Source organism: Vipera ursinii (assembly GCF_947247035.1).
Source record: "Vipera ursinii genome assembly, chromosome: 2".
Classification (NCBI taxonomy): domain Eukaryota; kingdom Metazoa; phylum Chordata; class Lepidosauria; order Squamata; family Viperidae; genus Vipera; species Vipera ursinii.
This window is the reverse complement of record NC_139513.1, coordinates 38639124-38783302: the sequence shown is the minus strand read 5'-3', so window position 1 is coordinate 38783302 and position 144179 is coordinate 38639124.

Below are 144179 nucleotides of genomic sequence, written 5' to 3'. Positions count from 1 at the left end.
ATGCTGTCCTTCCTTCCTTCCTTCCTTCCTTCCTTCCTTCCTTCCTTCCTTCCTTCCTTCCTTCCTTCCTTCCTTCCTTCTTTCTTTCCTTCCTTCCTTCCTTCCTTCCTTCCTTCCTTCCTTCCTTCCTTCCTTCCTTCCTTCCTTCCTTCCTTCCTCTATTAGAAACAGTTGGAATTTATCCTCCTCTTCTGTCACATATTAATTAACCATCCAAACAATGGTTTCATTTGTAAATTGAGTCACTGATCAATTCAGTGAGTCAGTGTTAGGGTAGCAAACATGGTTTAATGTATGGAATTATATGTAAAGTCTCTTAAGCATCCAAGAATACAATTTGAAAAAAGTCTACTAGATATTTCTGAAGACAAATGCTTATAATTAAGCTGATTACCATAGAAGTAACTAAATTAGAAAATCTAGACTTGCCTCTATTTATCATAGATCTGGCTGCCTACTTGACAATGGTAAACTCACAATAGTTTAAAAGATTTCTACTATATTTTGTATAAGCAGAGCTGCAGTACCCATGATGGATAAAGCTAGATAGAAACTTTTCTAAAACAATGTGGAATCTCCTTGGAGTTTTGCAGATTCCAAATTTCTTCTGTGTATCTAGACTGGATTAACAGTATATGGGTTGTGCAAAGCATTTTGTAATTTTGGGGCTGGAATCCAAGGATAGCCTTTTTTGACCATAGGGTTAGTCAATTTTCCTCTTCATCTTGTATGCTAGACTCAAAGCTGGCTCTTCCTGAAGTTGAGACATTCTAGGGCTGTGTGAAAACCTGAAGGGATGTTTTCTTTTGATAAAATTTGAGTGAAGCACTTTGCTTTTACATCTAAAAAGTGTAACCAGGCATTTCTTTTCTTTCTTTGGAGCCACTTCTAAAGTCTCAGAACAGGTAGACCCAAAAGCTGAGAGAGACTGTTGGTCAACTACCAGAAGTACTGGACGTGGATTTGAAGCAATGTGAAGCATCTCAATGAGAATAACAAAGATCTCTCTTGACTGAATGAAAATTGAGATCAAGTCCCTTGTCAAATTGTGGTGGCTCAGTGGCTTAGGACGCTGAGCTTCTCGATCAGAAGGTTGGCAATTTGGCGGGTCGAATCCCGAGTGCCACGTAACAGAGTGAGCGCCTGTTACTCGTCCCAGCTTCTGCCAACCTAGCAGTTCGAAAGCACGTAAAAATGCAAGTAGAAAAGTAGACCCCTGACATAGATTAAGAACTGGAGCTGGAAAGACCTAAGTTTGCCTAAGAACTAAAGCCAGGTGGAAAAACTGCCAAAGTTGTCACATTCTGTCTCTTGGATCATGAGAAATGTGTAGGGTTAGAGTAGCATTGGGTAGTTTTGATTGTCCACAAACATTTTTTTGCAGTATTTTTTTTCTTTTTTTGTTTGCACACATCATTTTTTTCCTTTTTGATGTTTGTCTGTCTCCCCCCCTTTTCTTTGTTTTGTATTGTATCTTTGGTGATAAAAGAATAAATAAACATTTTTTTTAAAAAAGCTACTATTTAGCAATGCAAGATTTAACTTCCTTCTTTGTGCTTCATGCTTAGCTGCTAGGCTATATAAATTTGATTAATATAAATATAAAAAAATAACAAAGACAGATGGATGTAACAGGTACCTTCCACAATGGGAGCTATTCTGGATGAAAAAAGAGAGTGGAAGATCATTTTGGTGTCTACCATATTTTTTGATTGCAAATTTGGTTAGAAGTAGCATTTTTAAGCTTATTAATTCAATTTTAGATCTCACTTTTACATGGTTAATGTTTTGAATTTAAATCTACCCTTTCAGATCACTCAGGTCATAGAGCCTATTTTTTCAAAGATGTTTAAAATGTTAAGTCTTGTCAAAAAGCTAGATATTAGTCCTCCTAGAGAAATACAGATAAACAGCAAGTTGTCCTCTGTGCTGTGTAACACCTAAATCTATTCACTCAGATTACATTTGGTAGATTGTGAAAATGCAGGCTAATACCCACTTAATCAGGCTAACTTTATGAATTTCTTGTCTTGTTTTGCGTGGTTAGCTTTCTTATAGTAGATATTTAAATAGATCCAAACTTTTAACTTTCAAAGCCAAAACCATTGAAGAGTCTTTTCCCCCCATCGATTTAGAATTGTCTTAGTTAAAAAACAATGACTCAGCTTAACAGATATTCATAACTCGTGAGCGAAGAGATGCAACCAACTGTTAGTATGATTACTTTGATATCCAACAAGTTTGTTAAGAAGAAATATGGATTCCATTCACCATTAAGCATTACTCAGAGTGCCATTTGGCTTGCTGTTTTAAAAGAGTTTTAACATATTCTACATTTAGGAAGTTAGGGTTTCAAGGCCTCAATGTAATGCCATTAAATGTTGAATGATCACTTGAAAATAAGTAGCTTTGGGAAGTTATATGTCTTTGAAATCTCATTAATTAGTCATATCATTGGGAATGTATGGCTAAAGTAAATTGCTGTGTTTAAAATATCTACTCTTTCAGCGTGAAAAATGAAAGAATCCAGCTACCTTGTCTTTATACTAATGAAGATATTATTAATTGGTTTAGCAAAAACATAGATCTAACCATAATGTGCAACAGTTATTAAAGATAATTAACTACAGATCATTGGTTTGAAACATCTAGTCCAAAATGATTTCTGAAGGGCACATTATTCTATGAGATAAAATAATTAAATTTCTAACTGCTGCATAAGACAACTGTGGCATAGCTAGTGTTTTAATTTCTTTTGTTCTGTCTTTATGACACTGTTCTGTTTTAGATTTTGAAAATGCTATTAGTATTTCACTGTGCGCAGCCTCTACAAGTGTTTTAGACTGAGACGTTTCATATTGAAGGAGAAATGATGGAAAGAAAAGGATTAAAAATGACAGCTTTGCTGATCAACCACACATGCCCACACTGTCGCAGGCATGTGCAGACATACCCACACAGACACAAAGACATTTCTTGTGAGAAATGAAAATAAGTGCAGTGTGTTGGAATGGAGATTACATTTTAGCAAGCATATTCTAAATAGAAAGAAACATGAAATAACCATCTGTCTATGGAGCTTCTCAGTCACCCAGGTCATGGTTGTCCCAAAGGCGCTTTTTCAGAAGGCAACTGGACTTTGTTTTTTCTTGAAGATGTTTCACTTCTCATCTAAGAAGCTTCTTCAGTTCAATTTAGTCCAAAACTGAAGAAGTTTCTTGGACGAGAAGCAAAACATCTTCAAACAAAAATAAAGTACTGAGTTTTGAAAAAGCACCTTTGGGAATATAACAATCCCAGGTTTATAAACCTTTTGTGAATGGAATGATAACATAATCTCATACTGGCATAAAGTGCAGGATGAAATTTATTAAAGAACTGAAGGAAGCATATAGACATGATTTGTTGTTGTTGTTGTTAGCTGCGAAGTCGTGTCCGACCCATCGCGACCCTATGGACAACATTCCTCCAGGCCTTCCTGTCTTCTACCATCTTCTGGAGTCCATTTAAGCTCACGCCTACTGCTTCAGTGACTCCATCCAGCCACCTCATTCTCTGTCGTCCCCTTCTTCTCTTGCCCTCGATCTTTCCCAGCATTAGGCTCTTCTCCAGTGAGTCCTTCCTTCTCATTAGGTGGCCAAAGTATTTGAGTTTTAGCTTCAGGATCTGGCCTTCTAAAGAGCAGTCAGGATTGATCTCCTCTAGGACTGACCGGTTTGATCGCCTTGCAGTCCAAGGGACTCGCAGGAGTCTTCTCCAGCACCATAGTTCAAAGGCCATGATACATTTTACTATTCAACATTCTAGGTGTGTGATTGCTCATTGTAATCATTGTCCTAAATAGTTTTAGTCTGTATTATATATTTATAAATTACCTGAAATAATCCCATTCATAGAAATTATAGTTTATGAATACTTACTATAAGTCTCTTTTTAAATAGGACATCTACAGAGATCATTAACTGTTTCAAGATGATATTTCCACGCAGAAGTCAGAACATTTTCACATGCATCCACGAAAAGCCTTGGAGAAAAATGTTGGAAATGTTTTAGGTAATGCATTCTTACATCTAGCAGCATCCTTAGGCAGAGGCCAAAGTAAACATTCTACATTTATTTGTGGCACGCTATTTGGTAGCCTCTTCAAAAGTCCAGAACTCTTGCTGATGAGTCAAGATTTTATATATGAGCTTGTAAGTATGATAACAGATGAAGAGTTTTCCTTGTTTGTCATAAGATAGTTGGCTTGGCTTATTTTCCTCTAAAATCTCAACACAGTGCACAAAGGGGGTCTTTTTTCATTTTAGCACCATAACAATTGCTTGGAGGGATAGATTTGGCTGAAGGAGAAAGTGTCTGATTCCCCAATGCATAGGATGGACAGCTGGGTACTAATTCGAAATGCCCATTGTTCCATTCTCAGTCCCTTCCAGCCTTTCTACTGATAATGTGACCCAGAGTGAAGGATGGGCAGTCCTTCTTCAATCAATCACAATAGAGCTGGAAAGAACCTTGGAGGTCTTCTAGTCCATTCCTCTGTTAAAGCAGGAGACCCTATACCAGGGGTATCAAACTGCTGACCGGATGCATCATGTCGAAACTGCACCCACCCCATTGCCGGTAATGGGAAAAAAGTCACAATACTTCGCGACATGTCACGTGACATGGCGAGTTTGATACCCCTGCCCTATACCATTTCAGATAGGTGGCTGTCCAGTGTTTTTTAAAAAAAACCTCCAGTGATGAAGCCCCTACAACTTCTGAAGGCAAGATGTTCCATGGGTTAATTGTCCTCACTGTTAGGAATTTTCTCTTTAATTCCAGGTTGCTTGTCTCCTTGATTAGTTTCCATCCATTGTTTCTTATCTTGCCTTCTATTGCTTTGGAAAATAAGATGACTCCCTCTTCTTTGTGGCAGCCTCTCAAATAAGGGAATATTTCTACCATGTCCTCAGTAGTCACTAGTAATAATAAAGAAAATCCAGAATGGTATAGGGTCTCCTTCCATGGGCAGGAGGTTGGTCTAGAGGACCTCAAAGCTCCCTTCCAACCCTATTATTGTATTCTATGTTCTATTTTGAATTGTACCCAAGTTATGCCATGTTTGTACTGATGAAATATGAATTAGAGGTTTAGCAGCACATTCACTTTGAGGGGTCCTTGGTGCTGTCTGAGCTTGGCTGTTTTTTTTTTTTGCAGATGTTTTATTACACAAACTAAGTAACCTGATCAATGCTGGTAAGGAGTGGGGCTTGCTCTGACTTTATATTCCAGTGCCTTGCCCTGTCAGAGTTGGTGGAAGTGGCCTTAAAGGTTCTTTGGTTGGGCTGCTTACTGTTAGCTTGCTTGATGGTTCCTGGATTGGGGTATTGTTTACTTCTTGATTGTTGGGGTGATGTTAATCTATCCTTATCTGGGTACTGATTGGTGGTGGGAAGGTGTTTTGGTCTTTTTGTTCCCTTTTTTAGCTTCTTGACTGTCTCTTTGCACAGTAGGTAGGTATTGTTTATGCTGACGTAATTATTGATTTCAACCTGAGCTAGAAGTATTCTCCTTTACTGGTAGCATATTCAGTTTGCTGAATCTTCTAGAGCATCTACAAAGACAGTTCCATATATATGCAGTATTTCCTTATAGCAATTTAACCTCATAAGAAGGGACTGATCACACGGGTGAACATTAAGGAAGAGCATTGAGGTTAGTATGAGCTCTCACATCCTTTATTATAGATAAGTATTTACATTTTTTTTCTATCCATGAACTGTGCTTTTCAGAAATCTGCCTAGTTTGCAGCATTCTGGAATAAATGAATTATCTTTTGATATTGGTATAGATGGGTTGATCTATACTTATCTCCCCTGCGAACAATTCCTATTTTTTTAATGATTTAGAAGAAAAATAGAAAAGTCCGCTTTCATTCATGGGGGGGGGATTTATTTAAAATGACTATGCTCTAATCAACCTGAGTAAGAATTGAGGACTTGATAGTTCAAATTCAGTAGATAATTTTATTTATCTTTTCCAGAAGAGAGGGAAAAACTACATTTTAGTGGAATTTCACTAGGGTGGGGGGTAGAATGTGAGAGGCTCATGAAGCAATCCTAAATGTTAACAACTAACATTTTATCATTATCATTTCTAAATAGCAAGTTAAAATTAACTGCTTCATCTTCATACTGCTCACTCCTTAAGTAGTTTAAACTTACTTTTAACTGTTACATGCCAACAAAACAGGTTGCTTAATTGATTTGACCTTTCACAGTATTTTTTAATTTTCAATCTTCGTTTCATTGTTCCATCTGGCACTTTAAAACGACATCTGGTTAACTGTACTTAAGCAGCTGATCACTGTACAGTTATTTTTAAATGTAATGTATGCTTAAACAGATGTTATTTTTATAGATGCAGATCTAAACTGCACTTTTATACGTGCAATGTCTGCATAAGCTCTTTCTGCAATTCCAATGTTGACATCAAAAATTATAAGTCAGGATACTTATGAACTCTATTGCTACGTTACTGTGCTTTTTTTTTAAAAAAAACAACCTTGCAGCTTGTTAGGTAAACATCAATTCAGTTATTTCCTCTCTTTTCAGTGCACATAAATAAAACATTAGCATTTAGCTGATGAAGAGAACAGTTATACATACAACTGCTCTTGGAATTTTTTTAATTGAATAAATAAGATATATGGAGTTTTTGCTGCTCTGTGAGGTTGTTTGTTTGCTTGAAGACATTTCATTACCTGACTAGGTAATATCACATGCCTGAACAACAGTGGCAGGGCAAGCTACTATACATAAACAAAGAGCAAACTCCATACTCACTAGCAATGATAGTATTGCCTTGTTGGTTAATGAAATATCTGCAAGCAAAGAACCAAGCTCAGAGAACACAAAGGACTCCACAGTTCAACCCTGAGCTGCAGATATTCTCTTCCATTAAGATGGATGGATGGATGGGTGGGTGGGTGGATGGATGGGTGGGTGGGGTGGATGGATAAATGGACTTCCTTCCTTCCAACCAACCAACCAACCAACCAACCAAACAAACAAACAAACAAACAAACAAACAAACAACCAGGAATTAGGCATAGAGTTTCCTCTAAAAGTTAAATATGCCTATTGCCCCAGTGGTCACTTGAAGGATCACTTAATTTATCTCTGCAAAATCAGATATCTGAATATACTTTAAAAGGTCACAACTGTTGTTTAGATGGAATATTCAAATGCAACCATTTTCATTAATACATGATTGTATTTACTAAATTAAATATTAAGGACAAATCAATCTACCTGACTATCATTTTTATATTTGTTGCTCTGGAGTGCCCCACCAGTTTCTCAGTGGTAATGCAGGATAGACAGGCATTTTTTAAAAACATTTTTACCGCAATGCTTCCTATAGAAATAAAACTATTTCAGTTTTAGTTTTGTGTTACAATACAAGTAGAATTATACACCTGTGTCTGCATCTTGAATTCATATTCTTTTTGCCTTAACCTAGACATCCCCAGATTATATGTATGCTCTCTGATTTTCCTTTCTGTATTCATTTTTATATATTTTATATCATTTAATAAATTCTTTGGTTACTTCTGTCTGAGCAAAATGTGTTCCATACAACAATCCTTGACCGCATCATTTTTGTCTTTGAGCCTCTGGGAAAAAAATCATGTTGCATTTGAAAAATGATCTTGCTGAAAAATCCTAGCCTTTTGAAGTATTTGTTTCTTCCTCTCTGAACTTGTTTGATTGAGATAAGAGAAAGATGATTTGCTATGCATATCCTTCTGCTTTTAGAAAGTGTAGTTTTATGCAGAAATAGAAACAATATAAAAATTTGCACTGAGAGTCAAATTCTATTACTGCATTCAGAAAACTGCAGTAGCCAGTGGATGAGAAAATAGTTCTGAGAAAGATTTTGAAGCCAAATTCAATAATTTCTATACTGAATTCATAAAAAGCAAATTCTAAACATTCTCTACAGACACAGTACACCCATAACTGAACAATTAGTCAAGTATCTCTCAGCTGGTATTTGGCTGCTTTGCTACTGCATTTCTTGTACTATAAATTGTATTCATCACAAGCAACAGGAAAACCAAATCTGGTTTAAACTATACTTAGTTAGTTTATAAAGCTAATAACATGATGGAATGTATATCAAATCACATGATCTTTCTTTTTATGCTATCTTAATTCCCTTCTTTTTTCCCTTATATTTTCTTTTCTTCAAAATAGTTATTAGAAAGGAAAAACCAAGAAAAAGTAGAACAGGAAATAAATATGTAAAAGGAAAAAGATCTAAAGCTGTGTAAAACTGGATAATTTTAAGTAACCTTATATAAATACTGAATATAAAGCTAAACCTATCTCAATTAGCTTATTATTAAAATCAAATAAATATTAATTGATTTAATTTTTCATTATATAAGTCAAAGTGAATTGGGACAAGTTTGTCTAACATACCATTGTCTCTGGATGTCATTCCTAATTTAACAATTGCTTGTCCTCTACTTACAACAATGGGACTTTATCTGGCAACCCAATGAGCCTCCAAGCTTTCTTCAAGGAAATGAACCAAGATATTCATTTCAGGATAAATAAAACATACATTGTAGTATGGTGGAAAATAGTCAGGAATTGCAAGGGGAAAGAGGCTCTTTCTTACAGTAGTTTCCAAAGAGACAGCAGAGTTTGGAACGTCTGTAGGACATAAGAGAGAAAGCTCGGACTCTCCTTAGCAATTTATGGAGTATATGTGTAGCTGTCACATAGCATAACAGCAAAAAAAAAAGATCATATCACCCATAAAAGGAGCATTGCACTTATTTTTATTTATTCAGTTTCTTTAGCTACCAAACTCAAGCAAGTGACGCTTGCAATTCTAAAATTATAAACAATTAAAACCATGTTAATAACATTAAAACAATAAAACAGCCACAAAATAAAATAATATCCACATCAATTCTAAATACACACAGGTCCATCCTTGTCAGATGCCTAGGGAAAAATAGTAATAGAAAGAGCACTTATACGGCTTCACAGTGTTTTACAGCCTTCTCTAAGTGGTTTACAGAGTCAGCCTATTGCCCCTAACAATCTGGATCCTCATTTTACTGACCTCAGAAGGATGGAAGGCTGACCAGCCTTGAGATGGTCAGGACTGAACTGCTGGCAGACAGCAGAATTAGCCTGCAATACTACATTCTAACCACTGCACTGTCAAAAGCCAGGTCTTTGTGGCCGTACAGAAGATTAACAGTGTAGGGCCTGTCTTCTTGAAGGCTGTTCCAAACTACAGAGGAGGCATGCCTCCAAAGTAGCAACTGATCACAGGAATTAAGTGAAAGGACCTGAAGCATGCATACCCCACCTGACCTAGTGTGATAGCCAGATATCTTCAGGGAAAAGCAGTTCTATAAAAAAAATCTGGTTTGGGGTCATACAGAGCTTCGGGTGATAACAACCTTTAATTATATTTGGAAAGAAACTGGAAGCCAGCTCAATTTGTTCAATGGTTGTGCATGATGGGCAAATCACATGGCAACCTGAACTGTGTGTCTGGACCAGCCGCAGCTTCCAAATGGTCTTCACGGAAAGCCCCATGTAAAGTGTTTTCCAGTAATCCATTCAGAATGAGACTAAGGCATGGCTGTCTGCTATCATATTTGCAAATCCAGAGTGAAAGGGAACATGGTTGGAAACAATGGCAATTTAACAGAGCTAGTAGCTGCATACTTTTTGCCAAATTAAGGGTGCAAATGTGAGCCTCTTGTACTGAAAATGATCTTAAAAGGGCCTCCCGAGTCTGTCTAAAATTGCCTCCAGATTGTCATTTCTGATGTGCTGAGAAGAGAATGTTATTAAATACACAGAAGCAATCATATGAAGTGCGTTTGATTCATTGAATATCCTTGTTACTACACTGTTAATTTCATGCAAATGACAGTTAGTCTAGTTTAGGTGTGGTCCCCTTATTTTCTTGATCTTGACTGGTTTTGACAAGGGAACCATTCAAAGGTCTAAAATGACCATTGGCCTGAATAATCTAAGTAGCCTGATGGCAGAAATTTAAAGAATGGCCAAGGAAAAGAGAACAAAAATAATAAAAAATAGAATGTAAGTCGATTGATAGCTTATTTCAGAAATGGCAATTTAGCCAGATACAGAAATTGGGGAAGATGTGTATTCTATTCTATTCTATTCTATTCTATTCTATTCTATTCTATTCTATTCTATTCTATTCTATTCTATTCTATTCTATTCTGTTCTGTTCTGTTCTGTTCTGTTCTGTTCTGTTCTGTTCTGTTCTGTTCTGTTCTGTTCTGTTCTGTTTTATTCAAATTTAAATACCACCCATCTTGCTTTCAGAGTTTTAAATGAAAGAGATTCTGTCCTAATTAACTCACAATAGCTGAGATTGGGAAATTCCTTTTGCATTTGTAAGATTATGTATTTACTCACAACTAGCATTAAAGAGAACTTCCTGGAGTAGATCTTGCCCAGTGTGATATCTAAATGCTTTACTTTAGCTTGTGATTGATAACTGCACTTAATTAATTTATTCTTTAAAAATTTGAATTGTCATGAAGTTCCACTGTTGTCCCAAAGGTGCTTTTTCAAGAGGCAACTGGGCTTTTTTTTTGCTTTTCTTTGAAGATGTTTCACTTCTTATCCAAGAAGCTCCTTCAGCTCGGCCTGGATGGTGGAGAATGGAAGGATTCATATTCCGGGCAAATGACCACTTGTCTGCAAGGAATATAAATCCTTCCATTCCCCACCATTCAGTCAGAGCTGAAGAAGCTTCTTGGATGAGAAGCGAAAAGTGAGAAGCATCTTCAAAGAAAAACAAGAAAGTCCAGTTGCCTCTTGAAAAAGCACTTTCGGGACAACCATGACCTGGATGACTGAGGATCTCCATAGACATGAAGTTCCATCATTTTGGCCTCCAAGAGCAAGCCTGTTCTTTGTAATATTCACCTGAGTAAAAAGTAGGAATTAGTAACTTGGGTTCCTTCTCTTCCTTGAATATTTAGCTAAATGCTGCATTTAGATATTGCTTTCCTATACTGCTGTCTTTTCTGTGGATAATGTCAGGGGAAAGAAAGCCTCTATCTTTTCATTTTTATCCTATGTGAGCTGATAATAATATTAGCTGATCTACAGGGATGTTGTAAGAATTGTTGGGGTGACGGATGGGGAAGGCTTTGAACAGTCGTACACCACTATATAAATGCTATGTATTGCTACACTATTCATGCAATTTCTCCTGTCCTGGGCGCTTGCCTCTTAATTTATTCAGCTATCCTACCTTAAAGTAAAAGTCATTTTTACATCTCATGTTGGGAAAATCTATACATATTAAACTTCTTTCAGGTTTTGAAAGGTTAATGGTCTGGGTGGCATACTGTTCTTTCAAACAGAATACTCTTTATATTACAAGGAAAAAAAATCAAAGTTCAGCATAATATATAAAGCCATATCCTACTTTACACAAAGGAAGTGGCCACAGACTTTGAGGCTTTTTTTTCCTAGAGAAGTATCATTCTCAAGGTTAAAAATTGCTGCTCTACATAATACCTCAGTAATTGATAGACATTTTCTCTCTCCAGAGTCCATTTTCTGTGAAAAACACCACATAACATCTGTTCATAAACAGTCCTTCTGTGAGAACATTGACATAGGTCTTGGGCTTCTACCGGCTCAATTCCCCTGCCATATACAGATGGCATGGTGTATTTATACAGCTGAATTCCTTGTAATATGAGCCCAGTTATATCTTCAGGTAGGATTGTAGGCAAATGTGTTTAAGCTATGTCTACTCTTTTATATCAAGATTGACATAAAGACAAATTGTGGTATCATTCTGTTATGTAAGTTTGGTTTCAAAATCACCTTCAGAAATCAGTAGTTAAACTCTACTGAGACAACAACGTTGACTGAGGTAGCAAAACCTCCAAGTCTCACTTTAATATATAAGATTAAACTCACAGGGCTATTTAGAATGACTGCTCTGTGTACCCGTGTCCTTGCAAGGAATTCCATTTTAATAGTCTAAATTAGTATTCAAGTTAAACAAAAACCAGAAGCAACTAATTCCAAATTCATGTAAAGTCAAATCCTTTATTAGGGCAATGCAAGGTCACAGAAGAGAAAGCAGGCTTTCAAGTTCTTAAGAACTTTTCATCAGGCAAACAAAGGATGGATAAGTAATGAGGTCTGAACATTGTTATATTGTTAAGCGAGCTGTAAATCTGAAAGTGAAGTCTCATCTAAAACAGGTATGGTGTCATATTGCAGGTATGACTCTCCCAAGAGTAGATAGGATGCTAAAGCTATGGCTGAGTCCTCTCTTAGAAAGGAAGCAATGTAGTGGTTAAGTGGTTGATTTAGCACAGGGGTGTCAAACTCAATTTCATTGAGGGCCGTATCAGCATTGCGGTTGCCCTCAGGGGGCCGGGTGGGTATGGCCAGGGTGGGCGTGGCTAGAGTGCGTATGGCCTACTGGGTGGGCGTGGCCAGCTCTACATCGTTCGCATCAAGGGTGCCTATGGGGGCCTGGGCAGGAGTGGGACAGATCTGAGGGTCTCTGGCAGAAGGAGGGTCTCTGGGCCAGGGCCAAGGCAGTGGGGGCCGTTCCCTCACTGTTTCCAGGATGGCTTTGCGGGCCGCATGAAACCACTTCGCGGGCCGCATCCGGCCCCCGGGCCTTGGGTTTGACATGTCTGATTTAGCACCTGAGACACTCATGTTGACAAACAGAAACTCACTAGCTGACAGTAGAGGAAATATTAGAAGGCTACTATTTTGGGCCAGATAGTAATCTTCTAATACTTGAAAGGCTGTAACAGAGAAGAGTGGGTCAACCCATTATCCAAAGCACCTGAGGGCAAGACAATAAACAATGGGTGGAAACTTGTCAGAGGGAGATCCAATTTGGAAATAAGGAGGAATTTCCTGACAGTGAGAATGATTAACCAGTGGAATAGCTTGTCTCCTTCTTCATTGCTGGAGGTTTTCAATAAAAGTTTGGACAACCATTTGTCTGGGATGGTATAAGGACTCCTGTCTTGGGTAGGGGGGGTGGACTAAAACACCACCAAAGTAACTTCCATCCTTATGATTCTATGATCTCAATCCCTTCTATATCACATTTTTTAGGAGGGAAAATGGGAGAAGGGTAAAAACCAGAAAGAAAAATAACCTGGAAAAAGTGTATTAACAATGATGAAGATAATTTTAGAAATTATAGACATGAAGACACAAAACATGAAAGACAACACATTAACTCTTCTTTTCAATAATTGATGGGAATGTGGGACTCTTTTGCCTTGTCCCATGAATGAAATCATGCAATCACTTTATTCAACTTGCCAGTTAAATATCTGAATTTAGTTAAATCAGAGTTCCAATGAAATCTGTTTATCCAATAGGCAGCAAATTAATCCAACCATCTACTACTGTAGGCAAAATGGTCCTAGTAGAGCAATGTAGAAATTTCCATTTCATCCTGTACTCTGTCCAAAGGATCTCAATCAGCAGTTCTTTCAGAGATCCCATCAGTGAGCTCCAGAGACATCTCTTCCTGATGTGAAGATGCTAGTTGGACCAAAAATGTAATTCAATATATGGGAATTAGTAGTAATAATGCTCTTTCTAGGGGAAAAAGCTCTATATATTATTTTCAGTTTATTTTATTAATGTTAAGTGTCCTGCAGTTTTATTCTGTTTTCCTTATCCTAATGAAGTATTTTATTCAAAGATTATTTCAAATGCTTAATACAATTTGTATTTCTTCTGGTTCTTTTAAAATTCTTTTTAATTAGCAGCATTTTATTGGAAGAATGCCTCTTTGATTTCTGTCTTTGAATTCAGTGACTACTCTAATTGTCCTCCTTGTTACTACTATTTGTTTTTTTAAATAATCATATTGTACTTTTGTGTATGTGCATTTTTAAATATACTTAAAAAAATCTTATGAACTAGGTAATTAAATGATTACTCTATATATAGAATAAAAAACTAAATTCTCTTTCAATTTGCCTCTTAAAAATTAGTTCTTTAAATATAGTTCACTACAAAATTTAAGGAAGGACTTGTTGGAAAGCTAAACTATTCCAACCTCTATCTTTCAACTGTATGTATGCTAATCTGTATGCTAATCCAATCAGATTATCCTGGATCAGGACTGCATCCAATGTATGACAATGCATCCAGGTTGTTGCTAGACTCAATGCTATTTCAATTCCACTGGGAATGTTGAACTTGTGCTTTATTTCATTGGTGATAATATATCTTTTAAAGGGTATTGTGGGAATTATATGAACTGAAAAATAGAAATAAAAAATAACCTCTCCAGTTGCTGGCATCCATAACTCTTTCATCCTACGGAAATGCCTGGATTCTTCTTCTTTTGATTTTGTGCAGACTCCCAGTTGAACCTGCAGAAGGTAGGTAGGCACAAAGGTGATCATATAAAAGTCTATCAATGTTAGACATAAGGAACCACAATATCACTGCATGCTGTTCAGACTTGCTTCTTTATTGCTGCTCGCCTATTTACAAGAATCTTGCCAGATTAACTGCATTTTCTTGGGAAAAGGCAGATGAAGGCTTTTGGGGAGGGGGGCAGGTCTCCATTATTTCATCTCCTGCAGGGATTCCAAGCTTGCCAGTCTCTCCACTATGCACACACGCGCGCACACACACACACACACACACACACACACACACACCTATTCTAGCTGGATATTCCACCACAGTCAATGGAAACCACATATCTCCAAAGAGCCACCCAGAATAGTTTTCTTCTCTGGGATGGGTAAGTGATCTAAAGAATCAGGGGACTCACATTTGAGTGCTGGCATAACAACACCTGGCCAGCATCATTTTCAAAGCTGAAGAATGGATTGAAAGCAAGACAATATGGGAAACAAGCATCTGAAGGCTGTCTGACAGAAAAACCCATAGACAGACATTTTCTTTCTGTGTCCATTTGCTCTCCTGGATTAATACATTTTATTAGACCAAGTTTTTGTACTCAACTGTTTTATCCATTGTCACCTAGTTTTGGTATAATTTACTATTTAATCTTTTGGGAGGCATGGAGATTTTGTGGTTGATGTTAATGTTGTTGTTAGCTCAAAAATCTCATCATAAGAAAAAAAAGATATTTTCTTACAAAAGAAAAAAGACAATATGCAGTATGCATCACCATGTATTTGCTGTTCATCTGCCTTGGTAAGATTTGCTATTATTCAGCTGAATAGCATTAGTATTATCCTTCCTAATTCTCAGACATTTTGCTTGGCTAATAGATTTTTTCATCTGGGGGCTTTCTTGTGCCACATATGGTATAGATATTTTTTTAAAGCACTTATGTCTTTTTTTAAAAAAAATAAGAAAAACCAGTGGCTCATTATGCAAAAATCCCCATTCTGTATTTTAAGGGTCTGTGATGGATTTTGTTAATTAATTCACAAATCATCTATCAAAAGAGTTACCAACTAATAAAAATACCATCTTTAGAAAATTAACATTGAAAATAAACTGCAAATATTTCCAGAAAAATCTCTGGATGAGTGGATAAGATAAGAGCAAGATGCCAGGCTTTGGGACAAGCTATCCAAATGTTACAATTCATGAATTGTCTTGTAAGCACACTTTGTGGTTACAAAGTGGATAGGGCCCCGTGGATAGGGCTCGCAACTTGGGAGTCCTCCTAGATTCACGGCTTACTCTGGAAGATCATATAGTGGCCGTGACTAGGGGGGCTTTCGCCCAGGTTCGCCTGGTGCGCCAGTTGCGGCCCTATCTGGACTGGGATGCTCTGTGTACGGTCACTCATGCGCTCGTGACCTCTCGCCTTGACTACTGTAATGCTCTCTACATGGGGCTTCCCTTGAAGACCACTCGGAGGCTCCAACTGGTACAGAATGCGGCCGCGAGAGTTGTCCTGGGAGTTTCCCGGTACTCCCATGTTACACCTTTGCTCCGCGAGCTGCATTGGCTACCAGTTGTCTTCCGGGTGAGGTTCAAGGTCCTAGTTATGATCTTTAAGTCCTTACATGGCATGGGTCCGGGTTACCTCGGGGACCACCTGCTGCCGGCGTCAACTTCCCTCCGCCCAGTACGTGCCCACAGAGAGGGCCTCCTCAGGGTGCCTCCGGTCAGGGAATGTCGACTGGTGGCCCCCAGGGGGAGGGCCTTCTCTGTGGGTGCTCCGGCATTATGGAACCAACTGCCGGTTGAGCTCCGGATGGCATCTGACCTCCGATCCTTCCGTCGCGGGTTGAAGACCCACTTATTTGAATTAGCTGGTCTGGCCTGATGGGGGAATATGGGTTTTTAAATTGATTTTTAGTATTTATTATTGTTGTTTTAACTGGGCACTGGTTTAATTTCCTTTTAACTTTTGTATTGTTATTTATATATGCCCTGTGAACCACCCTGAGTCCCTAGGGAGAAGGGCGGTATAGAAATCAAATAAAACTTGAAACTTGAAACTTTGTTCACAATAGGAAGCTAAGTGAAATTGACAATTAAGCCAATGTTTTTTCACAGAGAAAAGGGTAAAGAAAACATTAGGAATTAGTTAGAAATGGAGCAAAAATAGAAGTGAAACTGTTATCCTTACATAAATGCCTGATGCACTGAAATATAAAACTAATCTAACTCATACCAATTCATTTACTTAGATTAGTTACAGAAGGCACAAAAAGATGGGTAAATTGGTACAACCTTTTTTTAATAAAGAGAGGCCTAAACCATGAAGTCTTTTTACCATAGAAAAAACATACCTGAGAAATGCCACCAGAGCTTCTTTTGTGAAATGAAGTGTGCCTAGAAATTACTTGCTAGATTTGGAATCTGAAATGGGGAAGAACCTGAGTGTTACTAATGAAAGAAAGCTTTTTGTATATGCAACCTGTTTGTTATTACTCACAGAGTAGGTTGCATAACTGAATCCTGCAGTTGAAAAGATATCCTGAGCTAGATACACAAAATCTTGGCTGGAAAAAAAAGGATCTAAAATATCACAAGATGTCAGCAAAGACATCTGTTTGCTGCCATTTAATCAGCATTGGTTTTTAGCAGCTCCAGGTGTATTTTGCCTGGACTCTTGTAAAATGTAATTAATTGCTGGCTCTAATTAGAACTTAATACAATCTTTTTAAAAGCATGCATGGAGGTGAACAGAGTGGGGAGATGGATTATCATTCAAAATCCCTGCTCCATCCATGGATTTCATGGCTCAAGCATTTACTCCATGTGATGTGCTGTGATGTATTGTGACTTTTTTTGCCATTGCTGGCAATGGGATGGGTGCGGTTTTGTTATGATGCATCTGGCTCGCAGGCTGGCAGTTTGTCACCCCCAATTTACTCAAAAGATATGAATGAAAAAAAAAGTTGCTTATTGGGCCAATCACCTACTAATTCAGCATGCTGAGTCATATAGTGATCAGCCAGACCCAGACATATTAAGGTTGTTTTCAAACTTAGTTATAGTTACTCGGTATGGCTGATATTTACAGGTTTACTGCCTGTGGCTTTGATAATAACAACTATCATGACCAGTAAACAATACAAACCTTCATGAACATTATGCAGATGTTAGGGATCATACCAACACTGCTGTAGTTTAAAAGCTGGTTTTCAGATTGAGGTAACTCTAAATCAGCATCTCTTCTTCCATCTCCAATTTCCAATGATAGATATGAATACTCACCAATGTAACTGATTTCAGACTCCACCACTTTGTACACATTTTAGGACAAATTACTTGCCTTGTCTAATGCAAGTAGTAGAATATTACTCCTCTAATAAATAATAAGTCCCTTAGCATGAGTGGACATTTCCCAATCAATTTCCAGATGTTGCAGAATGGTTATCCTCCTGAGATTCTATGCTTTGCTTGATTCATAAGAGAATTATAATGCATAAGCATATCTTTATTTATGCAGTAAAAAAGCTGCCCATCTATATTGCCATGACATAAAATGAATATTAGAAAGAACAGTTCAGAATTCAGGATACAGAATGTAACCCAATTGTATAACCAAGGGCTTATAAAGCTATATTAAAATTTGGTGGGGGAAGAGAAAGGGGAAGCAATTGAAATAATTCTGAGGTCTGTCCTCAATCTCAAAGCATATGTGTGTGTGTGTGTGTGTGTACACACATATACGAGCATATCTTATATTGTGTAGTGGGTCCAACACAAGGAAGAGACGACAGCCGGTGTGTGAGTTCAGCTCTTTATTGGAGGGAGTAGCAAACTGGGGAATGAGGGTTACCTGGCCTCCTTAAATACCTAGCCAGGTAAATGGACAGCCAATGGGTTTGGCCCTAGGTTTCCCGCCGAAACTGGGTTTCCCGCCAAAACCGTTCAGGCCAACGCCCCCTGGTGGCTGTTGCTATGCAGGTGCCTGCATACATAACATCTTAATCAAGTAATTTGTTCTGAATTAAGCAGCTGAAGTATATCTATGGAACCTACCTTTGTCACATGAATTCAAAGGAATGAATAGTGATGCGGTTGTACTGTAAGAATCAGAGTTGTAAGTTGTGAATCAAGTCCTTTGTTTTACTTAATGCAGAAGTCCAGAAGTCATATTTGTACCATATAACATACAGGCTTTCTCTGGAAGCTTGTAGTGAGGAAAAACCTGCAAATCCCTGTAGGTATTCCACTGTCAAAGTTTTTCTCTTGAAAGTCAATCAATATCTACTGTATTGCAATTTAAGCCCATTCATTCAAGACTTAGTATAATTCTATAATTATAACCCACTTAAGAGTAAATTAGTCATTATTACTTTTGTTGACTTCAGTGGACCTACCCTAAACATGACCAAATCTATATCTAAGCTATTAGACAGGTTTTTAAAAAACCTTATAACACTGATGGGTTCTGATACATAATCTTCCTGTTTTGTATGTTATGTGTTACCAATGAAGGAGAATATTTGTAGCTCAGGGTTGAAATGAGGGATCCTTGGTTCTCTCTGAGTTTGCTTGTTTTCTTGCAAACTCAAGGACGCCCGACGCAGGAGGCAGTCAATCAGGAGTAAACAGAGGAAGGCAATGGGGCACCTCGGAAGGAGGCAGAGAGAAGCCACGCCCTGAACTGTTTAAAAGGGGAATGTGTGGGAGGGCTGGTTTGCTGAAGGCAACCGTTTGAATAGCTGCTGTTTCATGGTGGACCCAAACAAATCAGAACTCCAAGGCTTGACATTTCCTCAGAGAACATGTTTATTGGATACATAATATCGGCACAGTTAAAAGTGAAACCAACTCTAACTTTCCCCCCAGTAATTCAATGTAATTAAATTAACAGTTTCCTCCCCCCACTATGTTATTGATCATGCTACCCAATTAGGGCAATTGGCGGGCTCTGTGACACTTCTCTCCACCTTCCAGCATCTGTGGGAATGAACTTGGTTCCCACAGGATCACTCTGTGTTTAGTCTAGCAATCCTTTTGGTTTCTCCCCACCTTCCTCCCAACCTGTGCGGCAACTGCGCATGACAAAGATGGCTTCAGCCAGGTATTTACACTTCATTTCAAAATGAAGAAATGACAATCAGTATTAAAATGCATTGAGAAGCATGCCTGTAATGGGTACATAACATGCTAAATGATGAGATACAAAAGTATCCAAAAACTTGATTAGCCATTCCTGTAGTATTGACGAACTATCAGCCTTTTAATTAAAGCAGTGTCAGATTTCATAAGAGTTGATCTTATAAGATGTGCCAATGAGAATTTTTTAATTTTGAATGAATTAACTAGTCTTACCAGTTTTGAGCCCCACAAAATTGTTATGTCAGGAAATTTCTCCCTAGTTCTGGGTTGCTTCTCTCCTTGATTAATTTCCATCCATTGCTTCTTGTCCTTCCTTCAGGTGCTTTGGAGAATAGGCTGACCCCCTCTTTTTTGTGGCATTTGTGTTTCAGAAATAATGTTATTCTTGGTTTCACTATTATTTCAAGGTAACTTAAAGGCCAACAAAAACTTTCCAGAAGTTTGGCACTAGAAGGAGACATGGAATGCCTATAGTTTTATAAACAAATAATGCCCTCCATCACCTTGTTCCATTAACTTATGACGTGCATGTATGTCAAAACAATCTGCACTTCTCTGACTCCATCCTAAGGCAGGTCTGGATATTTTGGTTGTTAATTTATTCTCTAGAATGTATTCACTCAAGATCTAATCAGTATATTCTGCTTCACTTTCATAAATGCAGGCTGGGAAGTTAACAAAACTTGAGTCAACTACCTAAATCCTAAAGTATAACAAAGATGTATGTTTATTTTTAAACAATGGAAAAAATTCTCCCTTGCTGACTTGTAGAGGAAGCTGTACTCAACATTTCACCATTGTTTATTCTTAAATAACTAATCATCCCCCTTGATCTTTCAAAAAGTTCTTGGCATTTCACTGGTTTACACGTTGATTGAATACAGTTCCCAGAACTACAGGTGGCACCATGCCAAATGCTGTGATAATCAGTTGTAAGATTTATTCCAGTTGAGAAATATTATAAACATAAGGATTCATAAGGTTCAGTGTTGAAGATGAATACTAATGCTTTTCTTTAGATGGGTGAGCTCTACCTTTGTGAGCTATCAATATGTTCACTGTTACAACCTCTCCTGAGATAGAATTCATTTTGAAAGACAACCTCATTAAGTTGAGTTTGATATATACATTAATAATTAACAGAATTCCCACAAATTAAATATAGTTTTTCAGAGACATAATTGTGCATCTGCATTTTTAAAAAGAGCTTCAAATACCCATACATCAATAACCAGGTATGGAATCACTTGATATATTTTCTGCAATAAATATATATCTTGTAGTAACAGGTAATAATAGGAATAACCGAGGTGGAAAAAATAAGGAGGAGGAGAAGGTGGTGGTGGTGGTGGTGGTGTTGGAGGAGGAGGAGGAGGAGGAGGAGGAGGGGGGGTACTTATAAAGAAACAAATTCTTTCTTCAAAGTCAGTGGAGTTTGGTTGAAAATAGGTCATGCCAGACTAATCTCTTTTTTTGACGACTCTCTCTTTCCCAAGTGATTAGATTAGTAGACTAAAGGAATGCTGTGGATGTAGTGCACTTAGACTTTAGTAAGGCATTTGATAAAGTTAACCATCTTCTTCTTGATAAACAGAACAATGTGGGATGGATGGTCCCACTACAAGAAGAATTTGCAGTTGGTTGAGCAACGGTACCAACACATAGTCCTTAATGGATCCATGTTGACATGGATACGGGTATTCTAGCAATCTTCAATAGCCTCTTGAGGGTAGAAGTTTTTAAGAAAAAGATTCAAATTTAAATGAAGAGTAATTTCCTGACTGTAAGGAAATTCACAGTGAAAGATGCTGTCTTTCCTTAGCTGAATATCCAGATTCCATCACAGTTTTGTTCCATACAGTATCAACCTTGTGAACTCTCAAGCTCATCTTTTTGCTATGTATTCAAGATGGACAGTGAGTAATATTTATATGTTATTTATATGTAAGGGTGTAGGTGTACACATATGTATGTATATAGCATATTTATATGTGCGTTATGTATGTATACACTTTTGAGAGCAGACAACAGAATTTCATTTTTAATGTGTGCCAGTGTGCCCACAGTAAAAAAAATGTCCATAAAGGTTATCTATCTATCTATCTATCTATCTATCTATCTATCTATCTATCTATCTATCTATCTATCTATCTATCATCTCTAAGATATATGTATATGTGCTGCATATGTATACATACAAACACAAATGCATGCATATATGTGTGTGTGTGTGTGTGTGTGTGTAGACCCCCATACCCTCAAATGCAACCATACACACAAACACACACACACATACATATATATATAGTATGTGTGTTTTTGTGTATGTGTCTGTCTGTCTGTCTGTCTGTCTGTCTGTCTGTCTATCTATCTATCTATCTATCTATCTATCTATCTATCTATCTATCTATCTATCTATCTATCTATCTATCTAATCAATCTACCTAGTTGGACTAGAACATTTCCAAGATCCTTTCTTGCCCTGAAACCTATGACTAGTTGACATACAAGAAATCTCTCTGGAATGTTGATCATATTTATTTAATCCACATATAACCATGAATAGAATAGAATAGAATAGAATAGAATAGAATAGAATAGAATAGAATAGAATAGAATAGAATAGAATAGAATAGAATAGAATAGAATAGAATAGAATAGAATAGAATTGGAAGGGATACATAATGCATGACTTCATCCATGATTGTATCAGCAATTTCTAGTATCTGGGGAGTATCTATTTCTATCCTGGTTTGGGCCAAAATTAGAAAGAAAGCCATACAATCTTGTTGTCAAATGGAACCAATGCCCAAGATTTCCTTTTGAAAAAAGCCTGATATTTAATGTGCTTTATTTAGGGCTGCTTTTGAAGAACATTTGAGAAATTACACAGTTTTAAAAAGGAGGCAAAAGATGCCAAACTGGATTTGTATGTCCTCCAGTATGCATGTCCTGTTCCTTACAATTTGAAGTGCAGGTCATAGTATGTGAAAGCCTAAGAAGTTTCTGATCACAATATTTAAATAATTACTTCTCCCTTGAATAATTCTGTCCACTTTTGAATTAAAGATTTTTCTGCATCTTCAAATGACTTGAATCAAATTTTTCAGTTGAAGTGTCCTAGATAAAGAACTCTTCTATTATGTCTATGGAGAGAGTCACCCAGCACAGCATGACCAGTCACCTGTCAGCACTGGAAAACTAATAGATTTCAACAGTGCTTCATTGTTCATCCTGCAAATGTATTTTTTCCTTTTTGATTTCTTAATTATGGTTTCATTGATTGTAAATTATAAACATAAATTAATTGGGACAAAGCACAGCATTCTTTATCATATTATTTCTCTCTTTCTCTGAACACAGATGCACAGAAAGAGAAGTTAGCCACCTTAAAGGAACTGAGGTGGAAAGGCAATGGACAGCAGAGACACAAATAGAAGAATTGGGAGGTGAATGTCTGCAGAGAATCCAACAGAGAACAAATAACAGAATAACAGCCTAAAAGAGTTGGAAGGGACTTTGGAAGTTGTCTAGTCCATGGCTTTTCAACCTTTTCATCGATTGTACCACTTCTAGGATATGGCAATATTTGAGTACCACCTAGTAAGGTATCAAAAACTTGATGACCAAAAAAAACCCACCCCAGTTCAAAGTTGCAATTGTACTGAAATGACATGACCATTTTTTACACTTATGACCATTGCAGCATGCCCAGGGTTATGTGATTTATATTTGAATGCTTGGCAACTGATTCATATTTATGATGGTCACAGTGTCCCAGGGTCATGTGATCCCCTTTTGCAACCTTTTGACAAGCAAAGTCAATGGGAGGGCTGCTGGTAGCCAAGTGCTAAGGTGGGACTTCCTTCCCTCCCTCCCTCCCTCCCTCCTTCCCTCCCTCCCTCTTTCTCATTCCCATCTTCTCCTGAAGGAAGAATTTGAACCCTCCCCCATATCTTCCCTCTTCCATATATTCATCAAACAAGGAAAAGCCTCCAGAGACAGAAAAGACAAGACTTTGAGGGAACTAGCTTAAAAAGGTGCATTCCCCTTTAAGAATTAGCTACTGGCTAGAAAGGAAAGTTAAGAACGCAGCCAGCACTTAAGGAAGAAAAAAAATGTAGTAAGTACTGGCTACTGGCTAAGGCAGCCTCCCCAAATGGCTCCATTCATAAGTTTAGTTTAGTTTAGTTTAGTTTAGTTTTATTTGATTTCTATACTGCCCTTCTCCCTAGGGACTCAGGGCGGTTCACAGGGCATATACTGTATAAATAACAATACAAAAGTTAAAAGGAAATTAAACCAGTGCCCAGTTAAAACAACAATAATAAATACTAAAAATCAATTTAAAAACCCATATTCCCCCATCAGGCCAGACCAGCTAATTCAAATAAGTGGGTCTTCAACCCGCGACGGAAGGATCGGAGGTCAGATGCCATCCGGAGCTCAACCGGCAGTTGGTTCCATAATGCCGGAGCGCCCACAGAGAAGGCCCTCCCCCTGGGGGCCACCAGTCGACATTCCTTGACCGGAGGCACCCTGAGGAGGCCCTCTCTGTGGGCACGTACTGGGCGGAGGGAAGTTGACGCCGGCAGCAGGTGGTCCCCGAGGTAACCCGGACCCATGCCATGTAAGGACTTAAAGATCATAACTAGGACCTTGAACCTCACCCGGAAGACAACTGGTAGCCAATGCAGCTCGCGGAGCAAAGGTGTAACATGGGAGTATCAGGAAACTCCCAGGACAACTCTCGCGGCCGCATTCTGTACCAGTTGGAGCCTCCGAGTGGTCTTCAAGGGAAGCCCCATGTAGAGAGCATTACAGTAGTCAAGGCGAGAGGTCACGAGCGCATGAGTGACCGTACACAGAGCATCCCGGTCCAGATAGGGCCGCAACTGGCGCACCAGACGAACCTGGGCGAAAGCCCCCCTAGTCACGGCCACTATATGATCTTCCAGAGTAAGCCGTGAATCTAGGAGGACTCCCAAGTTGCAAGCCCTATCCACGGGGGGTAAAAGCTCACACCCCATAGAAAGAGATGGAACAATTTGAATGTCCCGGGATGCCGGAATGTACAGCCACTCAGTCTTGTCAGGGTTGAGTTGAAGTCTGTTCCTCCCCATCCAGACCCGAACCGCCTCCAGGCAACAGGACATCACAGCGAGGGCATCACTGGGGTGGTTTGGGGTTGAAAAGAAAAGTTGGGTATCATTGGCGTATTGATGATATCCAACTCCAAAACCACGAATGATCTCACCCAGCGGTTTCATGTAGATGTTGAACAGGAGAGGCGAGAGAACCGACCCCTGAGGAACTCCACAAACGAGAGACCTAGGGGCCGATCTCTGCCCCCCTGCCAACACCGACTGCGAGCATCCCAGGAGATAGGAGGAGAACCACTGAAGGACTGTGCCTCCCACTCCCAATCCCCTGAGACGCCGCAGCAAGATACCATGGTCGATGGTATCGAAAGCCACCGAGAGGTCTAATAGGACTAGGACAGAGGAATATCCCCTATCCCGAGCCCTCCAGAGATCATTCACCAGAGCGACCAATGCCGTCTCCATGCTGTACCCGGGCCTGAAACCCGATTGGTAGGGGTCCAAATAATCCGCTTCATCCAGGACCAGAGGGAGCTGATGCGCCACCACACTCTCAACAACCTTCGCAAGAAAGCGAAGGTTGGAGACTGGACGAAAGTTGTTCAATACAGCTGGGTCTAAGGCAGGCTTCTTGAGGAGAGGTCTCACCACCGCCTCCTTCAAGACGGTGGGGAAATAACCCTCACTCAGAGAAGCAGATATAACCGCCTGGAGCCAGCCTCGTGTCCTCTCCCTAGCTGCATAAACCAGCCAGGAAGGGCACGGGTCCAATAAACATGTGGTGGAGCTCAGCCTCCCCATAATCCTGTCCACTTCATCAGGGGTCACAGCATCAAACTCTTCCCAGATAACATTGACAAGACCGTCCGTGTCCTGATCGCCAGACTCTGCCCAGCTGGAGTCCAAACCGGTCTGAATCCGAGCGATTTTATCAGACAGATGTTGACTAAATTCCTCGGCACAACCCTGCAAGGGATCCTCCCTCACCTCCTGATTAAGAAATGAGCGAGTCACCCTAAACAGGGCGGCCGGGCGATTATCTGCGGACGCGATGAGGGTGGAGAAGTAATTACACCTCGCCACCCTCATCGCTGCGAGATAAGACCTAATATAGGTTCTTAACCGCAACCGGTCGGATTCGGATCGGCTAGACCTCCAACAGCTCTCTAGGCCCCGTTTCCGACGCTTCATCTCCCGGAGCTCCGCAGAAAACCATGGAGCTCGCTGGGATCTGCACCGGGTCAGGGGCCGCAAGGGTACAACCCGGTCAAGTGCCTCAGTGGCTGCCCTTTCCCAGGCTTCCACTAAGGCATCCGCCGAGTTGTGAGCAGTGGAGGCAGGTGGGGACCCCAGCGCCGCTTGGAATCTATCAGGATCCATTAAGCGTCTGGGGCGGTACCATCTAATTGGCTCCGTATCCCCACGGTGGGGGGTGGCAAAACGGAAGACCAGCCGCAGGAGGTGATGATCGGTCCATGACAGGGGCATAATAAATGGAGAGCCCCCACCAAGATCATCCAACCACCGTCCAGATAAAAAAATCAGATCAAGGGTGTGGCCTCCCTCATGAGTAGGTTCAGAAGTTACTTGCGTCAGGTCCATGGCCGTCATGGAAGGCATGAACTCCCGAGCTAGCTCAGATAAACCTCCCAGGGATGGTAGATTGAAGTCTCCCAAAACAATAAGTTTGGGAAACTCAACCACCAACCCCGAGAGGATATCGAGCAGCTCAGGCAGGGCTGCCGCTGTGCGACTAGGAGAAATGTACACCAGCAGCAAGCCCAACTGCGCCTCAGAACCAAATCTCACAAAGAGAGACTCACACCCGACTATCTGAGGAACGGTGGTCTCCCGCGGACATAAGGAAAGGAATCCTAGAGGCAAAATCCATTCAGGAGAAAAATACTTCAAAATCCCTTGCAACAAAACTTACAGCTAACAATAGCAGACCAATTGAAGCTAACGTGTGACATCAGCCACCAGCCAAATAGAAATTAACCAAAACTCCTTAAGAATACAAAGCCCACATTGCACAAATCCCAGAACTTCAAAGTCAAAAAGCACATAAGATCCTTCCACTCTCCATCTCCCTCCCTCCGTGCCTCATCTCCACCTGATGCTGCCTTTCTTCATTGCTGCCTTTCTTCATTTCTTGTGGAGGGCAACCCTTCACCCAGTGCATTTCTTGCCTGTTTGTTGCTGCCAGCACAGGGGGCTGCCACAGAAGTTGTAGATCGGCTCATGGCTGGCCTGCTTGATCTCCTCTCCTCTTCCCCCACCTCATCCTTCTTCTTTCCCTTCAGTGCAGCTAGAGCTGACTCCACCTCCTCCCAAGGCTCCTTCTTTCTCTCTCTCTCCCTCTCCTGCCCAAACTGCCTCCTTTTATAGCTTCTCCTGTTTCTGCCCCTTCCTCCTCCTTTCTCATCCGGGATGAGCCGGAAGTGAGCCTGAGGCCTTTGCCTCGCCCCAGCCACTCTGCAGCTCCAGAGGACTCTCTCACAGTAAGATACACATGACTTCATTTAGACAAATTCTTGCTTTGCTGTAGACTCCCTGGATTGGACATTTTGTAAGATTCTCCACTTATTCATCACCATGCATTATTGGTGCTGTCTCTCTGCCTGCCCAGACAAAACAAATAAATAAATAGTTTTAGTCTGGCCTATCTCTGTGATTTTACATTTTATTTGCTTTTATGGATTTTTTTTTGGGTTTTGTATGCCACACAGAATCCACTGAAGTTGGGCAGCTATAACATTTTTAAATAAATAAACAAAACAAGTGTATAAAAGGTGGAACTTGCATTGTCATCATGACAGACATTTATTCATTCAAGCTTGCTATGGACTTGCTATGGTTCAGCAGGATGTTCCTCCAGATAACTTCACCATTGCTTCCGTTTTCATTCCCCAAACCATCAGAAATATTCTGAGGACGGTCTGTGACTGTTTCACTTTTGCCAAATACTGAGACAAGACATGAAAACCACTTCTCTGCCCTGAATTGCCACAACTCTTGTGGCAACAACAAAAAATAATCACTCTGAGAGTACAACTATTAATTCTGAACGCCATATAAAAGCACTTTAAGAATATGTGCTTGTTTGTTTCAAACCCACCCCAGTTTTTGACATGTGGCAGAACAAACTTTGTTTTTATATGGTATTTTTATATAGTATTGTTTAATTGGCCTGCACTGCTGGCAAGCTAGGGCCAGATGGGGGAAAACAAATTGTCATGAAGTTGCCAGTCCTGGAAACTTTTCACAAGCCATTTTCTCTTCTGTCTTTAATCTAGGCAAGAGTATATGTTTATTAAAAGCATAAAGTTTGGGTTTTTTGTTTTTAAATCACTATATGTTTCATTGAACAGATTCAAAAGATTCCATACAGTTCAGTTCTAAATACCTCAGGGAACCCATTAATTATATTATCAGGTCAGAAATGAAATAGCTAAGGTATCCTTTAGTGTGAAGTCACACACATTATAATTGCCGGATTCTGAGAAATTGTCTCTTTATTTAGAGACCAAGTTTGTGGAAGTTCACCCTTATCTTAGACCAGTCTTTCTCTACCTAGTATTCTATAGCTGGCTAAGATTTGAAGAGGGTTGTTGTAAAACAATGAAATGTTTTTTTTGTTTGTATGTGTGTTCTTACAGTATTCCCTGAGTTAAGCATATAGCTAGGCAGATTAGTATAAAATTTCTGATTAGATACATTATTTATTACTTAAAAGCATTTTCCCCAATATTCCCTGAATCTCGATATCCTTTTCAAAGAAGCTGCTTTTCCCCCTGATCTAAATCAATATAACAGTCTTCTTATGACACATAACAAACAGACTAATCATTAAACCTCAAACAAACATGAAATCCTGGGCAGCAAGACCAGAAATGAGCAATTATTTTGTAGGCATGCATTTTTCTTCTATTTTTCTGGGACCTCAAAGGCCTGAGGTTGATGTGTTTATTCTGAAACATTTTCTGAACTGTTCTTAATTAGGTTTTCTCAAGGTATGCACAACCTGAGGAGAGAAAAAAGTGCCAACCAAAATGAAGCACTGACATCTGGAAATACAATCACTACAATATAATATACTGTACAGTCATCACATCCTTGACAATTGCCTTAACCTTAGGGTTGAAAGATGATGTTCCTACTATGCTCACTTTAAGGTGCGAATGTGCCGATCTGAGACTTAAGACAATGATAAAACATATGTACATACTGCTTATATTCAACTGCCTCCCTTTGCTAAAACACATATACCAGTAGACTTTGACTTACAACCATTCATTTAAAAACCATTCAATGTTACAACACCACTGAAAAAAAATGACTTACAACTCAAGAAAGACACACGGTGATTCTTCCAAACTGAGTTCTTTCTTGTTCCACACCTATGAACATTATCTTCCTAAACTAAAGCACTCTGCTATCTGTATCTACAATATACTCTGGGAACTGTTAAGGAGGGCTCTTTCTCTCACATTGAATATCTGGACTGAACTGTCTCTTATTCCTCTGGAATGCACCCCTACCTCCTGGGAATTCAACCTATTACATTCCGTCATGAGGGAAGTGTAGTTTTTCTGGATATTGTGGAGTGCCATATTTTCTGGTTGGCAAGAGTGGTTGTCCAGTATTATCCCAATTCAGTGGCTGGGGTGGGAGGAAGAATTGTAGATTTTGGATAACAAGCTGCATCAAAGTGATAAAAAAATGAATCACCCTAAAAGAACAGCGTCAGCAAGATAATTTAATATAGCGATAAAGTTTATTAGCTCGTGTCAAGTTCAGAGAGCCCATTGTACTACCTAGCCCCTACCACCCACAACTTTCCATATTTGGATGTCAAGCCATGCCAGATATTGTCTACAACAATTCCAGAAACATCAGAAGAGCCACTGAATCTGTAAAGTTCTTCAAAAGGAATTAAGTGGTTCTAAACCTTCTGATTTGATTTGTTGTTTTGAAGTAGATTCCATCTTCTCTTCATGAATCTTATTTGTTAGAATAACTAGATCTAAGTTTTGTTAAATCAAAGCAGTCCTTTGAAGTTCTGCAGATCCCTAGGATTTACTACAGACAATCAGCTGGCACTATTTGCTAGTAAACAAACATGGTATGCTTTCTCCTCTTTGCATAGAGGGCTTGCCCTTTTGAACCATCTCAAGTGAGATTATGTTAAAGCGTGAAGAGCATCAGCCAACAGTAACAATTTGAATGTATGAATTAATAAGTTAGGTCAAATTTCTTGGGGGGGAAAAACACCAGTAGAGGAAAACATTAAACAAGTCTTCCAAATGTTCCAAATTTGGAATAGCCACTTCAAAAATAATATATCTGTGTTTTCAAATGATATAAATTAAATCTGTTCTGAATTACTTGAAGAAGAGAAACACACACCCTTGCAAAATGGTTTTTTGTGACATAGAAAGAGAAAGCATAAATCATTTGTGTGCATCTGCTAGATCTGCTGGCATGAAGTAATATGCAAAAACCAGTGATAGCATTAGAAATTGTCTAGAAATGTTCTTTGTTTTGCAATCCACTGATGTCATCTGATTTCACAAAAGCATAGAGGAAGTAGAGATTGTAGATGAGAACCTAATTCTCCTGTTCAAAATGTTGCAGTTATTAAATATATTGTTCTTTTGAACAAACAAAAATTTCAGGTATGTTCATAAGCTGGTATATATTTTCTATTGGCTCCCTTTAAAAGAATTCTAGAAATAATATGTCCTTTAAAAATGTAAAACTAGATGCAGCTCACAATTATTTCCCTAGCATAGAGTCCCTTTAAATGTCCCTTTAAATGTTCATATAGAAAGGGTTAACTGAATGATGATTTCATACTTTTTTTATTTTAAACAAAGAAGAAAACCAAAGAGGTCATTCTGGCAGTGGGGAAAACCCACCTAAAGTGTTTACTCTGAAGTTTGTCAGACAAATTTTATAAACTTTACCCATGAACTCTGAATTACCCTATTTCACATTTTCCAGTTAACAGGCATCTATCTGCTCCTGCCATATAATCAACTGATTGTTACACAAGCATTTTCTAAAGCTGTGACAAACTCAGATTTATGAGGTCAACAAGTTCAGACTTAATCCATTCAATAGCTGCAATTTATTGCCTGATGATAATTGTATACACAAACATTGTAATGATTTAGGTGACAAAGTATAAAGATGAAACCCGTTTATTTTAAAAGGGTTTCTAACCTCTAAAATATGTTGCTCTGAATACCTTTTGGGGGGGCCATTTTTAACAACACAATTATTATTGTTTTATTGATCAGGTTTTTATTACCGATTTGACACTTATATTTCACGTTAATCGAAATTGGTGTAATTTTTCCACAGGAAATTTAACAAGATGATGACTGTAATTAATTATATCATTACTATGTTTTCAGTGCATTGCACTTAGAGGAGTCTGGAAAGAAGGGCCTAATTTATCATAGATTTATTATAAGGAATATGTAAACCTTCTTTAAGCAGGGAGAGAGCATGATCCTGTGGGAGAAGATGGAATATGACAAAGGCTCGATATTTATATATCCCTGCCTTTATCATGACCTGGTGTCCTAATGACAGCTATTTTCGAATGGATTGTAAATTAGTAACCTAGAAGCCGAGGAAGCTTACAATATTGCCATTGGCTACTCTTAAAACACCTATCAGTGGTCATTCTCTAGTGCCTTCAATAGATTAAAAAAACAGTCTGTAGACAAGGAAACAACTACTGGACAAATATGTATGTATGGATTTATTTGTTTGTTTATTTCATTTCTATTGCTGCCCATGTCAGAAAAAAACTCTGGGTGACTCACAGTTCAGAAACATATATTACAATTAAAAATCCTCAAAACCATTTTAAAATAATAAAAACCATTAAAACATTAAATAGCATTAAATAATATGGGAATATGGGAAAGAGACTGTTAAGGCTTCTCAATATGTGTGTTCTACCAATCATTAACTAATCTGGCAACCACATTTTCTATGAGACTTTGTGGTAGACTTCTAAATATAATGCAGAACTCGTAATGATAAGCTAGGCGGATTCTACAGCATTTAGTTAAATGGCAAGAATTCAACTAATCTCTAGTTTATTGCCATTGATCTCTACCAAATGTAACTATATTTAGTCCTAGGATATATAAATCTGTATATACACAGGAACATAATTTATGTTCTCAGCCAACATAAATGCCATAGTGGGAAACAGAAACCTCCTTAATTAATTAATGAATTAATAATCCAGCAAAGAAAGGGTAGCTGTTCTGCTGTAACATCATTCTATCTCCAGCTTTGTGTAATATTTATAATTTGCAACTTATCACATACATTCAGATTCCATTCTTGACATATTGCCACATATGTCTAATTCATGTGTGTAATAAAATATTATAAGTGCATATAAAAACACATCTCTCAACTTACATCTGTGTCTTCTAAACACTTCAGCATAAATAATAATCATGTTAGAGATGCATAGTTGCATGCATAATTATAGATTTCTACATTATTTTAAACAAAGTGACAAGTACTGAAAACTAAAATTTCTAAAATTTAAAAATTGCATATTTTGAAAAGCTTCGATTGTAGTCAATCTTTGCCTCTTCAGAACTAAGTGTAGGAGGCAAACCCAGACGAAGCTGGAGAAAAAAAGAATGACTTTGTCACGCAAGTCACCTATTTCTTCACTGATATTGAGGGAGATAATCTGTCTCTCACACAAGCCTGCTCCTTTAGAGAAAGTGAATCTCTATCTAGAATATGCAACCTCTCTAATCAACAGCAAACACCTATATATGGTGCTACTCTAAATTTCACCTTCAGTTCTTTTGTCATCAGGTAGCATACCAATACATTTAGACACAAGTCAAAGAGGCTTTACAATTTCTCCTAATTTATGTATGGTGACCCAATATTATGGTTACCGAATGAAGGCAAATATACATGCTCCAGGATAATGTTGCAGGATCCAATCTGGGTTGGTCACCAGGACCAGAGGTTTAGTTTTCTAAGCTTTCAGACTTGTGCTGGAGCCCATCTTTGAAGAACTTCTCTCTTACCACATTCTGGTGTGAGAAGTTCCCTGAGGATGGACGCCATTGCGAGTCTGAAAGCTTGGAAGACTCAAACTCCAGTCCTGATAACTGACACAGATTGTATCCTGCAATATGGTTACCCACCCAGTTTCTAAATATAGAGTTGCATGTAGGAACAGAATGTCTGTGAACTGAACCCTTAATTCCCAGTTCACAGAATGGTTCAAGAATCCCATAGTTAATGGTATAAAAAAATACTGAAGATTTTCTGTCTCTCTTCACAAAAAGTTTGCAGAAAAAACAGGTAAACAGTCTAATTAGATCCGAAGGAGTAATTTCATATAACTATAGCATCATACAGATGATGCCGTGATGTTATCCATTCATTCCAATGTATTAGCTGTTGCATTTATTCATTCCATTGAAATAAATAGTATAGTCATTGAAAGATGACCTAGGAATAGTTGAATACATAAAACATTTTCCAGTCTTTTCAGTCAACAGTGTTAGACTCTAAATATGCAGTGTTTCAGCATAAAATACCTAATAAGTGCTTCAGCATAAAATACCAACCCATTTTACTCTAACTGGTGTGTGAGCCCTGTGCTGTACTGAAGTTAATAGCATTTGCACAGCAGCATAACTTAGCAGACAGATCAAACTGCAATCACTCTTTCCACTATAAATATACTGCAAGAGTAAGGGTTCTGAGGGGCCCTAATGAAATTCTTTGAAAAATGAAATTTGAGGATGACCAAAATAAATAAATCTTAGATTCACAACTTCTTTCTCCATCCGTTCCTTCTATTTCTTGCACTTTTTTTGTTGAAGATCCCTAACCGAACCCCTATAATGTAGCAGGCAAGGAAGGTGACCTTCCTTTCTGTCTCCTCTGTTGCCCACATATATCAGTTGGTTGGAACAGAAGGAGAAGAAAGCTTTGGGATTGGCAGAGGAGATTCATTTCTTCTCTCTTGAGACTGACTACAGTTTTACATGATTCCCTGGCCTTCGGCACACAAGATTGCATTAATCTAGCCTTCTCAGTACAATGGAGCGCCTTCCAGTTCTCTCCCGTTGCACCATTCCAACACCCACTGCCACATAGGTTACCTGTAACCTCTGCCAAAAAAAGAGAGAGCTCCTTTTGGGCGGGGGCATATTATACAGTTCTATGCCCCACGTAAGCATCACCAAGCCTTATCTCAACTTCTCACCCTAGCAATGCACTTGGTATTCTGCAGATGGCACCGTTCTCCTCACTGTAGTTGAGCAAGTGTTCCTAAGTTCCCTTTGGACCTTCTTTTGAGAGAACAAGAAGCCAAGCCAGGCTGAAAACAATCCCTGCCAACTTTTACTGTTCCCACATTCTTTAGAATTCTGTCTCATCCTTTGGTACTGCTCTTCAGGTCAAATGAAAGCGCTGCCTCCTCTTATTTTTGCAATAAAGGAGCTCAGGGTTGAAATGAGGGGTCCTTGGTGCTCTCTGCACTTTTCTTGCAGATGTTTCATTACCCAAACTAAGTACACTGATAATGTTACCTACTTTGGGTAATGAAATGCTTGAAAGAAAACAGCCATGTGCAGAGAGAACCAATTTTTCCACTCAACGGTAATTCTCTGAAATAGATTGTGACCAGCCCAAAGTCATTCAGTGAGCTTCCACGCTCAAAGATAGAGAAATATATGAGTCTTTCTGCTCATTTTAATCACTGTACCGTGTTGGCTTCTCATACTGGAAGCTCTGGGAGTTGTAGTTTAGAATGCATCTTTTAAGTAGCGGGCTATGAACAAAGTTTTTCATATACTTTGGGAGATATTTTTTCTAAAACGTGTGGCAAAGGCCGATAGTGTTGAACTCTGCAGGCTGAATCCCTTAAAGAAAAGGACAATTATGAATATGAAAGGTTTAGAAACATCTCTTAATTAATCCCAAACTTTTGTTTTCGTGAGCAAAGCATACTGAACTTTCCCCTTATCGTTTTTTTTATCCCACATTGCCCAGAAGATGTGAAGGCTTTGAATTGAGCAATTGTTAACAAGTAAGGAGTCTTGGGTTTTGGTATGTATATGTAGATTCCTTGTTCCTTTTAAGTACATTTAATAGTTCGGTTGTACGGTATGAATTCAAAGAATGGAAAATGACCAAGTCTTGCAAAAGTCATCCCCAAGTCTTTTTATTTGGCATAATATCATTTTAAAATTTGTGAGAAAGGAAGGATTTTAAGCAAGAAAAAGTCATACACAGACATTAGGGAGCTGGAATCTCTTTACAGACAGTATGTTATGCTTATTAAAGTATTCTTTGTTGTCTTCACTTGTGGTAGAAGCTTCCTTGAATAGGTTTCTTTTTCCTCTGGAAATGATTTCCATTTTATGGCCTGAGAGGTTTAAACTTTAAATGAAACTTTGATCAGCTGTATGTAACTCAAGTAAATGCATATTCATGGCTAGCCTACTGACTTTGGAAGAGAATTATTTGGTGTTGAAAAAATAACAGCGAGGAGATTCCATATGGGAAATTATCTGGCATTTCTTAATAGAAATATCAGCTTTCCTTTCTATAGAAACTTCTACTATATTCTAATATTTAGATGAGAGATCACTTATCCCGAAAAGAAAGGTGAATTAGTAACCCTCCCCCCCACACAATTTCCTTTGCTAAAGAATTCTAAGGCACTCAGGGAAATATTAAATCACTATTTAAATGAAATTATTATTAAAAATGAATTTACTGCTGACCAGACTGTTTTGCAGATTTAACATTTGGATTAGAAGACCTAGTTGTTATAAAGTTTTTATCCTGCATTTCTCTCTCCTCCCTCCCTCCCTCCCTCTGTCTTTCTCCCTCCCTCCCTCCCTCCCTCCCTCCCTCCCTCCCTCTCTCTCTCTCTCTCTTTCTCTCTCTCTCCAGCAAACTTACCCAATACTCCTTCCCCCTCCTCTTTTCCCACCACAATAACCCTGAGTGGTGAATTGGGCTAGCAAACAGAGTCATTTAGTGCTAGTATACAAGTGTAATATGATATAATATAGATTAGTAGATGTACGTATCAGCCATGTTCATTAAAATCATAATCATAGCACAGCATCAGAAAGCTTTATCACAATCTGAGATCTTTTTCAGAGTAAAATAATGAAAAGCATTCCCCAAATGCCCATAATTATGTAATTATTTTGGTCTAAGTAATATTCTAAACAGTAATCTTATTTCTTTTCTTTTTTAAAAAAAATCTGTTTTGGAGCTTGCTTTAGTTTAGGCTGAACATGAATTAAAATGCAGTAACTTTATCTGCTTTATATTAGTTAATGTAAATTAAAGATTAATTGCTGGTTGACATGAGATGCAAATATTACCTGATGCCCAAAGAGACAAACATTGAGGATAGCACGAATCTAATAACAACAAACAAGGAGCTAAAAAAATACTGAACTGCATAGCTATTTCATGATGCTTTATGAGATTTATGCTCCAGGGAATTATTTTACTAATTAGATGGAATGTTTTTTCCTAAATAATATAAATGTTAGATAGTATACTGCTATATAATTACAAAATCAAATATCTGTGATCATTGTTTGCTATTATTATGTCTGAGAATCAGATGTTGTCCCTAGAATTTGTCTGGGAATTCTGTAAAATTTCTTACAATTCTTTCATTACTTTTTTGGACTTCATTTATCACTCACCTTCCCATTCATAAAATATTCTTCCCAAGTATACCATTCAAATAAAACATTGGGGGAATTACAGTGGATTATATGATCCTAAATATTAAAAATTCTAATGCATCAAGAGTCTCTTAAAATATATGTTTGACATTTGCCTTTCCCACAACACACAGAATACTAAATGATATTTAGTCACCTCAACAAAAGCAACAAAAATATTGTGCAAATGTAAACATCAAAATATAATTAATCCTAGCATCCTAATGTCAATACCAACTTCTTGGGAATTTAATAGGCTTTAGCAGCTCAGAAAAGTATAGCCTTTTCTAAAATTTATCCAGTTATATTCAAAATTTTAAAAAGCTAAGTTTAAAATACAAATAGTCACTTGACAATGTCCCATAATATCAGTAGAAATAAATCTTCCTTTTTTCTGATTCTTGCTTTGGAATTGGGTAATCTGAATTGAGCTAAGTAGAATCAATTTGCTTTTAAAATTATATCAGTAGCATATCACACCTCAGTGGTATATACTTTAAATGATACAGCATTGATGGAATAAAGAAAAAAATCCACTTCAGATTGGAAGATATCCTGAAATCCCTCTTTTTGTCTTCTTGATATATTTGAGGGGATGACCAGAAATCAGGTAAACAGGTGAAAGATCCAACTAAAGAGAAATTTCCTGACAGTGAGGATAATTAATCAGTGGAAAAGCTTGCCTCCAGATGTTGTGGATGCTCCAGCACTGGAGGTTTTCAAAAGACATTGGACAACCATTTATCCAGAAAGGTATAGGGGTTGAACTGGAAAACTTCCAAGTCCCTTCCCCAACTCTATTATTCTATGTTCTTTGTTCTATGAATTGGTCTGTTCCACCTCTATCAACCCCAATCCTGGACCATGTGCCTCTGCCATGCTTGAACTTTCCATTCCCAGTTTACCAATCAAAGACCAGCATAAGAAAGATGAGGTAAAAAAATAAAAAAAAAACATAGAACATACAAAAATAAAAAATTACATAAAAGCTAAAAAATATATTTGACAAAAACCATGTCTCTCTGGAATGTATTTTATAGCGAGACCTTGGGAATGATTCAGCTGTGGAAATGAAAAAGTTAGATATTTAGGGAAAGTGCTTTCAAATACTACACTGATTTTTTTATCCCTTTGCTGACCAGGAACTTAATTGCAAAGGTTGATTGGCCTGGAAAATATTCTAGGATAGGGAGGTCACCAAGTCTATGGCACTGAAATTAGATAAGTGGGTCAATTCCTTATTTTTGCACTATCACAGAGTGTAGCTTTTTAAAGTGATCACATTTTCTATTTCTTTATCCTGAATCCTCCAAATGATAGGAATTGGGTGAATGCAGGAGAGTGGCATTGACCATCACCTTTCTCAGTCCATCCCTGAGAAGTTTGGTTCATTATTTGACTGTAAGGGCTAGCATGATCTAAATAAAGTTGATTCTCTTAGAGATCCACCTTTTCAACAAGTTTTCATTAGTGCCTTCTCCCCTTTGGATGCTAAAGATATCATAGAATATAGAATAATGGAGTTGGAATGACCTTGAAAGTTATCTAGTCCAACTGTATGCACAAGCAGGAGACTATATACCATTTCAGACAACCTACAGTGATTGGGCACCCACAACATCCGAAAGCAAGGTATTCCACTGGTTGGTTGTTCTCACCATTAAAAAAATTCTTCTTACTTCTAGGTTGCTTGTCTCTTTGATTAGTTTCCATTCATTGGTTCTTATCTTGCCTTCTGATGCTTTGGTACATTTTATGACCCCTTCATCTTTGTGACAGCTTCTCAAATATCAGAACCCTGCTATCATATCACCCCTAATCCTTCTTTTCACTAGACTAAACAGACCCAATTCCATACCCATTCATCTCTGTTGCTCTTTTCTGCACTTTCCATAGTCTCAGCATCTTTTTTATATTGTGGTAACCAAAACCGGATGCAATATTCCAAGTGTGTCTGTACTAAGAGTTTGTAAAGCAGTACTTTATATTCAAATCATATATTTATGTTCAAATCATATATTTATATTCAAATAATATAAAGCAGTACTTTATATTTATGTTCAAAATCATATGATTTGAATACATAATTTGGTTCTGAAGAGAAGTTAAAAAAACACAAGACATCACCAGCATAACCTTTATAGACAAAAACATCCAACATCCATGGCAGATTACAGTGTCAGCTATGATGTTGTTATTATGCTAGTAGAAGTTTAACTAGATATTTTTAACATTTTGTCTGAAAGTGAGTATTACACCATAAGGAAAGTTTTTTCTAAATAACTTATGTTTGGAATTCATTCAGGTGAGTTCTGTAGCAGGTGATATCATATTTACTGTGGAAAGGGAAAGAATGACTTTTTTTGGGAATTGTCCCAATTAACCTTGTAACACAATGTAGTGGAGTGCCTATTAATGCTACTAATGAGATGCAGAGAGGACAATGCATAAAACATCGTTGGCATATAAATTAAATTCCTATACACAGATGCCTTTATGAACAAGACATGAAGGAAAATTATTACGAGGCTATTTCATTTATTATTATTATTTTTTTATAAAAAGCTAATTAGAAATAAAATTCAATACTTTCTACACCTCATATCCATCAATGTTAGAAACCAATCTGGGCACTTACAGATGAAATGTTCTATTGATATTGCTGTGCAAGTCAGGAAATTAATTTTATGATTGTTCTCCTGGAAGCTACAGTTGCTGCAAATACTTTTATGTCTTACCTTTGACTGTGTACTAGTTTACATTTTAATTTGACTAAGTTTATATGCATAAATTCATTTCATTTTTTTTCAAAAAACCCTTCAAGGCAGGGTTCATTAAGTATGGTATATTCAAAATAAATAATAACTGCTTCTCATATTTCTATTTCCAACCATCCTTATCAGTAAGTCCACTAGACAAGGTGTGTAGTTAAATTGAAAGATAAGAAATCTGCCAGCATTTCAGATGTGATGCAAAATGATATTTGTGTTTGTGTATTCCAGTATTTGAAGGGCCACCACAAAGAAGAGGGGGTCACATTATTCTCCAAAGCACCAGAGGGTGGGGCAAGAAACAAGACTGAACAAAGAGAGAAGCAATCTGGAATTAAGGAGAAACTTTCTGACAGTGAGGGCAATTAACTAGTGGAACAGCTTGCCTTTAGAAATCATGGGTACTCCATCACTGGAGGTTTTTAAAAAGATACTGGACAGTTGCTTGTCTGAGATGGTATAGGTTCTCCTGCTTGAGCAGGGGGCTGGACTGAAAGATCTCCAAGGTCCCTTCCAGTTCTATTCTATTCTATTCTGTTCTGTTCTGTTCTGTTCTGTTCTATTCTGTTCTGTTCTGTTCTGTTCCAGTCTAGTCTAGTCTAGTCTAGTCTAGTCTATTATCTTTGTGCATATAACGACTTTTGTTAAGTTCATTGACGCAGCCATTTGGCCTACAGCCCTAGTGTTTTCAGGTTGTCTTCCATTCAAGTATTAAGCAGCCTGGCCCCACTTAGCCCTCTGTTTGAAAATCCAGAGGTTGTTGTTTTGCTGCCACTTCAACAAAACATTCTGCTTAATGGGAAAGAACAAAGGGGGAAATTATCACAAGATCTTTCCAAATAGCTCTGGATTCTTAATGATATAACCACTTAGAATATATATAGTAGAAAGAACACAACTGTATCTCACAAAATGTTACCTCTAGGAGACATTGTTATTGGTACCTTGGAGATGGTATGGCAGCTTTATATGATCAATTTTAAGATGGAGTCCACCTGCACTGACTCCCTAGATATGGTGCTGAACAAAATACAGAGTGCAGTAAGTGAAAATATATGAGCCTCAGATGGGTTGAAGATTATAGCAGAGAGTTCAAGGTCAAGCCTTACAAGAATATAGTCTCCGAACACAAAATCCGAAATGCTATAGAAAAAAAAGCTTGGAGGGAGATAATTCAGAGTTGCATTTATTGCAAAGGCTTTGTTCTATTTGTCTAGTGATCAAATTTTATAGCATTAAATTGGGGAAAGGATACTGCCTCGTTTGCTATGTGCAGTGGGTTCTTCAGAAAAAGTGTGACGAAGTAATAAAAAGGCTGTCCACTAGAGATTTTTTTTTAAAAAATATTCCATTGTTTCTTAAGTATTATTTGTTCCTGTATAAATCTGTGTTAATTTGGAAATAAATCCACACCTGCCATATTCTTGTGTGAGGAAGCTTGCTGCCTGAGAGGCATTCTTTATTTCCTTGTATCGCAAAGAAGCAATTTGCTTATGCTATATAACAGGGGTGTCAAACTCAATTTCATTGAGGGCCGCATTAGCATTGCAGTTGCCCTCAGGGGGCTGGGTGGGTATGGCCAGGGTGGGCGTGGCCTACTGGGTGGGTGTGGCTAGAGTGCGTATGGCCTACTGGGTGGGCATGGCCAGCTCTACATCATTCACATCAAGGGTGCCTATGGGGGCCTGGACAGGAGTGGGACAGACCTGAGGGTCTCTGGCAGGAGGAGGGTCTCTGGGCCAGGGCCAAGGCAGTGGGGGCCATTCCCTCACTGTTTCCAGGATGGCTTCACGGGCTGCATGAAACCACTTCGCGGGCCGGATCTGGCCCCCAGGCCTTGTGTTTGACATGTCTACTATATAAGAATCAAACACCTAACTGTGCATTTTATGGTACGCAGAACCATACCGGCCTCGGGCTCAGGGTAGGGGCGGGGGAATGGTGGTTGTTATGAGGGAGACCTTGTGTCCGTGGGAGGCCACCGTTCCCCAGATTGTCGGGTGTGAGTCTGAGTCCTGAGATTTGGTCCTGGGGCGCAGTTGGGCTTGCTGCTGGTATACCTTTCGCCTAGTCACGCAGCAGCAGCCCTGCCTGAGCTTCTTGACATCCTCTCGGGGTTGGTGATTGAGTTCCCCAAACTTATAATTTTGGGTGACTTCAATCTACCATCCCTGGGAGGATCATCTGAGTTAGCTCGGGAGTTCATGGCTTCCATGACGGCCATGGACCTGATGCAAGTAATTAATGGACCAACTCATGTGGGAGGCTACACCCTTGACTTGGTTTTCTTATCTGGACGGTGGTTAGATGATCTTGGTGGGGGCTTCCCAATTGTTATGCCCCTGTCATGGACCGATCATCATCTCCTGCGGCTGGTCTTCCGTTTTGCCACTCCCCGCCGTGGGTGTGTGGAGCCTATTAGATGGTACCGCCCCAGGCGCTTAATGGACCCTGATAGGTTCCAGGCAGCACTGGGGCCCCCACCTGCCTCCGTTGCTCACAACTCGGCGGATGCCTTAGTGGAAGCCTGGGAAAGGGCAGCCACGGAGGCTCTTGACCAAGTTGTACCCTTGCGGCCCCTGACCCGGTGCAGATCCCAGCGAGCTCCATGGTTTTCCTCGGAGCTTCGGGAGATGAAGCATCGGAGATGGGGCCTAGAGAGCTGTTGGAGATCCAGCCGATCCGAATCCGACCGATTGCGACTAAGAACCTATATTAGGTCTTATCTCGCAGCGATAAGGGCGGCGAGGTCTAATCACTTCACTACCCTTATCGCGTCTGCAGATAACCGCCCGGCCGCCCTGTTTAGGGTGACCCACTCCCTCCTTAACTAGGAGGTGAGGGAGGAACCTTTGCAGGGTCGTGCCGAGGAGTTTAGTCAACATCTGTCATTGAAAATCGCTTGGATTCAGACCGGTCTGGACTCTGACTGGGCAGAGTCTGACAATCAGGACGTGGGCGGTCTTGTCGATATTACCTGGGAGGAGTTTGATTCTGTGACTCCAGAGGAAGTGGACAGGATTATGGGGAGGCTGAGCTCCACCACATGTTTATTGGACCCGTGCCCCTCCTGGCTGGTTTATGCGGCTCGGGAGGGGACACGAGGCTGGTTCCAGGCGGTTATATCTGCCTCTTTGAGTGAGGGTAGTTTCCCCGCCGTCTTGAAGGAGGCGGTGGTGAGACCTCTCCTCAAGAAGCCTGCCTTGGACCCAGCTGTGTTAAATAACTTTCGTCCGGTCTCCAACTTTCGCTTCCTTGCGAAGGTTGTTGAGAGTGTGGTGGCGCATCAGCTCCCTCTGGTCCTGGATGAAGCGGATTATCTAGACCCGTACCAATCGGGTTTCAGGCCCGGGTACAGCACGGAGACGGCATTGGTCGTTCTGGTGAATGATCTCTGGAGGGCCCGGGACAGGGGACATTCCTCTGTCCTAGTCCTATTAGACCTCTCAGCGGCGTTCGATACCATCGACCATGGTATCCTGCTGCGGCGTCTCAGGGGATTGGGAGTGGGAGGCACAGTTTTCCAGTGGTTCTCCTCCTATCTCCTGGGACGTTCGCAGTCGGTGTTGGCAGGGGGGCAGAGGTCGACCTCGAGGCCTCTCGCTTGTGGAGTTCCTCGGGGGTCGGTCCTCTCGCCTCTCCTGTTCAACATCTACATGAAACCGCTGGGTGAGATCATTCGTGGTTTTGGAGTTGGGTATCATCAGTATGCTGATGATACCCAGCTTTTTATTTCGACCCCAAACCACCCCAGCGATGCCCTCGACGTGATGTCCCGTTGCCTGGAAGTGGTTCGGGTCTGGATGGGGAGGAACAGACTTCAACTCAACCCCGACAAGACTGAGTGGCTGTGCATACCGGCATACCGGGATATTCAGAATATTCCATCTCTTTCTATGGGGGGTGAGTTATTACCCCCCGTAGATAGGGCTCGCAACTTGGGAGTCCTCCTAGACTCACGGCTTACTTTGGAAGATCACATGGTGGCCGTGACTAGGGGGGCCTTCGCCCAGGTTCACCTGGTGCGCCAGTTGCGGCCCTATCTAGACCGGGATGCCCTGTGTACAGTAACTCATGCGCTCGTGACCTCTCGTTTGGACTACTGCAATGCTCTCTACATGGGGCTTCCCTTGAGGACCACTCGGAGGCTTCAACTGGTACAGAATGCAGCCGCGAGAGTTGTGTTTGGAGTCTCCCGATACTCCCATGTTACACCTCTTCTCCGTGAGCTGCATTGGCTCCCAGTTGTCTTCCGAGTGAGATTCAAGGTACTGGTAATGGTGTTCAAGGCCCTACATGGCATGGGTCTGGAGTACCTTAGGGAGCACCTGCTGCCGGTATCAACTTCCCTCCGCCCTGTGCGTTCCCACAGAGAGGGCCTCCTCAGGGTGCCACCGATCAGAGAATGTCATTTGGTGGCCCCCAGGGGGAGGTCCTTCTCTGTGGGCACCCCGGAGTTATGGAATCGGTTGCCGGTTGAGCTCCAGATGGCGCCTGGCCTCCGCTCCTTCCGACGCGATCTGAAAACGCATTTATTTGAACAAGCCGGCTTGGCCTGATGGGGGATGGGTTGGGTTTTTTTATTGTTCTTAATATTTGTATTTATTGTTTTTACCTTGGGCATTATGTTTAATTCCTTTTAACTTTTGTATTTTTGTATTTTATACATTTGCCCTGTTCACCGTCCTGAGTCCTTCGGGAGAAGGGCGGTATATAAATAAAATTATTATTATTATTATTATTATTATTATTATTATTATTATTATTATTATTATTATTATTATTATTATTGTTGTTGTTGTTGTTGTTGTTGTTATTAAATAAGAATTGATGATGGCTAAAGAATGAACGATGCCACCTCCCCATCAGATTTCTGCTCCTAGGGTTTGTTTGTTTGTTTGTTTGTTTGTTTTAGCAATGGATCTGCTGGTTGGGTTGGGGAGTTCCAGGAGGAGAAGTCTCTACTGTACTGTACCAAATTTGGAAGGCACCAAAATTGGAAAAGGGTAAATTGACACATGTTCTCAAACCTGGCTTGTGATAATTAAAGTGTCATGACATTTCACACATATTTATAATTCTTTATTTGTTTCATCTCTTGGTATCCTTCTTTTGAATTTTAACTGTGAAATGTATCTGAATAAGATACAAATAATTATACTGAAAATACAAGGGCGTTATAAGAAAAATACAAGCTAGTATCAATTAAAACAAAAGCTATCCGAAGTAATCTTGCTTTAACTGTTCTCATGGGTGCTGTAGGTTCCCTTTAAACAACCTCTTAGCCTGGACATATTTGAAAATGATTTAGAAGATAGAAAATAGAATCCCAGGGCTGGCCTTCTATTCCAACTCCCTGTTCAAGGTAGGAGACCTTATATCCCAAATAGTGGTCCATTCTATTTCTGAAAATCTACAGTAATGGAGCACTGACAAGCAGGAGGCAAGCCATTCCACTGATTAATTGTTACTGTCAGAAAATGTATCCTTACTTATAGGTAGGATCTCTGCTTCCTCCCATTACTTTTTGTCCGGGCCTCTGGTGCTTTGGAGAATAAGTCAGTCCCCTCTTCTCTGTCACAGCCCCTCAAGTACCGGAAGACAGTTATCATATTCCCCTATCCCTTCTGTTCAATGGGCTTGACATACCTATCTTCCTCAACTGTTCATCATACAATTTAGGCTCTCGACACCCTTTATCGTTTTTGTTGCTCTTCGCTGCTTCCTCTTTCTAGGGTCTCAGCATCTTTTTTGTATCGTGGTGATGAGAACTGTACTCAGTAATCCAAGTGCATCCTCAGTAGGGCGATGTAAAGCAGTGTTATCACTTCTCCTGATCTTGATGCTATCCCTCTGTTAATGCAACTCAGAATTGCATTGTTTTTGGCAGCTTGCAACTTTCATATTTGCAATATCGCAGCTGATTAATGGAAAGATAGATAGATAAATAAGTAAGTAAATAAATAAATAAATACCCCCCCCCAGGAGCTCATTTGTGCTTGGTAATCCTCCTTCTTCAGTTTGGTCAAGGAAACTGAGAAATTACAGTTTAGCAGCTATCAGTTCTAAATGGAAAAATTATGTCGCTGAGTTTCCATCTAGTACAGTCCAGATCTGGTAGCCCTAAACTGTAGAAGGAATTGAATTCTTCTCTTTTTTCAAGTACTCCTTATGAGGAACTTTTTTTAAATCCCATTTATATCCCGCCCTTCTCTGAAGACTCAGGGTGGCTTACCATCTAAAGCACAAATCAATGTGCTTAGCAATAGCCTTCATTCTATGTATATGCCTGCTTATTAGGGCTTTCGCACCCCCCCAAGTGGCATTATTACAAAGTCAGCTTAATTGCCCCCAACAATCTGGGTCCTCATTTTACCTACCTCGGAAGGATGGAAGGCTGAGTCAACCTTGAGCCTGGTGGGACTCGAACCTGCACTAATTGCAGGCAGCTGGTGTTACTTAAGGAGGCATTAGCCCACTGCTCCACCAAGGCTAACTTGCTTTAGATTTTTGAGGAGCTCCCTGGAATTAACCCTGAGGATTTGGGGAAGGAGGGTAGAAAAAGGGAAAGTTGACTTTTTATCAGTTTTGGAAATAAAGATTTTGCATTATGCTTTTTATATCTCCTGATATAAAGTTTGCTTTTTTATAAACAACATGTATTTGTGTGCACAGTTGTGCTTACTGACTTGTAAATATGCCAGTTTGCTCCTCTGAGTTTATAAGGAGTATAATAAGATAAGATAAGATAAGATAAGATGATAAGATAAGATAAGATAAGATAAGATAAGATAAGATAAGATAAGATAAGATAAGATAAGATAAGATAAGATAAGATAAGATAATCTTTATTGTAATTTTCTACTGTGGGCACAATGGCACACATCAAAAATGAAATTTAGTTGCCTGCTCTCAAAGTGAGACACATACATGACACACACCCAAAACATACAACATAAAACATATGTATAGACCCACACCCCTACATATACATAACAATAAAATATTAAATACAGGGAGTGCAGAATTATTAGGCAAGTTGTATTTTTGAGGATTAATTTTATTATTGAACAACAACCATGTTCTCAATGAACCCAAAAAACTCATTAATATCAAAGCTGAATATTTTTGGAAGTAGTTTTTAGTTTGTTTTTAGTTATAGCTATTTTAGGGGGATATCTGTGTGTGCAGGTGACTATTACTGTGCATAATTATTAGGCAACTTAACAAAAAACAAATATATACCCATTTCAATTATTTATTTTTACCAGTAAAACCAATATAACATCTCAACATTCACAAATATACATTTCTGACATTCAAAAACATAACAAAAACAAATCAGTGACCAATATAGCCACCTTTCTTTGCAAGGACACTCAAAAGCCTGCCATCCATGGATTCTGTCAGTGTTTTGATCTGTTCACCATCAACATTGCGTGCAGCAGCAACCACAGCCTCCCAGACACTGTTCAGAGAGGTGTACTGTTTTCCCTCCTTGTAAATCTCACATTTGATGATGGACCACAGGTTCTCAATGGGGTTCAGATCAGGTGAACAAGGAGGCCATGTCATTAGATTTCCTTCTTTTATACCCTTTCTTGCCAGCCACGCTGTGGAGTACTTGGACGCGTGTGATGGAGCATTGTCCTGCATGAAAATCATGTTTTTCTTGAAGGATGCAGACTTCTTCCTGTACCACTGCTTGAAGAAGGTGTCTTCCAGAAACTGGCAGTAGGACTGGGAGTTGAGCTTGACTCCATCCTCAACCCGAAAAGGCCCCACAAGCTCATCTTTGATGATACCAGCCCAAACCAGTACTCCACCTCCACCTTGCTGGCGTCTGAGCCGGACTGGAGCTCTCTGCCCTTTACCAATCCAGCCACGGGCCCATCCATCTGGCCCATCAAGACTCACTCTCATTTTATCAGTCCATAAAACCTTAGAAAAATCAGTCTTGAGATATTTCTTGGCCCAGTCTTGACGTTTCAGCTTGTGTGTCTTGTTCAGTGGTGGTCGTCTTTCAGCCTTTCTTACCTTGGCCATGTCTCTGAGTATTGCACACCTTGTGCTTTTGGGCACTCCAGTGATGTTGCAGCTCTGAAATATGGCCAAACTGGTGGCAAGTGGCATCTTGGCAGCTGCACGCTTAACTTTTCTCAGTTCATGGGCAGTTATTTTGCGCCTTGGTTTCTCCACACGCTTCTTGCGACCCTGTTGACTATTTTGAATGAAACGCTTGATTGTTCGATGATCACGCTTCAGAAGCTTTGCAATTTTAAGAGTGCTGCATCCCTCTGCAAAATATCTCACTATTTTTGACTTTTCTGAGCCTGTCAAGTCCTTCTTTTGACCCATTTTGCCAAAGGAAAGGAAGTTGCCTAATAATTATGCACACCTGATACAGGGTGTTGATGTCATTAGACCACACCCCTTCTCATTACAGAGATGCACATCACCTAATATGCTTAATTGGTAGTAGGCTTTCAAGCCTATACAGCTTGGAGTAAGACAACATGCATAAAGAGGATGATGTGGTCAAAATACTCATTTGCCTAATAATTCTGCACTCCCTGTACTGTCCATCTGAATATATAACGGAAGGAGGAAGCCTGAGAGTTCACAAGGTATGCTGTATGGAATGAAACTATGGTTGAATCTGGATGTTCTGCTATGGATACCACAAAGCCTCCTCCCAGAAGGTAACAACAAAAACAGGTTGTGAAGAGGATGAGTAGTGTCCCAGATAATCTTATGGACACTGTTCAAACAATGCTTCTGTGCTATGTTCTGTATGGGAGGGAGGGAACTGCCAATGATCTTTTCGGCCATCCTCACCACTCTCTGTACCGCCTTCCTGTCTGAAGCAGTGATGCTTCCAAACCAGACTGTGATGCTGTATGACAGGATGCTCTCAATCGTTCCCCCGTAGAAAGTGGTCAAAACAGGGGAATGAAGATGTGCTTTTCTCATGTGATGCAGAAAATGCAGGCGCTGCTGGGCCTGCTTCACCAGTGTCTCACTGTTGAGCGACCAAGCCAGCCTACTCGTTAGCTGCACACCCAGAAATGTGATGCTACTAACCATCTCCAAACATGAAACTTTAATTCATAGAGGACTGTGGCTGTGCCTGCCTTTTCTGAAACCGAATCTCTCTTTAGAGAATTTCTCAGTACACTTTGTGTAGGAAGCAAAAGTCAAGAAGAAAGGTTTAAAAGTCAAGAAGAAGTGCACAGAGAAGTGTGGGTGTGCCTGCCTTTCCTGAAGTTGACAATGATTTCTTTGGTTTTATCGGTATTTAAAACTAGGCTGTTTTCTTTACACCAGTTCACCAACCCCTCAACCTCCTTGTGATAAACTTCCACATTGTCATCATCATGAATAAAGCCCACTATCATTGTATCTTCTGCAAACTTTACAATATGGTTGGTGGCAAACCTAGCACAACAGTCATGGGTCAACAGGGTAAACATCAGCATACTTAGGATGCAGCCCTGAGGAGAATCTGTGCTCAGGGAAATGGTATTAGAGGTATTTGTTCCAGCTCGCACATATTGGGGCCTTTTGGTAAGAAAATCTGGAATCCAGTTGCACAAAGGGGTGTTTAAGCCTAAAAGGCCCAGTTTGTCTACTAGATGCTGGGGAATGATTGTGTTAAATGCCGAACTGAAGTCAACAAACCACAAACGCACATGAGTATTTCTTTCCTCTAAGTGCTTCAAGCTCAGATGGAGAATGGAAGAGATAGCATCCTCTGTAGAGTGATTTGGTCAGTAGGCAAACTGAAGCGGGTCAAATGCTGGTGGGAGGCTAGATACAATAAAGTCCTTTATCAGCTTCTTAAAGCATTTCATAATGGTGGATTTCAGTGCAACCAGACGGTAATCATTGAGGCCTGTAATTGTGGACTTTTTTGGCACTGGCAAGATGATGGCTGTCTTAAAACATGATGGGACCACTGTGTTGTGATTCAGCGTCAGCCTGTGGTTTCGGCAGCTGAATCGGACAATTCTGAGGAGGAGGAGGAGGGGTTTGGAGAGCCTTTGGTTGCAGATGCATCACAGAGCTCTCAGCCAGGCCCCTCCCATCTTGTTCCTCCTCAGACCCAGCTGTGTGAGCCTGAAAGATTAGACGAAGATGATCCACAGCTGGCTTTGTTCAAGGACGCTCAAAGCAGGAGGCAGACAAGTAGAAGTGAACAAAGAAAAGCAATGAGGCACCTCAGGAGGAGGCAAAGAGAAGCCATGCCCTGAGACTGTTGCTTAAAAGGGGAATGTGTGGGAGGTGCTGGTTGCTGAAGGCAACCGTTTGCAGAGCTTCTGATATAGTCTCGGTCTGTATTTGTTTTACTCTGTTTTGAACTGTTTTGTTTAGTTTTTGCAAATAAATTTGGTTGGCTTAAAGCTGGAACAGAACACACTGCCTGCTGCAATGAGAGATTGAAAAAAAAGTATCATGAAAAGCTATGATCTCCAGCAGACAGCCTTCATTCTGAACTCTTCTGGTTCAGAATTCTACTAGTTTATTTTGCATAATGTGTAGAATACTTTCAGATCTCTTGTAATTATGAAATTGTTTGGCAAAATGGAAGAAAGCTTTCTCTGACCAGAGCTAAAAACAAATTGATTATCATGCTGAGCTTCCTAATAGCATTTAATATTCTTTTTTCACTTATCAAAATGATAAGAAAGAGATAAATTAAGCATACATCTATAAGAAGATATGAAAAGAGCATGTCCCAAAGCCCTCAACAAAAGCCTGGTTAGATCTCAATGGATGCCACTAATTATGCATAGTGAAAGTAATAGTTCATGGCTTAACTTGTAGTCATTGGAAGATATAGGATAGAAAAGCATAGAATATCAGAACTTGGTTATTACAATTATACACAGTAGTGCTACTTATTACTTCTATAAAGCATGTTGAGAAAACAAGCAAATTTTCTATTGGAAATGTGCTGTCACAAGGGGCAGGCATTATGCTGGCTTTGGGGTATTTTGAACTGAGACTCGCATAATCTATGTACTACTAAAACTCTTTAATACTTCAGTTGGGTGATGTAGTGCATCACAGAGCAACAATTTTTGAATCAACAGACCTGAAATGGGCTAATTTACAGAATGTGTCCAAAATCTAGGACTCATGACTCCTGTGGGATTGACATATGGCCAGGTTGTAGCTGCTTCAGGGCCACCATACCTTCCAACCACACTTCCCAGGAATCTATAGGTTGCATGTTGCAAGAGTGTAGATGGTAGGGGCAATCCTCATCCTTCTCACTTCCATCTGACCCCTGTACCCAATTGGATGACAGCAAAGCCCAACATACAAGTGGCCATTGACTGATTTGGAACTGAGACTGAAATTTGAAATCTCTTAACACTGGTGGCCAGCAAGGGAAGAATGAGAGAGTGACTCAGATGCCTCCTGGGAAGATAGGGCTGGCTGGCAGTCATTGGCAATCAGTGGGTGTGCTTTCTTCCTTCCTGGTGGAAGAAAACCATTGGGAACATGCCAGAATGGGGAGGAGAGGTTAGTTTTCCACGTGATCTACAGCTTGCTCGCTTTGTTTCTCTGCACAACAGACAGTTCCATGGGTCAGAAAAGGAGGGGGAAGGAGGAGAAGAGGGGGCATCTCTGGGGTCTTTCAGATTTGTGAGTAGAAGGGAAATGATCGAAACCTATAAAATATGTGGAAAGAGGAAGTATGAGGCAATGGCTGATGTCTGCTAGTGACATAAGGCTGGCATAGGGGGCACTGCTAATTTGCTAATTGTCCACTGTTCAATTTTGAGAAATATTTTTTAAATTATTTTGCATATCCGAAAGGCTGTGTACAATCCTAACCTTTGCACAACCCAATGTTTATCAACAATGTAATTATAATTGTTGGAAATAGATATAGGTAACTCTCTACTAAGCCTGAAACAGTTTTGGGAGACAGATTTTGGCAAGTAATTGCCTAAATCACAATATGGCAAGCCTAGGGAACGTCTGGGGGAAAAATATCTGTCTCAATCAGAAAGTAATTTTGTTCTATCTTTGATGGGAATGCAATAAAATCTCAATATTTTGGAATTAGATTTTTTAACAAAATGGGACTAATAAGAAAAGGTTGAAATCTCAGAAAATGTAAGTTAATAAGATTCAGTGGAAGAAATAAAAGTTACAAAGCAGGAAAAATGGCTTAAAAGTAGTTGGATAAGAGTTGTTTGTAGGTACTCCTCAAGAAAGTTCTCAGGTAAAATTCAGAAAATTGAGAACATAACAATAACAACAACAACAAACTAATTATTAATAATAATAATAATAATAATAATAATAATAATAATAATAATAATAATAATAATTTTACTATAATTGGCAGAATTGGACCTGTTTTTTAAATGACAATCCCATCAGAAGGTATGGCAAATTTAAAGATATGGAAAATTTAAAATTTAAATCAAGGTATATTAAATATCTGCAATCAAGATCTTTCTGCGTTCATGTTAACCTATGAAAATTAAAACAAACATTTGGAATAAGCTTTTAAAATCAAATTTAGACTGTGTTTATACCAATAAAGTGGATCAATATTTGTAAATATCAAAATATTTACACCAATACAAAACAAATGCCTCTTTTAAAAATATATAGATATATTCCTCTTGGAACATAGTGGAGAACAGAGCTCTTTTTGCACATGGCTGAATGACATACTGTATATTTGTTTAAAATAACAGCAGCAGAGAATTGGTTTCTCTCACCTGCACAGTTATACATTTGCAAATCTATAACCCGGGATATCGTGTAATTTTAAAATACTCTGTGCATTGGGCCTGAGAAATGAAACATATTTTCATTTTATTTGCTCTTTCACTTATGTGTACATACATGTGCATGCATATGTGCATATACCGTATGTTTCTCTCCTTCTGTGTAAATATAAAAGTATAATCACAGGCCCTGAGTGGAGCAAAGAAAGAGCAGGGTTGCTGAATAACGAAAACTAAATTAGCAACCACGTCCTCATTGCCAAGGGCAACATTCACTCAACAGTGAATATGATAATGACAGATGAATCTGTGTTCCCAGCTTAAATTCTCTTCTCAACAAAATAAATGCACAATGCCTTAGATATTTCCACTCACATGCCAGTCACCTCCTTTGCAGAGCAGCTGTTGGAAATGTTGTCAGTGACAGCCAAGAAAGGTACTGTTCCCTGTCATGTTTTTGACAGGGTCACCCCAATTTTCAGTTGACAGCAGTGGGTGTTTTTTTATATACATCCTAGTTCCTTGTGCCTTTTCTTTTCTATTCCTCTTTTGCCCTCCAATCCATATATTTTCTTTGTGCATTCTGCTCTTTCCCCCTTCTTTCCTTCTCCCCTCTTTCTCTCCTCCTTCTCCCTTCTTTTGTGTTCTTATTACAAAGTAGACTGTTTCTATATCTACATCTTTTAGAAATGTTTTTTTTAAGAAAACTACTGGGGGAAAAACCCTCTCAAATGAATCAGATTCTCCACAAAGATGCCATAATGAAATCCATGTTTTTGTCCAGAAACTTTCTTGCATAATTCAGACAAACATATTACACAGCTCTTCCAAACTTGCTCAGTTTCAGGTACTTAACAGTACCAAAGACCCTAATCTTTGGTACTGTTAAGTACCTGAAACTGAACAAGTAGAGAGCATCGCTTCCATAAATTTCAGTATGTAGGAAAAGAGTCTTCCAGCAGTTAACACACAGTTATGGTTTTCAAAGTATAGATACAAGTTAAGTGAAGAGTCTTCTTTCGGCTGCTCTAATAATAATATTCCTTACATCAAACAGCAAACTAGCTACAAACTAAACATTGTGATGTACAGGGTTCCTTCAAGAGTAGTAATGTAGAGGCAGCAGATCTCTCGGAAAAAAAAGCAAAATAGAACTTTTGGAATTGTTGATAAAATCTGAGGAAGGAAAAACTTTTCTGACGAACCTCTAACATATTTTAGCTATAGACTGAAAGCAATAACAGTGAAACTTCATGAAACATAAGGAGGAAAATATGAGCACATTAAACGATGCATGTACAAGCCCTATTATTTATAGATCTGTTCAGTAGCTTATTTTAAGTATGGACCTTTACAGAGAATAAACTGTTGGGTTTGAGTAATATTGCCAGAAACTACTGCAATGGAAACACATATAAATATCCGCAAGGAACAAAGCTTCATGTAAAACAAGTTTTATTTCTTTTTCAGGCTGATTTTGAGAGGCTGCCCTTCTAGTATTAAATTCTGCCATTAAAGATCTAGAGGTGGCCAATTTTATTATAGGAAAAAAAGACCGAGCTAACCAAAAATACAAGTCTTTGGAGAGACGCTATGTTTAGAGAGGAGAAGAGCATCATCGTGTTTCAATGTTTATGTCACACATGTAAATCCAAGCCTAAAAGCTAATCACAATGAAATGGGTATGTATTATAAAATAAGCCATCTCTAATTTTAGAACCATGAGCTCTTCCATCCCTATTGTTAATTTTAATTAATATTTTTCCTAAATAATGCCTTCTTTCAGGGTCTATTTATATTAGCTCAGAGAAAGAAAAATATGCTGTGTGTTGCATCTTGAAATGTAATGAAAATAAGGGCTAAGCAGAAGGAAACTGGTTTTGTTTGGAAAGAAAATGGCCTAGCTGATGGTTGTTTAAGCAAGATACTTTCTTTGTATGAATTTTGATACATGGCTCTTCCATTTTGAAGGTAATACAAACATTATGGGAAAGAAGTGGAATATGAAAAAGAATGTTAAAAATAACTATTTTCAATTCAATCCATTTTTTCCTGGATAAAAAGCTCCAGTACATTTAAAGGAATGGACAAACATATGACAGCATGGATCTCTCTGTGTCTATTCAGATATTACTCTTCTTCAATTGGGTGAGACTTATGTTCTTATACAATATAGCCAAACCTTGGCCAATGATTCGTAGGTCCTTCACCACAAGGGCACAATCTTAGTTTGTATGGAATGTTTTATATTTCCCTTCCACAAAACCTGTTTGGGAGGACATTAAGACTCCTACTGTTAATGTTCTTCAGAATTTTGGAATGGTTATTTGATTGAAATATACTGCTCAAAAAAAATAAAGGGAACACTTAAACAACACAATGTACTGCATTTAATAGTAGGATGTCTTATCTTGTGTTCCCTTTATTTTTTTGAGCAGTATATATTGTAGTTTATTTTATTGTTGTTAAATGAGAAAGGCTGAATTAATACCCTACTGGTGGACTTCTTGAAAATTACTCTTGTTGGAAATGGGACATGGAGCACTTTTGGCTGGCTGCTAACTTATTTTCTCCTTGTTTCTAATCACTGATAAGCCTAACAGACAGCGGTTGTCTTCATATCCTAAGCCAGGGGTTCCCCTGGGGGTGCAAGATGATATTCCAGGGGATGCAAAACTTGGGTTTTCAAAATTATAGTGAATATGCATAATTTGTTGCCGTTATTTTGAACTTTTGTAAGGGGTATGAGAATATAGAAGTGTTCTAGGGGCGCGGGGTATAGAAAAGGTTGGGTGCCACTGTCCTAAGCTGAGTACAAGCAAGACCTAAATTTTCATGCCAGAATCATTGAGTTAAAAGGATCCAGTGTAGCAACAGAAATTAAGGCATCCCTGACAAAACAGAAAGGAGTTCTATAAGGCCACATATTTCTAGAATCACCTTTCACTTCTCCAAGAAGGTCAAATGAACTGCAAAAATTTCAACCACTTTCCATTCTCTGTACATCCATAATAAATTCATTCAGGAAACTAGGAAATTTTTTTATTAAAATTAAAATTAAGAGAATTATTTAACCCTCTCTCATTTTTGAGGTCATTCAGGTTTTGAAATAAATACTCTATTGTAAGACAGATAAATAGCTAACCACAAGGGAAAATAAGAGCATAGACATTTTGTCTATCTTGCACGAGATAATTCACTGCGCAGCTTGGACATGTACACATAAACAGAGACATGAAAGCCAAAGCTGATATGCTGTGAATGTTTTTATCTTAGGAATCCAGAATTCTGATTGCAGTTAGTACAGATGGTCCACCTGTGCAAATCAAGACTTGTGCTCAGACAATACAGTTGGTACAGGAATTGCCTTGTCACACTTTATCTTCCAGTTTGATACTCAAGAAGGCCTGACACAGTGTTAGAACACATTCTACAGTTTTCCAACATGGTTCTAATGTACCAATCCTAAAAGTTCTCTGCTTTGTAAATGTGCCCAGTGAGCATTTACTAACATCATAGTCATGGTACAAGTTTTAGCAGACAGACTGATAGTTCACTGCTTTGAAATCGATTATACCCCTCATGTCACAATTTTAAGTAGACTTGTTAAATATCTATGGAGATTCTCAATCATCCAGGTCATGGTTGTTCCAAAGGTGCTTTTTCCCCAAAAAAGGCAACTGGACTTTCTCTATGGGGATTCTCAGTCATCCAGGTCATAGTTATCCCAAAGATACTTTTTCATGAGGCAACTGGACTTTCTTATTTTTCTTTGAAGATGTTTTGCTTCTCATCCAAGAAGCTTCTTCAGCTCTGACTGGATGGTGGGGAATGGAAAGATTTATACTCCTGCAGACAGCTGTTCATTTGCATTCTTTTAGCGAGTCATTAAAGCTACCTGAGGCTTATCTGTGTCTTCAGGATCACCTGAGTAGCACAAATGGGTTTGGAGCCTTCTTGGAACTGCTGAAAGGACTGTGTTGTAGACTGGGGATAGATTGTGTTGTATCCCTCACCCCAGTTGTGGGATTCAGCTGGTTCGCATCACTTTGGCAGAACTGGTAGCTAGTTTTTTGTTGCCCAGGCCCAGAATGGACTTCCGGAAGCAGCATCCCCACAGAGAACCAGTTGTTCACATATTTGAATCCCACCACTGTTGAGAGAGGGCTGTTCAATTTTGACATAGATGGTTTCTTTGACCCCTCTTTCAAACCAGAGGTCCTCTCTGTCCAAAATGTGGACAGCGCATCATGAAAAAGCATCTTGGGGCAACTGGACTTTTTTCCCCCTTGAAGATGTTTCACTTCTCATCCAAAAAGCTTCTTTAGTTCTGACTGAATGGTGGAGGATGGAAGGATTTATATTCTTTGCAGTCATCTGGTCGTTAGCACTCTTTCTGTGAGTCATTGAAGCCCCTTGGAGGTTTATCTGCACCCTCAGGACTCACCTGAATAGCAGACTTGTCATTTTCATCAGATGATAGGTGTCAGAATCCATTTATATCACATTCATAAATGTATGTTTAAAACATTATCCCCCCCCCATGGATTCTGCCATCTCCCGAGGAAGGAGGAGCGCATGTGGATTCAGCCTGCCTTAGGTTATTTCAAAGACCAAGGGAACCTTTTGAACTGGGGGAACAAAAGGGAGGGTTAGAGAAGAAGGCATCTGGCCTGTGTCTTTGTTTAATTCTGTAGAGGAAGAAGGCAATAACCATAAAGATTCAAAGTTCTTTTTTTCCCACGAAAGGGATGACACAAAGTAAAATGATGGGGGCCGACCAAATGGGGTTGAGGGGAGGGGGGTTGAACCAGGATCCCTTTATAGAGTTTCAATTTGTAAAACAATACTAAGTCCTGTCTTGTATTTCCACAACCAAGCATGTCCTAGTAAAAATTCCTTTTGGACTAGAACTGACTCCAAGAGTTTTTGTTTTCCTAAAATGTGGATTGGGGTGGGTCCTGACAATAGGGTAAGAATGGTTACAGAACAATGGAAAATTAGTCAAATATACTTCAGTTAAATGGACAAATGGACAAATTCTTCATTTTTCACACTTGACAATGTCCCCTTGAAAACAAATAAAGGTTTCACCTCTATTTTCCACCTATCTCACTTCATCCTTTATTTTTTATTGGTTTTTTCCTCTACATACATATGTTAGTTTTTCAAACAGCGTGTGATCTGGGTTCATAAAACCCTAATACATAATCAAGTCCTACTCTTTGGTTCTCACTTCATCCTTGAAGCCCTCGATTCATTTTGCCTAATGGTAGTGCCAGTTATATTGATTCAAAACTGTTAACACTGCTGAGATCTCATTTGTGACTCCGCCTCTGTTTAATTTAGCAAGGAAGCAGTTCTCTTCTATTTCTCCCCAAGTTGCCATTTTCTGCAAGTAACCGAGTCAGTGGTTCATTATGGGCTACTGTCTCTGACAAGAAATCATCAGGGATGCTAGACTTCCCATTATACCCCAAATTTAAGAATTCATCTTAATTCCCAGAATTATTACAGTTGTTAAAGTGGGCATTAAAAGAATTATGTACTAAAATATTTTGGCCCAGCACCAGTTCATAAATTTTATTCTTATGTCTATCTTCAGAAAAGTGCAATTAGCTGCATCTGTTCACAGAAAAGGAAATGTCTATTACTGTAAGGTTTAGGTAAATATGCTCCTAAGGAATATTTCTAAATGTAAGTTAGATATACTAAGAATAGATAGCGTTTAAATCACATCTATTACAGTTTTTAAGGAGTGAATATTCATAGTGTTAATAATAATATAGTCCACCCTTAATTACTTAATTGGGATTTCCTAACTTTGCCTGAAATATGCTATAAATTTTCTCCAGAAAATACTGAATAAAATCATGGTGGAAGATAATGTAATAACTGACTTTGCTGCAGAAAAAAAAGATGTTAAGTATTCCTTCTAAACATCTCTCTCCCTTGCAACTTTTTTAAAGGGCATACTCTGGGATAATGCATTGGAAAATTAAAATGATGTGGCAGCAGCAACATATTTTATTAAAATATCTTATCAAGGTATATTATTCTCTGCCTTTAAAAAACAGGGGATGATTGATTAAAACAGCATGATAGAACTGAATTGTGTTTAAGACACACTGTGACCAAAGTTACTAGTTTAAATAAAAGGCTTTTTAGATGCACAGGGGTGGATGATTATGAAATGCTTCTCCATTAAGAAAGTCTAAATCTTCATACCAGCTTTGTCCTGGATTGTGTTTAATCCAAATAGCCAGATAAAATAAACCCTGTGCTGAAAAGCAGAGAAGTTATGGCTTCAATGGTGCCTTTATTAACTGTTTCCATTGTAACTTTTTATAGCTTTGTTGTAACTTGCAACCAAGTTACAATAATGATACCTTAATACTAAGAATAGTAATAATTGCATGTGTATGTGTATATAGACACACACACACACACACACACACACACAGAGACACACAGACACACACACACACACAGACACACACACACACACACACACAGATGACTTTTTGTCCAGAACAATCACAAGGCACTTTAAGTACTATATATAGGCACTGCTTCACTCATCATTAAACTGGGATGGGATAGAACAGCTCTTTGTACTGAACTTCATACAACAGTTGTTGCTGGACATGGTCCCAAATCCCTGCAATCTGCACAATGGCGAGGTAATGTTCAGCCGTCACATTGGCTGCTGCAAATGGAAAACTGCATAGGAATCTAAATGCATTTGTGTTTATCAGAGCTATGTTTTCTGTGCCAGGAAACACAATGTTCCTCGCTCCTATGAAAAGGCATCAAAGCTGTGGGGCCAGGCTGGAAGACTATTTCAGCCCCCAATTGTTCAGATGAAATGAACAACCAGATTTCCCAAACTTCTTGAGGAAAAATTATATTTTTTCCTTGTCAACTCTTCATTTTGGAGACACCTTGTTCTTTTTCCATGCAGGAGAGTTGTTGCTTTTAAGTGTCCATTGGTAACCTAGCAGAGTTTTGTTTTGTTTTTTGTTTAAAAAATCATTTCATGGTAGGAGATATTTTTAAAATGTTGCAAATCTGATCCTGTGTACTTTTGGTCCCCTTTCTTTGATTTTGAACAGAAGGTGATCCAGATCTACGAAAATAGATTAACCCATTTTTGCTCAGCTTAGGTCACTATAAAATACTTGTTATTGTACTAGTATTGGAAGTGCAAAGCACCAGCTTTTGGCACTACCAATCACTAGGAGAGAACTTAACAAGAGACTATGAACTTAAGACCTTTTCACCTGTCCTCAACTCATCAGAAGACTCTGTTGGCATAAAGTTTGCTGTCCACATTGTTGATCTTTATCATCTCTGTGTTTGACTTGCTGCCATCATGATTTCAGGTGTGTTGGATGTTTTAAGTAAGAATGATTGGTTAAATGCACTGGCTTTGCTGCTTTCTTTCTTTCAAAATGTTAATAGCCCCAGAAAACATCTAGCAGCAAATATGAAAATGAGGATGGGGAGGTGGTGAATTTGGGCAGGTGATCCAAAATGTTTCTCCTTTCTTATTGTACGTGTCAAAACAGGAGAACCTGGGTTACTTATTAATCCAGAAAAACCACTAAATAGTTTTCAAACAGATAGGTGTCGAATTTTCAAATACAGTTAGACCCCCTCCTGTCTTGTTTTTACTCTCTAGGTAGCACAGATTTAAGACACTTGGAACTCTGAACTTCCTCAAGTTAGATGAATAGCCAAACACGCTTGCAGACTTTAAAAGAGAGCTAAACCTACATTTGTAGAGAGGGTGCCTCAGAAACCTGCTGAAGTTTTGCTTTAGGGATGGCTTCACGTTCTACTTCAGATTCAGGATTTTTTTAGTCACCTATAAAATTATATTCTCCTATACATTATACATGTAAAAATATTAAACTTTTGTAGGAAAATAATAATCCTACTAATAATGCATAGCTAAGCAGCTACTACTAAACAGGAGCAGTTTAGCAATTCCAAGCATATAGGCTAGACTAAGAAGAAGGGGGGGAAAAAGAATTCTGGAAGTCAGAACACTGCCAAAAAACTTCACCAATAAGTAAGGTTCTATATTTAGGCAAGAAAAACCAAATATACAGGTATTGTATAGGGGGTACCTTGCTCAATAGTAGTAACTGTGAGAGGGATCTCGGAGTCCTAGCAGACAATCACTTCAATATGAGCCAGCAGTGTGCTGCAGCTGCCAAAAAAGCCAACACAGTGCTAGGCTGCACTAACAGAGGGATAGAATCAAGATCACGTGAAGTGTTAATACTACTTTACAATGCCTTGGTAAGGCCACACTTGGAAGACTGCATCCAGTTTTGGTCACCACGATGTAAAAAAAGATGTTGAGACTCTAGAAAGAGTACAGAGAAGAGCAACAAAGATGATGAGGGGACTGGAGGCTAAAACATATAAGGAACGGTTGCTGGAATTGGGTATGTCTAATTTAATGAAAAGAAGGATGAGGGGTGACATGATAGCAGTGTTCCAATCTCTCAGGGGCTGCCACAAAGAAGAGGGAGTCAAGCTATTCTCCAAAGCACCTGAAAGCAGGACAAGAAGCAATGGATGGAAACTAATCAAGGAGAGAAGCAACCTAGAACTAAGGAGAAACGTCCTTACAGTTAGAACAATTAACCAGTGGAACAACAACCTGCCTCCAGAAGTGATGAATGCTCCAACAATGGAAGTTTTTTTAAGAAGAGACTGGACAGTCATTTGTCTGAAATGGTATAGGGTTTCCTGCCTGAGAGGGGTTTGGACTAGATGACCTCCAAGGTACCTTCCAATTTTTTAAATTATTATTATTATTATTATTATTATTATTATTATTATTATTATTATTATTATTATTATTATTATTATTATTATTATTATGTTCAAGTTGAGGGCATCTTAAATAAAACAATAAAACAAAATAAAACATAATTAATTAGATGCTAGTTAAATTTTCCAGGATATGCGTTTGTCTTTTCTGTGTACCTGATCTGGCCAATTCCCTACACTTTTTTGAGACATTCTTTTGTTGTGTTTGCCCCTGAAATGTAGTATTGCGTAGATATTTGGCTAGTATTGTAATTGCCCACAATGCTTTGAATTGCTGCTATATTAGAGGGTCTTTTGGTAATCAACTCGATAGACTCCTGGCACATCAGTTTGAAGAAGCTTACTTCTGGATAAGTCTACCAGAAGAAGGTGGTCTTCAGGACACTTATCATTAGCAAGTTCTGCCCTTCAGTTTTTATATGAAGCCCCAAACTTTGCATCTTCAGTTGAAATTGCCTTCCTCCACAGCAATGGCTTAATATTTTTTAGCAGCCTCTTGTTGCGAGTGAAGAAGGAGAGTGCAAAACTTGGGTTGAAACTAAACATTAAGAAAACCAAGATCATGGCATCTGGCCCTCTCAATTCCTGGCAAATAGATGGGGAAGAAATGGAGGTAGTGGCAGATTTTATTTTCCTGGGCTCCAAGATCACTGCAGATGGGGACTGTAGCCAAGAAATTAAAAGACGCTTGCTCCTCGGGAGGAAAGCCATGGCAAATCTAGACAGCACACTAAAAAGCAGAGACATCACCCTGTCAACAAAAGTGCGTATAGTCAAGGCTATGGTCTTCCCAGTTGCAATGTATGGCAGTGAAAGCTGGACCATAAGAAAGGCTGAGCGCCAAAGAATTGAAGCCTTTGAACTATGGTGCTGGAGAAGACTCCTGCGAGTCCCTTGGACTGCAAGGCGATCAAACCGGTCAGTCCTAGAGGAGATCAATCCTGACTGCTCTTTAGAAGGCCAGATCCTGAAGTTGAAACTCAAATACTTTGGCCACCTAATGAGAAGGAAGGACTCACTGGAGAAGAGCCTAATGCTGGGAAAGATTGAGGGCAATAGAAGAAGGGGACGACAGAGAATGAGGTGGCTGGATGGAGTCACTGAAGCAGTAGGCGTGAGCTTAAATAGACTCCAGAAGATGGTAGAGGACAGGAAGGCCTGGAGGAACATTGTCCATGGGGTCGCGATGCATCGGACACGACTTCGCAACTAACAACAACAACAAAGGGTATTGAAACAAACACAGAAAGACACAGGGACCTTTGGATATGGTTATAGAATCACAGAAATGGAGCATTTAGAGTAGGAAGTTATAAAAGTTATAAAAAATCTGGAGCTAAACACCTCCCAATATTCAGTACAGTATAGAATAGAGCTGGAAGGGACCTTGGAGGTCTTCTAGTCCAGCCCCCCGCCCAAGCAGGAGAATCTATACCATCTCATACCATTGGCGGTCCAATCTCTTCTTAAAACTCTCCAGTGATGGAGCGCCCATGATTTCTGAAGGCAAGTTGTTCCACTGGTTAATTGTCCTCACTGTCAGGAAGTTTCTCCTTAATTCTAGGCTGCTTCTCTCTTTGATCATTGATTTGATCCAACCATTGTTTCTTGTCCTGCCCTCTGGTGCTTTGGTGAATAACGTAGCCCCCTCTCCTTTGTGGCAGCTAACAACAGTTTGTTTAGTGACCGTTCAAAGATACAGTGGCATTGAAAAAAGTGACTTATGACTGTTTTTCATGCTTATGATCATTGCAGCACCCCCATGGTCATGTGGCAACTGACTAATACTTATGACCATTGCCGTGTCCTGGAGTCATATGATCAACTTTTGCGAGCTTTTGACAAGCAAAGTCAATGGGGAAGCCAGATTCATTTAGCAATTCATTTAGTTACTAACTTAATAACTGCAGTGATTCACTTAACAACTGTGGCACAAAAGGTCACAAAATGGGGCAAAACTCACTTAACAAATGTCTCATTTTAACAACAGAAATTTTGATCTCAATTGTGCTCATAAGTTGAGGTCTACCTGTATGTGACCAGATATAAAACCTGATCAACTCTGGACTTTCCAATTACAATGGTCTCTACCACACTTCCTAAGCTCTGAGCACATCATCACTAATAATTACTATTTGTCCCACTGATTCAGAACTTTCCAGATTCTGAATAGGGGATATTTGCTTGAAATTTGTGCCTCATGAATTGCATGAATTTATAACCTATGCATTAACAGTGCCTTGCATCTGCCAGAAACCTACAAATTATGTGGAAACTTGTGGCACCTTAAGTTGCTGCTACCTCAAAAATCATGAAACACTATCTAACCAAGATTATACAGGCTAATGTCTTATTAGCTTCAAATGAAGCCAGTATGATATTTTCAGTTCTTACTGGAAGAGAATGAGAATGTTTTCCTTATGACTATTTGAAGCGTGTGGGGAGCATTCACTGAGTACTAAGTTGGAGAAAATAAAGTTAAATGTCCCTTCCCTATGTAATTTGTTGCAATAGAAATCCTGAACCAAGAACTATACTTCAAATTTTTACCAGAATGCAGTAAATAATCCTATTAACAGCATGTAGCAAACCCTCAAAAGCTGTACTGAGTGCCTTGTAATATAAACTGGGACAAATTAAAATTTGAGAATAACGTGTAATCTTAAATATGCTTTCTTTCCTACCACCCATCACTTTTTCATCCCTTCCTCTCTGTTCTCTGTTGTTTTATGCTGTTAGCTGCTAGGATATACTTCCCTTTACTATGCACTGATACTGCAGAATATAGTATAAACACTATAATATCTTTGAAAAGCTTATTTCCATAAAACATGTCAATAAATAAAAATGTTAAAAGCAAAAAAAAAATATCCTCATTTTTGTTAAGAAAATAAGCCCGGTCTAGCTGACTGAGTTGTTGCAAGGAAAAATCAGAGGAGGGAATGGGAAACATGATATTTCAATCTGAATGAAAAGCAGATTATACTTTTAACAAATAAATAAATACACGACTATCAGAAAGTGGTCCAAGCACTCATCACCAAAAGCTATGGATGGGAAACCTGTGTTCCTGAAGATGTGTCTGCTTCCAGGCTAACTTCTGCCACAGAATACCTGGCCTAATTATTGTTATTTCTTGAAATCCACTTCTTCATTCCACTTTCCATGTAGCTGATGAAGAATTCTTGAGAGTACCAAAATTACATAAGCAAGCTTGCCATTTTTGATATATAATAAATATATTGCTCTACTTTGGGTATCTAGATTTTCCCCCCTCTTACATGAACCAACATAGCTCTTGTTTTTAATAAACATAAATATTCAGTCCCTTTTTGCTATCATGACAGATGGCAAACCTTACTGACCTTGAGTTTTGTTTTTTTTTAACAGAAAGCTAAGTGGAGTCACATTTGATTAGTGGTTGAACAGAAGACCACCAATGCTGTAGATCAGGGGTGTCACACTGCTGGCCCGCAGGCCCAATGCATCATAGCAAAACCGCACCCACCTCATTGCTGGCAATGGAAAAAAAGTCACGATATGTCACAACACATTGTGTGACATTGTGAGTTTGACACCCCTGCTGTGGATTATTCTCCGAAGTTGAAAAACAAACAAACCCCAAAGTAGCAAAGGAAAGTCAGTTGCATCTTGTTGCCAATGAAATAACATGGATGTATCCATCCAGGCATCAGAAATAAAACTTGACTCAAGAAACTTTCTTTGAAGGTTTCTAATGTTAACCATAGTATGTCAAATATATTTAAAATTTACTTTTTGATATTGTTTGCATTTATCAAACAGTGACTACAGAGAGAGAGAGAGAGATTCAAGGATGAAAGAGCTGCTGGTCCTTTTCCTTATACTGCTACTGAGACATAGAAGGGTGGCCATTGTAGGTTCTTACTGACCTGAAACAAGTAGGTCATCACTATTTAATACAGAAAGAGCAGTGAACTGAAAGGTAATTTTAAACCAGCATTAATTTGAAGCCAATTTGAAATTCAGTGACAGTGTATGCAAATGTGATAATGCCACTAAGAAGACACAGAGAACAGGTGATTGGGGACCACTTAGGAACTTGTAGAACTTGTTTGATTCATATAGTCTTTCCCTTCTTGACACAACCTGGATGCTTTCTGCCAATTGTAGCATCCAAAGAAATGTGGTTTTCTTCCGGTGAGTTACTCTAAATCAGGGGTGTCAAACTCAATTTCATTGAGGGCCACATCAGCATTGCGGTTGCCCTCAAGGGGCTGGGTGGGTATGGCCAGGGTGGGCGTGGCCTACTGGGTGGGCGTGGCCAGCTCTACATCGTTCGCATCAAGGGTGCCTATGGGGGCCTGGGCAAGAGTGGGACAGATCTGAGGGTCTCTGGCAGAAGGAGGGTCTCTGGGCCAGGGCCAAGGCAGTGGGGGCCGTTCCCTCACTGTTTCCAGGATGGCTTCACGGGCCGCATGAAACCACTTTGCGGGCCGGATCTGGCTCCCGGGCCTTGTGTTTGACATGTCTGCTCTAAATAAACGCAATTTGGCTAAACAGAACATTGTTTCTTACCTGAATGAATGAAGAATCAACAGTTCAGTAGAGTTTCAGTGGAGTTTCCAAATGGTGATGAGATAGGTTTGCTTATCTGGAAAATGTTATTCATTTTTTTTTAAAATCCTTGTTTCAATAAGCTGAAAACAATTAAGCAGAAAATGAAACATGTACTGATTTGTATTTAAGCTAGCTCTCCTATGAGTGAGAAGGGTTATTTGTGCATTTTGGGGAGGGGCTGAGATTCAGAAAAAAGTTTGTTTTGTGAACTTCTATTCATTTCTTCTTACCCCACCATTCCAGATATCTCTCCAATTTCTCAGAATCAGCTTTCTCTCAGAAATATGCAGAGATTGGTGGGAGAAACTAGAAGGGCAGAAAAACAAACACCATCCACTCTGGGAACCAAGGGTTTTTCTTGGGGGGTGGGGGTGGGCAGAATTACTGTCTATAAACCTGTGAAATCTTTTCAACCTTTGTTGAATAAATTCCAGGTCACAACTGCATTTTTCTAGAGTTGATCTTCTGGCCCATGGGTTTTAGCCAAAAAGAGCACAAGCTAGGTTATAATCAATAAAGTCACTACAGTGGAAACAATATAGGGAATTTTAATTCCAGTTTGCAGCAATCCTCAAGATATGCAAAGTTCTTTATTGATGCTGGGACACTCAAGGCTCCAGTTTGGTGTTAGAATCTAAGTACAATATCTGATGTTACAGCCTAAACTGCTTGGTTCCGGTTTGGTGCTTCATCTTGCTTATCTTCTAATAACATTTCATGTAATAAGAACATGGGAATCACTTAATTCATCTATAATGGAAAAGATCCAAGTGCCTATGTAGCCCATCAGAAGCAGCCACAACTTCCTCCTGAAAATCGCAGAACGGGACAGTGGAAGTGTCACTGCGTGTTTTTTTAGTTTTGCCAGCTTCGCTCATTTTTAATTGTACATCTCTTTCTGCTCTGCACCTTATCTTATCTTGTAACCATAGTGACTCCAGCTATGTCCAGCCAATGTTTTGGTTTTAAACTGTTTTGTGCGCAGGCCTAAAAAAAGTTTCAGTTTTACCTTTCTCCTTCTGCCTGATGAAAGAATGTGGTCAGTCTAGGTCTTTTGTTTTCTCATTAAAAGTTTTACTATAGAATATGTCTTGGTTTTCTTTTCTTTGATATTGACCATGCAAATGAACCACGGTCCATCCACCTCTGGTCGGACTATTAATTGTTCCGCAACATTTGGTCCCCGAGGATGGTTTATTTTTGTTTTCAAGATTTATTGATAGGCAATTAGCTAGGCAGTTAGTCCAGTACTGAGGAGGCTGTGATTCATTGCTGACAATATGCCCAGGAAAAGCAGAAAGAAAAAGGCCGGTTATCCCTCTGCTGAGGAGGAGGCAGCCGTTCCACAGAGAGATCTTCCTTCAAGTTTACAGACTCCGTTGGCATCGGCTACACATCTTGGAGAAGCAGCCTCTGAGCCAAGGTCAGTTTCACCATTTTCTGTTTTTACAGACTCTCAAGCTGATGCCCCAGTTGTAACCTCTGCTCATGGGGATCAGGCTGATTATGAGAGATTTGGTACTAGACCTATGGCTTCACTAGGGAAGGAGGTGAGCTATTATTCTCCAGGCACTGAGCAAACTGTGCATGAGAAGACTTTGCAAAGTTATTATGAACAAATTGAAATTTTAGAGAAGGATCTGCTAAAGGCAAAGTTGTGTGCAGCATGGTATGAAAAGCATGGGAGAGCCTCTGCTGGCATTCAGTTTTCAGAATCGGCCATTTTGCCTCCCTCTTCACAAGCAAAGCCACACCCACAAGGGATCGCCATTTTGCCTTCTCCCTCAAAGACAGAGGCACGCCCACAGTGGAATCTTGTGTCAGACGAATGGGAGCCTGACTATTTTCTGTTTCAAAGAATGCAGAATGCAGTTTCACAGATATCCCTTCAGCAGGCATCGCTTCAAGCTGCCACACCTCCTCATTCATTGAGAGCTTCAGCTAGAATGCCTATTAATACTGCTACTATTAAAGTTCCTGTCTCAGATGGAGCAAAGCAGCCTTTACCCCAAGTGCAGCCTCCACTGGTTTCTCAAATACAAAGGCCAGTGCTGACTGCAGGCCAACTTAATGTAGCAGCTCAAGCACCAGCAACTTCTGCTGGCCAGGGTGGCATTGCAGCTCAAGTACAGCCACCCCCAGCACCAGTATCTGTAGCAGCTTCAATGCACCTGCCGCAGGCCCTGGCACAGGCGCCACAGGTGCCCCCTGCTGGTTATGTCCAGATGGCACAGCCTGCACAACCAGCGCCTCCTGCAGGCCAAGTCCCAATTGCACAACCTGCACAGCCAGTACCCCAATTGCATGTTCCTCAACAGGCACCCTCTATTGTACCACTGGCTGGTGATTCAAAACTGAAGCGGTCAGGACAGAATTACAGGGCATGGGTCAGTGAAGTTGGACTTTTGCTTCGTAGAGAAGGTACCCATGTGATGGTGTTTAATCCTCCTGCCCAGCCATGGCCTCCTGACATAAGGGACTTGAATAATAGAGCATGCACAACGTTATTGATGTCTATGGACACTGAATTGCAGCTCACATTTTCACAAGATGCAACTGCCCAACAAATTTGGACTCAATTAGAAGCATGTTACCGGCCTACGTCCATTGAGTCTACATGTTTACTTTTGTCTGAGTTCCATGGTTCTAGATTAAAACCTGGTGAGCATATTGGAGAACACTTAACTAAAATGAGAGGAATAAGAAAAGAACTGGGTGAAAGAGGCTATCCTATTGATGACTGTCAAATGATCAGCATTATCATTAACTCTTTGAATTATGACTGGAAAGATGCTATTTCTAAGATTAATCAAGTGCCTATTGCTCAACGCACAGTGGATCATGTATGCAGAATTTTAACCGAAGAAGAGGCACTTATGCAAGCCGCGCCACATTTAAGGGAACCACCTGCATCAAAAGCTTCAGCAAGGCGTCCCTTCCGTGGAAGAGCCTACGTTCCAAGGATGCCAAGATGCTACATCTGCAATCGTGTGGGACATGCCACCCGGGATTGTCCCCAACGGTTTCCAGCGCCCGCCATGTACCAGCCCAGAGGAACAGATTCCAGAGGAGGCAGAGGTAGAGGTGGACGACAAGGTCATGGTCGTGGTCCCAGGTGTGATCCTCAAGCTCCACTTGCCACATTGGTTGTAACCAACGATCCACACCCTCAACCAGAGTATGACAGACGCCTACTTTGGACTTTGGACAGCGGAGCAGCATTACATGTTACCTACAGAAAAGAGCTTTACACAGAGATGCACGAGCCTGAACCTGGACTTCGTGAACTGTACTCTTTTTCAAATCATCCTGTTCAGGTCATGGGAAAAGGAACTGTTTATATTGAAGAGCTCGGTGCATTCATTCCCGATGTTTACTACGTTCCGTCTGCCAGTAGTAATTTGCTTAGTCAGAGTTACTTGTCTAGGGTGTCAAAATTCCAGGTACACCATCTCGAAAAAGCAAGTTATGTAGTTAAAGATGGAGATATTGTTGCTGAAACCATGTTGATTGGTGGTGTTTATTACTTAAAACCAAAGTCTAAGCCGCAAGAGCAGGCAGGTATACAAGCTCCAAAAAGGGAGAGCACAGGCCCAGTGAGAGATGTCCAAGAGAGAGATCCTGTTACTACTTCAAAGGCTCCTAAAGCCAATAAAAGGACAAATAAGACACAGGTTACTCATAGCAAGCCTGAGGTTCCTAATAAAAATGCTAATGTTGAGAATTCACTAACGGGTAAACCTTTGCATTCCAGGTGTATCCATAAGTGGCATAGAAGATTGGGTCATGCCAGTTTCCATGTTCTGAAGAAGATGCCAGAGTTCGCAAGAGGTTTGGATCTTAAAGGGTGTAAGGTGTTCTTGGACTGTGCTGTCTGCAAGAAAGCCAAATCTAAAGCAGCAGCAATTCCAAAATGCGCTACACGCCTGTCAACACGCATTTTTGATTTGGTACACACTGACATAGTGGGCCCTTTTGCACCAACAATTGGTGGTAAAAGATATTTCTTGACAATTGTTGATAATTACTCTAGATATGGTTATGTATTTCCTATGAGAGAAAAATCTGAGACCTTTCAGATCTTTAAAGACTTTGCCAATCTTGTCTATACCCAATTCGAAGTCAGCATCGCCAGAATTCAGAGTGATCGTGGTGCTGAATTCATGTCTCAGCGTTTCCAGGACTGGATGCGTAAGAGTGGGATACTACACCAGACCTCAGCTCCTTACACTCCGGCTCAAAATGGAGTGGCAGAACGCAGAAATGGAGTTCTGCAAACCATGATGCGTTGTCTTCTTGAAGATGCTAACCTCAGTCTTCCATACTGGGGTGAAGCTATCAAATATGCTAACCATATCATCAACCGCACTTGGAGTAGTGTGATAAATCAGACCCCTTATTTCATGTTATATGGGCACAAGCCTGACCTCTCACGTCTCCATATTTTTGGTTCCTATGCTATGGTCAATATTCCTTTAGCCCAAAGAAAGAAAGGGGGTCCTGCAGCAAAAAGGATGAGATTTATGGGCATTGATGATAATTCAAAATGGAGCAAATACATTGACTCTCATCATGTTGTAGTGATTTCACATTCTGCTATTTTTGAGGAAGATGCTGACTGGTCCAGGATTCATTCTAACGATCCTGGAGTTTATTTTCCTAGAGATGATGCTGCTGATGCCATGCAGCCTGATGATCAAGATGCACAGGCGAATGTTCCTTCCACGAGTTCTTCTCAACCCACTGTTCCGTCTTTGCAAGCCGCCGATGCTGCTGGCAATGAAGACGAGGACGAAACAGAAGAAGAATGGACAGTTGTTCCGAGACGTTCCAAGAGGACAACAAAGGGAATTCCTCCAAAGCGATATTCGTGGCAAGTAACGAAAGCACCTTTACCTTTGATTTGTAATGTTACACTTCCTCCTGAGACGTTCACACAAATCAAACATCTTCCTGAATCAGAGCAAGATAAATGGTTTGAGGCAATGCAGGCTGAAATGGACAGCCTAAAGAAACTTCAGGTGTTTACGCCTGCAAGCCCTCCAGCAAACAAGAAAGTTATTGGCACTCGATGGGTCTACAGAATTAAAAAGAAGCCGAATGGTGAGTTGCTGTACAAGGCCAGACTTGTAGCCCAGGGTTTCGCTCAACGTTATCCTGAGGACTATACAAATACTTATTCACCCACAGTGCGGACGGAGAGTGTGAAAATCGCCTTAGCCACTGCAACTATCCTTGGCCTAGAAGTTTTCCAGTTTGATGTTGAAACAGCTTATCTACACGCTGATCTTGATGAAGAAATTTATGTCAAAGGTCCTCCAGGTTTCCGACAGCAAGAAGGGGATACTTGGTTTCTACACAAAAGTCTTTATGGTCTGAAACAGTCTGGTTTAATGTGGTACTTATGTCTTTCTGACAAACTAAATTCAATGGGCTTTATTAAGTCCGAAACAGATGAATGCGTGTTTACAAAAGGATCTGATAATAGGTATGAGATAATTCTTGTTTATGTTGATGATATTGTTTATATTGGTCCAAATAAGCAGATGAGTGAATGTTTTGCTAAAGCTTTACAACAGTTTTTCACATTGAGGTCTTTAGGACATATTAACACTTATTTAGGTGTTCAAGTTACCAAAACTCAGAAGGGGTTCAGTCTTACACAGGAAGATAAGATTGAACAACTATTGCATCATTGCAACATGAAGGATGCTAAACCTGTGAGTATACCCATGCAAACTGACTTTCACAACTTGACACATGAACCGAGTCCTGAGTTCGAGGATCAAACACTTTATCGCTCAGTCATTGGGTCACTCCTATATATTAGTAGTTGGACTAGACCTGACATTGCACTTAGTGTTAATCTCCTATCACGACACGTAGGCAAGGCAAAACAGTTTCATTGGACATGTGTTAAGAAATTATTGAGATATCTAAAACACACAAAAGACATGAAGTTGTTGTTAGAACCCACACATACTGACTATGCGGAGTTATGTTGTTATGCAGATTCCGATTGGGCAAGTGATAAGAAATCACGTAAAAGCACTTCAGGTTATATGATGTTTTTGAATGGATGTCCTGTTTACTGGCATGTGCGTAAACAGAATTTTGTTTCTTGTTCTTCTACAGAAGCTGAGTATGCTTGTGTTTCAGATGCATGTAATTCTCTAACGTGGTTTGATGCCTTAGTCACAGATATCTGGACACCTCCGATTCGACCAATCACTGTGATGGAGGACAACGAATCTGTGGTCTATATATCTGAGAATCGCTTTACAGGTTCCAGGTCTAGACACATTGACATCCGTTACCAAAATATAAGACAAGCAGTTAAACAAGGTTTTGTCAAATTGCAGTATGTGTCTACACATGACCAAATTGCTGATATGCTGAACAAACCACTTCCTACAGCCCAACATGAGTACCTGCGCAAGAAGATGTGCCTTATCTGATTTTTTGCTTCGCTGACAAAAGAAGGGGATGTCACTGCGTGTTTTTTTAGTTTTGCCAGCTTCGCTCATTTTTAATTGTACATCTCTTTCTGCTCTGCACCTTATCTTATCTTGTAACCATAGTGACTCCAGCTATGTCCAGCCAATGTTTTGGTTTTAAACTGTTTTGTGCGCAGGCCTAAAAAAAGTTTCAGTTTTACCTTTCTCCTTCTGCCTGATGAAAGAATGTGGTCAGTCTAGGTCTTTTGTTTTCTCATTAAAAGTTTTACTATAGAATATGTCTTGGTTTTCTTTTCTTTGATATTGACCATGCAAATGAACCACGGTCCATCCACCTCTGGTCGGACTATTAATTGTTCCGCAACAGGAAGGACACCTTCTCCCTAACTCCACAACTGGCCACTTTCAACTGGCAACAGGTGAGATAGGCAACTGTGTAAATTGATGCAACAAATAGTAATAAATATAATAATAATAATAATAATAATAATAATAATAATAATAATAATAATAATAATAATAATAATAATAATAATAATAATCATCATCATCATCATCATCAGTTGAAAGGGACCTTGGAGGTCATCTAGTCCAACCCCCTGCTCAGGCAGGAAACCCTATAGCATTTCAGACAAATGGCTATCCAGTCTCTTCTTAAAAACTTCCAGTGTTGGAGTATTCACCACTTCTGGAGGCAGGTTGTTCCACTGGTTAGTTGTTCTAACTGTCAGGAAGTTTTTCCTTAGTTCTAGGTTGCTTCTCTCCTTGACTAGTTTCCATCCATTGCTTCTTGTCCTGCTTTCAGGTGCTTTGGAGAATAGCTTGACTCCCTCTTCTTTGTGGTAGCCCCTGAGATATTGGAACACTGCTATCATGTCACCCCTCACTCTTCTCTTCATTAAACTACACATACCCAATTCCAGCAACCGTTCCCTATATGTTTTAGCCTCCAGTCCACCAATCATCTTTGTTGCTCTTCTCTGTACTCTTTCTAGAGTCTTGACATCTTTTTTACATCGTGGTGACCAAAACTGGATGCAGTATTCCAGGTGTGGCCTTACCAAAGCATTGTAAAGTGGTATTAGTACTTCACGTGATCTTGATTCTATCCCTCTGTTAATGCAGCCTAACACTGTGTTGGCTTTTTTGGCAGCTGCAACACATTGCTGGCTCATATTGAAGTGATTGTCTACTAGGACTCTGAGATCCCTCTCACAGTTACTACTATTGAGCAAGGTACCACCTACAGTATACTATACCTGTGCATTTGATTTTTCCTGCCTAAATGTAGAACCTTACTTTTTTCACCATTGAATTTCATTTTGTTAGATAGCGCCCAGTGTTCGAGTCTGTCCAGATCCTCCTGTATTTTAAGCCTATCTTCTGGAGTATTGGCTATTCCTGCCAGCTTGGTGTCGTCTGCAAATTTGATGAGTTCCCCATCTATCCCCTCATCCAAATCGTTGATGAAGATGTTGAAGAGCTCTGGGCCCAGAACAGAGCCCTCAGGCAGCCCACTACACACTTCCCTCCATGTAGATGCAGTTCCGTTGAGGACCACACGCTGAGTACGGCCTGTCAGCCAGCTACAAATCCATCTGGTGGTAATGCTATCTAACCCACATTTTTCTATCTTATCAAGTAGTAGGTTGTGATCTACTTTATCAAATGCCTTACTGAAGTCCAAGTAAATTATATCTACAGCATTCCTCTAGTCCACTAATTTTGTCACTTGGTCAAAGAATGTAATAAGATTTGTCTGGCATAATCTGTTTTTGACAAACCCATGTTGACTTTTAGTGATGACTTGCTTTGCTGTTTGCTGTTTTGTTGTTTGATTATCTTTTCCAGAATCTTCCCAGGTATTGAGGTCAGGCTGATAGGTCTGTAGTTTCCTGGATCTATTTTTTCCCCTTTTTTGAAAATGGGAACTACATCAGCTCTCTTCCAGTCCTCTGGTAGTTCCCCAGTGCTCCAGAATCTTTGAGAAATATAGTTCAGTGGTTCTGAGATCACGTCTGCCAGTTCCTTGAGAACCTTGTGGTGTAATCCATCTGGTCCTGGTGATTTGAACTCGTCTAGGCTGGAGCTCATGCTCCCCTTTTCTTAGATGGTGGGTTATTGAGATTTAGAATGAAATGTCATTCCTGCATTAGATATTAGTTGAAAACCATTGTCCCTGGCTTATATATTTCTTTGAGTGGGGTTTTGCTTTGAACCCAAGGGTTTTAAAAGCAGAACAACACCAGGAATTGAGAATGGATGGCACAGTGGGCACATGAAGAATAAACATGGGTACAATTTTACTCAAGACCAATTTTACTGCTAATCTCAATGTATACATGGTTGTACTTTGACAATAAAGGTTCATTCATTCATTATTGAAGGCTTTGCCTTCCGCTGAAAAGTGTAATATTTCCCCCCCTCAAATTCTGTTAGGTCTGATTACAGAATGGGAAATTCAGATGATTTGGGTAAAGACATGACCATAGCACATATCATTATTTTATTTATTTATTTTATTTTTTATTTTAATTCCATTTATATCCCGCCCTTCTCCGAAGACTCAGGGCGGCTTACAAGCTTAGCAGTAGCCTTCATTCTATGTATATGCCTGCTTATTAGGGCTTTCACACACACTCCAAGCAGCATTATTACAAAGTCAGCTTAATTGCCCCCAACAATCTGGGTCCTCATTTTACCTACCTCGGAAGGATGGAAGGCTGAGTCAACCTTGAGCCTGGTGGGATGCGAACCTGCACTAATTGCAGGCAGCTGGTGTTACTTAAGGAGGCATTAGCCCACTGCTCCACCAAGGCTCTTCTACATCACACTTTTTTGGAGAGGAGGGGAAGTTGGCTGCCATTTGTATATTTTCAGCTTGTTTTGATAAATAAATTTTTCAGTTCACTGAGCTCTACTGTTTCTGGAGGCTGTATTAATATTGTACTTATATAGCTGGATGATTTTCTCATAACAGGCAACCAGAAATGTCTGCAAAGTGGGATCCAAAAAGTCAAGATGACAGTGATAACAGTCCGATCAAAGCTTTGTTTTGTGCATTGTATGTAACATGCACAAAAAACAGGTGGAGTTTTGATTCCACCACCACAACCACTACTCTCCTATAGATATCTCTGAGTACCACAGTCCAAAGGTATGTGTCACAAGGTTTTCATTTTTTGCAGGTTAAAAGCATTAATATGTTGTGAAGCTTCATGCTAATAAACTTTTTTAAAGAAAAACATGAAGCCATTTAATTGAGACAGGGACAGATTTGAAGTTACCTATAAAAATATCTTGCAATGTATGGCAGTGAAAGCTGGACCATAAGAAAGGCTGAGCACCAATGAATTGAAGCCTTTGAACTGTTACCCCCCGTTGATAGGGCTCGCAACTTGGGCGTCCTCCTGGATTCACGGCTCAATTTTGAAGATCACATAGGAGCCGTGACCAGGGGGGCTTTTGCACAGGTTCGCCTGGTGCGCCAGTTGCGTCCCTATCTGGACCGAGACGCCCTACGCACAGTCACTCATGCACTTGTGACCTCCCGTTTGGACTACTGTAACGCTCTCTACATGGGGCTGCCCTTGAAGACCACTCGGAGGCTTCAACTGGTGCAGAATGCGGCCGCGCGAGTTGTAATGGGGGTTTCCCGATACTCCCATGTAACACCTCTACTCCGCGAGCTGCATTGGCTTCCGGTTGCCCTCCGGGTGAAATTCAAGGTGCTGGTTATCACCTATAAAGCCCTACATGGCCTGGGTCCGGGATATTTGAGGGAACACCTGCTGCCGGCATCAAACGCCCTTCGCCCAGTGCGCTCCCACAGGGAGGGTCTGCTCAGGGTTCCGCCGGTGAGAGATTGCCGGCGGGTGACACCCAGGGATAGGGCCTTCTCAGTGGGAGCGCCTGCCCTCTGGAACCAGCTGCCGGTGGAGCTGAGGACTGCCCCCGACCTCCGATCATTCCGCCGGGGCCTGAAGACCTGGCTCTTCGAGCTCTCGGGCCCAGGCTGAGGAGAAAATTTTAACTGGGGTTTTTAAGTGTACAGGGTGAATTTAATTTTTTTTAACTGGTTTTTAACTTTTGTATGTTTTGATTTTTAATTCCCTGTAAACCGCCCTGAGTCCTCAGGGAAAGGGCGGTATACAAATGTAATAAAATAAATAAAATAAATAAACTATGGTGCTGGAGAAGACTCCTGCGAGTCCCTTGGACTGCAAGGCGATCAAATCGGTCAGTCCTAGAGGAGATCAACCCTGACTTCTCTTTAGAAGGCCAGATCCTGAAGCTAAAACTCAAATACTTTGGCCACCTAATGAGAAGGAAGGATTCACTGGAGAAGAGCCTAATGCTGGGAAAGATTGAGGGCAATAGAAGAAGGGGACGACAGAGAATGAGGTGGCTGGATGGGGTCACTGAAGCAGTAGGTGTGAGCTTAAATGGACTCCAGAAGATGGTAGAGGACAGGAAGGCCTGGAGGAACATTGTCCATAGGGTCGCAATGGGTCGGACATGACTTTGCAACTAACAACAACAACAACAACAACAACAATAAAAAATATCAGTTGCAGGCCCAGTCACCTGGTCACAATCTTTCCTATTACCACAAGAAATATTTTATTTAAATTGAAATTGTTCATTCAAAAGATCCATCTCACTATAATCAATTAGCATATACCATTTTATGCCACTTTGCATACTCTTACATGTGGGTGTATTTATTTCTCCCTTTCTGGAAATGCATAGAAGTTCAGTCTATTTAGAGGCATCTATCAGGCTCCAGTTAGTTAAATTATTGTGATAAATAGCATGTTCTTATATTGACTAGCTAGTCTTTGGATAGAAAACATCTCCCCCCCCCACAAAAATCTTTCAGGATGCATAAAATGAAAAAGGACTAAAATAGCTTCTTCAGTCTCTGGTCCTCTACCAGAGGCCTGGGAATTTGAATGTTCCATGTAGGATTTTAGCTTTCCCTAGCACTGCACTCTTCTGGACAAAAAGCTCTGATGATACTCCTGGGATCTTCTGGAGTCACTCTCCCTGATTATGAATCACATCCCCAAGTTCTGCTACCACCACTGGGATCTCTTTGGCCTTTACTTTCCACATCCTCTCCAGTTCCTGCTTCAGGCTCTGGTATTTCTCCAGTTTTTCATGGTCCTTTTTCCTGATGTTGGTGTCACTTTGCACCACTGCTATCTGCTGGTCATTGTCTACTGCTATGATGTCTGGTTGATTGGCCAGTACTTGCCTGGCTGTCTGGCTTTGCAAATCCCACAGGATCATATCCCTTTTATTTTCCACAATCTTCTGTGCGGGTCTCCCACCTAGATTTAGAAGGTTGTTGCTTATATTCTCTACAGATGTTCCTGTATACAATGCCAGCTATTTTGTCGTGCCTTTCGTGTAATGCTGTTCTTGCTTGCATCATACAGTCTGCCATTATGAGTTGGACTGCCTCTGAGACCTCTCTGCACAGTCTCTCTGCATATCCTGCCACTATTTGTTGCACTGTACCCGAGGCCTCTCAGCACAGTCCTATCTCGAGTGGTAGATCCCAGCTTCTATGGACCTGCTGCCTATTACCTGTTCTCGTGCTGCTATTATCAGTGCCTCAGTGCTGTCTTTTAGTCCAGCTCTTTCCAAGTACTGTAGGATTTCCCAATGTCTGCCATCTCAGCTATCTGTTTCTGGAGTACACCCAGGCAAGGTTTTGGCAAAATTCATATTGCAGGCTTTCTACTACCCCGTGCCTATTTTAAAGAGGCTCATTAGAAGAATGGCTACTTTTCTTCAGCTACAGAAAGTGCTTCACCTCAACGAATTAAAAATTAAGTGAAGGGCAAGTCTCTTAGTTTGAGCCTGGTGTAGGCAACTTTCAAACAATATTATGTCCTTTACCTGTATCAGTTATCAAGTTAGCTTATGATGCCATTTGGGGATCGTGGTGTAGAATTCAACTATTCCAGCAGAGGGCAGCCAAGCAAGAATAATCATGTAATGAGAGCCATTTCTACACGTTTTTTTTTTCTTTCCTCCACTGAGAAATGAACGTCGTAATTTTCTTTTTGACAAATGTGTCTTTGGCAAGCCAGATTGCTCTTCACTTAACCTACATTTTAAACATGAATACGAGTTACAGTATTTTTCAGATAACAAAAACGATACTTGTCTGAAATGCTTCTTTCCATGCTAAGACGCAGGGATCCCTGTTAAAGAAAAGAGGTGTTTCGCTAACCTTTTGTCTCTTCTTTTCAGTTCAGGATATGAAAGAGATGCTAAATCAGCTTGTTCAAATAATTCATCTCTAGAGTCTCTCACTCACATCCTCTTCCTTTTTCCCAGATTTTAAAGCAGCTATTTTTTTAAAAAAAACTTAGCTAAAAAGTAAATTATTCTTACCACCTGTGAGTCCAAACCCTGCATAAATTGCAAAAGAGAGGGAGAAGAAGAGAATATCTGAGTGCATTTCATTTTGGCTATTTTAAATATAACAGATATTTAGAAACCACAAATATAGTTTATCTAACTGGATAGTGTCACTTTTTTTCCTCTTTGCTGCAGAATCCCAACCAGGAACATCCATGGAAGAGAGAAAGAGAGTTAAGGGAACAGCTGGGGCTAGACAATTTTAACATTTGACACATACAAATGTCAAGGCAATGCCTTGATTACATAGTCATGCCTGCCATTTTGACTTTTTAAAAACCTCTCTTTCAGATGCCCATTTCCGTACAAGAATCTTTTTGTTTTGAGGGGTCCAATCCTTAGCTTTGAGAGTTTGATACTATGACCAAGAACTGTATTGTTTTGTGGGAATTAAGACCAGATTATTCCAGCAGCCTTTCTTCCATTGGCCAGCTGTGTGATTGGTGAGTTTTGTGGGAATCTCTTAGAACAGGGGTGTCAAACTGCTGGCCTGCTGGCCAGACACATCACAACAAAACCATGCCCACCCCATTGCCGGCAATGGGGAAAAAGTTCCAATACGTTGCACGACGTCACATGACATCGTGAGTTTGACATGTCTGTCTTAACATCTTACTGGTTCTGAAAAATTTAAATGCCAAGCAGGGTTTTTATAACCTGAATGATCAAACATTTATGCTTTGATTGCATAGTTTGGGATTTGTTAATATTCTTGTACATGGAAGTTATTTATTTCCCTTGGAATGGAAGGATGATTCCAGCCTAAATAGAATGATATTGAAAACCATTGGGTTTCCATTCTACAAATCTTCAAAGAATTTAGGATGGGCAGCAGAGTATCACTGATATAAAATGTCATTAGAAATTTCCTGACAGTTAGAACAATTAGCCAGTGGAACAACCTGCCTCCAGAAGCTGTGAATGCTCCAACACTGGAAGTTTTTAAGAAGAGACTGGACAGCCATTTGTCTGAAATGGTATAGGGTTTCCTGCCTGAGAAGGGGTTGGACTAGATGACCTCCAAGATCCCTTCCAACAAGAACTTCTTCTTCTTCTTCTTCTTCTTCTTCTTCTTCTTCTTCTTCTTCTTCTTCTTCTTCTTCTTCTTCTTCTTCTTCTTCTTCTTCTTCCTCTTCCTCTTCCTCTTCCTCTTCCTCTTCCTCTTCCTCTTCCTCTTCTTCTTCTTCTTCTTCTTCTTCTTCTTCTTCTTCTTCTTCTTCTTCTTCTTCTTCTTCTTCTTCTTCTTCTTCTTCTCCTTCTCCTTCTCCCTCTCCCTCTCCCTCTTGTTATTATATCCAACCTTTTGGATTCAGGAGTGCCTTGTTCATTTGTTATCATGTTCTTTTTGAATACTTAATACAAAGATTATCCATAGCCATGTGTGTGGCAGATAGAGGTTGCCTAGATCTAAGGTACTTTCATGGTTAAAAAGCCCATTGTTTATATGGTTCTTTATGATCTCCAGAGGTATAACCATACTTTTGGAAACCTGCTACCTTCATATTCTGCACTGGGCATCTTTTTCTTATCTGAACTTTAGGAACATGCTGTGTCCTCCAGAATAAGTTCCCTCGGAATAAGGCCCTTGGACCAACCTTGGAAGCACCATGATACTTAGCAAATGGCACTTTAAGACCTGCGAGTTCCTTGGTGCTCTTTGAGCTGGATTGTTTTCTTGCAGATTGTCTTGCAGTTTCATTACCCAAACAAGGTAACATTATCAATGCTAAATGATTTTTTTATTTATTTTTATTATTATTATTTTAATTCCATTTATATCCCGCCCTTCTCCGAAGACTCAGGGCGGCTTACAAGCTTAGCAGTAGCCTTCATTCTATGTATATGCCTGCTTGTTAGGGATTTCACACACACCCCAAGCGGCATTATTACAAAGTCAGCTTAATTGCCCCCAACAATCTGGGTCCTCATTTTACCTACCTCGGAAGGATGGAAGGCTGAGTCAACCTTGAGCCTAGTGGGATGCGAACCTGCACTAATTGCAGGCAGCTGCTGTTACTTAAGGAGGCATTAGCCCACTGCTCCACCAAGGCCCTTCCATGACTAAATGATGTTACTAGCATTGTTACTAGCACTAGCACTGATGATGTGATCTTCTAGTTTGTCTAATGAAACATCTGCAGGAAAACAACCAAGCTCAGTGAGCACCCAGGACCCCTCATTTCTATTTACTTTACTATTTATTTATACAGGTAGTCCTCACTTATGATCCCAACTGAGCCCAAAATTTATGTTGCTAAGTGAAACGTTTGTTAAATGACTTTTGCCCATTTTACGACCTTTCTTGCCACTGTTGTTAAGTGAATCACTGCAGAGGTTAAGTGAGTAACAGGGTTGTTAAGTGAATCTGACTTCCCCATTCTGACTTTGTTGGTCAGAAGTTCACAAAAGGAAATCGCATAACCCTGGCACATGACAATTGTCATAAATATGAGTCACTTGCCAAGCCTGTGAATTTTGATCATGTGATCATGGGGATGCTGCAATAGTCATGAGTGTGAAAAATGATCATAAGTCACCTTTTTCAGTGCCATTGTGACTTCGAACAGTCACTAAATGAACTGTTGTAAGTCGAGGACTACCTATAATTTGCCTTACTATTAGGACTGTGACACGTTGACACCTGAGACTTCTTTTGTTTGGGGAGAGAGAGAGATTATTTTAATTTTTGGAGGTAGCAGAGGATTGGTATAATTTTCTGCTATTGTTTTTTCCCCCATTGCTCTGAAGCCCCCCATAAGTTCTGGCATGATGTCATCTCTTGTAGGCTTCAAACTGCAGGAAGATGATAGTGTAGTGAAATGCAAAAGTCATTTTCAAATATTCCTTGTCCTGCATATAGGTAGATAAGTGGAAGAACATCATAGTCCACCCATTCACAAAAATAATTCACCCAAATTATTATTTTTTCTTTGACAGCATCTTCAATGGAAAACTCTATTTTCACAGGCTGAATAAGAATTGGTTGAAAAAGTTGCAGGATCCACTTATACACAGCATCTACTAAAGCAGCTAGAAATCTATTTTCTTCAGTGTTCCAATTTTTAACCCAGGGAAAAAGTTTTTATAATAATGACCTATTCCATAAAGTTAGACATTTTCTGGCGTTTGAAAAAAAAATATGCACAACAATTGGATAACCTTGAACTTTAATCAGTTTGGGGAGATTGTCTGGTTGGATTGACAAATTATAAAAAAGTAAGTTTACAAAACCGAAGTTTAACCTATTGATTCTCTAAGGCCCACACTGGATCTAGTTTTGTGCTACTAGCAAAGAGTTAAACTCAACAGATTAATTTTCCTGCTAACAGTAATAATAACATACTTTGTGTTGAAATTTGTTCTTCAGTTTCTTTTTTTATCATGGCAAAAGTGTTGGTGTGCATCAGTAATATGAGCCTTGGTGGAGCAATGGGCTAATGCTGCCTTAAGTAACACCAGCTGCCTGCAATTAGTGCAGGTTCGCATCCCACCAGGCTCAAGGTTGACTCAGCCTTCCATCCTTCCGAGGTAGGTAAAATGAGGACCCAGATTGTTGGGGGCAATAAGCTGACTTTGTAATAATGCCGCTGGGGGGGGGGGCGAAAGCCCTAATAAGCAGGCATATACATTAGAATGAAGGCTATTGCTAAGCACATTGGTTTGTGCTTAAATTGTAAGCCGCCCTGAGTCTTCGGAGAAGGGCGGGATATAAATGGGATTAATAATTAAAAAAATATGCTGGTGATGACCTATAAAGCCCTAAATGGCTTGGGTACGGGATATCTGAGGGAACACCTGCTGCCAGCATCAAGTTCCCTTCGTCCAGTGCGCTCCCACAGGGAGGGTCTTTTCAGGGTGCCGCCGGTAAAAGACTGCCGGCAGATAACACCCAGGGGAAGGGCCTTCTCTGTGGGTGCGCCTGCCCTCTGGAACCAGCTGTCCGTGGAGCTTAGGACTGCCCCTGACCTTCGTTCATTCCGCCGGGACCTGAAGACCTGGCTCTTTGAGCTCTCTGGCCCAGGCTGAGAATTTTTAACTGGGGTTTTTAATTTTAGGGATGATTTAATCTTTTTTTAAATTGTTTTTAACTTTTTTACTGGTTTTGTTTTAAATACCCTGTAAACCGCCCTGAGTCCTTCGGGAAAGGGTGGTATATAAATCTAATAAAATAAATAAAATAAATAAATAGTATGAAGTATAAGTTTGCTAGGGCAATTACCCATTAGTGTTGAGTGTCTGAGTGGTCCCTTGAGCAAACTCAGGCATAATTTGTGCACAATATATCTTAAAGCTAAGGATGTGGGAACCCCTTTCCTCTGCTTCTGTAGGAGAAGAAAAAAAAAGTGCTTGGTTTATTAATTCAACTGTAACTTTTTTTCCTTCTTGACTTTTAAACCTTTCTTCTTGACTTTTGCTTCCTACACAAAGTGTAATGAGAGATTCTCTAAAGAGAGATTTGGTTTCAGAAAAGGCAGGCACAGCCACATTCCTCTATGCATTAATGTTTCATGTGTGGAGATGGTTAGTAGCATCACATTTCTGGGTGTGCAGCTAATGAGTAGGCTGGCTTGGTCGCTCAACAGTGAGATACTGGTGAGGCAGGCCCAGCAGTGCCTGGGTTTTCTGCATTGCATGAGAAAAGCACATCTTCATTCCCCTGTCCTTACCACTTTCTACAGAGGAATGATGGAGAACATCCTGTCATATTGCATTACAGTCCTGGTTTGAAAGCGTCACTACTACAGACAGGAAGGTAGTGTAGAGAGTGGTGAGGATGGCAGAAAAGTGTATTGGCAGTTCACTCCCTTCTATCCAGGACAGAGAATATAAGTGTTGCTTAAGCAGGATTGCCTGGGACACTACACATCCTCTTCACGACCTGTTTTCCTTGTTATCTTCTGGAAGGAGGCTTTGTGGGATACCACAAAGCAGTCCAGATTCAATCACAGTTTTGAATTCTCAAGCTTCCACTTTCCGCTATGTATTCAATATGGACAGTGATTAATATTTATATGTATTTATATGTAAGGGTGGGAAGCGGTGGCTCAGTGGGTTAAGACGCTGAGCTTGTCGATCAGAAGGTCGGCAGTTTGGCGGGTCGAATCCCGAGTGCCGCGTAGCAGAGTGAGTGCCTGTTACTCGTCCCAGCTTCTGCCCACCTAGCAGTTCGAAAGCACGTAAAAATGCAAGTAGAAAAATAGGGACCACTACGGTGGGAAGGTAACAGCGTTCCGTGCACCTTTGGCGTCTAGTCATGCCGGCCACATGACCACGGAGATGTCCTCGGACAAGCGCTGGCTCTTCGGCTTTGAAACGGAGATGAGCACCGGCCCCTAGAGTTGGAAACGACTAGCACGCATGTGCGGGGGAACCTTTACCTTTATATGTAAGGGTGTAAGTATATACATATGAATATAGCATGTTTATATGTGTGTTATGTATGTGTACCCTTTTGAAAGAAGGCAACAGAATTTCATTTTTAATGTGTGACAGTGTGCCCACAGTAAAAAAATGGCAATAAAGGTTATCTTATCTTATCTTCTTGTAATAAGAAAGTCAGAGGTCACAATGGGTGATCCCTGGTGAGAAACAGAGCAGTTTCTTTCTTATAAGAAATATCATGGTGATGAAAATTTGATAAAGCAAATTAGAAATCAGGGACCTGCACATATCAAACGGATATATCTTGCATTGATAGAGATTGACTCAGAAACAGAGCTTGTTAAGGATTTTATGATAAAATGGGCCCAAAACATTCAGGAAGTTATCACAATGGACACGTGGGAAAAGATTTGGGTGAGGAACGTAAAATTTACTCAAGCTCAAAATCTAAGAGAGAACTTTTATAAAATGTTTTATAGATGGCATTTAGATCCTAAAAAGCTTGCAAGTATGTATCCGAATTATCAGCCTAAATGTTGGAGGTGCGGTGATGAAGATGCAACATATTTTCACATATGGTGGACATGTAAGAAGGTTAAGGCCTTTTGGATAAAAGTTTGGTGGAATATGCAGAAGATTTTTAAACAGAGGATAAAGTTTTGTCCGCAATTTTTTTTGTTGGGAATAATTGCAGACGCTACAGTTGTGGACACCAAATTGATGTTGAACTTAATTACGGCAGCAAGACTTTTGATAGGCCAATATTGGAAGAAAGAGGAACTGCCGACTATAGAAGAGTGGACTTTAAAGGTTTCCGACCTGGCAGAGATGGCGAAGATTTCGGCCTATCTGAAAGACCATTCGCAAGAACGCTATATTATGGAATGGAGAAAATGGATTGAGTTTATCCAGAACAAGTATAGGGTTAAGAAGTTTTATGTAGCATTTGAATAAGTCTTCTTTCGTTTGTTTTTTCTTTTCTTATTTTAGTTTCTTTTTATACATATTCAATACTACTGAGGCTTGTTTATCCTATATAAGCTAGAGAGTGATGGATTTTAGAGTTTATAGTTTGTTAGTATATGATTGTTTATGATTGCTTTTTATATATATACCTTGTATTTAGCTCTGGGAAGTCAGGGGGGGAGGGGGGGGAGGGGGGGAGGTAGGGGGGGAGGAGGGAGGGGGAAGGGGGGATTTTTAAAGGAAAATTGTATTTTAAAACTTTTCAATAAAAAAAAAGAAATATCATGGTTACTGGTCTCAAGAGATAAGTAAAACTTTCTGTTAATTAATTTATATAATAATAATAATAATAATAATAATAATAATAATAATAATAATAATAATAATAATAACAACAACAACAACAACAATAACAATAACAATAACAATAACAATAATAATAATAATAATAATAAAGTTGGAAGGTCATCTAGTCCAACCCCCTGCTCAGGCAGGAAACCTTATACCATTTCAGGCAAATGGCTGTCCAGTCTCTTCTTAAAAACCTCCAGTGTTGGAGCATTCACCACCTCTGGAGGCAGGTTGTTCCACTGGTTAATTGTTCTAACTGTCAGGAAGTTTCTCCTTAGTTCTAGGTTGCTTCTCTCCTTGACTAGTTTCCATCTGTTGTTTCTTGTCCTGCTTTCAGTTGCTTTGGAGAATAGCTTGACTCCCTCTTCTTTGTGGTAGCCCCTGAGATACTGGAACACTGCTATCATGTCACCCCTCACCCTTCTCTTCGTTAAACTACACATACCCAATTCCAGCAACCATTCCCTATATGTTTTAGCCTCCAGCCCCCTAATCATCTTTGTTGCTCTTCTCTGTACCCTTTCTAGAGTCTCGACATCTTTTTTACATCGTGGTGACCAAAACTGGATGCAGTATTCCAGGTGTGGCCTTACCAAAGCATTGTAAAGTGGTATTAGTACTTCACTTGATCTTGATTGTATCCCTCTGTTAATGCGCCTAGCACTGTGTTGTCTTTTTTGGCAGCTGCAGCACACTGCTGGCTCATATTGAAGTGATTGTCTACTAGGACTCCGAGATCCCTCTCACAGTTACTACTATTGAGCAAGGTACCACCTATACTATACCTATGCATTTGATTTTTCCTGCCTAAATGTAGAACCTTACTTTTTTCACCATTGAATTTCATTTTGTTAGATAGTGCCCAGTGTTCTCGTCTGTCCAGATCCTTCTTTATCTTAAGCCTATCTTCTGGAGTATTGGCTATTCCTGCCAGCTTGGTGTCGTCTGCAAATTTGATGAGTTCCCCATCTATCCCCTCATCCAAATCGTTAATGAAGATATTGAAGAGCACTGGGCCCAGAACAGAGCCCTGGGGCACCCCACTACACACTTCCTTCCATGTAGATGCGGTTCCATTGAAGACCACACACTGAGTACGGCCTGTCAGCCAGCTACGAATCCATCTGGTGGTAATGCTATCTAACCCACATTTTTCTATCTTATCAAGTAGTAGGTTGTGATCTACTTTATCAAATGCCTTACTGAAGTCCAAGTAAATTATATCTACAGCATTCCTCTAGTCCACTAGTTTTGTCACTTGGTCAAAGAATGTAATAAGATTTGTCTGGCATGATCTGTTTTTGACAAACCCATGTTGACTTTTAGTGATGACTTTGTTTGCATCAAGGTGTTCGCTGATTTGTTTTTTGATTATCTTTTCCAGAATCTTCCGAAGTATTGAGGTCAGGCTGATAGGTCTGTAGTTTCCTGGATCTATTTTTTCCCCTTTTTTGAACCTTTTTTGGTTCTCTCTAAGTCAATGTTTCTCAACCTTAGCAACTTTACAAAATATGGCTTTCAATTCTCAAGAAGCCCACACTTCTTAAAGTTGCTATTGTGTTATTTACAATTAGTATGTGAAATTACTTTTTTTTAAAAAAGTCAAATGTGTTTGCTGTATTAGATATTTCACTAGCCTCCTTTAACATAGAGAGCCATGCAGTTAATCCCTGCTATTTAATCTGTAACTCACTTCTTTCTTATTCTTCAATATAGCAGTCACTTGATAGCTTGCAAGATGACAAATGCACCATTGTGATCCAAGTTCCACCTCTTTTATGCATGATTCAATGTGACATGCATGTACAAAAGGAAAAGGGCATGTTTTGGGATGCTGCATCTGTCACCTCCTCACCAAGAATCAATGACCAGAAGAGCAGAGATTAATCGCAAGATTAACACTAGATCAACAATCAAGAAATCAATCAAGGAATTACCAACTCAGACAAATAATCTAACAGTAAACAACAGTCTAATTAAGAAACCACTAAGAACATTCCCACCAACGTAATAGGGAGAGGAATATAATATAAAAGGAGAGGAAACCCCCACTTGCTTCTAGCACTGATGTTATTACCTAGTTTGGTAATGAAACATCTACAAGAAAATAACCAAGCTTCCTGAGAGAACCCCACAGCTACAAATATTCTCTTCTATTGTTTATTGAAAGTGCATATAGTCAAGGCTATGGTCTTTCCAGTTGCAATGTATGGATGTGAAAGTTGGACCATAAGAAAGGCTGAGTGCCAAAATTGAGAATTGAGGCCTTTGAACTATGGTGCTGGAGAAGACTCCTGCGAGTCTCTTGGACTGCAAGGCGATCAAATTGGTCAGTCCTAGAGATCAACCCTGACTGCTCTTTAGAAGGCCAGATCCTGAAGTTGAAACTCAAATACTTTAGCCACCTAATAAGAAGGAAGGACTCACTGGAGAAGAGCCTAATGCTGGGAAAGATTGAGGGCAAGAGAAGAAGGGGACAACAAAGAATGAGGTAGCTGGATGGAGTCACTGAAGCAGTAGGCATGAGCTTAAATGGACTCCAGAAGATGGTAGAGGACAGGAAGGCCTGGAGGAACGTTGTCCTTGGGGTCGCGATGGGTCAGACACGACTTCACAGCTAACAACAACAACATTGTTTATTGGGATTGAAAATTTTTGTTTTTAATGGTGTCGCTGTAATTTTTTTTCTTTTCAAAACTTGGTAAAATTGAGATACTTTTTAGGTAGCATAATATACGTATATATGTAAGGATGCAATAATATCTTAGAGATCATGCAATCCAATCCTGTCCAGTGCAAAAATCTATTACTATAGCACATCTGACATGGTTATCTATTGAAACATATTCAGCAAATCAAAATCCACTCTCCCAAGGAATTTATTTCATTGCTGAGCAATTCTTACCATTATAATGTCCAAACAAAATCTGTTTCCCTGTAATTCAAATTATTTATTGGGAGGTTTTTTTTTGGAACAACACTGGAAAACATCTATCCTATCTTCCCAAACTATCTGTTACTCACATTCATAAGTTCATAAAATACCCCTTATCATTTGGTTGCTCCATTTTGTTCATGTCCTTCCTGAAATATTGCAGAGGTGGTATAGATTGTTAATATATTGTTAATATATTTAGTAAATTCTTCTTTTTGCTGTTCAAAATTTTTAATGTTAATGATATATAAAATAGCAGAGTCCTTTGTAACATGGAATTTTAGAACAGTGGCATATTTTGCTAAGTATAGATAAATGTTAGCTACAATAAAGTAAATGAGAACAGAGACTGCTTTTTTGCACTAGATAAATATTCTATCTAAATAAAGGTGATCTATTTTAATGTATATATTTACTAAACTAATTGTTGATGAACTATCAGAAGAAGGCTGATGTCTAATTTTCCTAATTTTCTCAGTGCCAGATGGAGTGATCATTGTTAGTACTCTGAAATTGATATGATCCAGCTATAGACTCTCCAACATAAGTACATAATTATTCTCAACACTTGTGTGCTAAACCAATAGGCCAGAAGTGATTTATGTCACACTTGATTCTTTTCTGGCTTTTAATTTCCCACCACCTAAATTATGTTCTCATACTAATTTGCTAGATTACGTATCATAAATGCTTTCCTAGATTAGGTATCTGAACTTAATTTAGATGTCATTTGGCATTCTATCAGTTCTTCCTGATATATACTTCACTTTCATCATACACTGGACATGCTTTAAGACAGATGACTTCTAGATTACTCATTCTTGGTTACCTACAATGAAAGCATGTGGAATAAATAAAAGCTATTATAATTTCAAAGCACGCTCCTGCGATGGTTATTGCTCCATTTACATTTACATACATTCTTTAAATGCATCTTAAATCTATCCCTGTTGAATGATACATTCTGTTAACAGATGGAAGATTCTCTTAACAGATGGAAGAGGAAATGATAGAATTTTTTCATGTTGATCGAGATTTGGTTGCCTCCCTGTCTTTGATATGGAATACCAGTGCAGCATTCATTTGGAGTCTTCAGAAATGGAGTGACATTTAAGTTGAAGTGATAAATAAATAAATATCACATGATTTATATAAAAAGTATCTACAACTTGTTAAAGTTTTAGAGGAGAAACTTTTAGTATGTTACAAAACACAACAATGTTTTGAAAAGGGAGCAAAATCTAAAAACTGTTTGGCTTCTAAACTTAATCAAGTTAAGCAATAACAACCTGCCTCCAGAAGAGGTGAATGCTCCAACACTGGAAGTTTTTAAGAAGAGACTGGCCAGCCATTTGTCTGAAATGGTATAGGGTTTCCTGCCTGAGCAGGGGGTTGGACTAGATGACCTCCAAGGTCCCTTCCAACTTCAACTTCTTCTTCTTCTTCTTCTTCTTCTTCTTCTTCTTCTTCTTCTTCTTCTTCTTCTTCTTCTTCTTCTTCTTCTTCTTATTATTATTATTATTATTATTATTATTATTATTATTATTATTATTATTATTATTATTATTATTATTATATAGTATCACTTCTCAGAATACAAATGGACATACCTGTTATTAGTCTTACTAATCAATGTTTCCTGGATTTTATTTAAATGGTGTAATACTACTTTTTAATCAAGAGAAGATGAGTTTTTATTTTTTAACACTTGTGAAGTTAGTTATTCTTATTTTCTTTCAAGAAATGAAGAAATCACAACTTTATGTAAAACTATGGTACTAGTCTACATCATTTTTTGCTTGATTGGAATAGATGTATATTGAATTTTAGTCTCTTTCTCTCTTTTTCTCTCTCTCCCTCTCCCTCTCATTCTCTCTCCAATGTTATAGTGGTCTTTCAAATAAAACCATGCCTTTCAATCTAGATGATGGAAACTTCAAGGTTATTCCTAGGTATAACATCTGAATCTGGCAAGACAAGTAGCTATGATTGCCAATCCAGGCACAATTACTATGTAAATATGGAACAGTTGTCTTCAAGATTCAAGGATGTGAAAAGAGTGGCCAAAAGTCCATTGTTTCAAAAAAGGCAGGAGGAAAAGTCCTAGAATTAAAACTCTGAAGTCATCACATATGTACATCTTTACATATATATCTTTATGTGTGTGTGTGTGTGTGTGTCTGTGTGTTCCTCTGTAGTAAAACAACCTGACTATTCATATCAAGTCTTTTTAATATTCTATGGTTAGCTATCTAACCAACAGGGGGCAGAAGTTCTGAAGAGTATACATTAATATGCTTTAGAGCAGGGGTGTCAAACTCGCAATGTCACATGATGTGTCATGACTTATTGCGACTTTTTTCCCATTGTCGGCAATGGGGTGAGTGTGGTTTTGGTGTAACACATCCGGCCTGCAGGCTGGCAGTTTGATATCCCTGTTTTAGTGAGAAGCTGTCACCATATTGGACAAGAACTCTTTATTTTCCAACAATAGAGAGCGTATTCAAAAAATGAGGAGGCCATTCAAAAACCCAAGCAAGAATGAAATGGTAGTTAGCTGAAGGATAATGGTTTGATTCTCCCTTCTCCTGAATATATGGTTAAGCTTATCTATACATAGAAATAGAAAAGGAATTATTTGATAGATGGAATAGTTCGGGGGGGGGGGAAATGAAAATGGGAAAAAAGTAACGTGTGATATATGGATGATGAGAGAATGTGAAACATAGGAACATATTATTTGGCGGTGTCAAGAGTAGATCTTGAGAGGGGAGGTAACTGACATGGAAGAAAAAAGAAAAGAGAAGCAAAATAATTACAACAAACAAAACAAAACTTCCTGCCCTACAATCAAAATACAACAATTGTAGAAAGAGAAGTTTGACTCTAGAAGTTAAACATACATGGCAGAAAACCAAAGGAGAAGAATTGGTATATCTTTGCAGAATATTTATTAAAGACAAGCAAACACTTAGTTGAAAGGTGATGATTGATTTCTGATCTGCAGCAAGGAATTGAAAATCTATGTAAGTAAGAGTAGGCTTTTGTCTGTGGACTTTGTTATATGGAACTAAGAGCTGGATATGCTGAATGCAGTCTGAGCAGATATCTAAAAATTTCACGTATAAGCAGATAGAGTCAAGAAGGAAGGCCTGCTAAATAAACATGGATTGAATTCACAAATGAATGACCAATATGAAAGAAGTACTGTGTTTTGAGGTTGATTTGGACATTTGTAGAGCGAGGCAGATGCCCTCAATCAGCTGATTAAGTGTTTTCATGTGTATAGGTACTCCAAAATATTTATTTATTTTATTTATTTATTTAGTTATATTTATATACCGCCCTATTCCCTGAGGACTCAGGGCGGTTTACAGGGAATTAAAAATCCAAAATACAAAAATTAAGAACAAATTAAAAAGTATTAAATTAACCCTGTAGTCAGTTAAAAAACCCCAAATTAAAAATTCTTCCTCAGTCTGGGCCCGAGAGCTGAAAAAGCCAGGTCTTCAGGCCCCGGCGGAATGATTGGAGGTCGGGGGCAGTCCTCAGCTCCACCGGCAGCTGGTTCCAGAGGGCAGGCACTCCCACTGAGAAGGCCCTATCCCTGGGTGTCACCCGCCGGCAATCTCTCACCGGCGGAACCCTGAGCAGACCCTCCCTGTGGGAGCGCACTGGGCGAAGGGCGTTTGATGCCGGCAGCAAGTGTTCCCTCAAATATCCCGGACCCAGGCCATGTAGGGCTTTATAGGTGATAACCAGCACCTTGAATTTCACCCGGAGGGCAACCGGAAGCCAATGCAGCTCGCGGAGTAGAGGTGTTACATGGGAGTATCGGGAAACCCCCATTACAACTCGCGCGGCCGCATTCTGCACCAGTTGAAGCCTCCGAGTGGTCTTCAAGGGCAGCCCCATGTAGAGAGCGTTACAGTAGTCCAAACGGGAGGTCACAAGCGCATGAGTGACTGTGCGTAGGGCGTCCCGGTCCAGATAGGGACGCAACTGGCGCACCAGGCGAACCTGTGCAAAAGCCCCCCTGGTCACGGCTCCTATGTGATCTTCAAAATTGAGCCGTGAATCCAGGAGGACGCCCAAGTTGCGAGCCCTATCAACAGGGGGTAACACCTCACCCCCCATCATTAGAGGTGGAATAACATGGTTAACCCGGGACGCCGATACGCACAGCCACTCGGTCTTGGCGGGATTGAGACGAAGCCTGTTTCTCCCCATCCAGACCCGAACCGCCTCCAGGCACCGGGACATCACGGTGAGGGCATCACTGGGTTGGTTCGGGGTGGAAAGAAAGAGTTGGGTATCATCAGCGTACTGGTGATACCCCACCCCAAAACCACGAATGATCTCGCCCAGCGGCTTCATGTAGATGTTGAACAGGAGAGGTGAGAGAACCGACCCCTGAGGAACTCCACAAATGAGAGACCTCGGGGCGGATCTCTGCCCTCCTGTCAACACCGACTGCGAGCGGCCCCGGAGGTAGGAGGAGAACCACCGTAAAACGGTGCCTCCCACTCCCAACCCCCTGAGACGCCACAGCAGGATACCATGGTCGATGGTATCAAAAGCCGCTGAGAGATCTAATAGGACCAGGACAGAGGAGCAACCCCTGTCCCTAGCCCTCCAGAGATCATTCACCAGCGCGACCAATGCCGTCTCCGTGCTGTATCCGGGCCTGAAGCCCGATTGGTACGGGTCCAGATAATCAGTCTCCTCCAGGAACAGAGGGAGCTGATGCGCCACCACACTCTCAACAACCTTCGCCAGAAAGCGAAGGTTGGAGACTGGACGATAGTTGTTTAAAACAGCCGGGTCCAAAGCAGGCTTCTTGAGAAGGGGCCTCACCACCGCCTCCTTCAAGGCGGCAGGGAAGACACCCTCCTTCAAAGAAGCAGTTATTACTGCATGGAACCAGCCTCGTGTTCCCTCCCGAGCCGCATAAGCTAGCCAGGAGGGGCACGGATCCAACAAACAGGTGGTGGTGCTCAGTCTCCCCATGATCCTGTCCACATCATCAGGGGAAACAGGGTCGAACTCAGTCCAGATAACATGCTCAAGACCGCCTGATTCCTCCACGTCGGACTCTGCCCAGTCAGAGTCCAAGCCGGTCCGGATCTAATGAAAGCAGTACAAGTAAGTTCTCTCAAGCATTGTTGGATGAGCAGGCACAAAAACAGCCAGGAAAGTGATTGAAGTCTGGGAAACAGGTCGCTCGTCAGTCAACAGGAGTGCTGATTTATCACCAGCTTATCAAGAATGTAGGTGGTGAGGGCTTTACAGCACAAGGAAACAACAGCCAATGACTTAATAGCCAGACATCATCACCCAAATCAACATCTAAAAAGCCACATACAACAGGCACCATATAACTAGCACACATAAAACAGCCCAAAGTACACACTCTGCTAGAAGTTCCTTGAGGATGGTCTCTAGCATGATGTCCAAAAGCTCGGAAGACTAAATCGCTGGTCCCGGTGACTGACCCAGATTGGATCCTTCAACATTGTCCTGGGACATGTATATTCGCCTTCATCCTCTCAAGCATGTATAAGGTACTCACTACAGTGTATGATTCATTGAACTCTATGGGAATTTATTCCGAGTCAGTTTCAGAGAACTGCTTTGCAAAAGGGCTCATATAGCACTTTATAAACTAAAACAGGGATATATTTTTCCCCCTCAGGTTTTTATAAAATAAATTGATTCCACTAAGATTTCTTGTACATTAAGGGCCAACTTTACATCTATGCTATGGGCAACTACAGCAACTCCATTGCAGAAAAGCAGACATAATGTTGAGTATATAAAAAGCTGAAAGAGTCTATTCCAAAATTTCCTAGCACAGGTGTGACTGGCAGCTCTAATAGTTGATGCCTGGCAGTGCACAGTGTTAGCTACATTGACTTAGATAGATTTTTATGCTGGTTCAGTGTGATTGTTTTTCAGTTTTCTCATCTGTGCTCTTAATCAGTCCTATTATGTGAGTAAAATGCAGATAAAACCATGAAAGATTACCTGTGTCTATCCAGTTTATGTACCAAGCCCAGTGCTAGTTGAAATTTTAGATGGGCATGGTTTTCTAAATAGGTGACCTGGTATTCCACAATACCATCTTAATGTCAAACATGTTACTGAGAGGGCAGATGTAATTTCCATAAAAGGAAAGGACCCTAAAGGACAAACAGCCTCCAAATGTTTATCCTTCTTTTCTTCCAATCTGTCAAGCATGGGAAAATCAGGAAGTCCAGGCAGTTCATATGATTATAAAGGTTTATTGCAAGCTTAAGCTCTCTACAAGAATCTGAGCCACTAACAATCAAAGCAAATAGGCAGTAGATGAGTGTCAAGGAAATTCAAAGTGGGCTGGAGTTAGATCTCTTGTGGGCACAAAGGGATTCAAGACTGATGATCCTTTGGATTCAGCCTGGTCATCTCCTACACCAGTGATGGCGAACCTGCCTCCAGAAGCTGTGAATGCTCCAACACTGGAAGTTTTTAAGAAGAGGCTGGACAGCCATTTGTCTGAAATGGTATAGGGTTTCCTGCCTTAGCAGGGGGTTGGACTAGATGACCTCCAAGGTCCCTTCCAACAACTTCTTCTTCTTCTTCTTCTTCTTCTTCTTCTTCTTCTTCTTCTTCTTCTTCTTCTTCTTCTTCTTCTTCTTCTTCTTCTTCTTCTTCTTCTTCTTCTTCTTCTTCTTCTTCTTCTTCTCTTCTTCTTCTTCTTCTTCTTCTTCTTCTTCTTCTTATTATTATTATTATTATTATTATTATTATTATTATTATTATTGTTATTGTTATTGTTGTTATTGTTGTTGTTGTTGTTGTTATTATTATTATTATTATTATTATTATTATTATTATTATTATTATTATTATTATTATTATTATTATACCTTTTAGAGAGCAAGTGCTCAAACTGCAACCCAAAACCCACTTATTTAACGCAAAGTGCCAGGGCTGTATCAGCATTATGGTGCCCTCAGGGGGTGTGTGTGGGGGGTGGCCCACTGGGTGGTGGTGGCTGCAGTGGTCATGGCAGACTAGGTGAGCGTGGCCAGGGCCAGTCTCTCGCCATCTCTGGGGCATCCCCAGGGGGCCAATGCTGCTTGCTCACTCACTTCCTGCCCTGTTGCATCCAAATGCCACATGCTTGCTACTCTAGCGAACTCTGCTGGGGCAACGGCGCGCATGCCCACAGAGAGAACTCTGAGTGCCGCCTCTGGCATGCGTGCCATAGGTTCGCCACCACTGTCCTACACAATCTTTGTGAAATTAACCTACTTCCAGAGTGTCCCACTTCTTAGGGGTATTCATTGTACTGCATTGCAAAGTTACTATAAGTTATCTCTCCCCTTTCCTTTCAGTAACAGAACCCGGAATAGCTATAGCTCTAGAAAATAACTTGGAAAATATAATTTTCTGCTAAATCATTGATTCAAAAAGAGAGCGTTGATTCCTCTTTAGAAGTTTAATCAGATACTGAAAAGTAATTCTCTGGAAAGCTTTCCAGGACAGCTTTTTTCCCCCTCACGCCTAACCTATCATCAATATGGTTCAACTCTGAATTTCCATCAATTATTCAAAGACATTTAAGCAAGCTAAGCAAATATGCAAAAATGCATGTTTCAGATATTTCCTCTATATTTTCAAGCATTGTAAAGTAGCTTAAAGACTTCACTAGCTTGATTATTTAAAGCAATCTAGAAAAAAATGGGAAGGGGAGCAGAAGAATGATTTTATTTTAAGGGTTCGATTGATGACAGCCAGGGTGGGCCACCTTATGGGAAAATTCCCACCCTTAGGTCAAATTAAAATGTTTGGAGATTTCGAAAAAAAAATACTTTATTGGCATGGAATAAAATGCAGTAATGACTAGGCTCTCAGCCAAAGAATTTGAGAGTCCTGACCATTTAAAGAAATAAAGATTGTATAGGAAAGGGAAGGATGCAAAAATTCTCATAAGGATTAACTTATGACTTTAAAGATGCAAGGGCAACAATTGGATAACATGAACTTTCAGCGTTTCTACTCCTTAAAAAATTTCTACAATCTGCGTAATGCTTAAAAATACTGTAATTCCAGGATCCATATTTATATGGATCCATAGTCTTTTACTACAATGAGTAATCATCTTCATCACACTTTCCCAGGAAATAGCATTACTGCATTCTGTTATCTGTCTGCTGAATAATTCCACTTCAGGGTCATTGACTCATTGGTAACTCATATATGACCCTTGTACAAACTACTGTGATGCTACAGACCAAAAATCTGGTTAATTCTTGTAGAAAATACACCATGAAAAAAATAAGCCTAGGCTCCCATGAAAAAAATAAGCCTAGGCTCTGGTTGGTGCGTGTATATTCCCACAAGCCATAAACAAGAACAATTGTGTCAGGAAAAAAAGAGCTACATGGCAGAAACCTCTAGATGATTCACACATCTGAAACCATCCAGTACATGGAAGGCAAATTTTAACGGGAATTTACTAGCATTAAGTAGGAAACGGAATCCTTCCTTCAGTGCTATAGATTCTGCTCTAAATGTCTTGACTACATCATTCAGATACCAATCTTATAATAATAATAATAATAATAATAATAATAATAATAATAATAATAATAATAATAATAATAATAATAATAATAATAATAATAAGTTGGAAGGGACCTTGGAGGTCATCTAGTCCAACCCCCTGCTCAGGCAGGAAACCCTATACCATTTCAGACAAATGGCTGTCCAGTCTCTTCTTAAAAACTTCCAGTGTTGGAGTATTCACAGCTTCTGGAGGCAGGTTGTTCCACTGGTTAGTTGTTCTAACTGTCAGGACGTTTCTCCTTAGTTCTAGGTTGCTTCTCTCCTTGACTAGTTTCCATCCATTGCTTCTTGTCCTGCTTTCAGGTGCTTTGGAGAATAGCTTGACTCCCTCTTCTTTGTGGTAGCCCCTGAGATATTGGAACACAGCTATCATTTCACCCCTCACTCTTTTCTTCGTTAAACTACACATAGCCAATCCCAGCAACCGTTCCCTATATGTTTTAGCCTCCACTCCCCCAATCATCTTTGTTGCTCTTCTCTGTACTCTTTCTAGAGTCTCAACATCTTTTTTACATCGTGGTGACCAAAACTGGATGCAGTATTCCAGGTGTGGCCTTACCAAGACATTGTAAAGTGGTATTAGTACTTCATGTGATCTTGATTCTATCCCTCTGTTAATGCAGCCTAGCACTGTGTTGGCTTTTTTGGCAGCTGCAGCACACTGCTGGCTCATATTGAAGTGATTGTCCACTAGGACTCCGAGATCCCTCTCACAGTTACTACTATCGAGCAAGGTACCACCTATACTATACCTGTGCATTTGATTTTTCCTGCCCAAATGTAGAACCTTCCTTTTTTCACCATTGAATTTCATTTTGTTAGATAGTGCCCACTGTTCAGGTCTGTCCAGATCCTCTTGTATTTTAAGCCTATCTTCTGGAGTATTGGCTATTCCTGCCAGCTTGGTGTCATCTGCAAATTTGATGAGTTCCCCATCTATCCCCTCATCCAAATCATTGATGAAGATGTTGAAGAGCACTGGGCCCAGAACAGAGCCCTGGGGCACCCCAATACACAGTGGGTGCTCACTGAGCTTGGTTGTTTTCTTGCAGATGTTTCATTAGACAAACTAGAAGATCACATCATCAGTGCTAGTGCTAGTAACAATGCTAGTAACATCATTTAGTCATGGAAGGGCCTTGGTGGAGCAGTGGGCTAATGCCTCCTTAAGTAACACCAGCTGCCTGCAATTATTGCAGGTTCGCATCCCACCAGGCTGAAGGTTGACTCAGCCTTCCATCCTTCCAAGGTAGGTAAAATGAGGACCCAGATTGTTGGGGGCAATTAAGCTGACTTTGTAATAATGCCGCTTGGGGGGGTGTATGAAAGCCCTAATAAGCAGGCATATACATAGAATGAAAGCTACTGCTAAGCTTGTAAACCGCCCTGAGTCTTCGGAGAAGGGCGGGATATAAATGGAATTAAAATAAAATAAATAAAAATGAATTAAACTTCCCTCCATGTAGATGCGGTTCCATTGAGGACCACACGCTGAGTATGGCCTGTCAGCCAGCTACGAATCCATCTGGTGGTGATGCTATCTAACCAACATTTTTCTATCTTATCAAGTAGTAGGTTGTGATCTACTTTATCAAATGCCTTATTGAAGTCCAAGTAAATTATATCTACAGCATTCCTCTGGTCCACTAATTTTGTCACTTGTTCAAAGAATGTGTTAAGATTTGTCTGGCATGATCTGTTTTTGACAAACCCATGTTGGCTTTTAGTGATAACTTTGTTCTCATCAAGGTGTTCGCTGATTTGTTGTTTGATTATCTTTTCCAGAATCTTCCCAGGTATTGAGGTCAGGCTGATAGGTCTGTAGTTTCCTGGATCTATTTTTTTCCCTTTTTTGAATATCTTTATCTTTATCTTATCTTTATTAGACTTATATACCACCCTTCTCCCGTAGGACTCAGGGCGGTTCACAAGGTTTTTAAAATAACAATAAAACAATTACAAAAATTAAGAACAGTTAAAATGATTACATTTAGACCTTGAATAAATATAAAACCCCAATTAAAATCCAATTAAAACCCCAATTAATAGTCTCAGTCCAGGCCAGAAAACTCAAAGAGCCAATGGGAACTACATTATTCTTTCACCTGGCTCTTGAAATTCTGCTTCCTGAAACATCCTGCTTTATCTTTTGGAGGAAAAGGGCACAAATACCAGAGACTTTATATGTAGTAATAATATTGGTTAACATGATATCTGAATTTCTTCTTTTCATCCATTGGCAACTAGGGATCTGATCTTGTGCTGACATCTGAACTGTCTGCAAAAGAATCCTGGATCAATAAATTATCCTTCAATGTAAACACATTTAGACCCACCAAATTATTAGAACGTGTGCTTAATATGAAGTTATTAGTTAACCTGGCTCAAAACTGTCGGCCTCTAACTCACATGAATGGTTGTTCTTATTGGAGCAGCGAGGAATGAGAAAAAGAATACATATGCATGAATCTTGTAGGCACATGTATTAATATGGAAATGGGGTAGATAGACTTGCTTGGCATTAATTGTCCAAAATTATATGAAATATTTTAAATTCAGCAACTCTAATCTGTTTGCCACACATGCAATTTACTATTAACTAGAGATGGTAGGTTAACCATTTAATACACACACTCACACACACACACATACACACACACTTGTACAATAAAAACATTTTTTTTCCTGTGAGCGAGAATGACATATGATGGGAGAGCAGAAGAAGCTGCTGTCATAACAAAAAGAAATACATTATTATTTATTGGACAAATGTAAGTACATAGATCTTGGATTACTATATTCGGTAACAAATGCTGGATAGGATTTTGTAAATATTGCAGGAAGATAACCATTGAATTTATTCTACAGTGAATCATTCTGGAATTCAACTTTACAAAGAAGAACTGGCATTTTCCTTCTATATGATAGGAGACACATTTGATCTACCACCAGTTGAGTGTGAAGAGGTTGCAATGCTAAACAGATTGAATCAGACTAATAATTCAGTGTACGTGAGCAATGAACATGTCAGGGAACACAGGAGACCAGTCTCAAAAGAGAGAGAGAAAGAGAGAGAGAGAGGGAGAGGGAGAGGGAGAGGGAGAGAGAGAGAGAGAGAGAGAGAGAGAGAGAGAGAGAGAGAGAGAGAGAGAGAGAGAGAGAGAGAGAGAGAGAGAGAGAGAGAGAGAGAGAGAGAGAGAAAATTGGGGGCAGCAGTTGGTGAAACAATGAAAATTACTCTAACAAGAAATGGTTTCATTAAATACAATAGCGATAGCAATAGCACTTAGATTTATATACTGCTTCATAGTACTTTACAGCACTCTCTAAGCAGTTTAGAGAGTCAGCATATTGCCCCCAGCAATATGGGTCCTCATTTTACTGATCTCAGAAGGATGGAAGGCTGAGTCAACTTTAAGCCAGTCAGGATCAAACTCCAGTCTGTGAGCAGAGTTTGCCTGCAATACTGCATTCTAACCACTGCACCACTACATATTATTTACAAGAAAGCCAAATACTTTTGGAACTGTGCCTTGTTAAGGATCAGGTCCCTTCCAACTGAATTTTCATCCTCTCATTTACAATCATAAATTCACCACCAGCTTGGTAGGCAGAGTCCTACTCAATTGATTAGTAATGTTAAATCTCATTGTTTTCAAGATTTTTGCCATGTATACTGTGAAAAAGCTGAGATGTCTTTTTGGGATGGGGGAGAGGTGTGTTGCTCTATATTTATGTATACACCCACATATAAATACTCCCGTGCACAACACATGTTTTAGGTGGACCCTAAGCAGTGTCAAAACCATTCAACTATGTTTTCAAAATGTGGTCTTCAAAAATTAAAGTCTGGATAGTATGAAGATGCATGAGAAAGACCCCATGGAATGGGAAAGCCTTTGACCCAATCCTTGCTTTTTACATTCTCTACAAACTCCTATTACCATATCTTTTCTCCTTCCTTTCCCTTCAATCATCAAGCTCAAGAGTAAGGGTTAGTGAAAGGGGCTCTGATGGAATTTTAGTTTTGTTACACTGAGGGGTGGCATTACCATCATGTTACTGCCATCTCCTCCTTTCCCACCACAATCCCAATTGTAAACTTGGATGACAAATGCTGGATAGGTTGGTGTAAACATTGCACGGAGATACTGTTGAATTCACTTTTTCAATGAATAGTTTCCACTTCTATTTTGGCAAGTGCCATCACCTCTACTTCTTGTCTTTTGCATTGCTGTGAGCAGGGAAGTCCCTCTCGTGTATAAATAGGCAGAATTTATTCAGATATATTCAGAGATCATGCAAACCTGAAGGGTATTGTTATAATGTACTTCTGCTCAGTGTTCATGAGATAAGCCAGTGGCTTGAGCTTTTAGACAACTACAGGTTTATCAAACTACAGAATGCAATGAATACAATCAATGCCACATAACCTTAGCTCAGAGTTTGAGATGAAAAATTCTGTTGTATTTTAGTATTTCAGGAGCAAATCTGGAAAAAAAATATGTCTGCCATTCTGGGGCGCCACTGCAGTCAGGAAGAATCTAAGGAATGAGGTAGCTTCTTTTATATATATGGAAGGGTAACATATTTCTCAATAAGTCCATGTGATTCCCATTCCCATGTGTGAGAGACATGGAATCAACTCCAAGGGAGATTTTCATTTCTTGGAGAACCATAGCATGGTTGTTTTCTTTGTTTTGAACATTTTCTCTTAAGGAAGATACCATTTTGATTTAGCATAGCAAATCAGATGATGCCTCTTCCTTTCATCCTTTATCCAAAATTATTGTCAGGCAGATGTTGTTGTTGTTTTTTTAACTGAAGATTGCACTTTTTCTGTACAGCACTACCTTTTTGTCAAACACCCAACTTTGTAGCCATTACCATAAGAAATGTTGTCAATTTCTTTTTATTTTTTCTTTCTTTCTTTTTTTAAAAAAAATCATTTTAGCACTAATGTGGCTGCTTCTGGCACCCGGTCAAATCTGGCACTATACAGCACAGGAAGCCAGTGTGGAGGAGAGAATGCCTATCTCATCCTTTCGGTTTTGTCAGTGTGAGGAAATGCTGGACAGTACACAATCTGGGACTCTGGAGGAAGAACTAAAACTTTATTAATTGGATCTCTTAATCTTCGTTTCTCTTGCTTGGAATGGAAATTTCAGCTACCTCAACCCCAAGAAGATGAACATCAGTTAGAAGATATTCCAGTATATTTATATATTTATATATATATACATATGTATTCATATATATATATATATTCCCCTATTATTTCGTGGAAACAAATTACAAGAGGCATTCCATATCATACTACTCAGCAGGCTAATGTACACATAATACTCCCAGGTATTGTAATTTGCATGCTTTGGTAGACAACAATTTTCTTTAGGAGAGATGAATGGCTTGAAGGGGCAGTAAAGAATATTTTGGTTTTGCTGAACTATCTTTTATTGATATTTATTTGTGAGCGCTTGAATGTGATGCATTATTGCTATTTATAAGCATATTCAATAGCTACAGGGAAAACTCCTGCCCAAACACAGCTTATCTCTGTGCTACAATAAACTCATAAGAATTATTAATACATCTCAACATAAAATTGATACCACTGCTGTTGAAGAATACATGTAATATTAATAAAGAGATTTTAAAAAGCATCTTGGTTTAGGGTAAGATATTTTGCAGTATGTTGGGGTTTTTTGTAAAAAAAATGAATACTTGTTATTTAACAAGACAGAAACATCTCATAATGTAGATACTGATCAGAGCAGCTTTTTCATCCAAAATAAAGCATTTTAGACAAGACTGCTGTACTTACCTTCCAAAGTACAGCTTACCGAATGCAGTGACTATAAGTTCTTATTTCAGAGTAAGGATGCAAATCATTGTGCTATTCAAAGTGATGTTTCTACCATCCAACTACATATGCTTGATGATGCAAAGGTCTTTCTCCATACTACAGTAATGAAAACACTATTTTTAATACATTATTTCTTTAGCAAAGAGCTCGTAAAACTAGTTCTGTAAGTATTGGTCAACTTCTGAAAGTTCAGCATGCAGAAAACCCCAGTAATTAGAACTCAGTGGTGCTCAAGCAATTTGTCAGAAGCTAATTTGACCCATTGAGGTAAAAATAAACAGATGTCAAACACTGCAGAATTATTTGCTGATATTTTTATTTCCCCCCCAACTCTACAGATGTCTGAAACAGAGACAGACATAGGGAAAGTTAGAACACAAAGCTTTGAAAATGATCAGAGAACAACTTCCATGTTGCTGAAAGAAGGTAAGTTTCTTTGCTTATATTGGAATTATTAATATTGACATTATTTCTATCCTAAAATGTTGACAAACCGAATTTCCAGAAAATAAACTTTTATGAGAACAACCAAAAAAAAAACCACACAAAAAAACAACATTCAGAGGAGCACAAGAAACAAACCAGGACTACCTAGAATGTATCAAATATGACAATGTTAGTCATCATTTCTTATTCCTCAGGAAAAAAAATCTATATTTTCCAACTAACTTTTTTTGGTAACGACTAGGTTTTCTTCATGCTATAACGTCTATATTTTATTTTAAAAGTTGACCAAATTATTCTAAGCTTCATCATTTGTACTTTCTCAGATACAAAATATTTAGCAAATATTTCTCAGATACAAAATATTTAGCAAATAAATGGGTTTTGTATTCATTTATTTAAATCCACCATCCATTTATTTTTATCCACCATTCTTCTGAAAGATCAAGGTTTTATATATTATATATATTGCTCGCATCTCCATTTTGCTGAAAGTTTCCTTGTTTCAATGTTTTGGTTTTATTTGTTTTGATGCGCTCTGCCCAGTTTTGCTATTATGAATGAAACTCCTATGGCCTTTGTGTTTGCATGTATATCTGAATAAAAGGGAGTCCAAAGGATTACAGTTCTAAAAAGGTTTTTGTTTCCAAGCACGCAAGTATATTTTTGGTTATATTTTTGGTACTCATTTGTTTGAAACTCATCAAATTTGGTACTCAACGCATTCAAGGTGTTCAAGGTGTTAGTGATGACTTACAAAGCCCTACATGGCATGGGTCCGGATTACCTACAGCAACACCTGCGGCCGGCGTCAACTTCCCTCCGTCCAGTGCGCTCCCACAGAGAGGGCCTCCTCAGGGTGCCTCCGATCAAAGAATGCCGATTGGTGGCCCCCAGGGGGAGAGCGTTCTCTGTGGGCGCACCAGACCTATGGAACCGCTTGCCGGTCGAGCTCCGGATGGCCCCCAACCTTCGCTCCTTCCGGCACGATCTTAAGACCTTCTTTTTTGAACAAGCTGGCCTGGTCTGACGGGATGGGGTTGGGTTTTTATAACTAGTTTTAATTTTTAATATGTATTAATTACTACGGGCATAATTGTTTAATCACTTTTTAATTTTTGTATTCTGTTTTTTATTATGTATCGCCCTGTTCACTGCCCTGAATCCTTCGGGAGAAGGGCGGTATGCAAATTAAATTATTATTATTATTATTATTATTATTATTATTATTATTATTATTATTATTATTATTATTATTATTATTATTATTATTATTTATTTTGACATGAATTTTTTCCCCAGTAGTCATTGTTTGTTTGGTACTCAATGCACAAACCAGAACTTGTTGATGTTGGCTGCCTTTTGATTCATTATATTATTCCTTGTGGGAAAAAATAGTTTAGTACTGATCATTTTTGGTAGTCATCACACCTCCTGGAATCAAATCAATGATAAGTACCGAGGTACAATTATTATTCTGGATAAATATGAAGTAAGAGATGAGATCTGGGATTTGAGATAAATACACACAAAATCTCTGAAAGTATTTGCACCCTTGCAATAAATGTGTAGAAATTAATTCTTCCGAACAGCAAGGCAAATTTTGAAAAGTATTAGGTTTTACCTCTTCCAACTTCAATTCCTTAATAAAATGGATGTTGAAAGTGGCCAAAACTGGAGATGGGAGTGGTAAGGAAAAGGGAATGCCAAACTGACCCTAAGTTTCATGATAGTATCAAGCTAATGGAACAAATTAAATATAATTCAGTTTTGTTGTCTTTGTGAAGCTGAAAGCATGTGTATTAATAGAGGAGGAAGTTTAATTTTTCATGCTTAGCTATTTTGGGCTGCTGTCAATCCTAATAGTCATTGCTAACATCAGTGATGTTTAGATAAGCACCTTAAATCTGAAAAGAATCCTTGGGGCTTCTCAATACAGTGAATCAGGAACCTGGCACAGGAGACTGTGGTGCTAATAGATATATGAAATGTGGCAAAATCTCTGTAAAAGTACCAGAATTCCTCAGCTAGAAGGTTAGATGAATAGAGCATCTTTGTGATCTTTCAGCATAGAGGCAAACTGGATATGTGCATTGTCGAAGGAGCATAGGTGTGTTCACTTGTTTATTCAATTTATTGGGTCACTCATTTCAAATAGTTGACACCAGTAAGGTTACTTAATGATAAGGCATCTACTTTAGCTCAAGATTTAGAGCCCCCAAATCAGTGCAGATTGTGGATGAGCTAGCCGGACTATCTTCTTGATTTACTAAAAGGCAGTTTTTTATTACGATGTCATTCCATTATGTGTTTCTTCACCTGTGCTTGTATGGGGCATATTGGTGTCAGGTCACAATGTTGGTCAATGTTCCCACTGTACAATTTTACCATCTGAGTGTGCATTTTCCCCAAGAATCCCTGTGCAATGTATAATATAATTTCAGTATCTTTTGGGACAGCATTTATACACATTCTGCCTAATTTGAACAATTTATTATTGTGAAGTCTGGAAACAAAATGAAAATCAGGAGGCACTAAGTTAGGAAGTGACTAAGAAAAAAAAATGACCAGAGCTCTCCTTCCTCCCATTTTTTTTATTATTCTCCCTATATGATTTTTATATCTGTTTATGCTCAACACACATGATTCTGAACTATTCATTTTCAGGACTCACAGCAAAACAGAGTGTTGTGTAGTAGAATTTGATCCTGCTTGCTAAGAAGGAAAGCTGCATGTTCTTTTAGCATCCAATTTAAGGGAAAGTTATTTTTATTCATGGTTTTATATTGATTATTTGTGCCTTCTAAAAAAAGTATATAGGAACCACACATAATGGAAATAAGATGCTGAAAAGGAATGGAATGAAATACCCTGCAGTTTCAGATCTTAGAGAATTTTTCATGAAACAACACTGGATGTATTCTTAGTATAACTATTGCATACGATAATAAACGTCTGTGATCATAATAGGATTGCAAAAATTGTCCATTAGAATTTAGGTGTTTTGTGTTTTTTTTTAAAATCCCACTGGAATCATATGTTTCAAAATTGTCAAGCACTGGGGAAATCAGAAAATTCAGAGAGTTCAAATGAGGATAAAGATTTATGGAAAGTTTAAGGTCTTTACAAGAATCTGAATTTCAAGGGAAATTCTTTTAAGGACAGAAAGGAAATCAAGGTGGGCTGGACTTAGATGTCTTGTGGGCACACAGGGACTCATGACTGATGATGCATTTGACCGCCCCTCCCTTTGGGTTCAGCCTGGCCATCTCCTACAAGATCATTTTGCCAAATGAAAAGATCAGCATTCTCTTAGATGATAATTCACCAGACATTATTGTTGTGGAAAAGAAGGAGGGATGGAGTCTATTAAATGAAAAACCAGTTGATAAAAATCAGGCTTTACAAATTGAGATCTACAGTTTATTGACAAAAAAAATCAAGGGTCATAAAGATCGTGTCAGTACAATACCATAAGAATTCAGCAAATCTTTAGTTATACTTGTAGCAAATATAAAAAAACCCCAAACAATTATATGGATTAGTGGAAAAGAGCCTCAAAATACTGCAGCAGTGCCAGCATCATATGAACTTATAGATATTAATGATGTTGGCAGTGGTTTGCTCTCCAAGCTTGTTTCGATTTAGTTTCTGAATGTTTTGTTACTTGTTGATTGGTAGTTCAAATGGCCCTTTCTCTGTAGCAAGTCATCTTGAGAAACCTGGAAGTTATGTCAGGATGCTTTTTGTTGACTACAGCTCGGCTTTCAACACCATTTTGCTGAGCATTCTCATAGAGAAGCTGACTGACTTGAAATTCTCCCCTGCCATCTGCGATTGGATTCAAGACTTTCTTAGGGACCAGTTACAAACAGTGAGGGTTGGGTCTGCTTTTTCCACCTCCCTGAAGCTTTGCACTGGCACACCACAGGGCTGTGTGCTTAGCCCCTACCTGTACTCTTTATACACATATGATTGTGTATCATCTGACCCATCCACTGTGATAATCAAGTTCGCAGATGATACAACTGTAGTGGGTCTTATTACAGGTGGGGATGAGACAGCATACAGGGCAGAGGTACAAAAACTATCCATATGGTGTAGTAACAACAACTTGTACCTAAACATCGGCAAGGCGAAAGAGATGTTGTTAGACTTCTGGAGAAAAAAGGAGGAACCTGCCCCACTTTACATTGGGGAGGACTGTGTGGAGAGAGTTTCCTCCTTTAAATTTCTGGGAGTCTACCTCTGTGAAGATCTGACCTGGAAAGTTAACACAACCCAGGTGGCTACAAAGGCCCAACAGAGTCTTCACTTTCTTAGGGTCTTGTGGAAGAACAGGGTAGAACAACGGCTATAATGACCCTCTTTTACCGGTCTACTATAGAGAGCGTCCTCTCGTATGGCATTGTGGTTTGGTATGCTGATCTGGCAGCCGTGGACAGGAAAGTATTACAGAGGGTAGTGAGCACAGCACAAGACATTGTGGGCTGTTCCCTGACACCACTGGATGACATTGCCAGGGCTCGTTGCCTTAGAAGAGTGAGGAAAATTCTCAGGGATGACTCACACCCTGGACGGTATCTCTTTACTCTCCTACCATCGGGTAGGAGATATAGGAGTATAGCCAGCCTTACCAACAGGCTGAAAAACAGCTTTTATCTGTGGGCTGTTAGGCTTTTGAATGGGATATAATCTCTATGAACTTATGCAGAATTGACTTGGGAGGCCGGTGTGTGGTGTAGTTGGTTCACATGGTGTGGTAGGATGTAGGGTTTGTTGTCACTGTGTGCTGGGGGGAGGGAGCACGGGGAGAGGCTCAGCTAATCTCAATGTACACATGTTGTACTTTGACAATAAAGGTTTATTATTAGGAGCAATTCATAAGCATATTGATCTAAATCCAGCATATGAATATGTAAGAAACCAGATCAGACCCTAGTGAGAGGACACCTGGAATACTGCAACCAATTTTGGTCACCAAGAACGGCTGCAGGACTTGGGTTTGGCTAGTCTAAAGAAAAGAAGAAATAGGGGTAACATGATAGCAGTATTGCAGTATTTGGGAGGCTGCCACAAAGAAGAGGAGGTCAAATTATTCTCCAAAGCACCAGAAGGCAGGGCAAGAAACAATTGCTGGAAACTGATCAAAGAGAGAAGCAACCTGGAATTAAGGAGAAACTTCCTAACAGTGAGGACAATTAACCAGTGGAACAACTTACCTTCAGAAATCTAATCTAATCTAATCTAAATGAGATAGGTGGGCCTGTGTATGTTCCAAGGGTTGAATCAAAAACATCCATGTATTCCTCGCACACTGACACGAAGTCTGCAGTTTGTGTCCAGTTTATGCCAGTAATTTGAATACCTAAGGCATCAAACCAATCGAGTCCAATGAGACTCGTTCTCTGGCCCCCTACTACTATTACATCCAGGTGCCCCAAAAACCCTTTAAACTTAACCAACAAGGTGGCTTCTCCTTTAACTTTAACATGCGGATTTTGAAAATCCGTTAGGATTATATCTGAGGGTCTTAATTTGGCCCAATTGTTACTGCGCCTGCACACAAAGTTAAAAGTGTCTTGAGAAATGATTGAGACTGCAGAGCCAGAGTCCAATTCCATCTTACATGGATCTCCTTGTAGCTCTACCATGAGTTTGGGTTTGAGGGGGCGTTGAGCCCCAGTGTGGCATACACTTCTACGGCTTCTGAAGAATCCCACACGAACTGGACCCTGGACCCCAGTTCCTCTCCTAGTCGTTTCTTCTGACTGGTGTTTGGGTGGCCGGTCTCTCTGTTGAGCTCTGCAAACCACCATGATGTGGCCTGTCCTTCCGCAAGCTCTACACATGGCTGTATGAAATCTGCAGTTGGTGCAGAAATGGTTGCCGCCGCACTCCTTACATCTCAGTAAGAGAGCTGCCTTGTAATTGTCCTCTTGTGGCTGGCCGTTGCGGTGTGGTGTGTTGGGTTGCTTTTGGAGTTGTTGATTTCAGGTTCTTCTTCCTTGGAGAGTTCTTCGGTGCACTTGTCATTCTCACAGTGGACCGTTTCTTCTAACTTTGTTGATTTGGTGGGCTATATGATTTGAACAGTGCCCCCAGCAGCTTTCTCGGCCATCACCTCATCCTGTGCTTCAGAAAATGTTAAATTTGGCCTAGCAAATAGTCTCTGCTGAAGTGTTCTGTCCCGTAGGCCGCAGACGAGCTGGTCTCGTGGACGCTCTTCTAAATTTGAAAACTTGCATAGGCATGCAGCCTGCCTTAGGCCCACAATGAGCTCCGATGCTGACTCCCCGGGAAGCTGCACTCTCTGGTCGAACTTGAACCACCAAGCCATCTCAGACATCTTGGGCTGGAAGTGCCCAGTTAGCCTCTTTTTGAGATCTGCGTAAGAGACCACTTCGATTGGTGTTGGTGGGAAAAGGTAGATAGCCAATTGTAGCACAGGAGACTTAAAGTTTGGATTGCTGGAGAGCCGTTAGCTGCTCCAGCAACCCACGTGGTGTTTAACAAGAGCCCAGTACATAACACCTAGGGAGCCAAAATCCTGGGAAAGTGCCTTGCCAGCTTCAGGCCTCTGTTTGCGTTATTTAATCAATGCAAGCCTTGCTTTAAGTTGTTAAAAAAAGGAGATTAAAAGACTTCTTTCCAATAGGCACAGAGTCTATCGAATGTAACATGTTTCCAGCTTGCTGCTATTAATTGCAGTTTTATAAGCTGAGTAGTTGTTAAATTCTGCAATCCATCCTCCTGGGAAGGAGAGAGGTTTTAAGTCCATACAGAATGAAAGACCAATGTTCTAACAGCTGGAAAGTGCTTCAAATGCTTTTGATGACATGGCATCAACTGGACCGCAGGACTGTCCATATTGCTAACCAAGTACAGTGCACCAGTGTTTCCCAGGTTACTAGTTAGGAAGCACCATAATATAGAGAGCCTTGCTGGCTCTTATACAGTCCCCAACAGAGAGCAAAAAGTACCCACTTATCGCTTAGAATGACGTCACTTAGAGCAGTCTGAAAACAGTTTCTAAAGTTGGAAGATGCTTTTCTGGAGCTAAAACTGCTTTTTGGCACTGGACGATAGGATGATAGGAGATGTGGTGAGCCACCAGCGGGAAGCCACCTCCCTTCAGTGGAAGGGAGCAATACACAAATATACAAAATCTAAATCTTTGAGACAGAAGCATAGTTTGTAGGCATTGTAACTGCTTTGGTGCTGCTCTACAACGACATAGAGGTGGAGACATAGAAAGAAGGTAGGTAGATACATAGGATTGGCCCAAAGACATCTTGATGGCTTGTATGGCTAAGGCTGGATTAGAATGTACGGTCTCCCATTTTCTAACCTGGTCCCTTAAGAGCCAGTAGCCCAAACTGGCTCTCAAATTGTTTGAGAACTTGTCTGCCTCAAACTATTTGACAACCTACTGTTTGAACATACATGTCTCAAAAAACTTGACATGCAATAATATTCAATGTACAATGGATATTTCAGTAATTACATTCATTTAAACATGCAAACAATAAAAGAACATAGAGCAGGAGTTATAGGCCTACAGAATATCTAACTCCAGCAAAGGGTATTAAAAGACATGAGTCTTCAACTTTTTCCTCCAAAATAGTTTGGAAATAGAATATTGGACAAACCATCTCTTCTGCATCAGGGATGTCTGGGAGCAAAGTTCTAAGAAGTTAAAAGGATAACCGCAACCAGGGGTTGAAACTGCCTCCCTTTTTTTTACATAGAAACCTAAAAAAGAATGGGGCTTCAATAGTGCAGTCACAACTGCCATCTTGACACATACATACATACACACACACACTCACCCACCACTGTGAAAACCTCAGTAATTCATGAATCTATTTATAATTTGTATTCAGCTCCTGAGACTCTGTTTTATTTTTGCTCTTTAAGACGGCAAGGTGGGGATGCATTATACCTTTTTGGTGGTGGTAGCATCTCAATTATTAGAATCTCCCTGAGAGCAAGTAGATTGAGCCACTCAATTTTAAAGAGCCATAGTGGCTGGAATGCAGTATTGCAGGCTAATACTGTACTTCTGACTGCCAGCAGTTTGATTCTCACCTGCTCAAGGTTGACTCAGCCTTCCATCCTTTTGAGGTTGGTAAAATGAGGACCCAGATTGTTGGGGGCAATATGCTGACTCTGTAAACTGCTTAGAGAGGGCTGTAAAGTACTGTGAAGCAGTATATAAGTCTAAGTGCTAAGTGCTACAATGCAGTACATTCTCCCTCATGCCAAAAAACATAGGCTTTTACTTTGTTTTTAAAATACTTTTTTCTAGACACTTTTATTTATTTTTTTAGCCCACTAAATCCAATAGAAGAAGGGGACGACAGAGAATGAGGTGGCTGGATGGAGTCACTGAAGCAGTAGGCGTGAGCTTAAATGGACTCCAGAAGATGGTAGAGGACAGAAAGGCCTGGAGGAACATTGTCCATGGGGTCGCGATGGGTCAGACATGACTTCACAACTAACAACAATAAAAATTCCTACCAAAGCTTATAACATTTATTCTTACTCTTAGGCATGACATACAAGGAAAAGGGACAGAGAAGGAGGGAAAAAAATGCATTCTTTAATGTAGATTCTTGTTGCATTTTGTTTTGACTTATGTTGTGTTTGAATGTTGTTTTAATTGGATTGATAAAATGCCCTGGTGATTTTCTTTTTTAAGCTGCGAGACAGCAGAGAAGTATTTTATAAATAAATGCAGTAAATGGTCAAACGTAATTGGCTGCTTATTTATTACATTCTCCAGAAAATGTTAAAGAAGTCTGATTGACAATACAGCTTTGCACAAATTGCTGCCTTTTCTTTTTCTGACTTTGAGTTTTTAAATGATAGATCTATTGTAATGTACCTTGTCATTTTATTGGATTGAACATTATAAAGAAAGGTGAGATTTTATGCTAGAGTATTTGCAAATTGGAAGGTGTCTGGGATGCAGGGCTACACAGAAATATTGTATATGTAGTAAACAAATAATTGCTAGCAAAGTTTATGTCAAGCTTTGCTGGGAAAAATACTTGCAAGAGCTTTGCATAGTTTGTTGATGGAAGGGCTTAAATACCAAGTTTCTATGAAATTTCAAAGATTACTTACCTGAGATAGAAAAAAAAAATTTAGTGCATGTTGCTGCATGTATAATTAAAAGGAAAATTTTAATTATACATGCAGAGGGAGGGAGGGGAGGGAAGAGGGAGGGGGGAAGGGGGGAGGTAAGGGGGGAGGGAAGAGGTAGGGGGGAGGTAGGGAGGGGAGGGTGGAGGGGGATGGGGGTTTTTAATGGAAAATTGTATTGTAAAACTTTTCAATAAAAAAAAAAAAAATTAAAAGGAAAATTTGTAGCATGGTTTCTTACATTATTTATTAATGAATTACTGAAGCCTATAAATAATAAAGCTGATATTAATCTTAAACCATCAAAATTACCATGTTGGAATAGAAGTCCTTGGGAAAATAATTTTGTTTCTTTGTTTTATTATTTAATATATGCCTAACGAGTAAATTGTAAAAGATGATGAATCGATTTTCTTCAAACTATGCAACTTTATATATTGGGGTTCACAATCTGTTATCCTACAAATAGTTGAGGTACTTTCTATATCACATCCAACATATATAAATAAATAAATAAATAAATAAATAAAATATATGACAGCATGCTATATATACAGTACTTCCTAACTGGGGGGAATGAAGCAAATATTAACTTGCTATTAACTTGGCCTGATGTGCCAAAACCATTAACATTGTCTTTACCATTTAGTGCAAAATGTTTCATGTGGTAGGAATCGACTAAGGCTGGCAGTCCTAATCTGAACTGTCATTTTTGCATAAGTCTATCCATACACTAAGGTATTATCAATAGGAATCCCAAAGCATGACTGATTACATTATTAATAATGAAGAACACAGGAGTAGCACATGGTTCTGACTGGAGGGCAGATTACTATTAGTAACAAAAATGGATTTTGGAAAAGAATAGATTTGGAAGAAACAGTGAAAACAGTAAGAGTGAAAGCAAGGAACAAAAAAAAAAGGATGGCTTCTGAAATTGAACCAAAAGGAGGGTCTTCAGGGAGCTTCTGTGTCATTTAGTGTTTTCTGAATCATTTGGATAGATGTGGTTTCTTCTTCCTCCTTACTGCACCTGCAGTAGAGGCATAGGTCCAAGGGGTATGGTGACTCTGATAATATCGCAAGTGAATAAGCACCATAATAAAACAAGGAGACAGTTCATATTCTCAAAGATGTAACAGAACGCAGGGCAAGCCCAATCCTCCATGGGATTAGAATTTCTTGATGGAAAAAAAACCCTCTCCTATCTACAATCATCCTTCATATGTTGGAAAGCAAATCTCTCTGCTAAAGAACTGAATGAGTCTACTTCTAGTCTACTTAGATAGGGGAGACATGAGAGCAGTATTCCAGTATCTGAGGGGCTACCACAAGGCAGAGGGGGTCAGGTTGTTCACCAGAACACCAGAGGGAAGGACAACAAAACAATGGTTGGAAACTGATCAAAGAGAGAAACAACCTGGAATTAAGAAGAAACTTCCTGACAGTGAGGACAATAGAACAGTGGAACAGCTTATGGCCAGAAATCATGGGCACTCAATCACTGGAGGTTTTTAAGAAGAGACTAGACAATCACCTGTCTGAGATGGTATAGGTTCTCCTGCTTAAGTAGGGGCTGAACTAGAAGACCTCCAAGGTCCCTTCCAGCTCTATTCTATTCTGTCCTGTCCTGTTCTGTTCTGTTCTACTTCCTCATCTATTCTTACAACTATTTCAGTCATCCTATCCTCTCCTTTCTTCCAATACCATTACTATACATTTCTTCAACCTATTTCTTTTGGTATTATCTGTTCTGCCTCCTACTAAGGTCAAACCTTGGTGTCCTCCAGAAATTGGGATTTAAATCCCATCGGCACCAGATAGCAAGGACAATGGCAATGGATGTGAGAGTTAGCCTGAAAGAATCCAAGTTATCCAACACTAATTTCTCATTATTTACAAATGTCTACACTACACCAGAAGCTTTGTTCCAATTTCAGGTACAAAATTTTTTAACAGAGGATGTTATCATATATTAGCTTTAGACTGTGGAATAAGTGAGATATTCCATGTATTTGTCAGAGAGAGGTGAATTTAGTCACTTCTATTGCAGTTTAAAATTGCCCTACTTGCAGTTTCAGCAAGCTAGTCTAGAAGGAACATTGCTTTGGGACCCCCAGCTTGCTGCTATTGCTGATCCACCCCATTTCTACTGGCACTAGGGTACAGTCTGTAGATGATCATTCACAAGACTGTTGATTCAGGGAGTGTCACCTTGAGCTCCTGGAGGAAGTGCAGAATATCCAAGCATAAATAAGTAAATGAAAATCTTCCACATATTTTAGAAATATGCTTTTCCAGAGTTCAGAATCAAGCAAATACAGTGAGGGAAGCTTATGCCTTTCCTCCTTCATGTACTTTGAAGTGTGTAGGGCGTTAAATGTCAGAATAGGTTGTGTTCTGTGTGCTCAGAGCCCAGGAACTAAGTATTTTGTATGCCTGTATGACCTAACACTTCTGCCTACAGTACTTTTCTTTTCTTCATAATAATTTTATTATTACATATAGGGATAAAACTAAAGAGAACTGCAAAAGATAAAAATATAAGAAAAAAATGAAACAATAGAAAATCAGAAGGTGCAGGAAAAAAAGAAAAAACCCTTCCCCTCTATCCCAACAAGTTTTACGTTTACGTTTACGTTTACGTTTTACGTTTTATTTAATTTGTATACCGCCCTTCTCCCTAGGGACTCAGGGCGGTTCACAGGGCATATAAATAACAATACAATACAATACAAAAGTTAAAACAAAGATTAAATCAGTGCCCAGTTAAAAACAATAATACTATTCTAAAACAACAATTTAAAACCCAACTCCCCCGTCAGGCCAGACCAGCTAATTCAAATAAATGGGTCTTCAGGCCACGACGGAAAGTTCGGAGGTCTGATGCCATCCGGAGCTCCACCGGCAGTTGGTTCCACAAAGCCGGGGCACCCACAGAGAAGGCTCTCCCCCTGGGGGCCGCCAGTCGGCATTCCCTGACCGGAGGCACCCTGAGGAGGCCCTCTCTGTGGGAACGCACAGGGCAGAGGGGAGTTGACGCCGGCAGCAGGTGGTCCCCGAGGTAACCCGGACCCATGCCATGTAGGGACTTAAAGATCATAACCAAGACCTTGAACCTCACCCGGAAGACAACTGGCAACCAATGCAGCTCGCGGAGCAAAGGTGTAACATGGGAGTACCGGGAAACTCCCAAGACAACTCTCGCGGCCGCATTCTATACCAGTTGGAGCCTCCGAGTGGTCTTCAAGGGAAGCCCCATGTAGAGAGCATTACAGTAGTCAAGGCGAGAGGTCACGAGCGCATGAGTGACCGTGCACAGGGCATCCCGGTCCAGATAGGGCCGCAACTGGCGCACCAGGCGAACCTGGGCGAAAGCCCCCCTAGTCACGGCCACCACATGATCTTCCAGGGTAAGCCGTGAATCTAGGAGGACTCCCAAGTTGCGAGCCCTATCCACGGGGGGTAAGAGCTCACCCCCCACAGAAAGAGATGGAACATTTTGAATGTCCCGGGATGCCGGAATGCACAGCCACTCAGTCTTGTCAGGGTTGAGTCGAAGCCTGTTCCTCCCCATCCAGACCCGAACCGCCTCCAGGCAACAGGACATCACAGCGAGGGCATCACTGGGGTGGTTTGGGGTAAAAAAGAAAAGTTGGGTATCATCGGCATATTGATGATACCCAACTCCAAAACCACGAATGATCTCACCCAGCGGTTTCATATAGATGTTGAACAGGAGAGGCGAGAGAACTGACCCCTGAGGAACTCCACAAACGAGAGACCTAGGGGCCGATCTCTGCCCCCCTGCCAACACCGACTGCGAGCGTCCCAGGAGATAGGAGGAGAACCACCGAAGAACTGTGCCTCCCACTCCCAATCCCCTGAGACGCCACAGCAAGATACCATGGTCGATGGTATCGAAAGCCGCCGAGAGGTCTAATAGGACTAGGACAGAGGAATATCCCCTGTCCCGAGCCCTCCAGAGATCATTCACCAGAGCGACCAATGCCGTCTCCGTGCTGTACCCGGGCCTGAAACCCGATTGGTACGGGTCTAGATAATCCGCTTCATCCAGGACCAGAGGGAGCTGATCCGCCACCACACTCTCAACAACCTTCGCAAGGAAGCGAAGGTTGGAGACCGGACGAAAGTTATTTAACACAGCTGGGTCCAAGGCAGGCTTCTTGAGGAGAGGTCTCACCACCGCCTCTGTTGTGACTCAGGGCCAGCCTGTGGGTCCGACAGCCGGGTCCGATGTATCGGAGGACTCAGATGAGGGGGAGGAGGGAGACGAACCGGCTGATGATGGTTTGGAGGCTTTGCAGAGTCCTCAGCCGGGGACCTCTTCTCAGCTGCGTGAGCCCGAGAGTGCGGAGGATGATGACCCACAGCTGGCCCTGTTCAAGGACGCCCGACGCAGGAGGCAGTCGAGCAGGAACAAACAAAGAAAGGCTATGGGACTCCTCGGGAGGAGGCACAGGGAGACCACGCCCTGAGCTCTCTATAAAAGGAGTGTTTGGGGAGGGGCTGGTTGCTGAAAGCAACTTTTCCGCTTGAGAAGACAAGCTCTTGTGTTTTTGTTAACTGCGTAATTAAATCTTGGCAGATGCCTCTTAGCCTTGGAAGCTCTCCAGTCTCTTCTTCCTAAATAGGGGTTTGCCTTTACAAGGCCAGAAGAGGGCTGGTTCAGAACAGTTTGCTTTCAGCCTCCCACCCCTTATTACTACGATGGAGCAGCTTCTTGCCGAGAATGCCCAGCTCAACCAGCAACTCACCTTGCTGGCCACTCAGGTGGCACAACTGCAGGCTCAGGTACATGCTGCCCCCCCACCCAGGAGGAAATGTCAGATAGCTATGCCGGATAAATTTGCTGGTAAACCAGAACTGTTTCCTGCCTTCCTGGGACAATGCCAGCTTTATATCAGCGTGAGAGCAGCTGATTTCCCCACTGACCGAGATAAGGTGGGATTCATGTTGAGCCTTCTGTCGGGAGATGCAGCTCGTTGGGGCACGCCTCTGTTGGCACAGCCTAGCCCTTTGTTGGATAACTTTGGGGGGTTTTGTGACCATATGCGCCTCATGTACGAGGACCCGATTAAGGCGCAGACTGCCACCCGACGCCTGAAAGCTTTGAGGCAGGGTCAGCGCCCTCTACAGGCCTATATCAGCGATTTCCGGCTGCTTAGCCAGGATTCCGCCTGGAATGAGGCTGCGCTCGTGGATGCCTTTCAGGATGGCTTGTCAGAGGAGATGTTGGATGAGTTGGCCCGCGTGGACATTCCCTCAGACCTGAATGGGCTGATCCATCTTTGTCTGCGGATTGATGCCCGGCTGCAGCAGCGTAAGAGTCGCCGTGCCACCCCACAGACCCCTGCCGCCCCTGTTGTGCGTGAGCCCCCAGTCCAGAGGGAGGAGCCAATGGAGCTGGGTGCCGCCAGGTCCCGTCTATCGGTGACGGAAATGGACAGACGACGATCGGGGGGGTTGTGTTTTTACTGTGGGGACCCTGGACATTTGGCTGCTTCTTGCCCGAAGAAGCGTCAGCGGGCGTCAGTGACCAAGCCTGCCCCGAGAAAGTCCCCTGCTTTGCTATCGGGAAACGACCCGAGCCCGATCTAGACGGTGTGAAAGATCGGGCGACCCACAACGACCACGCCGAGCGACGCCGTTCCGACGGTGCCTGTGAACCTCCACGGCATTTGATTTTGGAGGCACGACTGATCCTTCCTGGCAAGCCAGAGGGGATTCCGGTCCATGCCTTAATTGACTCTGGGGCTACCACTAACTTTATGGATTCGGCCTTTGTGGCCAAATGGGCTGTTCCCCAGTGTCCAGTGGATCCGCCCATGCTTGTGGAGACCATCGATGGTCGAGTGCTCCTGTCCGGGCCTATCACAGCCGCCACGCAACCCGTGTGTATGGCCATCAGTACCCATGTGGAGGCCATTCAGTTTTACGTCACTTCGGATCTGCACTTCCCCGTGGTCTTGGGACTGGCGTGGCTCCGGGAGCATGATCCACAGATCTATTGGTCTCAGAACTTGGTCACCTTCCCAAGTTTGCAGTGCGTGGACCACACCCGCCATATCTGTGCCGGCCAGGTGGAGGGTTCCCCAGGGGTTTCCTTGCCTCCCGAACTGTCCGACTTTGCTGACGTGTTCAGCGAGTCAGAGGCGGACCAATTACCCCCGCACAGGCCCTACGACTGCTCCATTGACCTAGTCCCTGATGCGCCTCTCCCAGTGGGGCGTTTGTACTCCATGTCGGAGCCCGAGTTGGCTGCATTGTGGGACTTCCTGACAAAGAATTTGGCTCGCGGTTTCATCCGGCCCTCGTCCTCGCCAGTGTCTGCGCCCGTGCTCTTCGTCAAAAAGAAGTCGGGCGAGTTACGGCTTTGCTGTGACTACCGGAAACTCAACGCCATCACGGTGCGTAACCGCTACCCGCTGCCCCTCATCCCCGAGCTCTTGGACCGACTCCGGGAGGCTAAGATCTTCACGAAACTGGACCTGCGTGGAGCTTACAACCTCGTCAGGGTTCGGCCGGGTGATGAGTGGAAGACGGCGTTTGGTACTCGCTATGGACATTTCGAGTACACGGTGATGCCGTTTGGCCTGACCAACACCCCCGCTGTGTTTCAGCATTTTATGAACGATATCTTTCGGGATCTGTTGGACCAGTTTGTCGTGATTTACCTGGACGACATCCTGATTTACTCCCCGTCGCGTGAAGCGCATCATCAGCACCTCCGTCAGGTCCTGCAGCGCCTCCGGGAACATCGGCTGTTTGCCAAGTTGGAGAAGTGCCAGTTCTACCAGGTGACCATCGATTTCCTGGGTCACCGCATTTCTCCTGAGGGCATCGCCATGGAGCCGAGTAAAGTCGAGTCGTTGCAGAGTTGGCAACCCCCGCGTCGCGTGAAGGACGTTCAGCGACTCCTTGGATTTGCCAACTACTATCGGACATTCATCCCTGGCTTTGCTGCCTTGACAGCCCCCCTCACCCGGCTCCTGCAGAAGAAGACTCGGTTCCAGTGGAACGCCCCCGAACAACAGGCGTTCCAGGCTTTGAAGGACGCCTTCATGAAGGAGCCCATCTTGAAACATCCCGACCCGCAACGGCCGTTTGTCGTGGAGGCGGACACCTCCGACATTGCCATTGGGGCCGTGTTACTCCAGGCAACGACGCCCAGCGGTATCCTTTTCCCTTGCGCGTATCACTCTCGGAAATTGAACCCCTCGGAGCGCAACTATACCATCTGGGAGAAGGAGCTGCTGGCCATCAAGGCGGCGTTCGAGGCTTGGAGGCATCATCTGGAGGGGGCGCGGCATCAGATCGAGGTCCGGACGGACCACAAGAATCTGGAAAGCCTGCAGACCGCTCGGAATTTGAATCAACGCCAGATCCGGTGGTCCCTCTTCTTTGCGAGGTTTGACTTCCGGGTGCGGTACATACCAAGCGGGCACAACCAGAGAGCAGATGCTCTGTCCAGAAAGCCCGAATACACCCGAGCGGAAGACAAGCTTCCGCCCAGGACAGTGATCCCCGTCGAGTCTTTTGCTGCGGTGCGGGAGCCGGTGGATATACGGGCTCGGATCCGGGAGGCGCAGCAGCAGGAGGCGTGGGTGGCTCAGCGGAAGGAAGAGGTGGGGCCAGATTCGCCTTGGTCGGTCGCGGATGGACTCCTGTATTATCGTGACCGGCTCTATGTTCCAGGAGGGCCACTCAGGGGACTCGTCCTCAGCCAATGTCATGATAACCCGGCTGCGGGGCATTTTGGCCTGTTCAAGACTCTGAACCTGGTCTCCCGTACTTTCTGGTGGCCCCGAGTCCGACACGATGTCCAGTCTTATGTCACCTCCTGCGTCCCATGCAGGCAGGCCAAGTCAGCAACAGGGGCCCCGCCTGGTTTACTGCAGCCTTTGCCAACGCCCAAGAGACCCTGGGGGGCTGTGTCCATGGACTTTCTGACGGATCTACCCCCATCCTCCAGCTTCACGACAGTGTTTGTGGTGGTGGACATGTTGACCAAGATGGCGCACTTCATCCCCTGTCGCGGCTTACCGTCAGCTCGCGCCACTAGTCGCATGTTCATCCAACAGGTGTTCCGGCTGCACGGCCTTCCCGATAGGGTCGTCTCCGATAGGGGGGCCCAGTTTACAGCCCGCTTTTGGCAGGAGTTGATGCGGGCGTTGGACATTAAGGTTTGCCTCTCGTCCGCGCATCATCCTCAGACCGACGGGGGTACCGAGAAGGTCATCGGCATCTTAGAGCAGTATCTGCGCTGCTATGTTAACCTGCAGCAGGACAATTGGGTAGACTATTTGGCCATAGCCGAGTTTGCCTTTAATAACTCGCAACACACCTCCACGCAGATGACACCGTTCTTGGCCAACGTGGGTTATCACCCCAGGTTTTTCCCCCTTTCTCCCGTGGACACACCGGAGCCGGCAGCGAACGAATTCATGGCGGAGTTACAGGCGATCCATCGGTTGGTGCGACGGCAGCTGGAGAAGGCCAAGGCCGACTACAAGAGGTTCGCCGATCGGTCGAGAAGGGATACGCCTCCACTATCGGTGGGGGATCGGGTCTGGCTGTCCACCAGGAACCTACCATCCACTCGGCCGGCGAGGAAGCTGGACCACCGTTACCTTGGACTGTTCCCAGTCGAGGCCGTCATCAATCCGGTCGCCTATCGTTTAACTCTGCCACGTTCCCTGCGCGTGCACCCCGTCTTCCATCGGTCCTTGTTGGTCCCCGAACAACCGGCCTGTCCACTTCGCCAAGCAGAACCTTCCCCATCAGGAACTCGTGATGGAGGCAGCACCCCCGAGTACGAGGTCGCCAGCATCAGGGATTCCCGCTGGCTGAAAGGTTGCTTCCAGTACCTGATCGAGTGGAAAGGGTACGGGCCGGAGGACTTCACATGGGAAGACGCGACCGCCGTTCATGCCCCTGCGTTGGTGACTGCGTTTCACGAACAGTTCCCATCCCGACCGCATCCGGATCGGCAGATCCGGGGGAAGGGCCCTGCGGTGCGGGATAGTGTTGTGACTCAGGGCCAGCCTGTGGGTCCGACAGCCGGGTCTGATGTATCGGAGGACTCAGATGAGGGGGAGGAGGGAGACGAACCGGCTGATGATGGTTTGGAGGCTTTGCAGAGTCCTCAGCCGGGGACCTCTTCTCAGCTGCGTGAGCCCGAGAGTGCGGAGGATGATGACCCACAGCTGGCCCTGTTCAAGGACGCCCGACGCAGGAGGCAGTCGAGCAGGAACAAACAAAGAAAGGCTATGGGACTCCTCGGGAGGAGGCACAGGGAGACCACGCCCTGAGCTCTCTATAAAAGGAGTGTTTGGGGAGGGGCTGGTTGCTGAAAGCAACTTTTCCGCTTGAGAAGACAAGCTCTTGTGTTTTTGTTAACTGCGTAATTAAATCTTGGCAGATGCCTCTTAGCCTTGGAAGCTCTCCAGTCTCTTCTTCCTAAATAGGGGTTTGCCTTTACAAGGCCAGAAGAGGGCTGGTTCAGAACAGTCTCCTTCAAGACGGCGGGGAAACTACCCTCACTCAAAGAGGCAGATATAACCGCCTGGAGCCAGCCTCGTGTCCTCTCCCTAGCTGCATAAACCAGCCAGGAAGGGCACGGGTCCAACAAACATGTGGAGGAGCTCAGCCTCCCCATAATCCTGTCCACTTCATCAGGGGTCACAGAATCAAACTCTTCCCAGGTAACATTGACAAGACCGCTCGTGTCCTGATCGCCAGACTCTGCCCAGTTGGAGTCCAAACCAGTCCGAATCCGAGCGATTTTATCCGACAGATGTTGACTAAATTCCTCGGCACGACCCTGCAAGGGATCCTCCCTCACCTCCTGATTAAGAAGTGAGCGAGTCACCCTAAACAGGGCGGCCGGGCGATTATCTGCGGACGCGATGAGGGTAGAGAAGTAGTTACACCTCGCCACCCTCATCGCTGCGAGATAAGACCTAATATAGGTTCTTAACCGCAACCGGTCGGGTTCGGATCGGCTCGACCTCCAACAGCTCTCTAGGCCCCGTTTCCGACGCTTCATCTCCTGGAGCTCCGCGGAAAACCATGGAGCTCGCTGGGATCTGCGCCGGGTCAGGGGCCGCAAGAGTACAACCCGGTCAAGTGCCTCAGTGGCTGCCCTTTCCCAGGCTTCCACTAAGGCATCCGCCGAGCTGTGAGCAATGGAGGCAGGTATAGTATAGTTACCATTAACTTATCACCATCTCCTTAAATATAACCAATCATCTCTTCATTCCATATCCCAAAACTTGAATATTTTATCATTCCATCTTAATCAGCAAAAGTCTATTCAGGCTTATCAGAAATAACAACATAATGTTTACAAATGATATCTAGTAAAACCCACTTTGAAACTTTCCTGTTACATTTACCGTATATCCCTTTTTCTATTTAAACAAATCCCCTCATCTTCAAACAAACAAAACTTTTAAAACATCATCACCTGGTTTTTCACGAGGCAACTGGACTTGTTTTTCTTTGAAGACATTTTGCTTCTCATCCAAGAAGCTTCTTCAGCTCTGACTGGATGGTGGGGAATAGAAAGATTTATACTTCTTGCAGACAGTTGTTCATTTGCATTCGTTTCACAAGTCGTTAAAGCTACCTGGAGGCTTATCTGTGCCTCCAGGGTCACCTGAGTAGTGCAAATGGGTGTGCAGCCTTCTTGGAACTGTTGAAAGGACTGTGTTGTAGACTGGAGGTAGATGATGTCGGATCCCTCCCCCTCTGTTGAGAGAGGGCTGTTCAGTTTTGCCATAGATGGCCTCTTTGACCCCTCTTTCAAAGTAGCATTCCTCTCTGTCCAAAATGTGGACTTTGCTGTCTTCGAAAGAGTGGCCTTTGTCTTTTAAATGCAGATGGACTGCTGACTCTTGTCCTGATGGGTTTGTTCTCCTATGTTGTGCCATACATTTATGAAGTTGTTGTTTCGTTTTCCCCAATGTACAGATCTGCACATGGCTCACTGCATTCTACTGCATATACCATGTTGCTCAGTTTGTGTCTGGATGTTTTATCCTTGGGTGGACAAGCTTCTGCCTTAGTGTATTCTTAGGTTTGAAGTGTGCACGTATGTTGTGTTGGTTGAAGATCCTCCTGAGCTTTTCTGATATTCCTGCAATGTATGGAATGACTACATTGCTTCATTTATTGTGTCTTTGTCTGTTATGGAGGAGCTTCTGCTACTCTTTTTTGAGATTTGATGAAGGCCTACTTGGGATAGTTCTGAGGGCTTCCTTGATGTGTTTTATTTCTTTTTATTTTCCTTCTTTGCTGGTAGGCAAAGCCACACCATGCATATATGGACTCCCCAAAATCCACAGAGAAGGAACACCACTCAGACCAAAGGTGTTAGCAGCATCAACTCAGGGAAATCCAAAGTGAGGTTTGGTTGAATCTTTACTCTGTAAAGACTACATTGACAGCTATGAGCTTGATGCATTGTGGTAACTCCCAGCTGTTGGCAAGCTGAAACTCAGCTCCTGCTGCCTACTCACAAAAAGCAACTGTCCAGAGTACATTGTGCAATCTCAAAATCCCTCCTTTCTCTGAAGAGATTTTGGGAATCCAGATTCAGCATCCAGTTGCTGTTTTTAGGTACAATGTCTCCTTCTCCCCATCTAATGTCAGTTTGCCATTTCCTCACTAGAAATCAACACTACTTTTTTTCTGATATAGATAGACAACTGTGGACCACATAATTTTTTTGGAGCAAGAAGCTGCCTCTTTTTTATATCTCCATTTCTTCTGTGAATGATAACAGTATAGTAGAGATGAAGGGACTTTGGAGATGTTCTAGTCCAACCCTCTGCTCAAGCAGGAAACCTTATACTATTCCAAGCAAATGGTTGTCCAATATCTTCTTCAAAACCTCTAGTGTTGGATAAACCACAACTTCTGTCATTCTAGTGATTAATTGTTCTAACTATCAGGAAACTACTCCTTAGTTCTAGGTTAGTTCTCTCCTTGATTAGTTTCCATCCATTGTTTCTTGTCTTACCTTCTGGTGCTTTGGAAAATAAGTTGACCCCCCTCTTCCCTCAAATACTGGAATTCTGCTATCATGTCATCCCTAGTCCTTCTTTTCACTAGACTAGTCATACCCACTTCCTGCAACCATTCTCCATATGTTTTAGTTTCCAGTCCCTTAATCATCTTTGTTGCTCTTCTTTCTAGAGTCTCAACATCTTGATGAGAATGTAGGCCATAATACTTCATAGGATCTGTATTTCTAAAGGCTCATTTTATGTGCAACATTGGACTGAATATGATGGACTGAACTACTCAAAGGAAGAAATCATAGTTAATATGGCTCGGTGGCAGTTCCAAAGTGGATTGTACCAATCAGACTAGATCACAATATGGCTTGGTTGGTTTCAACTTACTATGTTATGTGAAGCCAATCACTATTGACTGAAATGAATTCAACAAGTCCCAGTTGATCTACTGCTTAGTGCAGCATGTGACTCAAACTAACTGGCTGAGAAATCATGGAAGTCCACAAGTCACAAAAGGGCCAAGTTTGAAGACCCCTGTTATAAAGCAAATAAGTATGCAGAAGTCTTAATGAATGGCTGCAATCAGGCTGGTTCATCATCCTTCAAATCAGGAAGCCTCAAATGAATTTCTGGCCTGACTAACCTGCTGTATTCACATGTTTTAATCTATGCTTATATACAGTGTACACAAAAGAGTTCCTTCCAAATAAAAATGAAACAAATATAACCACAACCCAGGAGTGCAATTTTCAATAATCTGCTCCAGCCATGCCTTGAAAAGGACCTCTGGTCACCATGACAAACTAGTTTTTAATCATATCTTAAAATAAGATCATGTAAAAATAAATAAAATGTTGAACTAAGCAGTGGTTTTACAGTATGACACAGCAGCATTACTTGCATTAGTCCAATTTACCACTTATGATAGCAGTAATGGGACTAAAAGCCAATAAAAGTGGTCTGTTCTTTCAAAGATTGGCTTTTATGACTTATTCTAAACATTATCAAGTGAATCAAAAGCTGTCATTACAGTGTCTAAAGAGCCTTCATACCTTGTAAGCAAACAGTGTGACTTTGACGAATAATCATTAATATGCCTGTGTGAAGCCAGAGCCAAGAAAAAGGAAGAAAAGTAGAAACCTGGTATTTCACTTTAAATAAGTCATTAAAATAATTTTAACTAGATTTAAAATGAAACAGTTTTATATGTAAAATGGCTTAATTTGTACCTTTGGATCCCATTACATATAATACTTAGGCGGCTGAAAAAGTATCTGGGTACCAGAGCAAGGAGATGTTTAGCTGCATTTTTGTGCAATATCCCCATTGTGTAGAAAAAGTCAGACATTGTTTTGTTAGGACTCTTCTACAGACAGAAAGGAACATAAGCAATAATAAGCAGAAAATGGCTGCAACAAGGAGTCTCAAAAGGAGGTTCACTTCTCTGTCTTTGTTCGCTTTTCTTCCATTGCTTTTCATAGAAACAAGAGGAACTGCCTTATACAGAACCAGGCCATTGATCTGCTTTGTCTAGTGTTGTGTTGACAACAGCAGCACTCTCTCTCTAGGAAGATGAGGACTTAAATTATATTCAAAACAATTGTTTAACACTGAACAATGAACCTCTTGGGTGCTTTTTTCATGCTTCCAAGCTTAAAGTATCTATCTCCCTTCAAAAGTAGGATCAGTATCTCCTAATAATGTAATAAGCTAGTCCATCCATTGCATCTCACAGCCTATCTTCAATGTTCAGATGTTTCTGTGAAGTTTGTAAATGGCAGTCTGAACATCAAAGTCTCTCCACACAGTCCTGAAAGCTGGTGGTAATTCCCAGTCACATGAAGAGCTTATTGGGATACATGTACGGTCCCCTTCATATACTTTTCCATACTTTTCAGATGGAGGGGAGGACACCAAAGAATGAAGCTATCATATGATGTTCATTGTTCATTTTATTTTTTTCACTCAGATAATTCAGGAAGCAAAAGGTGCAGAGCAAACTTTAGAAGGAAAATCAAAAGGAAGGGAACTGATCTGAAACAACGGCCATGATGCAGAGATCTGTTTGGGATCTTTATTGTACAGTATCTCTGATTCTCCTCTCCAAATCCAAGACGTTGATGAAATAGGTTAGAGTTTTCTACTTCTCCAATATTCGTTGAATCATAGAGTTGGAACTGAATTCTGAATCAGTTTAGGTAAAAGGCCATGCCTTCACAAAGATGCCACAGGGGTACAGAATACTGTGCGACAAAGTCCACTGTTACTTCTTAGTAAGCTGGTAAGGTGAATCTTCTGTAAAAGGTGGGAAAATGGTAAGGGCTGTGCCTGGATCTAGTTGCCACATGAAAAAAACATGGTAGTTAGTTTACAAAAGTAGTTTCATTATTAGATAGACATAACTAAACAATTCAATATGTTCTGCTTCAAAGAAGTGTTGTAGACACAAAGCAGGTTCCCCTGTTCAGTTGTTCTTATTGTTGGGAATTTTACCCTTAGAAAGAAATTACAGTTTGTATGGCATCAAATTCATTGTATATCTTCCAATGATTTATTATTGCAATGGTAAGCATGCTTAGGTCCTCTATTTTCCCCATCATAAGATTTTCTGTCTAGTCTCCTGTCCCCCTTATTGCCCTTCTCTGAATCTGCTCCATTCTGTCTGAATTCCTCCTTAAAAGTGGGTGCCAGAATGGGACCCCGGGGTCAATAAAGAATAAAATGGAATTATTATTTCCTATAATTGTGTGACTCTACTTCTATCGATTCAGCCTGAAGTTGCATTTATGGTTCTCAAAACCACACCACACCACACCACTAATTCACATTTCAGTTCATAACCAACTATCTCAAGATCTTTTGTTCCCACAAATATTACCAAGCTAGATCTCTCTTATTCTACACCTATGACTTTGATTCTTTGTTGTTAAGCATATAATTTTTCATTTCATTCTGTTAAAGTTTATCTATTCAGCCCACGTCTCTAACCTATCAGGATCATTTGAAGGTATTTCTTTCTCCTAGAGTATTAGCATTTAGGGCTGTGTAAAGCATTTAATATGGTACTTTTAACACCTCTCTTTGAAATGAACAGCTGCATATTTTACATGACTCACATGGCTGTTTCAAAATGGACTCCAGGAATCCTTAATATGTCACCACTGGTAAAGTGAAGAGGCCGAGACAGGCTTAGAAGCCACCACACAGCCTTGAAAATATGCTGGTATGGTTCAACCTTTTGAAAAAGATGTATTGTATTTGCACTAATATACTTTCAAATGCTATCCAATGATATCTGTGACATAGTACTCTGAAAGTTGGTACGGTCTTGTGCATTACAACTACCACGGGTCCTCTCTAACATTATGGCTGGTGCCAAATGTGAACTCTGACTCATCCACTTCCCCCCCCCCCTTACTAGCATTTTCCTGTAAGTACAAGGTCTGTTTTCTCTTTTTTTCAGATCAACTAAGTGTTGATCCATTGGTTGCAACAGACTTACATTGTGGGGCGAGAGTAGCTGGCTCAAAGTCACCCAGCCAGCTTTCATGCCTAAGGAGGGAATAGAATTCATGGTCTTCTGGTTTATACATAGAAGGAAGTGTGTAGTGGGGTGCCCCAGGGCTCTGTTCTGGGCCCAGTGCTCTTCAATATCTTCATTAACGATTTGGATGAGGGGATAGATGGGGAACTCATCAAATTTGCAGATGACACCAAGCTGGCAGGAATAGCCAATACTCCAGAAGATAGGCTTAAAATACAGGAGGATCTGGACAGACTCGAACACTGGGCGCTATCTAACAAAATGAAATTCAATGGTGAAAAAAGCAAGGTTATACATTTAGGCAAGAAAAAACAAATGCACAGGTATAGTATAGGTAGTACCTTGCTCAATAGTAGTAACTGTGAGAGGGATCTCGGAGTCCTAGTAGACAATCGCTTCAATATGAGCCAGCAGTGTGCTGCAGCTGCCAAAAAAGCCAACACAGTGCTAGGCTGCATTAACAGAGGGATAGAATCAAGATCAAGTGAAGTACTAATACCACTTTACAATGCTTTGGTAAGGCCACACCTGGAATACTGCATCCAGTTTTGGTCACCACGATGTAAAAAAGATGTTGAGACTCTAGAAAGGGTACAGAGAAGAGCAACAAAGATGATTGGGGGACTGGAGGCTAAAACATATAGGGAACGGTTGCTGGAATTGGTTATGTGTAGTTTAACGAAGAGAAGAGTGAGGGGTGACATGATAGCAGTGTTCCAATATCTCAGGGGCTGCCACAAAGAAGAGGGAGTCAAGCTATTCTCCAAAGCACCTGAAAGCAGGACAAGAAGCAATGGATGGAAACTAGTCAAGGAGAGAAGCAACCTAGAACTAAGGAGAAACTTCCTGACAGTTAGAACAATTAACCAGTGGAACAATCTGCCTCCAGAGGTGGTGAATGCTCCAACACTGGAGGTTTTTAAGAAGAGACTGGACAGCCATTTGCCTGAAATAGTATAGGGTTTCCTGCCTGAGTAGGGGGTTGGACTAGATGACCTCCAAGGTCCCTTCCAACTTATTATTATTATTATTATTATTATTATTATTATTATTATTATTATTATTATTATTATTATTATTATTATTATTATTATTATTATTATTTGTACTTTAACCACTAAACCAAACGATGAAATCTCTAAATGGATATATTGTCCAGTTGGAGAAAACATTTAATGGGGCTTTTATTGCTCTGTTCTTAATACTCTGTTTCCTAAATCAGCCCATTTCTTGGAAGCTGAGTACCTTATATACCTTTTCTAAGTAAAGGGCAACAATCTCTACTTACTCAGGAAGCACACTTAAATACCCATTGTTGCAAACAGAGGCTTTTAAGACCTAGAGTACCTTGCAAAAACAGCTATCCAGCTGCTCTTTTCATCCCTTTCAAGTATGCAGCTGTTCAGAACATATAGATATTTCATAGCTTCTCACATCTTTCTCCTGCATCTTGAATTCCATTGCTGATTTTGGTTTTTCAATGAAATGGATTGAATTCATTTATACTAAATGAATATCTTGTCTCATGGAGGTCCAGTAAGTGTTCATAGAAAATAGAAATGATGGGTAGGTACAATTCAGTATTCTGTTTTCAGGTTCTATTTGCTGAGAGAAAGAAGTGGTATTATTGTAATTTAAACACATGCTGACCTAAGATAATAAGGAGTTATTCAAGATTAACTAGTGGATTGCATGAGTGAGCAATTTTTAACAATGTGCTTATAAATATGGCCACTTTTATCTTAATTGTTCCACTGTATGTCAGTTTAGATTTGTTGAGTAGCCCAAGTTTTGACACTAATGTAATACCTGTAAATATTTTCCATTTCTATATTTTTACTGATTTTTACTGATGCACACTTTGTTTTGTTAATGCAAAGATTTTCCCCTTTCAATACATCATCGTAATGCACTCTGCGATTATACTTGCTATTCTCAAGAGTACTGCCAGTTATTCCATTAATGTATGAGAAAATCTACATATTATGGGCTTTGATGCTGGAAAGAGAAGAAGCTTATGCCTCTGATCAAACTGGAAATTTGTCCCCCAACCATTCCCTACCTTTGGTTTGCAGGTTTGATCAAAACTCACTCTACTAAGTAGGTTCTGTGACACAGGTAGTCCTTGATGTACGACCACAGTTGAGCCCAAAATTTCTGTTGCTAAGTGAAACATTGGTTGAGTGAATTTTGCTCCATTTTATGACTTTTTGTGCCACGGATGTTAAGTGAATCACTTCAGTTGTCAAACGGGCTGTTAAGTTCCCCACTGACTTTGCTTGTCAGAAATTCGCAAAAGGTGATGATCAGATGACCCTGGGACACTGCAACCATCATAAATATGAACTAGTTGCCAAGCATCTGAATTTTGATCATTGTGCCTAACAGTCATAAGTCACTTTTTTCAGTGTTGTAACTTCAAACAGTCACTAGATGAACTATTGTAAGTTGAGGACTTCCTGTGACTGTTTAGTGAATTTGGGCCACAGATTAAGTTGACGCTGTCTCAGAATGAATGTTTCTCCATTATAACCGAAAAAGTAAATACTATGTGAAATAACAAGAATTCCTTTAAATTCAGTTGTGATTATTTTGTGTTCTTCACCTAATAACTTGTCTGCTTTGTTCAAAATTATACCTCAGTGTTGGGGAAAAACAACCCTTTCATTTTAATAGAAATATTTCTTAAATTGAGGCTTCATAGTATGAAAGACATGCTATTTTTTTTTAGACCACCCAACTTGTGATTGAAAATCATTTATCTGCAATGGAGGAAGCCAGCATGGTAAATTTTCAGTTTTCAATTCAAATCTCTTCACCCACAAACCTCATTGAGTAATATTCATGTGATAATATATACTCCAAACAAGTACAGGTAGTCCTTGACTTATGACCCACAACTGAGCCCAACATTTCTGTTGCTAAGTGAAACATTTGTTCAGTGAGTTTTGCCCCTTTTGGGGACCTTTCTTGCCACGTTCAGTGTATCATTGCAGTTGTTAAGTTAGTAATGTGGTTGTTAAGTGAATCTGGTTTCCCCCATTGGTTTGCTTGTCAGAGGGCTGCAAAGGGGGATCACATAAACCTGGGACACAGCAACTGCCATAACTATGAGTCACTTGCCAAGCATCTGAATTTTGATCACGTAACTAGGGAGGTTGTAAGTCGAAAACGGTCATTTGAACGGTCATTAAATGAGCTGTGGTAAGTGAAGGATTACCTGTGATGGGAGCTAATAAATAAGGAAGCCATTTGAAGCAAACAGAAGTTTTTAGCAGTTTTAATAGTACATTTTTTTCACATCACTAACAAAATCCACTGGAGTTCAAGAACACAGCAAATTTACATCTGATAGAATAATGGCATTGACATTGATATTACACCAAAGCTGTTTTAAATATAATCATTCTCTGTAACACCACTTTTCATGTCACCACTCACACGGAAAGGGTTCGATCCTGTTTCCATTAAGGTCAATCACAAAGCTTCTCAATTCATTTGAGAGAGAAAAAGATTGAGGATTAAATATGGGCTGCAAAATTGGTCTTGCCTTGACTCTTTGGATTGACGTTGTTCCCTGAAGCACTAAAGAATGTTCATTCCATCCACTTCAAGAAATGCTAGATAAATGTTGTTGCTCTGCATTGTTTAGCCATTGAATCAAGCCATTGCTGCAGTTGCCTTCTGTTCTTCAAAACACTTGAAGCCACATGTGTTATCAAGATTTGTCAGGGAGAAAGAGCTAATGGTTTGCTGTGCTTTGTATATGTAAGACTCAGTGCCTTATTCAGCTGCCTTCTTAACTGCATCAAGTCTTATTTAGAATTTGACAATCTTCTCTCTGTGTGTACAGACAATAACCAAATCAGTGTGGGGTTACATCAAGGTGATGGAATAACAGCGGAAGCCTGTAAAAACAAAGCCAGCATGATCTAAAAGAAAATGCATAGGGTAATTTATTGGAAGGAGTGTGCCCGCAATTTATTTTGCAGAGGACAAATTTCTAATGTAAAGACATCCTATATTATTCCAATCCAAATTTGAGTTAATGATTAAGAGGCATAAGAAGACAGAACAGGGCCCTTGAAGTTGTTCAAAAGCAAACTGAGCTGACAGCCAGGCCACCTGGCTTCAGTCTTCTTCTCTTTGGTGTGATGCATTCTAATATATTTAATTAGGTTCTAATATGCACTGATGTTGCTTAGCTAACACATGCTAATTTTATGCAATCTAGTTTGTCCTCTTTTTAGATGCTTCATATCTTCTTTTGCCATGATGTGTAAGAAGTCACCTTATTTGCAACTGGTGTCTTGCTGTTTGCCTTTACCAAAGTATTCTGGAACTTTTTAATAGTGTCCTTTACACTTTTTTGCAGAAAATTTTGCACAAAATTTCACTTGAGAATTCTAAATAAATTTCCCAAGATTATCTTCACTTGTGGACAGTTAACAAACATTAATTTAATCTTGATGATCTTGCAAACAAATGAATGGGTTAGCTGATATCTTTCCAGTTGTAAATATATATAACAGTAAGCAACATTAATATTGAGAGAAGCTAGAGGGAAAAATGAGTGTGGTTTTGAAAAAGAAAGAGGAAAATCAATAACTTGTACTCTGCTGATGACACTACTGATAGTCAAAATGCAAATGATGTACAAGCTTTAGTAATGAAAGTTAAGTAGCACAGTAAAAAATGGGACCAAAATTTATATATATATATATATCCCCTTCATGGATTACTGCCTTGTCGTGGTGAAGGGGCTTGCGTAATTCAATGAAGCTATGAGCTATGCCGTGCAGGGCCACCCAAGACGGAAAGGTCATAGCAGAGAGTTCTGACAAAACGTGATCCACTGGAGAAGGAAATGGCAACCCACTCCAGTATCTTTGCCATGAAAACCCTATGGACAGTACCAAAAGGCAAAACGATATGACGCTGGAAGATGAGCCCCTCAGGTCGGAAGGCATCCAATATGCTACTGGGGAAGAGCAGAGGGCTAGTACTAGTAGCGCCAGAAAGAATGAAGCGACTGGGTCAAAGCCGAAAGGACGCTCAGCTGTGGATGTATCTGGTGGTGAAAGGAAAGTCCGATGCTGTAAAGATTTTTTCTCCATAGGAACCTGGAATGTAAGATCCATGAACCAAGGAAAGCTGGACCTGGTCAAAAAAGAGATGACAAGACTGAACATCGACATCTTAGGTATCAGCGAACTAAAATGGACAGGAATGGGTGAATTTAATTCAGATGACCATCAGGTATACTACTGCGGGCAAGAATCCCTCAGAAGAAATGGAGTAGCCTTCATAGTCAATAAAAGAGTAGGAAAAGCAATACTGGGATACAATCCTCAAAATGACAGAATGATCTCAGTTCGAATCCAAGGCAAACCATTCAATATCACAGTAGTCCAAGTCTATGCCCCAACCACCAGTGCTGAAGAGGAAGAAATTGACCGGTTCTATGAAGCCCTACAGCACCTTATAGAACTAACACCCAAAAATGATGTCTTTATCATCATGGGGGATTGGAATGCTAAAGTAGGAAGCCAAAAGATAACCGGAATAACAGGCAAGTTTGGCCTTGGAGTACAAAATGAAGCAGGGCACAGGCTGATAGAATTTTGTCAAGAGAATACGATCGTCATAGCAAACACACTTTTCCAACAACCCAAGAGACGGCTCTACACATGGACATCACCAGATGTCAACAAAGAAATCAGATTGACTATATGCTCTGCAGCCAAAGATGGTGAAGCTCTATACAGTCAGTAAAAACAAGACCAGGAGCTGACTGTGGCTCAGACCATGAGCTTCTCATTGCAAAGTTTAGGCTTAAACTGAAGAAAGTGTTGTGATTCAGGGTCAGCCTGTGGGTTCGGCAGTTGGGTCAGATGACTCAGAGGAGGAGGGGGGTGTTGAAGACCTTGCTGAGGGGGTTGAAGATCTTGCTGATGATAGCCCTCAGGCAGGCCCCTCCCACTTGGTCACCATGGAGACCCAGCTGTGTGAGCCTGACAGTGTGGATGAAGATGACCCACAGCTGGCCCTGTTCAAGGACGCCCGACGCAGGAGGCAGTCAAGTAGGAGTAAACAGAGGAAGGCAATGGGGCTTCTCAGAAGGAGGGAGAGAGAAGCCACGCCCTGAACTCTTTATAAAGGAATTGTGTGGGGAGGGCTGGTTTGCTGAAAGCAACCGCTCAGATAGTGTTTCAAAGCTCCTGTATCTTGGTTCGTGTCTTGTTTGTTTTTGTAATAAATTTGGCAGACATTATTCCAGCCTCTTGCCATTTGTAAAGGGGTTGCCTTTTCTGCAAGGCTGGTAGCAGGCTGGTACAGAACAGAAAGTAGGAAAAATCACTAGGCCACTCAGGTATGAATTAAATCATATCCCTGTTGAATATACAGTAGAGGTGACAAATAGATTTAAGGAATTAGATCTTATAGACAGAGTACCTGAAGAACTATGGACAGAGGTTCACAACATTGTATAACAGGTAGCAACTAAAACCATCCCAAAGAAAAAGAAATGCAAGAAAGCAAAATGGCTGTCTGAGGAAGCTTTGCAAATAGCTGAGGAAAGGAGGGAAGCGAAAGGCAAGGGAGAAAAAGAAAGATACGCCCAATTGAATGCAGAATTCCAGAGAAGAGCTAGAAGAGATAAGAATGCCTTCTTAAATGAACAATGCAAAGAAATAGAAGAAAACAATAGAATAGGGAGGACCAGAGATCTTTTCAAGAAAATTGGAGAGATGAAAGGAACGTTTAATGCAAAAATGGGCATGATAAAGGACCAAAATGGCAGGGACCTAACAGAGGCAGAAGAGATTAAGAAGAGATGGCAAAATTACACAGAGGAACTATACAAGAATGAGCTTAATGTCCCTGATAATCACAATGAGGTGGTCACTGACCTCGAGCCAGACATCCTAGAATGTGAAGTGAAGTGGGCCTTAGAAAAGCTGAGCAACAACAAAGCTAGTGGAGGTGACAGTATTCCAGCTGAGCTATTCAAAATCTTAAAAGACGATGCAGTAAAAGTGCTACACTCAATTTGCCAGCAAATTTGGAAAACTAAACAGTGGCCACACGATTGGAAAAGATCAGTTTACATTCCAATTCCAAAGAAAGGCAGTGCCAAAGAATGTTCAAACTACCGCACCATTGAACTCATTTCTCATGCTAGTAAAGTTATGCTTAAAATCCTACAAGCTAGACTCCAGCAGTATGTGGATCGAGAACTACCAGACGTACAGGCAGGATTTCGAAGAGGCAGAGGAACTAGAGATCAAATTGCCAACATATGCTGGATCATGGAGAAAGCTAGAGAGTTCCAGAAAAACATCTACTTCTGCTTCATTGACTACGCTAAAGCCTTTGATTGTGTGGATCATAACAAATTCTGGCAAGTTCTTAAAGAGATGGGTGTACCAGACCATCTCATTTGTCTCTTGAGAAACCTATATGTGGGCCAAGAAGCAACAGTGAGAACTGGACACGGAACCACTGACTGGTTCAAAATTGGAAAGGAGTCTGGCAAGGCTGTATACTGTCGCCCTGCCTATTTAACTTATATGCAGAGCACATCATGAGAAAGGCAGGGTTAGAGGAATCAAAAATTGGAATTAAGATTGCCGGAAGAAATATCAACAACCTAAGATATGCAGATGATACCACTCTAATGGCAGAAAGTGAAGAAGAACTAAAGAGCCTCTTGTTGTGGGTGAAGAAGGAGAGTGCAAAACTTGGGTTGAAACTTAACATTAAGAAAACCAAGATCATGGCATCCGGCCCTCTCAATTCCTGGCAAATAGATGGGGAAGAAATGGAGGTAGTGACAGATTTTATTTTCCTGGGCTCCAAGATCACTGCAGATGGGGACTGTAGCCAAGAATTTAAAAGACACTTGCTCCTCGGGAGGAAAGCAATGGCAAATCTAGACAGCACACTAAAAAGCAGAGACATCATCCTGTCAACAAAAGTGTGTATAGTCAAGGCTATGGTCTTCCCAGTTGCAATGTATGGCAGTGAAAGCTGGACCATAAAAAAGGCTGAGCGCCAAAGAATTGAGGCCTTTGAATTATGGTGCTGGAGAAGACTCCTGCGAGTCCCTTGGACTGCAAGGCGATCAAACCGGTCAGTCCTAGAGGAGATCAACCCTGACTGCTCTTTAGAAGGCCAGATCCTGAAGTTGAAGCTCAAATACTTTGGCCACCTAATGAGAATGAAGGACTCACTGGAGAAAAGCCTAATGCTGGGAAAGATTGAGGGCAATAGAAGAAGGGGACGACAGAGAATGCGGTGGCTGGATGGAGTCACTGAAGCAGTAGGCGTGAGCTTAAATGGACTCCAGAAGATGGTAGAGGACAGGAAGGCCTGGAGGAACGTTGTCTATAGGGTCACGATGAGAACGCCCAGAACAGAGTTCCGGCACCTTTTTTGGATGGAACTTTGTAGGGTAGGCAAGGCAGGTTGCATGACATGTGTGAGTTCCGGCCCCTTTTTCTTTTACAAGAAAGCACTGTATATATACAGTACTGTATATAGGATTGTTTACCTTAAAAGTCTTTTATTAGCCCTATAACATCAGCAGTCCTTGCTAGGAGAAGCTGGAGTCTGAATTCCCCTCCCCCTTAGCACAATATGCTAAGTTCAATTCTCCTTCTTTTCATTGCTGTCATAAATCACATTTTCCAATTAATTTGAAGGGTCAGTTTTCCCTTCTGTTAGAGAACCCACCAAATTCTTATCTTCTCTTATTTCATAACAGCCCTGAGAGACATTCTTCCTCCCCCCTCCCAGAAATAACTAATTCTAGCTTTAACAGTAATACACAAGTTTAACATATGAAATAGCTGCTTCTTCACCTTTTGTCAAAGCAAGAACATTTGATGTTAGCAGCGTTGACAACCTATTTATCTACTTGCATTTGCATGTTTTCCAACTGCTAAGTTGACAGGAGCTGGAGCAAGAATGAGAGCTCACCCTATCACATGGCACTTGGATCTCAAACTGCCAATCTTCCAGTCGACAAGCCCAGCATCTTGCTAGGCCACTGTGTCCCCCTAAAATGCTACATAAGGGAAATGTAAACAGGTCCAGCATCCAGCCTTAGAATTAAAAATGCAATGGTGGACAGCTTCTGCCTTCTAGGATAGACTATCAACAATAAAGGAACCAGTAGCAAGAAATATGCCATAGACTGACACTTAATAAAGTAGCAATGAAGGCTTTCGAAAAGATATTTGGAAGGCATGTTTTGTCCATACCTACAAAGATCTAAACACAGAGATAATGGTTTTTCCTGTGACTCTCTGGATCACGAACGAATGGAAAACACTGATGCCCTTTAACGTTGGTATTGGAGAAAACTACTGAGAATATCATAGAAAATCAATAGCAATAGCAATAACAGACTTATATACAGTAGTGGCCAAAACTGTGGAAACCTTTTGGGAAAAGTGTACATTAGAAATGCCACCTTTGGTTAAGTTTCCACCAATTTTTCTTCTAATTTCTTTATAACTGTAGCCTTGTTCACTTAATAATACTATTTTACATTACTTTCTTGGCAGCCAGTCAACTCTTTGCACCATTACTTCAATTTTATTATGTTTTACAAGCTCACTAAATGAAAGAACACAAAAAACCCCAAACAACTTGATAGCGATCACAGAACACACTGACAAACGTCCTCCTCTCAGCTTCAATACATGACATCAATAACTGAATCCTAAGCAAGTTGTACTTCTTTTTTCTGGTTATTTGGCTATAACTTTTCATAGAATGCAGTACAGGTAATGAACAAACTTTGTTGCATTGTATTCTTGATTAAATTATTTTTCCATTGATATATAATTTTATGGGACTACTCCAAAAAAGATGGTGTTATTAGCCATCAAACCTCAAAAATACACTTTTCCCAAAAGGTTACCACAATTTTGGCCACTACTGTACTGCTTCACAGTGCTTAACAGCCCTCTCTAAGTGATTTACAGAGTCAGCATATTGCCCCCAACTATCTGGGACCTTATTTTACCGACCTTGGAAGGATGGAAGGCTGAGCCAACCTTGAGTTGATCAGGATCAAACTCCTGGCTGTGAACAGAGTTAGCCTGCAATGCTGCATTCTAACCACTGCACCACCAGGACTCCTCAGAAAACAAACAAATGGATCCTTAAACAAATTAACACAAAGTTTTTACTTGAGGCCCAAATTACCAAGCTCAAATTATCATGTTTCAGATACATTATGGGAAAATCTGGCTGTATGAAGAAAATTGTAATACAGGGTCAGCAGTAAGCACTGTAATTTATACTCAGTTACAATGACAATTTGTGCATCATTGGAAAATTGGAAGGATGTCCTGGAGAAATCTCTACGTCATTGCTAAGAGTTAATACTAACTTGATGACACATAACCAGTAATTACTTTGCTTTTGTAGCTTCCAACAAACAATTGAATGTTTAAAATTCTTGGCTTGGAAAAAGATGTACACTCTAATCTAAAACAATTCTGGTTCAAGTTAAGGACATCATATTCTTAAATCAAGCTATAAGGTTAACATCTTCCCTAAGAATATGCAAATGTTTCCACTTATCCCATATATAAATCTACAGCAGACATGTGAAACTCACGACGTCACATGACGTTGCACAACTATTGGGACAGTTTTGCCATTGCCGGCAATGGGGTGGGAGCGGCTTCCAGATGACGTATCTGGCCCGTAGGCCAGCAGTTTGACACCCCTAATCTACAGTATATCTATAACATAATAATGAAGTTTAATCAATATGAAAAATCAGTTACTGATTTATCATATTTTGGATGTAATTTTCAATTAGTATCTTGAAACAGGAACGGAAAAACGGACCTTTGGTTATAAGGAACAGCCTAATTTAAAATCTAATTTTCATTTGTGCTTTGAAATGTTTGCAAGTTGTTTTGCAGTTTTGTGGGCATGAGAAAAGGTTGAAGATAGGCCTTTCTTTTTTAACCTGAAGGTGGATTTAGGAGAATCTTGACATGTTGTGGGAGAAAATCCTGCCTAGAAAAAGGTTTTGTTGGAAGACAAGGCATGATTTCCTTAAGTTGTTTCTTGGCTAAATATTAGAATCCTGGCATTCCCACTTTTAATCTTTAAGATTAATCTTAGATTAATTTTATTTTTCAAATTTTTAATTAGATTAATTAAAATTAATTAGAGTCATGTTGAAAAACTAAAAACCAGTGAATTCAATCTTAAATTTTAATTTTAGGATTAAAACCTTGAACTGAACCCCAAGCATAAAGACTCAGGCTTATGATCTGAATTGAGTTCCAGCTGAATTCAGATACTACTCAAGCTAATTAAGCAGGCATATACATAGAATGAAGGCTACTGCTAAGCTTGTAAGCCGCCCTGAGTCTTCGGAGAAGGGCGGGATATAAATGTAATAATAATAATAATAATTCATGTAACCTATATAAACAGCTTTATGCTTCTTGGAGGATGCAAATTCAATATATAAGTCAATGAATATGAGATGCAGTGTGGTTTCAGGGGCAAATTTCAGAATTCCAAAGGTCATGAAGTATCCACAATAATATAAACAAACTATACTGGCTCAGATTTATGTTTCAAAATATACCATTCACTAATGGGTACCCTCCAGACCAGGGGTGTCAAACTCAATTTCATTGAGGGCCGCATCAGCATTGTGGTTGCCCTCAGGGGGCCGGGTGGGTATTACCAGGGTGGGTGTGGCCTACTGGGTGGGCGTGGCTAGAGTGCGTATGGCCTACTGGGTGGGCGTGGCCAGCTCTACATCGTTCACATCAAGGGTGCCTATGGGGACCTGGGCAGGAGTGGGACAGATCTGGGGGTCTCTGAGGAGGAGGGTCTCTGGGCCAGGGCCAAGGCAGTGGGGGCCGTTCCCTCACTGTTTCCAGGATGGCTTCGCGGGCCACATGAAACCACTTCGCGGGCCGAATCCGGCCCCCGGGCCTTGTGTTTGACATGTCTGCTCCAGACAATTAAAAACCCATCTTATGTAAGCCAAGGATTTTTTGTGTGTGACTACTAGCCTGGCCTGACACTATGTTTCTTTGTCCCCAATACCTATCAAGGTTTAGTTTCTGAGCTACTGGTATACATCTAAGGGTGTGAGAGTGTCATGAAAGTAAGGGCACTTGCTTAACCTCTATTTTTCAATCACTGTTCTGCACTTTGCGTTCTGCTAGTTTTGAATAGCCTTTTACCCCATTTCCTTTTTGAGTCTTTGTTGCAGCCCTATAACTAGTACTGGGCTGTTTTTAACCAACAGTTGAATTATACAATTTTAGATCTCTGAACTGCATGGTCATATAGAAAAAAATAGATTTTGAAAAGATCATTTCTCTCTCCTCCTTCTCCTACTTTTTACAGTTGCTTCCATGAAGTGACAGTTTGTCAGCCGGTCACTGCGCAACATCACATTTGCAATTCACTGATATCATGGTACCATCATGGCTGCAAATTAGAATGGAATTTGCTTCTGCTTTTCTGAAAGTTTGTATGTTTAACTGAGAATAAGTTCCGGTATATAGTAGCAAAGGCTAATTTTTAAAAGAGCTGAACTTTTAAAAAACCAAAAAGAAAGAATGGTATGATGGCTAGTACCAACTCAAGGGACCCTGAATAGCCCTGCTCAGCTCAGCCTCAATCTGTTTGCTGCTGCTCTGTGGTTGATGATATGTTCTCCATATTTTAGCTTTAGAGTTCAACTCTCCTGTACTACTAACTGACTATTGCTAACAGACTATGGAATTCCAGTCTTGTTTTGGCCCATTCATTGGGCAGAAAATAAAATCCGATTTTCTTCCTCTACCAGTTCTTATACAATTTGCTGAAAGAGATTAGAATTTTTTTTCAGTAGTGAATAGAGTGTTGTTTAAAATCAGATATATATACTGCCGTGGTTGTTATTAGCCTATGAATTAAAACCCTGTGAAACTCACTGATTTTGGCTTTTTTCTTAAAAAACAATAAATCAAGCCTTCCCCCCCCCAAAAAAATTCACAAATTATAAATAACTGCATCAGTAACATGCGGCAAGAAACCTGTTCCCACTACTATTTTTATGAAACAATGAATTCCATATGGGTGACAAATGTCATTGGGATTGCATTGCGAGTGGAATAAAACACTTGGTAAATAAAGTGTTAATCTCTTCCTCCCTAAATGAATCATTTTAAAAAGCTATTAAGCTAAGGAAAATGAGCATAGTTTTCTAGTAATGACTTCTCTTCTTCAGAAGGAAATTGGTAAAAATCCCTGATTGTAGATATATATCCCCAAAGACATCGGAATTTAGGGACCTGACTGGGTGGAGGAAAGCAATGATCTTTGTTATACATCTATCTCACTATAATTTACTTGTGTACTTGTATGCTTGGTATATTTAACGATATGCTTGGATGAAGCTTTTTATTTAAAATCCCCCTAGTTTTGTGTTTTCAATCTGGTGCTTAAAAGCAATGTTCTTCCATTTTTTAAAAAAGATACACTTCAATAGATGTATATAGACACACGTGCTAAATATAAGTACCATTTGATTCATAAGTGCACATAATTCAGATTCTGATTGTTAATAAAAATGCATTTCTAACCATCAAATTCAAGTCTATTATTCTAAGTTAATTGCATTTGCCCTAAAGAGACTTGAAACTGGCTGTCAGCCTATTTGTGTCACTTTCATTTTAGTCATCAGTCAATCTTGTCTTTCCCTTTTTTTTTAACATCCCATATATTGATCAAATAGATTTGTTAGCATGCCTGTTTGGCTTTGGAGGGAGGGGAAGGAGTTTATGTTATCCATCAGAGTTATTTGATTACTGCATTAGTTTATATTTATCTTAATTGATATTTCCATAGCAAATAAATGCACTTTTTGATGGGCCCATAAGATTCCTATTAAATATAAATCACCTAATATGTATCTTGGATATGGATCTTGTTGAGAGAGGAAAATCAAGCACATGAAATAAATTAGAGCCTCCCTGCGCATCATTTTTGCTAGTCAAAAGCAATCTTTTTTTTTTTTGGTTGCTGGTCAGGTTGACAATAAAAAAAACATCCTTGTGATACTGTTAGAAAAACCTCAGTAGCTAATTGATAGCTTTATCATTTATTTTACTGAAGACTTCTTTGTAACTAAAATGCTCATTCACTTCTGTGCAAACAACTTTTATTGTTGTCTTCATTTTTGGCAAGGACACTAGTAGTGAAAAGAAATGAAAGAAATAATGCTCTTATAAACTCTTTTTTAAAAAAATAATAATAATCTAAGATCACACTATTTAAATTGGAATGAGCCATTAAAATGCAGGCAATACAATTTGTTCCCCACTAAAATCTGGGGTGGTCACAGGTGGAATTTGGGGGGACCTCTTGCAACTCTGGGTCTCAAGGTTGTGCACTCTTGCTATATACAGTCTAAAGAGGAGGAGAATGAGGAGGAGGAGGAGGAGGAAGAGGAAGCAGAATTTACCATTCTGTATGAGCAGAAAAACAACTTAAGCTGCATTTCTACAGGAACAAACCCAAGAATGTATCATGGGATTGTATTCTTGCGATATTTTAATATTTCTTATTTATATACATGTAAAGTGCTGCTTTTAGGGCATATTTGAGAAATTTTGTCATCTTACCTACTTTTGCTGATTTTCCTATCTTTTTAACTGTTGTTTTAAAGTAAAAGCATTAAAGAGTTAGAGAAAATACTGAATAATTGAAATGGTTTTTTTAGAAAAGCAAATACTTAAATATTCTTAGTTCAAAGGTAGATAAGAAAATTTGCTGGTGTGTCAATTTTTCAGCCAGTGCCATTTCCCACATTTTTATTTATCAGTCAACTAAAGGTTATTTATTCTCTCATTGGATTAAGAGAGCTGTGTTTACCAATGCTCTAACAATTAAAAAAAGATGGAGCTGACCTGACTTTAGTGGCTATGCTGTTCAAGAAACAGGACATCAGCTGAGAATATCATTTTTCTGGATTTGAACCCCTCAGGCAAACAGTATTCTTCCCACAAAAGAGGTGCCATTTTATTTCGGCCTATTTGAAAGATCATTCGCAAGAACGCTATATTATGGAATGGAGAAAATGGATTGAGTTTATCCAGAACAAGTATAGGGTTAAGAAGTTTTATGTAGCATTTGAATAAGTCTTCTTTCGTTTTTTTTTCTTTTCTTATCTTAGTTTCTTTTTATACATATTCAATATTATTAAGGCTTGTTTTATCCTATATAAGCTAGAGAGTGATGGATTTTAGAGTTTATAGTTGTTAGTATATGATTGTTTATGATTGCTTTTTATATATATACCTTGTATTTAGCTCTGGGAAGTTGGGGGGGGAGGGGGGGAGGGGGGGAGGGAGGGGGGGAGGAGGGAGGGGGAAGGGGGGATTCTTAAAGGAAAATTGTATTTTAAAACTTTTCAATAAAAAAAAAAGAGGTGCCATTTTGTTAAATTGGCTACTATTGGTCAACAGGGATATAAGGAGCCTCCTATGCCAGTGGCAGCTTTCAAATTATCTTCAGGGGCAACTGCACATAAAACAAATTACAGTAGTGTGACTGGCTCTTTCAATATATCTGGACAGTTCACTCCATAGTTTATTAATGGGGCAATTATGAAAGTTTAAAAGGTACAGCCGCCAATTTTTTTTGTTTTCTTTAAAACTTTCTTTAAAACATTACCGGCCAACCGTAATGACTTTTCCATTTTAGTCTGCCTTTTTATGCTAAAATACTAAGTCTCAGAACACCTCAATGTTCCTACAAAATCAGATATCAAATAACAACACTTACTGTATTCCCATTTCTTATCTTCAGAGGTCATTTAGGCCTTTCGGTATCTGCAGTGAAAAGAACATGAGTGGCAATGGAAATGATCCTCACGATTATAGAAAAACAAAGAAAGACATTTCAAAGAACACCCATTAAAAAAAAACTGGCTCAAAATCTCTAGTACAGATGCCTGGCAAGGAAACTGTCACGCTCCTTAATCCTCAACTGACTTTAACAAGATACTCACAGGTGCAAAAGTGTTTGTGGAAGATAAAGGTGCACATATAAACAATCCCAATTGAGAGATGCATTGGATCAGGAGACAAGTAGCAAGAAAAAAAGGGATTCATTTGCACTGTAGTCTAAAAATTCAAGGCACCAGGAGAGTCAACAGTGAGAAAGTTTCAATAATGAAAATTGTTCTATTGGCACAATTATAATTGACTTTTTTTCAACCTGTGTATTAACTAACATTGCATTTATTTATATTAGACGTTTGATTAAGAAGGGAAACATATTTGGCTTTTGGTGATGTTCATTGCCTAAATTGGGTTGAAAAGTTCAGAATAAGATATTGATTACATTGTCTTTTATTGACAGACTTCAAGTTATGCTCATATCAATGTCTGTATTAATATCTCCATTATAAGGATAATTATATGCTGGTATACAGTAAAACCATCATTGTAAAACCCCCTAATAGGTAGCTTTGATGAGATGAAAGGA